Source organism: Rhododendron vialii, chromosome 4a, assembly GCF_030253575.1.
Source record: "Rhododendron vialii isolate Sample 1 chromosome 4a, ASM3025357v1".
NCBI classification, from domain to species: Eukaryota; Viridiplantae; Streptophyta; class Magnoliopsida; order Ericales; family Ericaceae; genus Rhododendron; species Rhododendron vialii.
The window spans coordinates 541,602-663,301 of NC_080560.1; the positions used below are offsets into that span (position 1 = coordinate 541,602).

At 37.8% G+C, this 121,700-nt stretch overlaps 9 protein-coding genes, 2 long non-coding RNA genes, 1 other non-coding gene and 1 pseudogene across 15 annotated transcripts; 7 read left to right on the top strand and 6 right to left on the bottom strand.

Moving 5' to 3' along the window:
- The first annotated feature begins 7,211 nt into the window (after window positions 1-7,211).
- LOC131322566 (scopoletin 8-hydroxylase-like) lies at window positions 7,212-12,083 on the top strand (annotated as a pseudogene).
- A 13,685-nt stretch (window positions 12,084-25,768) lies between these two features.
- On the top strand, window positions 25,769-27,817 carry LOC131321855 (scopoletin 8-hydroxylase). Its single transcript, XM_058352823.1, has 3 exons — window positions 25,769-26,305; window positions 26,594-26,963; window positions 27,305-27,817. Exons 1-3 carry the CDS (start codon window positions 25,788-25,790, stop codon window positions 27,551-27,553), a joined length of 1,137 nt encoding a protein of 378 aa, XP_058208806.1. The 5' UTR covers window positions 25,769-25,787; the 3' UTR covers window positions 27,554-27,817.
- A 2,825-nt stretch (window positions 27,818-30,642) lies between these two features.
- LOC131322570 (transcription factor JUNGBRUNNEN 1-like) lies at window positions 30,643-34,893 on the top strand. The gene is made up of 3 exons (XM_058353929.1): window positions 30,643-30,896; window positions 31,855-32,207; window positions 34,489-34,893. The coding sequence occupies exons 1-3, from the start codon at window positions 30,674-30,676 to the stop codon at window positions 34,891-34,893; spliced, it is 981 nt and encodes a 326-aa protein (XP_058209912.1). The 5' UTR covers window positions 30,643-30,673.
- Window positions 34,894-38,714: 3,821 nt separating this feature from the next.
- Window positions 38,715-41,843, top strand: LOC131321856 (DNA polymerase zeta processivity subunit). The gene is made up of 5 exons (XM_058352824.1): window positions 38,715-38,918; window positions 39,045-39,125; window positions 39,478-39,590; window positions 40,600-40,789; window positions 41,058-41,843. Exons 1-5 carry the CDS (start codon window positions 38,888-38,890, stop codon window positions 41,255-41,257), a joined length of 615 nt encoding a protein of 204 aa, XP_058208807.1. The 5' UTR covers window positions 38,715-38,887; the 3' UTR covers window positions 41,258-41,843.
- Window positions 41,844-59,345: 17,502 nt separating this feature from the next.
- Window positions 59,346-61,356, bottom strand: LOC131321857 (probable BOI-related E3 ubiquitin-protein ligase 3). Its single transcript, XM_058352825.1, has 3 exons — window positions 60,982-61,356; window positions 60,440-60,821; window positions 59,346-60,008 (listed from the first exon to the last, which is right to left on the bottom strand). The coding sequence occupies exons 1-3, from the start codon at window positions 61,035-61,037 to the stop codon at window positions 59,418-59,420; spliced, it is 1,029 nt and encodes a 342-aa protein (XP_058208808.1). The 5' UTR covers window positions 61,038-61,356; the 3' UTR covers window positions 59,346-59,417.
- Window positions 61,357-65,830: 4,474 nt separating this feature from the next.
- On the bottom strand, window positions 65,831-66,392 carry LOC131321858 (large ribosomal subunit protein eL27-like). The gene has a single exon (XM_058352826.1). The coding sequence runs from the start codon at window positions 66,387-66,389 to the stop codon at window positions 66,150-66,152; it is 240 nt and encodes a 79-aa protein (XP_058208809.1). The 5' UTR covers window positions 66,390-66,392; the 3' UTR covers window positions 65,831-66,149.
- A 3,150-nt stretch (window positions 66,393-69,542) lies between these two features.
- On the top strand, window positions 69,543-78,237 carry LOC131321860 (protein PAT1 homolog). Of its 4 annotated transcripts, XM_058352828.1 has the most exons (5): window positions 69,543-69,978; window positions 71,154-71,290; window positions 72,688-72,744; window positions 73,319-73,385; window positions 75,723-78,237. In XM_058352828.1, exons 1-5 carry the CDS (start codon window positions 69,891-69,893, stop codon window positions 77,783-77,785), a joined length of 2,412 nt encoding a protein of 803 aa, XP_058208811.1. In that variant the 5' UTR covers window positions 69,543-69,890; the 3' UTR covers window positions 77,786-78,237. The 4 variants fall into 4 exon arrangements, with proteins under 4 accessions (XP_058208811.1, XP_058208812.1, XP_058208813.1 ...); XM_058352829.1 differs by lacking the exon at window positions 72,688-72,744; XM_058352830.1 differs by lacking the exons at window positions 71,154-71,290; window positions 72,688-72,744.
- A 599-nt stretch (window positions 78,238-78,836) lies between these two features.
- Window positions 78,837-88,963, bottom strand: LOC131321859 (BTB/POZ domain-containing protein At1g04390). Its single transcript, XM_058352827.1, has 8 exons — window positions 88,518-88,963; window positions 85,821-85,947; window positions 84,299-84,806; window positions 84,065-84,198; window positions 83,554-83,978; window positions 82,124-83,233; window positions 81,411-81,563; window positions 78,837-79,480 (listed from the first exon to the last, which is right to left on the bottom strand). The coding sequence occupies exons 1-8, from the start codon at window positions 88,637-88,639 to the stop codon at window positions 79,030-79,032; spliced, it is 3,030 nt and encodes a 1,009-aa protein (XP_058208810.1). The 5' UTR covers window positions 88,640-88,963; the 3' UTR covers window positions 78,837-79,029.
- Window positions 86,729-86,836, bottom strand: LOC131324949 (small nucleolar RNA snoR100). The gene has a single exon (XR_009199530.1). It is a non-coding gene; the product is annotated as a small nucleolar RNA snoR100 (small nucleolar RNA).
- Window positions 88,964-91,185: 2,222 nt separating the features above from the next.
- LOC131321861 (pentatricopeptide repeat-containing protein At1g79080, chloroplastic) lies at window positions 91,186-94,971 on the top strand. Its single transcript, XM_058352833.1, is given in 4 exon segments — window positions 91,186-92,364; window positions 92,720-92,768; window positions 92,770-92,973; window positions 92,975-94,971. Coding segments are annotated over 4 exon segments (1,668 nt in total). The 5' UTR covers window positions 91,186-91,577; the 3' UTR covers window positions 93,603-94,971.
- Window positions 94,972-95,814: 843 nt separating this feature from the next.
- On the bottom strand, window positions 95,815-97,344 carry LOC131321862 (uncharacterized). Its single transcript, XR_009198642.1, has 2 exons — window positions 97,094-97,344; window positions 95,815-96,170 (listed from the first exon to the last, which is right to left on the bottom strand). It is a non-coding gene; the product is annotated as an uncharacterized LOC131321862 (long non-coding RNA).
- Window positions 97,345-97,923: 579 nt separating this feature from the next.
- LOC131321863 (uncharacterized) lies at window positions 97,924-100,268 on the bottom strand. Its single transcript, XR_009198643.1, has 2 exons — window positions 100,211-100,268; window positions 97,924-98,342 (listed from the first exon to the last, which is right to left on the bottom strand). It is a non-coding gene; the product is annotated as an uncharacterized LOC131321863 (long non-coding RNA).
- A 3,592-nt stretch (window positions 100,269-103,860) lies between these two features.
- Window positions 103,861-105,778, top strand: LOC131321864 (uncharacterized). Its single transcript, XM_058352834.1, has one exon. It carries the CDS (start codon window positions 104,152-104,154, stop codon window positions 105,391-105,393), a length of 1,242 nt encoding a protein of 413 aa, XP_058208817.1. The 5' UTR covers window positions 103,861-104,151; the 3' UTR covers window positions 105,394-105,778.
- The last annotated feature ends 15,922 nt before the right edge of the window (window positions 105,779-121,700 follow it).

The following is a 121,700-nucleotide window of genomic DNA, read 5'->3' on the forward strand; positions in this document are numbered from 1 at the left end:
GCATCCCGGTTGAAAGGGGATGACAGTTGTTTGATTTAGGTGAAAATCATAGGCACTTAACCGGGAAGTGGGAGGATGCACTACAGCCTTTGGATCAAATGAATCTAAGCCGTTTGACTGGAAAAAAAAATGAATTTAAGCCGTTCTAACAACTTATCCCCACAGCCTTCTGTTTTATAATAGAGATTGTCTCACAACGTTGATGCGAATTAATATCGTGAAGAGTTAAGTACTGTATACTCATAATACAGTTCATAACATTACAATACCGACAATGTACATTTTTTGAAGATGCATGCATACATAGATCAATATTTTAAAACTAGTTTAATTAAATAAATCTATGACCGCTATATAATGGAGTGCAATTATGTTCATCCATCTTAAACGGATAACGTACATATTATGTCCACCTTCTTATTGGTTGATTTTAACTCGTGAAACATTACTTTATTTAAAAATGTACATTAAACTTGTCATACCATATATATGTTTTTTTTGATCCTCATACCATATATATGTTCAAAAAAAGAAAAGAAGGAGAAGAATACTTTCATGTAACACGGGGACCCTGCATGTCCTAACCTATATATGCATGATGCAGTTTTTATTAAATTTGGTGTTTTTCTCTGCTTTCCCAAATGCAAGCGAGCAAACTAGCATGGCCAAGAAGAGTAGAAAAGGTTACAACGTACGTACAGTTCGGATCCTCTCTCTCTCTCTGTGTGTGTAAAACTTGGAGAAGTGGAGTCAGAGATACCAAATGGACTGCTTTTGTAAGTCCTTGAATCATATTATTATGTAAATAGTGCATGAAATTTTAAATTAAGTATCTGGCACTAGCTAGCTAGCTAGTTTGTTGGAATTTAATTGGGGCTAGATGATTTTTAATTAGCTCTGTTTTGCTTGGTTAAATCTTAAGTTACAACGTAGTACTGGCCCACCCACCCTACTGGAATAAATAAAAAAAGATAATTATTTATTTATTTTTTTTTTTTTGTGTTCCCGTAAAAAGTGTGGGTTGACAAAAGATTTGATTATACATAGGAGTGTTTATTAGTACTCCACAACTTTAGAAATGCGAAGATTGAGGTTGAGAGAGGGATTACCGAACTATAATCATTACCTCAAGGAAGGAAGACCATATATATATATACAGGGCCGGCCCAAGGTATTTCGATGCCCTAGGCTAAGTGGTGGAATAGTGCCCTACATAAATTTTCTAATTTAAAAACAATAAACAAAAATACTTTTCTATATATAATTTTCATTCATGCTATTTAACATGGTAAATATTTTGGCCTTAATGGCTTGTACGGTTGCAATAATATTCAGTTGACTCAAGTTTAAAACACAACAGCTCCAATTTGTGTGATAAGAGGAAATTTTTTTTGGCAAAAAGACACTACAAAAAAGTACCTTACCAGGATTTGAACATACGCAACTAATGTAAAGAGCAAACACTTTAACATTGAACCATCAAAGGAATTTGTATTATAATTACACACAAAAAAAATATATACTTATCTAGAAAGGGGGTGCCCCATTTTTGAGCCAAAATGTGGAGGCCCAAGGCGGCGGCCTCTTGGGCCTCCCCATTGGGCCGGCCGTGTATATATATGGTTAATTAATTCATGCTTTTTCTCCAAAAGTAAACCCACTTCGATCACATAATATAGCAATATCTCCCCATGAATGGGAAGATCAATATATATGTTAGAGGAGAGGACCCCAGCCAGGCTCCATATATATATATATATATATATATTCGATCGCCTGCCCTTATGTTGTGTGGCTGGACCCCTGCAGCAGCAGGCTAGCTAGCCATGCATCATGATCAAGATCGATCAACTGATCAGTACTTGTCATGTATCCATTGGCCATGACAAGCATGCATGCATATGTTTCAACAAAAAAAAATATATGCATGTGTGTGTAACAGCTAGCTGCAGATCTACCTTTCTAGTTCCCTCGATCTTGTACCTCAATTTCCCACTCTCAACCAATAGCGCTCTCGGAATATATTTTGGTTAGGACTTTCCTATCACAAAGATTATGATAAGATCTTGCCTGATATATATTGATGATGTCAATATACTACTACAGTACTGTATATAACAAGAAGTCTGTTAGAGAATATATTCCACCGTTTAATTAATTGTGTGCTTTTTTCCTTTTTCTCTTTTCTTTTTTATGGGTTAGGACTTGTTTTACATATAATTAGATCAACCTCTCCAAGGATATAATATTATACAAACTTAATTTATATTCACCCTAAAGCTTAAACTATCAGGGGTAGAGATTTCAACATTATATTAAGTTGTTGGGGTGGTGTTCGTGACTCTGGTTCTCTTTCGGATCTTGGGTTCGGATTTAGATTCAGAACTTGGGCTTCTTTGCTGAGTGTGATCTGCAAACAGAACATCGTTGGTGCCTAGTTGGTTGGAGTCAGACGAAAGGCACTCTGATGCCTAAAGTCTTTTTATTTTATTTTATGTTCTCACTCTGATGCCTAATTAAGTTAGTCTCCGATCAAAGAGATAAAAGTACATAGCTCTAGTGAATAGTCATGTCGTGTCTCTCTAGGGATTAGAATTGTACTTTATACAGGATGACTTAGCGTAGGCTCCAAGCAAACTCGTGCCAGGCATATGTCTTTACAACTTCTTGGGGTTCTTGGGGTAACGTACGTCATGCATGACGCACCGAGTGCTATTTGATTGAACTGAACCTTTAGTTTGCATGCTGATTTCCATCTTGACACGTATGGGTCTAACCGTCACCAGTCCGCTGGGCCCAGCTCTGCTTCACGGATCTTGACGATCGGGTTTATGTGTGATAGGTAGCACCTTCGTGCTGGCCAATGCATACGGTTTGACCCAAGTACTTAGCCTTATGGGTTGGTAATCAGCCAGGCCTAATCGGGCTGATGGTTCAACCCAATACATAAGATTGTATTTCTTAACATCCCCCGACCCTTACGTGCAGTTGTGTTCGAGGTCTGTCACTTGTAATTTTTTTTGGGTCAATCATTGTACAACATTTTGTTGGGTCTGTTATCAGGGGATGTTGATTGCAAATTTTCAAAATGTGGTATGAAATGGGTCTTACTCTGATACCATAAAAAAACTTTATTACATAACTAAACTTTTATAGGTTAAATAAATTTAATTTTTAGGACATTAGATCGACCCTGCTTACCCTTTAAAATATCGTGAATGTGCTTACTGTGATTTTTTTTTCCCCGGTATGTGGTAGCATCAATTACTGATACTCATTAAGCAAGAATAATAAACTCTTAAGTTGGGCATAATTAAGCATGCATGATATTGATAAGGTATGGGCAGTAATTAATAAGCAGCATGAATAAACATACTCATTAATTAGTGGAAAATTCGAAATTATGAGGATTAACTGATCATATGTTGTGTTATAATGTGCCCTTTTTTTTTTTCCCCCCCTGGTCGTTGAAAATTATTTTTTGTTGGGAACAGGGTGAATATATAGTTGACGCTTAAAAGAGTACTTATCATGTCATCACCGACCAGTACCCATATATTAGTATTGATTAGCAAAAGGGGTGACAAATTAAAAGAAATGAAACCATTTTATTTGAAAAGAATTATGAAAAGGAGGGTGGGGTGGGGTGGGGTGGCCATGGATTGGATTTGGTAGCTAGGATTAGCGCGCATTAACACCATAAAGCTTAGACAAATGAAATTAACTTTCCATTTTATTATACCATAAGAAGATAAGATGAATTAATTAGATCTGCATGTCCTCACCACCTGAACGTAACGGGTCCATTCGTAATTGTGTGTGTTTACGTTGTCCCAATTTGGTTGGTGGAATGCAATTAATAATGGGCTCTGAATCAATTTGAAAGGGCATCTTAATTAGTTCAGCCCATGATCGATCTCCACAATACCTTAAAACCTAACCCTTAGGAAAAATGACGGGCCAATGATGTGTTTTGATTATTAATACCCGCTAAGAACATTTTCAGCATTAATAAATATTCTCAGCATGTTTTTAGCAAGTATTAATTATCAAAATACGTCATGGGTCCCTAACCCTAAATTAATCGGGATGCATGGTCCGGTTGGAAACTCGGGGCAAGTCTCATCCTAGCTATTACTCCCACAAGGTGTTAAATTACTACCAGTACTACTAATTGGATCGATATGGCAATTGATAATATTTCTGTGTCTAGTGAAAATTAATGTCTAAACTCTTATTAGGACCCGTTTGGGATGTCAATCATATTGGCTTACAAACGAACAACAACAACAACAGAAGCTTTGTTTATTCAATTTCAAATTTGGATAGTCCAACCCAAACCGAATAAATACTATAAAAAAAAAAAAAGATCGTAGGAGAATCTTGGCATTTTGTCAACTCTCATGAGAGGAGTGCATGGCATGCATTTGAGAGAGTATAGTCTTTGTTCTAGTTTCTATTGTACTCCCCCCCAAAAAAAAGAAAAAATTTCAATTAGCGTACTTACATGAGGGCCCGTTTGGGATGTCAATCATATTGGCTTAAAAACCAAAACAAACGAAAAACTTGTTTATTTACTAGCACATAAGAGTTCGGATTGTCCAACCCAAAAGGCCAGCTTATTTCGCAATAGGGGCCCACATTAAACAATTGATTGATTATGTTGAGGTAAGATGACCAAAGCACCTACAATTGCAAAAAAATTGAATTTAGGAGAGTAAGTGGAACAATACTGCAAAACTAAAATGTTTACCATTTTATTTTTTTTTGTAAAATTACAAACCAAGAATTTTATTTAATCAGTATAAAGTATTCAATATGTAACTTGGTTGTAAAACTCCAAACGAAAGGAAAGAAAGAGCATCAATTTTGCACCATATCAACATGTAAATGTGCTTCTTGTTGAGGTTTGATTTTTTATCAGACATTGACTAAGCTTGGTTAATCTAATCTAAAGGCTATTTGTCAATTGGTTTTAGATTGAAACTCTCAAATAAATCTAATGTGGTATCAGAGCTATATCTTGAGTGACTTCACCCCACGTGGTCAAGTCTCTGGCCTCCCGAGTCAATCACTTTACCTCATCAATCCGTACATCCACATACATCTGAAGGTAATTTGGAATCCACAAATCTAACAGAAGACTAACGAAGTGGATCTAACTGAGCTAAGTTATCCCATTCAAGGGAGGCGGCCGGTGTAATAAATTAAAAGGTTGGAGGCGCAATGTATATTCAGAAACCTCATGATGGGAGGTTGGTGTAAATTACCCTAGAAATTACTTCGGTGGAAGAATATATTTTTCTACAAGCTTACATCAATACAAGTGAATGATTTGATCTTTAAGCTAATTGTCAGTCAACAGCAATCGCATAATTATCTAATTTTATCAATGTTTAAACATATATATATATATATATATACACACACACACACCCCACCAAGCAGAAGGGGATAACTGATAATCCTTTTTCAACATTTAATTCCTTATTCATAACCAATTCTTTTTCACCGTTCCCTCTTCTCCCTAACTCCTATTGTGTTTGTCTGGTCCGCAAAATAAGGACGTAAAAAAAATTCAATTTTTGCAAGAAAAATTTAATTTTTTTTCAAACAATTTACTAGATCTCAACGAATTCTTTTAATTTATGGAAAAAGTTTAAATTTTTTCTTAAAATAAATTCATTATTTTTTGTCCTCGTTTTACGGACTAGACAAATATTTTGAGACGGAGGAAGTATATGTTATACACCTAGCTCTCTATATAAGAAAGTGTTTCTTCTTCCACTTCTTGTTTTTTTTTTTTCTCAGCGAAAATTAGTGATGTTAGCTAGAAAATAGATACACATTAGCACCTTGAAGGTGTTGGAGCCTTGGAGGTAGCACAATCTCTTTAAAACAGATTTGCCGACTCACCGAGAGTGCTGGAGGTAGCACATGCGAACAACTAGAACCACGGTAACCAGAACACCGCCGAAGTCGTCTTGGCGAACTAAACAATTAACTGATATTACAGATTACAGAGAAACGGAACAAAACTGCAATTTGTAATATCAGTTCATCGATAATGGAATTCTTCTCTGAAATTTGCAGGTTGGATTATATTTTCTCAACAAAAAGCAGAGGGAAAAGAATTCAGACTAACAGGTAAAATCATGTGAATTTTCAAGTACGAATGAGTGCCAAAATTAAATTTCGGGTTTACTCGCTCAAAGCTTTTGAATTGATCAACAGGGCCAGCAAGTCAAATTAACACCACTTCAGAATTAAACCCAACTGATCTAACCCATATATAATCACGTCAAGTCCCATTAATTCCTTCCCTCCTTTCAACGCACGTTTTCTTCCTACTAATAAATCAAAGACTAGGTGTTATATATGTTATGTCGATCATCTTATGACAAATCCCGTTGTGTTGTGTTATTTCGGATTTCGAATCTTTCAATTCCTGTCAAATACTGCACTTGTTAATATAAACATGTCATACATCATGACACTAAATACCCGACCTGCTTAAAACAGTGTTTCATTCTGATTTAACACTGTTAAAACCCTAAGTTAATTTCTTTAAGTTTGGAAACAAAAATAAATGCCTAAAATTTGTCTAAAATGATATACTTGAACAACTTTTTAAATCAAGTAACAATGCGTTTCAATAACATCCTAGTCACAAAAAAGTAATAAATCAACATAAAAACTAGCCAACAATAACCAAATCACGACATTTAAAAATGTCTTAAGCCGCAACTAGATATAAGTTTCAACATGAATTACTTTATTTTTGTAGCTAGGGTCTTGCTCGAGAAGTACTATTGACTCTCATTTTGGACTCTCTGACCAGCATGCAAAACAAAGTGATTGGGAAATTTAATTGATTTTCATCTTGAAAAAAAATTATGTGATGGTTGGTAGTTGGTGTAATAGGAGTAATTAATAAGCTTTTCTTGCCTTTCCATAAATACTACTACATCACAAGTTGACATCGTGTTGTGCCAAGTTGTGCCATTTTGGGTTAACAGCTTGACACAAAAAATTAAATGATTAATGATTATCTGTGTTTTTGTCGAGTTGCGCGCGTGAGTCTAAACCGTATTTGTCCTGTCTAATTTTTGTGGTGATAGATCGTGCCATGTTCGTATTCATGTCAAAATTGATATTACTATAAATATCCTACACGGGGGTCCAAAAGAAGGGAAGTTATATCACGAAAAATGGCATCTTCTTGTTTTGAGCAGGAGGACTCACTGTTCAATTTTGTGGTCCGAGATGGTAACGGCGTCAAAGGTCTGTTGGACTCAGGGCTATCAAAGATCCCGGATTGATTGGGAATTCTAATATTCAGATTGCCGAATTCAGCAAAAGAGGGGAGTCGGTGGGTGGAAACTTCTCATATGCCCAAATGCTGAAAGGCAACAACTAAGGTGGTTTGGGAAGTGGTGTCAAGTCAGTTTCTCTAAAGCTTAAGCCAACCGGTAATGATTGGTTCTTCAGGAGTGTGGTGGCCAATCAAACTCCATAATTTTATGGAGGTTGAAGAGCTAATGAAGGAACTGGAAAAGGAAAATATTAAGGAATCTTTGGTTAGAAAAAGCATGGGGGAAGATATAGTCTGATTACTTTTAAAACTACTGAGGTTGGGGATGCCATGATCAAAGGTAATTGCTTGCAAAGGTGGTTTAGTGAAATTAAGCCTTGGAAAGGTGAAATTGCAATGGCTGAAAGGTTTGTTTGGTTAAACTGTATAGGGACGCCATTAAATGTCTGGAACTTGGATTCTTTTAGGAAGATTGGTGAAAAATGGGGTGCTTTCATGAAGGTTGATGACTCCACTCTTCATTGTCTGTCACTTACAAATGGGAGGGTTCTGGTTGCTACCAAGATCATGTCCGCTATTGACGATTCTATTCAACTCGATATTGATGGTATTCTCTACAAAGTCAAGGTTAGGGAAGAACCTCTTGCATTTGGTGTTGAGGTTCGGAGTAGGTCTGGTCAAAATACTAGTGTTGATAAAGAGGTCAGCGATGTATCTAAGAGTGATGGCTCTTTTTCAGGTTGTGAGTTCCCTCTTATGGAATCACACATTAGTGAAACCAAGGAGTCATCTTTTGATGTGGAGCTTAATGTTGTCCAAGAGAGTGGAACCCATTGTGAAAACTCTTTAGCAAGTGGTGGGGCTGACTCTAGGCTCATTGGGATGACTTTAGTCCCAAGGTCATGAATTCAGTGATAGGTAATTCTAGCAATTTGTGGTCTTGGAAGATGGCGAAATTGCAACTGAGAATACAACCCTATTATTGATTCATGATCTAGGTTCGGATGTTGGGGTGTTTGACAAAAGATTTTGGAACCTCTCAGAAGTGGGTTTTTTTAATCCAGCTGATTTAGAAATGGCTGAACTTAACCCGACCCATGTTAAATCTATTGATGATATCCAATTAGTTGTGGACCTTGACCCAGCTGAAAAGACTAAAGAAATGGGGAAAGGAAATTCGAAGCATAAGTCGACTGAGAAAATGTTGGGCATTCCTAAATCTAAGAAGAAAGTGGGAAGAAAGAAGAAAAAATGTGTTATGTTTAGATTTGCAATTGCTGCTGCAGCTTTATTTGCATTTTCTTTTTCTTTTTTTTGGTAAACTAGGAGCATTAGATAAAATTAAGAGTCATACAAGAGTCTAGGGTATTCCACCCCATTTGCTTCCTCGCAAAGTTGCAATACAATCCGGAGCAACATCAAATACATGAAAATCTAAAGCATCATCAAACGACATACTAGCTAATACATCCGCACATTTGTTTCCTTCGCAGTAGATGTGGTCAATCTTCTCCACTCCCAGCTGTCTCATCAAACATCTACAATCATGTATGAGATTATTTAGAATATGTCAGGGTTGATTTGGGCCCATAATCAGTTGAATGGTTGCCTTTGCATCCATTTCCACACGGAGGGGAATAAGTTGCTTGTTGTAAGCAAGTTGTAGGCCATCCCTAAGAGCCCACAGTTCTGATTCCAAAGCTGTCATTTGGCGAAGAGTTCTGTGGAAACCAACTGCCCAGCTTCCTTTGTCATCTCTGATTAAGCCACCTGCTGTGGGTTGTGAAAGCCCCTTTTTGCATGCACCATCTGTATTGAGTTTGAAAAATGGCGTGCTGGGAGGGCACCATTTCACGAGCATAGTGACCCTTTTCTGGGGTTCCAAGGCTGGAATTGCAATATGGTTCCATCTTGATGATGCAAAGGCTGCTTGGTCTATTGAGAAAATCTTGGGCGAAGATTATTTGGGTGATGATGAGGAAGTTTTAAGTAAACTCATAATTGATCATTAGTCATCTTAGAGCCAAGTGGTTGGGTCTTGGGTGTATTTTGTTTCTTTTTGGTTTTTTTGGGCCAGGTTAGCTTCTTGCCATCCATGGGTGATTATTTCCCTTCTGGTTCCTAGCGGCATGGATTATTTGGGTGCTCTGCTTTGATGCCTCGTGCTATAGATTCTTTTAATCTTTGTAATCTGTTTTCAAAGATTAATAAATTTTCTTTGTTGTTCAAAAGAAAAAAAATCCAACCACCAAATGATCGAATCCCAGAAAAGATATCCAATTCACCAAGTATTATTGATCACCAACTACATGCACCCATCGATATATCCTTGCTAGATGGGCCTAGCCGCGATCAAGTGGCCGAGGCCGTACGTAGTTAAGGCAGCGGAGAGCTTTGGGTTCTTCCAAGTGGTGAACCACGGTGTTCCAGTTGAGTTGGTGGAGTCACTTAAGGATTCGGCATACCGGTTCTTTGAGTAGCCCCCCGAGATGAGTTGGTGGAGTCACTTAAGGAATCGGCACACCGGTTCTTCGAGCAGCCCCCCGAGAAGAAGGCGGTTTACCGTAAAGGAGTGAGTCCGAGCCCCTTTGTGAAATATGGGACGAGCTTTGTGCCTGATAAAGAAAAGGCCTTGGAGTGGAAGGACTTCATTAGCATGACCTACACCTAGAGCTGGGCAACAGACACGAGACACGATAACACGACATGAACCGGACATGAAGTTAGCGGGTTAGGGTTGAACATTTCTGACACGAAACACGAAAATGACACGACTCGAGAACACGAATTCTAAATGGGTCGGGTTAGGGTTAAACACGTGAGACACGAAATTGACACGACCAACACGGTTACGAATCTGTGTCACCCATTTTCACGAACATATATACATAATATATGGTATATCTGCAATTCTATATAGAGTTAGGCAACAAACACGATAACACGACACGAACCGGATACGAAGTTAATGGGTTAGGGTTGAGCATTTCTGACACGAAACACGAAAATGACACGACTCGAGAAACACGAATTCTAAATGGGTCGGGTTAGGGTTAAGTGATTTGTGACACGAACCCGATTGACACGACACGAACACGACCCGACACGACCTGTTACCCAGGGTCTACCTACACCACTGATGGAGATGCTCTTAACTATTGGCCTAATCACTGCAAGTAAGCTTAATCAATATCGATCTCTGAATTGTTTGTTACTTCATATATATATATATATATATATATAGATAAAATCTCTAAAAAAATCCTTCAAATCTTAATCCTGTAGTTCCCGATCAAATTTTGATGATCCGAGCCGCTCAATGTGTTCAAAACGTGATTTTAAAGGTGTCCGCGAGAAAATTGGCAAAAAAAATAACCGGGAAGGGCTTGATTTGAGCAGTTTTTTATTGAACCGTTCAATAAAATTTAGTAAAAAACTGTTCGGATGAAGCCCTTTCCAGTTATTTTTTTTGCCATCAAGTTCAACGTACGTACACAACCCTTAATTAGTTACATTATTAATTCGCAATTGTGTATTATAATTGTAGGGAAGTTGCAGTTGAGTATGTGAAGACAGCGTCGGAGATGGTGAAGAAAATAGTGGAGGTGTTAATTGGGGCTCTGGGAGTAACAACAGATGATGAGTCTATTAGTTGATGCAATTACTGCATGGCCTTAAGTTGGTTAACATGAACTTCTATCCAACATGTCCTAATCCAGACCTCACCGTCTGTGCAGGGCGCCACTCCGAAGCAGGCGCCCTCACTGTTTTACTCCAAGACGGCATCGGTGGTTTTGTACGTCAAAGTGGAAGAAGACGTCAAAGAAGCAAGTGGAAAGCGCGCAGAAGAAGGCCGACTGAGATCAGCCGCAGTGGATGGAAATAGTACCACCCATCCCTGGTGCTTTTAGTCATCATTGTTGGTGATACTCTACAGGTACTTATCTCCAGTTTAATTTGAAAGAGAGAATTAGATCTTTCAAGCTTGGTCCACCATATTTAGTGTTCATCCGTTTGCTATGCACAATTACATGATCATATTTGTACGTCTTTAAGCAAATGGACAAGAAGTAATTTTGATTTTCAAAATATAAGAAGGATTTTTGAAATAAATTAACATGATGAAAGTATATGAGTGACTACAATCAATCACTGGATAAATTTGAATTTCTTCACAAAAAAAACTATCTAGGCATAGACCGATAAAATAAAATTAATCAATGAATTGTTGGAATCTACGACATGCATCTCGATCGAGCCTAGCCTTACAGTGGCTGACCTCAGACTTGACTATGCTTCCACTTCAATTTGTTGGGGGTTTTTTGTCAAGTAATTAATACTCGCAATCCGATATGGCATGCATGGCATCGTTATACTAATATTCTTGTTAATATAGTGTGGGTTCATCAATAAGGAAAGCGCGATATAGCTAGCTACAATTAATTGACAATAATTCTGCATGGTACATTATATGATCGACATGCAATTACGTATGTACTGCATGTGCGTAGATCGTAAGCAATGGAAGGTACAAAAGTGCAGAGCATAGAGTGCAAACTACAAGCACACAATCAAGAGTACTGTCAATTCCATTATTCTCATGCTCGCTCCCAACTCAGAAATTCGGGCCGCTGCTTAATTAAGCTGGTGGATGCCGACGGAGTGGCTCGCTATCGAGATTTCGTATTTGGGGATTATTTGAACAATTTCTTTGGGAACACTCATGAAGGAATTAAAGAAGGCCCTTGATTTTGCTAAAATCACTTAATTCCCAGTGATATTAATTGTCAAGGTCTCTTTTCTTAATATTTACTTTGAGATTTCCCTTTCTATGTGTTACTAGTATTAAAGAATAACCCTTCGGCCGGGCAATCAATTTGTAGCCTTCGCCTTCAGAATTACCGTTACATATATAAAAGTTAAGGCAATAGTCCTTCATTTGTCCTAATTATTGATATGATCTAGTACTGGAAGACTTAATTTGGTCATTTGTAGTCTTTCAAATGCTTTGAGTGAAAACTTTTATAAAGTTAAAATTAACAAGACGTGCCCACAGTTTAACCATCAGAAATAAAATTAGTAGTACTGTACGGGATGAGCTTTGCGCCAGCTGATAACGAGAAGAGTGGCCCGGGTCTCAGTTCAGTACTGCGGCAGATCCTAGGTTTTGGCTTTGGGCTTGGCTCTTTTGGTTTTAGTGGTGTTGGTGTATTTAAGGTGCGGTTTTTGGTCTTATTTGTGGGGTTTTTGTTGGTTTTTTGCCTTCTTCTGGTTGGTTCTTGGGTGATTTTTTTCCTGGTATGCCCGAGATTCGTTTAATCTTTGTATTTTTTTAAAGATTAATAAAATCTTTTTGCTTGGAAAAAAAAAAGAAAAAGAAAAAAGAGAAGGCCTTGGAGTGGAAGGATTATATTACCATGAGTTAAACCACGGATGAAGATGTCTTACCGATTGGCTTAATAGTTGCAAGTAACCTCAAAGAGTCAAAGCTAATTAATGTAATACAGTCAATTAATTCGTGTGTGGTTTCTCTCGTATGACCAAACTTATTAATTGTTACAGCAGAGTGCGCATATTATTTCTTTCTTTTGCTAGGGTGATGTTTGCGTCAACTTACGAAAATCTCAGCTAATCACCTACCACGTGTGTTCAAATGCACAATACTGAGCATATCGACCCTTTAGCCTTGAACACTTTACACGGGTCACACGCAGTTCTCAAAATATACAATCATGCCTTTTACACCTAGTGCCACGGGATGTACTTTGAATCACACACTCCGAGAGGTAACAAAGTTACCGAAAGGCTAGGCTTGCGAACATGGAAGTTGATCAAGAGGACAAAATGATGTCGCATATTATCCCGCTAGATGACATTATTCCACTACCAGAGGCGGGATATGAGAAGGAGTGGCATTTGAGAGTGTAGTCTTTGTTCTAGTTTCTATACCAAAAAAAAAATCTCAATTGAAATACTTGCATGAGGGCCCGTTTGGCACATCACTCATACTTGCTTAAAAACCAAAACAATGAAAAACTTGTTTATTTACTACGAGCATATAGTAAAAGTTTGGATTGTCCGACCCAAAAAGAAAGCTTCTTTCGCATTAGGGGCCCACATTAAACTAACAGGCGCTAACTAAAGATCAAATACGGAGTAAACAAAACAATATTATTGGTAGTCGTTCAAAAATCATATGTTTACGTAAATAATTTTTCAAGCTCAAAAAAAAACTTTAGGAAAAGAAAGGTAATTTCAAGTTCAAAAATCATGTGTTTAGGTAAATAATTGTTCTACTAATATGAATCTTGTTAGATTTCATTGAGATCTTTTATACGGTACAAAAAAAATTAAAAAATTATTTTTTATTTTCATTATATTTGAATTTGAAAATTCAAAAAAAAAAACTTTTGAAAAAAGAAACCAAACTGAAACGGCTTCTAAAATCATCTGCCAAAAGATATATGTAGTACTACTCCTATTCAATTTTTGCTCTGACACATGCTCCAAAAATTATTGCCATCTCGTACTTTCCACTTATTACAATATCAACCCAAATATTGTACTGTATTTTATATCACTCATTTATCCCAGTTGTCCTCCTCCCTCTTCTCATTGTAACATAGGACCATAGGAGCATCTCCAACCTTACTCGTTTTTTAACCCAAATTTGGGTGAAAATTTGGACATGTCTTCTCCAATGCTATACCAATTTTTTACCCAAATCTAGTGTTTGTTTAGTTTTTCCTCCAAAATTTTAATCAAAATGGCACATTTTCAATGTGGATCTTGTTTGATAAATCTTGATTAGTTTTATAATACAATATTTTTAAAATTATATAAAAATTATAGATTTCAAAATATAATCAATTGAAAAATGACACCAACTCTCAAAAGGAACTATTAAATTGAGACAGAGGGAGTATAAATTAATTAAGAAATATCATCAATTGTATATCTTATCACATTTCTTCATTATCCATCCAAACCTTATTCGCTAACAAACAAATCATTACTGTGATTTTTAAAGTATGGAATTAAATGTCTTTCCATCAAAAAAAATTTAAATGTCTATCTTATGGTATTGAATAAAAAACAATCGATGCACTTTAAAGCATAATTTTTTTTACTAAAGACCAAAACCAAAAAAATTAAAACAACCAGATATTTTGTAATTTAATTTCTGGATTTCTCTTTCAAGTCTTTGGTCATAATTTTTTACTTTTTAAATTTCGCTCATTGAGACGAATTTAACTATTTAAGTACAAAATATTTAATACTTACTTGGTTCCCTATTGTTGGTCCTCTGCGAAAATTCAAGTAGTTTTTGGATAAAAAAAATAAAGTACTTTAGTGAATAATTTTAAATTTTTTAACACCAAATTAAAGATCTTAATTAGTTCTTTAATTCGATAACAACTAATTTAAAACTTACGCACGAAAGTATTTTATTTTTTGGTCAAAAAATTACACGTTTTTTCACAGATTACCAACACTATGGGACAAATGGAGTATAAAACTAACAAAATTCATATCAAATGATAATAAAAAATTCAGGTTAAAACGAACGGAAGAATTGTGACAATGATGGTAAAAGTAAGTTTAGAGATCATGGAAAAAAGGAGAGAAGTTCAAGGGTACTTGGACAAAGGGTGAAAAGTAAAAGGGGAAATTTATATGATATTTTGAAAGTTAGAGGGGTGGTTGTTAATTTTATAACATCTCTTCTCCACCACCGGACATTTCTTCAAACATTTGCTGTGTTTGGATGAATTTTTGAGAAATTTTGTAGGGTTATGAATGGAGAGAGAAATGAGAATAATGATTGGAAGTAGATGTAATAATTCGAGAGAGATAGTGAGAGAAATGTGAATAATGATTGAAGATAAGGGTGAGTAAAGACTGGAAGTAGGAGTGATGAGTGTTTTTTGAGTTGAGAATTTTTTTTCAAAAAGCAATCCAAACAAAGCATACTGCAAAAGGTGGGTTCGATTGACATTTGATTTAACACTGAGGAACGCCATATAAGCGGTTGTTAGCATTAGCGTTCGTTAAGTATGTTGAGGTAAGATGACCGAAGCGCCTACAAATATCGCAAAAAAATGAATTTAATAGGGGAGGAAGTGGAATAATACGTGCCTGTGTTCGGTTCTAGTTTTTCAACTTTTATTTCCAAGAGCGGATCAAAAAAAAAAAAAAACTTTTATTTCCAAGAGTTATTTTTGAGTTGGAACTAGTTTGAAAAGATTGGAATCAAAAAGCAGGTAAAGTCAAATAGTAGTAGGTGGCGGGTCTCTTAAATGACTTTTTGGGAATTGTTCTTCCTCGTGGACCGTTTCATTCTCTCTCTCCCCACCCCCGAAAGTGGAGAAGCTGTTTGCTTAAAAAAAAAATTGATTGCGTGTGGTACATTTTTTATCGCCCTACGTTTCAAAAAATAAAAAAAAACTAGTAACGGAATGAGTTTTTATATGTATGGCCCTATTTTTTTAAAGCGTCAAATACATTTGAGAACAAACGTTGATACTTTAAAAAAAACGAAAGGAAAAATTTCAAAAAAACACCTGAATTTTCAGCCAACTCTCAAAAAAATACATGGACTTCAACTATTAACAAAAAAGCACCTGGACTTTCAGTTCCGTTAACAAATACACACCTACCGTCTCATTTTGTCATACACCTAACGGAAGGAACTAAATGGTAGGCTTAACCCTCATCCATTTGCAGAGAACCAAACACCAGCAAAAAAATAATAACAATAGAACACCAGACTAGCAAAAAAGTAGCAAAAAAAAAAAAAACAGTAGAAAAAACAGTGGCAAAAAACCGAGACAAAACAACAACAAAAAAAAAGTGCAAAAACAGCAGGAAAAAAAAACTGTAGAATAAACTGGTGCAAAAATAGCGGTAGAAAAAATTGGCGCAAACATAAAACTTGTCTTGTTCATTATACAAGGTTCAAAAGTTGTTCACTTACACAAGGCTCAAAAGCAGACAAAGCACTTGACTTGTTCACATAAGCCAACCAACAAAAAATGGACTTCAAACGGTTGCTATCCAAATTCCTTAGTTCACAAAAAAACTAGCACTTCACTTGTTCACATAGCTTGTCCAAGATAAAAGTTCAACAAAAAAACATCACAAAATTCTTGTTCTCATAACTTAACTACATTTCAAAAAAATAGCAGCCCTTGCACAAAAAGAACACAAAGGTCTTGTTCACTGCATCTCTTGCCACATGATCATGTTCTGCACCCTCTTGCCCTTGCCTTGCAGTTGTGTTGTTATTGAAGACTGAGTTGGCCCTAGCTTAAGCACTTTTTGACCTTATCTCAACCACTTGAGCTGGCATTTTCTCAACCACCTTCATCTGCTTTCTCATAGGTAACTTTGTTCGAGACTTTATCCCACTAGGCCCATCATAGTTGTAGCCAACCTGAAAGTTGAAAGGCCAACCTTAAAATACATGGTATGAACATCATGACATAATTTGCAAAATGAAATTTGTCTCACCACTATTGAGGTTTCAAGTCCATTTCTGGCCCCGAATGGTCTTTGGACTGGTGTGGTCCCAACTTGAAAATGGATATATGATGACATATAATGAAAATGAAATTATGATGACATATAATGAAAATGAAATGAACTGTTGTGGGCTTGTCTCATATTGAATTGGTGTCCACAACCCTCTTTGTAGGTTCTTTCTTTGTACCCCCACTAACCTTCGTCGCAGGTCCATTGCTACCTTCCACTGGTCATTGCACTGGTGTGGTCTCATCAGCATTGGTGTCCACAACTGGTGCCTACACAATGGTATTTTAAAAAGTAAACAAGTAGGCAAAGAATTAACTACAACAATAATGGAACTTAAGCATATGATGACAACTCAACTAACCTTCTTGCAGCCCCTCTTATTATGCCCTTGGACACCACAAATACTGCATGTCATCTTGGTTCCCTTTCTACCCAACCTAGTAGGATCTGGATTTGCAGTTGCTTGTTTCTCAGGCTCTCTTCTTCTGGCCTTTTTTAGCCTACCAGCCCTCCTGCACACATTTGGTAGGAGTAGCTCTTGGGTAATGGTTGTAGTCCATAGTTCTTTGCCATTTATAGGAGATAATATATTCCTATAGGTCTTTAAATAGGTCTCTTTCTTGTAACATATGTGGACATGATCAAGTGGGTCCTCATCAAAATGGCTGTAGGCTGCCACTGTATGGATATATGGTATGCCACACAAATTCCCATTTCCTACACCCACATATTTTGTCCCCAAATCAACCTTGAACTGTGCATAGAGATTATTGATCTCATACTTGCCATTCCTGTATATGTTGTAATCCACTCACCTACATGATCTTTAAGTTTTTCCACTATCTTGTATATTTTGGGACAAATGTCTCCCTTACACTTCTCCATTGCATCCATCCTCTTGACCACCATTGCCATAATAATATTCCTAATGGTCTTAAGCATGGATACTATAGACTGGTCTCTAACAATTAGAATGGCTGAATTGAAACTCTCATACAAATTGTTCAACAAAATGTTGCATTTGGGAAAAGTGCTGAAATGGGATCTACTCTAGTTAATGGGTGGCCTTTCAGACAACCATTTGTATGCCTTTGGGTCAGTTTTGTTCATCTCCTCCATAGCATTTTTTAAGGCAAGGACATTGGTTGCTCTAGCAGCCTTCCATAAGATGTCCTTTAAGACCAAACCTTTGAAATCACCCTTGAAGTTGTTGTATAAGTGTCTTACACAAAATCGGTGTAGGGAATTGGGAAAAGAGCACTAACTGCATCAATCAGTCCTTTCTGTCTATCACTCATAAAAGTCCATCCATATGAGTTGACAATATCAAGGTCTTCCCCAATCAATTCAAGGAACCACTGCCATGTTTTCCTCTTTTCCTTTTCCACCACTGCATATGCAAAGGGATATATACGATTGTTTGCATCAATCCCCACAGCTATCAGTAAAATGCCTCCATGGGGCCCTTTGAGATAGTAGCTATCAACACCAATCACAGGTCTACAACCCTCCAATAAACCCTACTTCAGAGGCCCCCAACAAATGTACATCATTTTGAACTTGTTCTTATTTTCAGCTCCAACCATAGGCTTTGCTTTGATAATCACTCTTGTGCTAGGATTGGTTTTCATTATCTCTTCTGCATAGGCATACAACATCCTAAATTGTTCATTTGTTGTCCCCTTTATGCCCTTTGTCTAGTTCTATACACCATAGTCAAACTCACTTTGTAGGTTCACTATTTCTTTATGGTTTGAACCAGTGATTTGCAAGGCCATATGAGGTTAGATCTAATCTTATTTTTATAAGTATTATTGTACTCACCCATGACACATGGTAAATCCTAGTACAAGTATGCTGGTCCTTCAACGTTTTTACTCTAAAAACATTATCTGCATCCACATGGGCAACATAGATAAGCCATGGACAACCTTTTGATTTATCACTCCCTTATTTCTTGGAACTCTTGCACACTGCTCTCACTTTTAATCTATCACTCTTCAAGAATTTGATTACTTTCCCACACTTGATAGTATGTTGTTTGACAGCATCCCTAAACAATGCATGAGTCTTAAACTCCATACCTATAGTAAACTATGGATTCCATATGTCAATTTTTTCATTGAACACATTGTAGTTGACCTTCTTAGATGGTCCAACCTGTTCATCACATGAGGTCTCACCATTACTCAACTCACTAGATGACCCACCATCACAATCACCATCTATGTTGGCCAATTTTTGTATGCATAACTTTGGTCAATTTCAGCCTTGTCAGTCAACTCTACAAATTTTATATCTTTGTCTACATTTGCTTCAAATTCATTGTCATCATCAATTAAGTTGTAATCACTGTCATTGATGACAACATCTGAGTCATCTTCAGAGGAAGATGAGTTAGGATCATACTCATCACTATAATCATCCTCAGTAACCACATCCTTACCAATGGTAGGCTTAAGGGTATTTGAGCAAATTTGACTTGCTTGGGTGCCTACAACTATTGCATTTTCCATATAAATATGAACAACCCTCATTGCATCCACAACATAAGCCAAATTCATTATCTTTTTATCTGTTTGCAGTAGAACAAATTGCCCATTAAGCTTATGGTAAAACCTGCTATCAAAACCATATTCCAACTCCTTGCCCATGGTAGACAATTCAAGCATTGACAATTCATCACCATGACAGTAATCAAAAGTACTGACACTTCCCTCAATATAGGTTTGGCTTATTGTACCCCCAAAATCTCCTCTATGATGCATTTTAATACTGAAGTGCCCAGTGCCATAATTTGCATATATATTTTAATGCACTCATTAAACAACTCATTTTTTAGCAATAAACAAAGAAGATATTGTGCTAATGGTGCATAAGGAAACAATAAACAATCACTCAATCAGTTGGTGGGTCCTGCCTAAACTAATGTTATCAACCGTTAAAGTGTTAAACAATGGAGAAATGCACTAATCTTAAACAATCCAAAAAAAAACTTGTCTTTTTTATTTAAATAAATGCACTCTACCACTTAATCAAAAACCACCGCATAAATAGAAACAAAAATATAGGTTTTCGTGTACATATCATATGTTGGTGGTCCTCGATTGTTGTTTCTCAAGACCCACACCATCCTTGATCCAAGCAATGGCAAGAGCACCTCTTTCTACGTCTTCTAAACCAAAGTTTAGAGCAAATGAGACTCCTCTTATTAACATAGCTTTAGATTTCGGATTTAGTTCCCTCCAAATTGGGTCCATGTTAGGGGAAAAGGTACTTTTTCTTTCCAAATTGTATTTTTTTTTTGCTAGTGTTTGTTTCTCTGCAAATAGATGAGGGTTAAGTCTACCGTTTAGTTCCTTTCGTTAGGTGTATGTCAGAATGAGACGGCAGGTGTGTATTTGTTAACTGAATTGAAAGTCCAAGTGCTTTTTTGTTAATAGTTAAAATTCAGGTGTTTTTTTGAGAGTTGGCAGAAAGTTCAGGTGTTTTTTTGAAATTTTCCCAAAACAAAAAACATTTTCTGAACCAAATAGTTATATTTATACATAATAGAGAGATACGCGTGCTCTGTTTGTCTTTAGAGAGATTTTTCAATGCTAAGTGGGTATATCTCACGTGGTATTCGTTCGGCGGATCCGAGCCGTCCGAACACTTTTGGACTGTTCAGATTGAAACCCTCTCTCTCCTCTCATCCCAACACTTTCTCTCTCTTTTTCTCTTTCCAAATCTAAGCCGTTCAAAAATGAAATGGAGGGCTTGGATGCGCGAGTGGGCACCACGTGGTATCTACTCTGCACTGAAATTGTTTTCCTTTTAACACACAGAGAGAGGTGGACGCTGCTGGTTTTTTTTTTTTTTTTGATCCGCGACGCTGCTGCTTACTCCTGAGTATTCTCCTCTCTTTTTTTCTTGACCAAAAAAAGGAGAATACTGAGTAAACTCGGTAGGGTTAGATGTGGCCCATGTGGGGAAGAGGACAAGAGGGTCACAGATAAAGTAAGGAGAGGGGCCATATATTTGTTTGACTGCAACTGATCACAAATTCTCAATTTTTATTCAAAAATCTTTGTTGTCAATTTTTATACGATGTTTATCATTTTTTTTTTTGGTAAAATTACAAACCAAGAATTTTATTTAATTCAGTATAAAGTATTCAATATGTAACTCCATTGCAAAACTCCGAACAAAAAAAGAAAGAAAGAGCATCAATTTTGCACCCTCTCGCGTGTAAATGTGCTTTTCGTCGAGGTTTAATTTGTATCAGGCATCGGTCTCTTAAGTCACTCAAGTTTGGTTAATCTAATTTAGAGGTTACTGATCAATTGATTTTAGGTTGAATTTCTCAAAAAATCTAATAGGGTATTGGAGCTATATCTCTTCAGCCTCCTGAGTCAATCTCGCTTAATTCACCTTATCAATTCGTACATCCACATATCCGAAGGTGGATTCACAAATCTAACGGAAGACTACCGAAGTGAATCAAACTGAGCTAAGTTATCTCATTCAAGGGAGGCCGGTGTTAAAAATCAAAAGGTTCAGAATCCTCATGGCCGGGAGGTTGGTATAAATTACCCTAGAAATTACTTCGGTGGAAAAATATATTCTTCATGTGGTGGCTTCGGTCACGAGCCCGGTGACCGTGCCAGACGCAGGGAACCGAGGTCTAGACGTTCGCACAGAGCTCGCGCAAGGAAAGTCTGTTATGCCAAAACGGATCAAAAGAAGATACGTAGGCAAAAGCAATCATTATGGTCAGATTTGATCATGTGCTCCGTAACCGCTTCGCTCCTGTCGTCACATATGACGTCACCCGAGGCGGTTACCCGAGCGTATCTTCCACGCGCTAGCTTGGAGGGCAAGTAAACCTAGGTCTATAAAAGAAAAGGGATACTCATCTTGGAGAGGTATGCCATTCTACTCCAACCCTAGACATATATTCTTCCCTGAGATCTGACTTGATCGTCGGAGGGTCACTGGGCTACTCCAGCCCTAGTGACATGTTGCAGGTCCAGGAGCAGGAGAATGAACCTACGGAAGGAGAACCCTAACCCAGGCCAAGGTCCCGACAAATCGAACCCCGACACTTCACAAGTTACATCAGTGAAAGTGAATGATTTGATCTTTAAGCTAATTATTGTCAGTCCGTGAAAAAAAAAAAAAACAATTATTGTCAGTGAACAGCAATACTCCTACTTAATTACCGTTTTGATAATTATCTAATTTTATCAATGTTTAAACCTATATATACCACCAAGCAGAAGGGGATAACTGATAATCCTTTTCGTCAACACTAATTCCTTATTCATAACCAATTTCTTTTTCATCGTTCCCTATTCTCCCAAACTCCTATTCCTATATTAGTATATTATACACCTAGCCCTCTATATAAGAAAGTGTTTTTTCTTTTCCTTTTTTTTCCTGGCGAAGGTTAGTGTTGTTAGCTAGAACACGTACACCATCTCACCGAGGGTGTTGGAGGTAGCAAATGCGAACGACTAGAACCACAGAAATCAGAACATCGCCGAAGACCGCCTTGGCGATTGAACTAAACGATTAACTTATATTACAGATTACAAAACAGAAATGGAACGAAACTGCAATCTGTAATATCAGTTTGTCGATAATGGAATTATTCACTGAAATTTGCCGGTTGGATTACATTTTCCCAACAAAAAGCAAAGGGAAGAGAATTCAGACAAACAGGTAAAATCATGTTAATTTTCAAGTACTAATGAGTGCCAAAATTTCGGGTTTTGTTTCCCACTTTTCCGCCGGGTAGGCGTGAGCGGAAAATCCAATGGCGAGTGTGCAGTGTGAGTGCGAGCATGCCAGGACTTGTCGTCGTCCAACGTATGGAAGGCGTGAGTGCGCCTCGATCTGACTTCGTATGTAATGCGACTGCGTGTGACCCAAAGGGTGAGGCCACAAAGAGGTTCGTGGTTTTGCCACAACGATAGTGGACTTATAATTTCCCAACCGTGTGAGAAAAAATAGAGAACATCGTAGAATAACTTTATTATATCGTAATAATAAAGTTGGGGATACAAGAAAGATATGAATAACTTTATTATGTAGTAATAATAAAGTTGGGATACAAGAGAGATAGAAATGGGAGAGAAATGAGATATTGCTTCGCTGGGAAGGCTTTGGTTTAAGCGTTGAGCTTGATTGGTGTGTGGACCCTTTTTCCTTCTTGAATTCTAATATTTATAGGCAAGGGTTTCCACTGTTTTGCTGAGCTTCGGAAATCAACTGCTTCTTTCGAATTGGACAAGTGTCCCATGCCCCATGCACGTTGTAGCAGTTAATTGAGATCATGGGTGGTTTATTAGAAGTTATCAAGGATAATGGGTCACCTCATGCTCTTTTTTTTCATGGCCATCAGAAAAACACAAATCCTTTGACCTAGTCAAATAGCCTTACACTTCTAAGAAACTGTCAATCCACTTCCTTATTTCATGGTGATCATGGATAATGGCCCATCTAATTAAATTAGATAGCGTTATTATATGTTTTACCCTTAAAGATCCTTCCAGAACCTCAATTATTTTCCATGAGCTATGGGCCTCTTAGAATTTCATCCGAATAATTAAGCTCAAAAAGGCCAAGTCTCATATCCCAGTCAAACAGAAATTAATTGGGCTTTTTGATACATAGCCCATTAATTTTTAGCTTATTAAACTCTTAATTCATGGCCCAATTTAATCGAATTTCAATTAAATGGCCCTCCAGCGCTAGCTCAAGATTTGGTGCCAAAAACGGGTGTAAACAAGTTTACTCGCTCAAAGCTTTTGAATTGATCAACGGGGCCAGCAAGTCAAATTAACACCACTTCAAAATTAAACCCAACTGACCTAACCCACTTCAGAATTAACACCACTTATTTCCTCTTTGCTTATTTCCCATTTCTTCCCTCCTTTCAACGCACGTTTTCTTCATATTCATACTAAAACAAAGACTAGGAGTTTTTTTTTGGTAAACCAGAAACATAACATAAACTAATTTAGAGTCATACAATAGTCTAGGGTACTCGACCCCATTTCGGTCATCGCAAAGATGCGAAATAATACAATCTAGAGCAACATCGAAAATATGACAGTCTAAGCCATCATTGAAATCCATATTAGCTAATAAGTCCGCATACTTGTTTCCATCGCGGTAAACATGATCAATCATTTCCACTCCCACCTGCCTCATCAAGTACCTGCAATCATGGATAATATTACTCAGGCTGTGCTGCGGTTGAGTCGGTCCCATAATGAATTGGATGGCTGCCAAAGCATCCATCTCCACGCAAATAGAAGCAAACTGATTGTTGATGGCCAATTGCAAGCCATCCCTAACAGCCCACAGCTCTGCCTCCAAGCTATGCATTGGCCTCAAAGAGCGGTGGAAGCAAATAATTCAGGTCCCATAAGAATCACGGATAAGATCTCCTCCCGTAGCTTGACTGAGATTTGTCTTAAAGACTAGGAGTTTTTTTTTTTTTTTTTGATCAGCAAAGGCTAGGAGTTACTATATGTTAGCCAACAATAACCAAATCAGTTGCTTAGAAAAAAAAAAACAATAACCAAATCACGACATTTAAAAATGCTTTAAGCCGCAACTAGATATAAGTTTCAACATGAATTACTTTTACTTTTGTAGGGTCTTGCTCGAGCTCTCTGGTCAGCATGGAAACAACGTGATTAGGAAATTTAATATTTAATTGGTTTTCATCTTGGAAAAAATTATGTGGTGGTTGGTAGTTGGTGTAATAATATTCTTGTCTTGCCTTTCCATATATACTACATCCATGTTTTTCTATGCAAGTTGACATCGTGTTGTGTCATGCCATTTCGGGTTAACGATTTGACACAAAAAATTAAATGATTTGTTAAAAAGGAGAGAAGAAATATTTTATTGAATTTGATCACACTATACAATGAGCTCCTCTATTTATAGAAGAGAGGGAGCCTAATTAAGGAAAGAAATCACACCAATTAACTATGAAAGAAAATCATCATAATTACAATCAAATCTCAATCTCGATATTATTTATTATATCCATTTATTCTAACATCCCCCTCAAACTCAAATAAGTCTATCAACTTGAATTTGAAAAAGCCCAGAGATACCAAAAGTAACCAAGCCAAGCCAAAAGAAATCAGGAGCAGCCAAGCCAAGCCAAGAAATTAGAAGTAGCCAGAAACTTGGAGAAACCAAGGAAAATCGAAAAACAAAGAAGTCAGTAATTGAAAACCCGCGAGCACTGGTGGAGAAGAAGCATAGTGGGTGCAGGCAACTGGAAAGTGTGAAAGAGATTGACAAAATAACTAAGCGTCCGGCAGACGGCAGCGAGGCTTAGGCCGCCCGCCAGGAGCGAATATCCACAGGGCTCTGATACCATGTTAAAAAGGAGAGAAGAAATATTTTATTGAATTCGATCTCACTATACAATGAGCTTCTCTATTTATGGAGGAGAGGGAGCCTAAAGTAGGAAATCATACCAATTAACTATGGAAGAAAACCATTCTAATATGAAGATAAGTTTTATTGAATTTAATATATGAAACCTTATAATGAGCCCTCTATTTAGTATTTATATAGGAGAGGAAGCCTAATTATGGAATGAAATCATACTAATTAACTATGAAAGAAAATCCTCCAAATTACAATCAAATCAAAATCTCAAGATCACGATTTTTTTTATTATATCTATTTATTCTAATACTAATTACAATCAAATCTCAATCTCAATATCACGATATGATTTATTATATTCATTTATTTAAACGTGATTAATGATTATCCGTGTTCTTGTCGGGTATTGCGAGTTAACCTGTATTTGTCTTGTCCTGTTTAATTTTCGTGGCCACTGCTCACAGGTCGTGTTGATCTTATAAATATCCTACGTTGGGGTCCAATTAAAAGAAGGGAAGTTATATCACGAAAAATGGCATCTTGTTTTGAGCAGGAGGACTCACTGTTCAATTTTGTGGTCCGAGATGGTAACGGTGTCAAAGGTCTGGTGGACTCAGGGCTATCGAAGGTGCCCGATCAATATATCCAACCACCAAATGAGCGAATTCCTGAAAAGATCTCCAATTCACCGAGTATTATTGATCAACAACTCCATACACCCATCGATATATCCTTGCTTGATGGGCCTAGCCACGATCAAGTGGCCGAGGCCATAGTTAAGGCCGCGGAGAGCTTTGGGTTTTTCCAAGTGGTGAACCACGGTGTCCCAGTTGAGTTGCTGGAGTCACTTAAGGAATCGGCCCACCGGTTCTTCGAGCAGCCCCCCGAGAAGAAGGCGGTTTACCGTAAAGAAGTGAGTCCGAGCCCGTTTGTGAAATATGGGACGAGCTTTGTGCCTGATAAAGAGAAGGCCTTGGAGTGGAAGGACTTCGTTAGCATGACCTACACCACTGATGGAGATGCTCTTAACTATTGGCCTAATCACTTCAAGTAAGCTTAATCACACTTTTTTTTATTCGTATAGTATATTTACACACACACACGTGTAATTCTTCGATCGATTGGACTTTTCTTCTAATAATTCTATAATAAAAAATAAAAAATAAATCCATGATTCTGTAGGAAATTTCTTGATTATTGTGGGCCTGTGCAAGAACAATATCGATCTCCAATACTTGCTTGCATGGTTCTAGGCTGGCAAGATCAATATCGATTGTTACTATCATCAAGTTCAACGTACTCAACTCTTAGTTAAATTATTTGCATATATCATTGTAGGGAAGTTGCGCTTGAGTATTTGAAGACAGCGTCAGAGATGGTGAAGAAAATACTGGAGGTGTTAATTGGGGCTTTCGGAGTAATATCAGATGAGTCAATAGTAGATTTGGTTAATGCACTTACTGGCAGTAAGATGGTTAACATCAACTTCTATCCAACATGTCCTAATCCAGACCTCACCATCGGAGTTGGCCGCCACTCCGATGTAGGCACCCTCACTGTTTTACTCCAAGACGGCATCGGTGGTTTGTACGTTAAACTGGAAGAAGAAAGTGGAAAGCAGAAGAAGGGTGGCGCCGAAGAGCCGCAGTGGATGGAAATACCACCCATTACTGGTGCTTTAGTCGTCAATGTCGGTGATATTCTGCAGGTAGACCTTACTTAATTTATTTAATAACAGTACCGTTTCTAATATTTGTATAGTTCCTTTTCGGGCCACAATTTAAAAGGTAGGGAGGCATGATACTATGCGGATAGACCTTACGTTATCGAATAAGGCTTCATAAGTCTAGCATGAAATTGTTTGTGTTGTAATTTGGCCAATTTCTCTAACATATAGATATGAGTACATAGGGTACGTAGTATTTATTTGGTGCAGTACTAATGCCAGCACTTGGTGATTACTAAGTTAATACCACATTGAGCCATACAGTTGATAATAAATATCCGCATATCGTTATGATTATTAGTCAACTGTGACTGTGCATGCAGATCATAAGCAATGGAAGGTACAAGAGTGCAGAGCATAGAGTACGCACAACAAGTAGACAATCAAGAGTCTCGATTCCACTTTTCACCTCCCCACTCCCAACTCAGAAGATCGGGCCGCTGCCTCAGCTGGTGGATACCGACGGAATAGCTCACTATCGAGATCTCGTGTGTGGGGATTATTTGAACAACTTCTTTGGAAACGTTCATGAAGGAAAGAAGTCCCTTGATTTTGCTAAAATCACTTATTAATCCCAGCTGCATGTGATCGATCGATATTATATTGTCCAAGCTCGATCTCTTCCTTTGCTTCTACATACATAGATATGCCTAAATAACATTAAACCAGTACTATACTATGCACGGTACGTGATGACTGGGGAAACTTATCTCCAGTAGAGACTGTTTGTTTCTCTACGGATATCTTGTAGTATTTCTTTCTTTTTGCTTTTTTCAACTTCTTGTTGGAAGTTCCTGCTAGCTGTTGTTTAGCTTCATGGCATGTCATGTTGCTTCCATCTAGCTTATTCTCTCTTCTTTTCTTTCCCTCGATCTATTCTTTATCGAGTTCCTTTATTAATCTATATACTTTTGCCGTTTCAAAAATAAAAAATGCTATATACTAGTAATGAATAAAGAATAATCTTCGGGCAATTTGCAGCCTTGGCCTTCAAAACAATTTTCTTCGACAGTCAAGAGTGTCTGTGCATGCTAGCTTACACGTACCTTGACTATTTCTTTTCCTGATCCAGTCAAAGGCAGAACATCTACGCCAGGATAAGGAAGTAAAAAAGTGATTTATCTCTTGCGGCCTGACGTACCTCTAGATGTTGTTAAGTTTAGAACTATAGCTGATCATCGATATTACATTGCCACTCAAGCTACCCCTTTGGGTTCTTGGCCTTCAAAATTACTGTTACATGATAAGGCTAGTCCTTAATTTCGCCTTACAATAAGGTCTACCGGAAGAATTTGGTGCATGGTTTATAGTCAAGAGAGTTGTTCGAGCGATTTATCCGTGAAAATGCTTTCGATACAAACTTTTTATAAAGGTAAAACAAGAGGGTCCACCACAAATTGAAATTGATCCTTATAAAGGGGGTTAAAATTCATATTCTCTCTGTCCCTAAATAAGTGTCCGGCGCGCAAAATTAAGCTTTACAAATTAAACATGCTTATTTTTTATTAAAAAATTTTGATTTTTTTCACAATATAATAGAACTCATTGCTATCTATTGATTTGTGAAAAAATAATAATTTTTTTAACCAAACAAATGCTTTTTTGAAGGCCTAATTTTGCGCGTCGGACACTTATTTAGGAACGGAGGAAGTATTAATTAGTTGCTTCCAATTAACTTACCACAGCTGGAGATCAATCCTATAACTTTAGTAAGATGATTGAATTTTCGACTGTAAGGAAAAGTTTCTTTTTGCATGTACGTAAATGGACTTTAAAAAATATTCAAAATATATATATGTGTTAGGTGAAGAGGAGTAGTCACGTTTCTTGACCAGAAATCATCCCAATAAGAAACTCACTAAAAAAATAACAATCTACGACCGATCGAGACTAGCGACTTTAATTTGACTGAATCTCATGGCCGGGGTAGGTAGATAGTTTAATTTGGAGTAGCAAATACGCCTAGCTACTACACTACAGTAGTATTGCAAGATATATTTATATATATATATATATATATATATGTTGTACGACCGATCGAGAATATGGGACCAAAATGCATGAAAAGATGATACTATATACGAAAATCTTGGCATAATTTGTCAACTTAATTGCCCGGCGCCATAAGAAATGGAATTGAAAAAAATGGCAGTTGGAAGCAAGTCAATTAACTCGTCCGTCCTCGTGCGTGTATGACCAAGCTAGCTACCTAGCTTTTTACTGTACTACTCCATATATAATTGTCATGTAGGTTAGAGCACACTCACCCTTTTAGACTTGAAAATGAAGAACACAAAATCACCTTTTAGTCACACATTGAAAATTACCATAATTACTTTATGGCAAGGGAGATAGAGCTACTGATCATCATTTCGTCAAACCGACCGGCCATTTACTATACGCGAATTTTCGGGAAAGAATGAATCCAGGAATTTTCATACCCCTTTTTCGTTTTGAGAAACCATGATTCTTGAAGTTAGACCGCAACAAAGTAATTTTTTGTGAAGTCCCTATCAATTCTCGCGTGAATGGCCTGTACGGAAAAAAATGATTAGTTAAGGTATACTGGCATGAACCCGGGCCGTGGAAAAACAAAAGGTTACTAGTAACTCTGAATGCAAAGACAGGGTCAAGCCTAGTTGGGTCCAAAAGTCAACAACGCCCCATCACTTTGACATTTTCGTCCTCTTCTGCATATATAATGATTATTACTCTCGATGGTCTCGTGAGGAATGCACCACGGTCCGGACCAATGTTTGGAGTCCAAACTTCTAGTTAATTTCTCCTTCCCTCCCTCCCTCAATTTGGTCAACAAATTAAACCATGCGCTTAATTAATTTGTCACCGGCTTACACCACTTCTTAGATGAAGAATGTTCGAGATTAGTTTTATACTAGTATTTAAAAATCTACACTCAAAAGTGATAGAATCATATCTTACTACATACGCAAATATATGATAAAAATAACAATAGAATCAATTGGATGGTGGTGCCAATTAAAACAAATCCTAAGCCCAAAACAAAACAAATCCAGTCACCAAAAACAATCACACCCTGTCGCCACCACATCACAACCGCCTCCACCATCCCAAACCACTACCAGCCACCTACACTCCAACTCACCATCGCAAACCAGCCCCACCGCCATCTACCCAGCCATGTGATTTCTAGGACTTTATTTATTGGGGCGTGATCCTATGGGTGTTGGTGAGCTTCGACCCATCTTTTTTATTTTTTTATCCAACCCTTGGTACGTTGGATTTCCCTCCTTCTCTCTCCCCTACTTGATGTACTTTTTGTCAAGTGTTCTTAATAAAACTCTTATTGCCTACAAAAACAAAAAACAAACAATAGGATCTGTGATATTTTTTTGATTTTTTTAGCATTTTTGACTTAGAAGTTCACAGTTAATATTTGAACCTCTTTCTTAAAAGACTTGTTCAAAACATTACTTGCTGGATGCATACAGGAAAAGTCAATTAATATACACACATGATAGAGAATTTAACCAGGTGCGACTTGACCGAATGAGAGCCAACGGTCATTCACGACTAGACCCGGATCCTCTCTCTCTCTCTCTCTCTCTCTCATTCACGACTAGACCCGGATCCTCTCTCTCTCTCTCTCTCTCTCTCTCTCTCTCTCTGTGTAATATCCAGGACTGCCTAAGTAGAGAGTGAGAAAGGGGGCAATGGAAGTTGAGAAGATGATCAGTAGCATGGGATCAGCTACTAATTATAAGAACGATGATGATGATGATGTTGATGTTCCAGTACTTCCAGGGTTCCGTTTCCATCCGACTGATGAAGAACTTGTGGGGTTTTATCTTCGTCGCATGATCGAGAAAAAGCCCTTGCGTATCCAACTCATCAACCAGGTTGATATCTACAAATACGACCCTTGGGATCTTCCAAGTATGTTTCAATCGACTCTTGCCCGGGCTACTTTCTTTTTTTAAATGTCAGACAATAATAGGATGTTAGTACGTACGTATGTATGTGTGTTTGTTACAGTAAATTATTAAGAGAGCATATTAACCTCCTATTCATAGGAGTCCAAGTCTAGACTTCACACTTGAAAGGACGTTCTAGCACTACGACCATTGTGCCAAACCCTAAGGTCTAATCTTCGGCTACTTATTAATTTGTTCCTTTTTTATTTTTATTTTTCACCGAAAACATGTTGATTAGGGTTTGGATCACTGCAATATAAGTTACTATAATTAGCACAAGTGATGGCGTTTTTAAGGATTGTTGATTTCAAATCACAAGATTTAGGGTTTACCATGATCACTTTAATTAGCTTCAAACCATTTTAATTATACTGCAGGTGCATGCATGTGTTATGATTATAGATCGCTAGCTAGTCCTATTTAGTATTTGCATCAATTGATGCTTCGGCGATATACCCCTCATATATATAGTTATCGTAATATATAGGTACATAATCAAAAGGAAACCTGATCCCAGTTCTCAACCCATGCATAAGGAGATTAAGCAACAAATTAACTAGAAGAATTAATTTAATTAATTAATTAAGCTTTGTACGAAAAGTACCCACCCATTGTCAATAAATTATGACACAAAAAAAATTGAGAAGAGCTTCATTTCCATTGTATCTATAATTTCTGTTGAAAATCTATCCAACATAACATTTCTAACTTATTCATTACAGCTGATCAAAAGAATAACTACACAAACATCAAATCTTGGGAAAGAATTAATAAAGCCCTTACAATCCTAACGGGAAAGAAAAACACCGCACTTTTTTAGTCTTGTATTTTCTTCGCTTAAAGCTCATGCTCTCTCTCTCTCTCTCTCTCTCTCTCTCTCTCTCTCTCTCTAAGTTGTAATGGTGTTGAATTCCTTCTAGTGCATATGCCTTCAGAGGGTGGTAAAGCTGGAGACAAGGAGTGCTACTTCTTTTGCAAACGAGGGAAAAAATACAAAAATAGTGTAAGACCTAATAGAGTCACTGGGTCCGGGTTTTGGAAGGCAACTGGGATTGACAGACCAATATATTCTACCGATCATGTCCAAGAAGGAGAAGGCCATGAATGCATTGGACTCAAGAAATCATTGGTATACTATCGCGGGAAAGCTGGGAAGGGCACAAAGACGGATTGGATGATGCATGAATATCGTCTTCCTGATTATCATGATCATGATCATCATAAGATCATTACCAAACGTATCCATGTTAAAAACATCGTTGATCAAGAAGCTGTAAGACATTGTTCTATCCAAACTTCTTGATTTTTGTAGAAATGTAGAGAGCTTAATTTGAAACTCTAATTTTAAAACATAACACCTTTCTATTGTTATGATGTGCACACTAACATTATGGTACCATTAAAAAGCATCTTTGTACATATATATATATACACACACACACACCACGGATCCAGTGAGGGATCCCTTACCAGTCTACCGTGCGGACCTCCCCTTTTCCGATCAAATTGCGACGATTCGAGCCGCTCAATGTGTTCAGAACGTGATTTAAAGGGTACCTGTAAGAAATCAGCAAAAAAAATGATCAGGAAGGGCTTGATCCAAGCAGTTTTTACTAAACCGTTCAATAAAAAACTGCTCTGATCAAGCCCTTCCCGATCATTTTTTTTGCTGATTTCTCGCGGGTACCCTTAAAATCACGTTCTGATCACTTTGAGCGGCTTGGATTGTCTCAATTCTATCAGAAAATGGGAGTCCCGCACGGTAAGCCCGTGCGGGATCCCTTAAGGGAACCGGACTAATATATATATATATACACACACACACACACACTTAGGATCCAATGAGGGATCCCGCACGGTCTTACCGTGCGGGACTCCCCTTTCCCAATCAAATTGCGACGATCCAAGCTGCTCAAAGTGTGCAGAACGTGATTTTAAGGGTAATCGCGAGAAATCAGCAAAAAAAATGATCGGAAAAGGCTTGATCCGAAAAGTTTTTACTGAACTGTTCAATAAAAAACTGTTCGGATCAAGCCCTTCCCGATCATTTTTCTTGCTGATTTCTCGTGGGTACCCTTAAAATCACGTTCTGATCACTTTGAGCGGCTCAGATCGTTGCAATTCGATCGGGAAAAGGGAGTCCCGCACGGTAAGGACGTGAGGGATCCCTTAGGAGATCCGGACTGTATATATATATATATATATATATATATATATATGGGGAGGGATCTAGGGACAACATTTTTGCCAAAACTTTTGACACTAGATCCCAACCATTCATTTGAATGGCTCAGATGAAAAATTAAAATGCCACACTCTCTCTCTCTCTTCCCCCTTCTCACGTGTCCACACCCCCCCCCGCCCCCCTCAAAACCCACGACCAGCAGACTCCCCCCTCCCCACTCCGGCGATCTCATCAGCGCCCTCAAAACCCACGACAAGCAGACTCCCCCCTCCCCACTTCGGCGATTTCATCAGCGGCGACCCATCTCCAGTGGCCCTCTCTCCCTCTCTTCCGATATTCTCTCTCCTCTTCTCAAAAATATTTTCCACAAAATCGTAGATACCCATTTTGAACAGTGACGCAGATCGTTTTCTGTTGATTAAAATCGAACTTTCAGCAACAATTTTGTTAGATTAAGTTTAACCCACTTGAAATTGAATGGCAAACCATGCAATCAGATTTCAAATTACGTTATTATTACGAACAATACAAGTATCAGATGACAATGACCTATTGCTCCCAACCTTCAATGGTGAATTAAAAAATCAATTGTTGTGAACCAACTTTTTAAATTAATTCATCTTCTACCAGTTATTTTGCTGAACAGATGTTTCGTTGGATAGTTTTTCCAAAAAAAAAAAAAATCAAAGAAGAATAGCAAGGTAAGGATTTTAATGTTGTCCTGAATAATGGAATTTCAGAGAGAAAGGGGGACCGGGTATACAGGAGTAAAGGGTGGGTGAAAAATCATATTTTCAACATATGAATGGAGTCATATACCAGCCCTAGTTGAAAGATTAAGGGGTTTACATTCATTTACATTTGGGGCTTCGGGCTAAGATGGAGAGAAATTGATTTTCACTTGGGGCGTTGAGTTGTGAAGACTGTGAAAAGCAGAGAAAGACTGTGTGAGAGAGAGAGAGAGAGAGAGAGAGAGAGAGAGAGAGAGAGGACACGTGAGAAGGGAGAAGGGAGAGTGTGTGGCCTCTTAATTTTTAATCTGAGCCATCCAAATGACTGGATGGGATTTAGTGTCAAAAGTTTTGGCAAAAGTGTTGTCTCTAAATCCCTCCCCTATATATATATATATATATATATATATGAAGTTTTTTTTTTTTTTTCAAATTCATAGAGTTGTGTGTCATGTTTTTCCTATAATTGGTTTACATTAATTATTTTGTGTTGTTTTGCTAAATTCTAATTTCGAGCTAAAACGACAATGTTTTTAGGACCATAGTTTTAGAAAAGTCACTAAGGCCGCATTATTCCAGTAAAGTTTTCTATACAAATGAAGTGCATGTTTTTTTGTTTCCTCCATGTTTTTTTGCAGGAAGTTTGGACACTTTGTCGAATACTTAAGCGAAATGCATCTTGTAAAAAGTACAACATACCAGATTGGAGAGAAGTATCTTCCAAAACAAATCCAGTCGATGATGAAAGTTGTAAAACATGTGGTAGTGTAGAGATGAATGGGAGTCACGAAAACTACGGCATGAGTTCCGAAGCTCCAACAAATCAACAAAATGAGAAGAAGCAATTTGTGAATCATGTGGGTGAGGCCAACCAATTATTGAGTAGTACTGTAGGCCAGCTGAGCTCTATAATATCGCAAACTCCGTCTTCTTCATCAAGCCCCTTTGGACCCCGGGTGAAGGAGTTCACTACTTATGGGGACTGGGATGAGCTCACACCGGTTGTGGAATTTGCTTTCAATCCATTTCTGCAGGGTAATTAAATATATGTAGTAGACATGTATGTACAAATTAATAATATGGATTGACATCTTTTTAGGTGACGATTTTATGTCCCCATTGTAAAAGAAAATAGACTAATGTATATATATATATATATAGATATATATATATATATATATATATATATATATATATATATATGCATGGTGATGTCTACAATAACACGTACGTATACCATTTTCGCCTCTTTGTTTTATATGTCTTTTTTTTTAAATTCTTCTTGCAAATTAAGGATGCAATTATATACCCCGTATAAATTTTCTTGATCTGTTTTAATCTGTGCTTTCTACAAGTAAATTTCAATTCAAAGTGTCTTATGTGCCTGAATTTTTTCATGGTCTTATGCCATTGCTTAGTTAAATATATGTGTGTAATCAGTTCCAATTTAGAAACGAATTGTGTAAGAATAAATTCATAATATGTCTTCGTCATGTCCTATATATTTATAAATCTTTCACCGTGTGGAATAAGATGTATTTGTAAAGGAAAAAAGAAAGAAAGAAAGAAGAATCTTACTAGTATTTTGCTAGGTACAAATTAAGTGAAATTAATATATATATATATATATATATATATAGAGAGAGAGAGAGAGAGAGAGAGAGAGAGAGAGAGAGAGAGAGAGAGAGTTAAATATCAGTATTGTGTGATAAATCTTCAGAAAACAATGATAGACGTACACCAAGAAAGAAACATACAAGCTAATTTTACTTAATTAATCCATCCAACTCGATCCCTTTTTTGTTTAAACTCCCCAAAATACCCGTGCCCAACCCAGCTGCCACTCGAGTGTCCCTCGATCGATCGATCGATTGATCAGCTAGATGATTCATTTCATTAGCTAGTGTTGTTGTGTAAGCGGATTACTATTAATTAAAGAATTAATTAGCTACTAGTAGTAATTGGATTGCATGCATGGTTTTATTGCAAGTTGGACTCTATTTCTGGGGTTGGCCATGGGCTCTCCCGGACTCAATCATCTTCATTCTCAGAGACATCGGGAATTTATATATCAATGCATGCTACGTGGAAATACTAGAAAGTAGTACTGGATATGCATGCATATATCGAAGGTACTAGTTAGCCTCGTCTCCTAGCTCCTCCCTTGGATTTAATTAAAATGACCATCGATCATCTCTATAAATTTGATCTCTGCTTGCTTAATTACATCATGCAATCGAGCAAAGGAACAAGCTAGCTAGTGTGTCGTGGATCTTCCAACAAGAAGCCAAGTTGCAATACGTAGTGTTTTCCTTTCATTTTCTGTATGTCCTTCAATTTCCTTATTGTACGTACTAAGTTCCAATTTCCAGAAGACAAAAGAGGTGTTTCTTATCTGCTGAAAATGTACTTGGCTCCTAATTTTGTTTCAATATATAAGCATAAGCATTCCTGTTTTTTTTTTTAAAAAAAATTTAAACATACAGTAAAATAATTAAACCATCCCTCATCAATGTTTAAATAGAATGGAATGGGTTAATAGAAAGAAATTCCCAAGGATCAAAAACGGGGTTGGAGCCCAAAAGTCTTTCACGGGCCGTTTTGAAGGCCCATTCTTCAGCTATACATGCCCCTTCTTCTCTCTCTTTCTCTCTCTCTCTCTCTCTACTGTGCACGCCCGCACCCGAGTATAATGTGATTTTGTCCAGTATAATGTGACTGACTGCACATACCTTGAGTAGAAGAGCTTGTGTTAAGGAAATAGAATCCCACATTGCTTGGGAGTGAAATGTGTGATCACTTAATAATATCTGGGACCTCTCCACTCATTGCCACACATTGCTTGGGAGTGGAATGGGTGATCACTTAATAATATCTGGGACCTCTCCACTCATTGCCAATTGACTTTGAGATAGATATAACTTTGTTTGGTTAGTGGTTTAGTTTTAGTTTTAGTTTTGTTTTCAATCATTACTCTATTTCTTTCTCCAATCATTACCCTATTTTTTTAATTATTACTTTCCCATATCTCTCTATCTCTCTCCAATCATTACCCATATCTTCAATCATTACCCTATTTCTCTCTCCACCCACTGCCAAAACTAAATTAAACTAAACTCTCAACCAAACACAACCAAAAATTTTACAGTTTGGTCCCACTAGATATATTGTCTTCGGTTGACAAGTCCCTCCTGCAAAAGATACGGAGTACTAATGATTCATAACACATCCAAATTTTTAAGGGTTTTGTTAACGTATGCCCCAGGCATATGATAGAGACCATATATTCACTTTCATTAATGTTTGTTTGTATGGAAAATCTAAACTTAAAACACTAACCATAAATTCTTCATTAATTATTTTTTGAAAGGATCAAATTTTCCCATCTTGGACAAAAATATCCCCACTCAAACATAGGAGTACACATTTTCCTCCAAAAAATTTCTGCATATTAGTAGTAAAAATAATTTTCCTTTTTCTCTCCCAAAAATGTTTGCCCCCACCAAATTCTTTGCGATCAACTCTCGCCGTTTTCCCTTTCCCCGTCGTCGTCCCCCATCATCGGTTTATTGGTTGTTTATTGATTTGATAAAGATTTGGGATTTAGGGTTTGAAGATTAAAGTACCATCATCTCCAGCTGCAACCCACCTTGTCACCATTTTCCCTCTCGCTGTCATCGTCGTTCTGTTTCTATATACTGTTGTGATGGTTGTCAGGCCCGTTGCCGTTCCGTCGCAATTTTGTTGTTCTGTCATCTAAATACACAAGGAAGTTGTTTCGTGGATTCAATCTCAGAGAATAAAAGTCAATGTGTGTGTTGTAGAGTAGAGAGAGAAAAACATAATGAAGTAGTGACAGACTTTTTGTATTCATCTTCTTCATCATCATCTTCTTCTTTTTGAAGTATGATTTCAGAGTTAAAGTTCATAATTTACCACAAAAAAAGAGAGTTTGATTTCAAAATTTTACAACTTCCCTCACAGTATTTTTTTGTCTGTGATTAATTCAAGAGAGCAAGAAGAGTTGGTTGTAATATGATGAGAAAAAGTCTGGGAGAGATTCATCTTCTTCTTCAATAGCTGCTTTTCCCCTTCTCGAGCAGCTCTTCCTTTAACGTTTTGTTATTTTCTTTTAATTATTCACTCTTTTGGCACTTAATGGTTGCGGGGCCCACGAAAATAGCTGGGGTTAACGGAAATGCTATTTTGGACGTTCATTTGATTAGGGGTATTTTTGTCCAAGATGGAAAAAATTGATCCTTTCCAAAATAATTAATAAAGAGTTTATGGTTAGTGTTTTAAGTTTAGATTTTCCATACAAACAAATATTAATGAAGGTGAATACTAGTTTCTATCATATGCCTGGGGGCATACGTTAACAAAACCCAATTTTTAAAGCAATTTACTCCGAGTATATCTACATTCATATCAAAGTCATATGCAACCTTTTTTGCATTACAAGAGTACCCAAGTTTCATCTATCTTATCTGCAAATATGTTATACTAGATTTGCACTTAGTTTCTTAACTGCATTTCTTCGCAACTTTCAAAACCATGTTATGACTTCGAATATCTAACTCCCGCAAGAAGTATCCGATCTGAATGGCAAAGTTGGCTACGTACTGAAACTGAAACTTCTGCCAAAAACCCTAAGCAAGGTTGTGGATGAAATCCGCCACATGATTGACAATGCCAAGGAATTGCTGGACTTGCTTGAAATATAGATTTTTGTCCTTAGTTGACACAGCTTAAAAATTGCAGACCTATTTGATGCAAATTGGAAACAACAAGGGCCATTAGTATAATTAAGGACCTTGGACCAAATTTCCCCACGCAGCTCTCTCTCTCTCTCTCTCTCTCTCTCTCTCTCTCTCTCTCTCTCTCTCACACACACACACACAGTAATCGGTCGAAGAATCAAGCTCTCTCTTGACACTGGGAACCATAGCTTCCAACCAAAACCAGGTTCGCTCCTGTTTGGCTACACGTTACCAATTAAGCAAAGAACAACGAAAAGAAGAACTGACAAGAAGTATTATGGAGCGTAGAGACAATCAATCTCCACAAGGTTTGGTCCTCCCTCTCTAATTGTTTCTTGACCGAATTTTCTCGTATTTTCTGAAGAACTAGGATCGCGAGTGTCAACAATTTCCGTGTTTGTAACCTTAAAATGAAATCTCCCTACAAACTGCAGCTCAGACGGCTCGTATTCTGGTGGAATTCTTGGAGGCTGCCATCACTTCCATTGTCTTTCTCAAAGGAGTATATCCTTCTGGTGAATCTTCTTACTTACTTATTTCAAACCCTTTTCGCATGTATTCACTTGCATTGAATTAATATTCCAGATAATTAAAAGACGAATGTAAGGTTATAGTTGATCTTTTCTAGGCATTGTGAATGTCAATGTGTCATATGAAGAGGTTTTTTGGATATCCCTTTTAGGTGGAGACCTCAAAGCAAGAAAGTGCCTGTTTTGAATTCACTTACTTTCATATTGTTTAAAAGTGAAAAACCCGAATAGGGTCGCTTAACGATTTGTTATTTGTTGTCTTTTAGTTGTCCTATGTTATGTAGTCTCACCTCGAAGTGTTTTTATTCATTTTGTGTTTGACAAATGATGGGAGTAGGTGCATTTGAAAGGCGGCGATATATGAATGTAGTGGTTCAGAAGGCTCGCTACCCTCAACTTGGAGAATACATCAATTCTGCCGTCACTGGGCTGCTTCCTTTCATTGAGAAGGTGTGTAAATTCCATTTTATTTCCTCTAGAATGTCTTCTGCCCAATTAAACCCAATTCTTGTCCTTGAAAGCCATCTTAGTTCGATCTTTCAACTAAGATCGCCTCCAGTTCTTAATCCAAAGGTTGATTTTCATGCAAAACCAATTATAAAGCGGCAATACGTTCAGTTTATCTCATAATAAGGTTTGTAAGCTGGCATTGCATAAATGTTATTTAGTGATAGGATTCCTTAACCATTAGTCACTGAAGTTTGGGTGAATCACGCAGTGTATTCCCCTACTTGCATGTGGGTGGTAAGAGAGGGGAGGGGTTGGTTCATATGGAGGATAACTTCCTTAATTTTGGCTGTATCGTTTTATTTTTTATTTTGGGACAATGGGGTCAATCTAAAATATTTAAATAGCCCGTAAATTGATTAATTATTTGGAAACAGGTTTTGTTCCATTGAGTTGGTCAGTGTTGCATCGGCAAGTCCAAGCTATTGATTTAATGCATCCAAAATCAGAAAATGAGATATAGGCAATGCACCGGTTACAAGTAATATCAATGTATCTGTCCGGAAAACGAAATATACTCAAACATCCCGCCGTAGTTTATTGGAGAATGCTCACATATGATCATTGATTTTCAGCTCAATTCTGCGGGTTCTTTGGCAGGATCTATTTTCCAGTTGTTGACAAACGTCTATAGGGCATACTTGTTTTACAGCTGCACTTTATAATTCCTCACTTGAATGTATTTTCCATCTCCTCTCTTTTCTACAGTGTCTTTTTTTCCTTTTAATAGTTGGCAAGTTGAGGGTGCCAGAGTGCGATGGGAGGGGGTTTCATGTACTTGTCTCAAGTTCGCATTTATCTGAGGAATAACTGATTATTGTAGTTGTGTCTGATACCGAAAACCACTTGCACAATAGCACTCTAAATCACTCTTGCCATGTTAACCACTCTGTAGTGGGTTGATGTGCCATTTGGTTTTACTCAAGCAAATTTACCCTTTTTTGTTTACTAGGGATTGGTGGAAAGAGTTGCGGTTATTTTCTTCGATAGTGAGAACATTCCGTTGGAGAGATTTATTTTCAATCTTTCTGTTAACCAGTCTTATGGCTCAAAGGTGGAAGCAGCTGATTTAGAGTTCTCTCTTCGATCGTTTTTTATCAAGCTTCCAGTATCAGAAACACTGACAAAGGTTTTGCCCCAAGGTAAGTGCTAAGAGTCAGCTGCTTGATTCATAGTCTTATTGAAGTTTATGGGCACAGTTCTCACCAGGTTATGACTCAATACTAGCAAACTATTTTCTTCTAAAACTTGCATTTATTAAATGCTTTGTATTTTTCTGTTAGTGAGAAAACAAGTCATGGGTGCTTGATTATTGGCTAGAGTTGGTCAAATGGTTTGCGATTCTTTTTTGTCAGTTGGTTGTATTGCTTTGGGATGGAAATGAGACACCAAGCCCTTTTCCTTTGACAGATTGCAGGTGGGAAATAACAGCTTATTTCCGTGCACTCCCCCAGGCTAGTACAAGCAAGGATGCAGAGTTATGGATCCCAACAGACACAAAGCAGTGGCTACAACCTCCATTAATAACCCCTGTTAAATCGATGAGTAGTGAACCTCTTGGTGTTCAGCTATATCTGGAACATCCTAGTCTATCTGAACCAAAGCCTTAAATGGAACTTGAACAAGTCTCTGTCTGGGTAATAGAACTGGAGAGCTGGGGAGAGAATTGGTTTTCCTCGAATCAAGGAGATATCAGAGCTAGAAACTGAGGATTTGGATCTTTAGACAGTCTTGCTGTTTGTATACTGTGAAACAAGGTGATGTAGATATTAGGAATCACTAACTTCTAAAAGGAAAACGCAAATAGAAAAACTTTGGGCGATTCCTTTGTACTAGGAAATTTGATCGTTATTGACAGAAATAGAGATTGGGGAGATCCGCAGCTGCTTGATATGGGGTGGCACGAGAAATTGATTCTATATCTCTGACTCTGCATAAGGTTTACCTTTAAGCAATGAAACTAGTGAAAGTGTTTAAGTATAGGTGAAGAAACTAACAAGAGATGCGGAAGGACTTGAAACAGAAGAGTAAAGAGTGTTGCGGTGCTGGTAAGGAGAGTTCAAATGATGCTACAGCAGGTTAGAGATGGAAAGCTAAGCGCCACTCAGGTAGATAGTAGTTTGTTGCAAAATCTTGACTTGAACTTCTGGTATGGATATCAGTTTATTCTCCATTAATGTTATAGTTGTTTGAAAAGGTGATCTTATTGTTGCTATTGTTTACTTCATTTTTCTCTATAAGCATGAGGGATGGCTTTAAATTGTGCTTTGTTGCATGGTGCATATTGGAAGGACATAGCTGAAATGTGTTGCATGAGATCCTTCAAACAGATGGAGGAAATCGTGATACAGTAGGCTATTGATTGTAAACGTTTTGCTTTAATTCTGAATTGCATAACTCACACTTTCCAACAGAAAAGGCTCTTCGTGAGATTAGTTTCATTATGAAAAGTTACTATTAACTGAGATGATGTAAAGTGATAGTAATACTTAAATTCAAATGATGATGTGACTCATGAAAGAATTTTAGCACAAAATTTTGTTGATCTTCATGTGAGACTAGGAGATCATTTTGAGTCCAGAAATGTGTTATGACCAGTACATAAAACTCCTGGGTTGGTAATACATCTTGCAAATGGGCCACTTGCTCAAGCAATAGTCCTTTGCTTATGTGGTTCTAACTTCTAAGCAACAGGAAACCCTTTCTCAGGTAAACTTAGCGAAAACATTTTCGATATTTTGTCAACTTCAATTTCGGGGTTCAAATATTCTTGTAGATTATTAAAAATACCAAAACAGAGTATGGAAACACTGTTTAGACTTCAAAAGGGCTGCACCATTTGTAAAGGCTGTATGCTTAAATTCTCTTGCTAAGTAGGATGGACATGTGACATGGAAAGGCACGCACAATTCGACATATTGAACTAAAAAAATGGAAAAAGTGATACATTGTAGACGTGTTAAAAACTAAAATCCATGTGTCCGAAGAGTGTCTGGTTTGTTCAACAATTGGATGAGTGTCCAACACGATATCCAAGAGTGTCCAACAAGTGTCAGAAATGCACTCTTCTTATCAGTATCCTTGCTTCTTAGGTCTATTGCGTTTGGAATAGGTTCATGCACTCTAATTGTTCGACACTATGTCACAGACACGTCCCTCCTTCTTAGAAAATTGCAAAAGATGATTCAATCTCCTGGGTCCAATACATTCAATTATCCCTTGTTAGAATAGCTCACTGTGAAGTGGTGGTACTGCATCCCATCTTGTTCCTTCTTAGAAAATTGCATAGATAATTCAATTTTCTGGGTCCAATACATTCAATTATTAGTTGTTAGAATAGCAGTCTGTGAAGTGGTGGTACTGCATCCCATCTTGCTTTTTTGCCCTCCGCTCCCCCCAACGTACTCCCACACACAGAGGCTATCTTAGCTCAAATCATATGCACATCGCTAGAGCCACATTGCCAAGTCAAATCTACATGCTGTCCCACTGGTATAGAGCTGTTTCTTGAATATATCTTATTTTTATCTCTTTTCTCCTACATTCCAGTTATCTTTTAGCACCAACTTTGGAGGGGCATACCGTGTCTTATTCTTATCCCAGGACTAGTAAAACTTGGATTTAAACTATGCTTCATCTCTATCTGGTTGGACATGGCATAAGAAGGTATAAAGAGTGAGACCCATTATAATTCTTTGTGGAACAGTTCTCTCCCCCTTAAACCCATCTCCCATGAGATACGTGTAGGCTCTACAGGGGAGAAATGTGTCCGACATCCGAAATTCCATGCCGACCAAGAGACTGGGGGATTATTTGAAAGCAATGTTATTAGTAATCCCTCCATCCAACATGGCATTCACTTGTAGAAATAGAAGTTTTGTGCATAGTGCATTCTTGGAAAATAGCTACGCTTTCTTAGGACTTGTCTTTGTGCAATTCAGTGTCAGCAGTGGATACTTTGGAAAACTCATTAAAACGGCTGACTGATCCATTCTTCTGTATCTTTCTTACCAATGGTTGGCATCCCTCCAACAAGTAGCAGAATTATGCCTCTCAAAACCTCTTTATTCGTGATGGGACTGGAACTTTTTTGTTGCTTCTCTCCTTTGGCTAATACTGAAGGGCTTTCTTTCAAGAATGGGCAAGTCTTTCGTGGAGAACTATCTAGTAATGTCTGATAGTCAACTAGATAGTTAGAAGAGTCGGATTCATCTCCGAGCAAACCACTGGTTTTAGTATGAGATCAAACGGAACCTATTTGAGTTGAGATTGGACAAATGGCGGAATTTACGATGCCACAGGATGAGACTATAAGTCTGGAGTCTAAGATACTATAGTAGTATGTAGGGATGTTGTATCTCGGGATTGAATATTACTGATAAGTAATTGAAATTGTCAAAGGACAAAAAAAAATGCCATTGGACACCATGAATCTTTAGCTAAGGAGCGTGAAAGTTATGATCCCACTCCCACCTTGATTAGAAATGGCCATAAACATATGATTGTAAAATTCTTGGTACCTTCTCCTTATAATCAAGTAATGATATCTAAATCTCCAAAAAAGAAAAAAAGGAATGATGTCTACCTATTTTCTGCTTATTCCCTTGAACTGTTTTCAAATATAAATGAATGGTATTGGGACACGCGAGAATCTTGTACACTGAAGTCAACTAGATGGTTAGAAGAGTCTGATTGATCACAGGTTTAGCATGAGATCAAATAGAGCCTATATGAGTCGAGACCGGAAAAATTGCAGATGCTGAGGGTGAACGATGACCCAAAGTCTGGATTAAGATACCCTAGTATTACGTATGGACATGGTACGTTGGTATTGTATAATAATGGAAAAATTTTATCGCCAAAAAAAAAAGAACATTGTCGGATTAGAGAAGTGAACCTTTTAGCTAAGGAGCGCAGACATTACGATCCCACCTTGGGTAGAAACAGCTGTAAACATATGATTATAAAGTTCTTGGTACCTTCTCCTTTTCAGCCAATTTTCAAGTAATGATATCTAAAATTCAAAAAAAAAAAAAAAAAAACCTATGATGTCTACCTATTTTTTGCTTCTCCCTCAATTTTTTTTTCAAAAATGATTTTGGGATACACGAGAATCTTGTACCTTCTCCTTTTCAGCCAATTTTCAAGTAATGATATCTAAAATTCAAAAAAAAAAAAAAAAAAACCTATGATGTCTACCTATTTTTTGCTTCTCCCTCAATTTTTTTTTCAAAAATGATTTTGGGATACACGAGAATCTTGTACACTGATGTAGGCCTAGGGTGAATTTTAACCGAAAAACTGAACCGACCGACCAAACCGAGAAATTTTTAGTCAATTCGGTCGGTTTTGGTTTATGGTCGGGTCGGTTTTCATTTCTAAATTCAGTTCGGGTTCGGTTTTGCGAAAAATTAAACCGAGACAAACCTAACTGATACTTTTAAAGGGGCCACATTGATATTTTTCCTCCCATTTACTAATTTACGATTTTGTTTTTACTAACGACTTCAGGAGACCCCGAAACCCTAACTTCTCTTACCACTAACCTAGCGCCTCCTACCCCTTCCCTTTGAAGAACAGATCAGCCATGGCTTGAGATCTCTCTCTCTCCCCTCTGCGCGTACAAAGAAGCCCCACTGTGATTTGCAGATTCGATCGTGTAGATTGGAAGATTTTAAGTTCGGAGTCAGCAGAAACCGATTGCGATTGCAATCTAAGACGCAGTTGGGTGTAGACTGATTACGATTGCGATTTAGTGGCAATTATGAGGAAACCGGCCAAAACCGACAAACGGAACCGAGCTGTTTTTCAACCAAAATAGTCGGTGTCGGTTTGGACAAAAAGGAAAACCGGATAGTTCGGTTTAGTAAAAAAAATGAGAAAAAACCAACCGAACCGATTTCATCCTTGTGTAGGCCACATGGCAAGTATACATAATTGTAGCATTGTTTGTTGTGTTAAATAACATTGGGTGACTGACATGCATGTGGTATTTATATCAGACACGCATTTGTGGGCATTGACGTGCATATTGCTGTTTCTTTCTGTTTTCAAGTTGCAGAATGGACACTGACACTTTTTTGTAAACTTCCTTGCTAATGTGTAGTAGTACAATTTTAGGTGGCATACATGATGATGATGTTGCCCTCCTTAACTTTGTAATAACCTGTTTTCCCAGTAATTTTCATATTTGTTTTTGTATATCGTGGTCAGTTGTACTTGAATACTCTTCATTTTTTATTCCTTCATTAAGGGTTCCGGGCATGAAAACGCAAGTGCCATAAGCGAAAAAAAAGTCCGAGAATCCAAGGAAGAAAGAAAAAATGCTCCGCTGGGAACTCATTTAATGTCAACGTATTTGTGCCGGTTAGATGTGTCGGCCATGAAATCCATCATTGGAATAAATTTTGACAATTAGAAACGGATTGCTACAAGGAACCTACTAATGAAAAACAATACTCCACTAGATAAAAAAACACACAAAAATCTCTTTTGTGTCGATCTAAAATAATGTCTGAAATGGAAGATAGTCCATAGGAGTACATCATATGTTACATCATGACTTGCTGAGACAGGCACGATTGGGCCCAGTACTAGTGAATTATAATTTCGCAGTAGCATTCACTTATTTTGTGTCCTTTTGTTTGTTTATGGACCTTCTTGTTCTGACATGTTGAGGTTTGAATACCAACATCGAAATTTGGGCTACCAATGCCATAACCAAAAAAAAATTCTAATGAACGGAAAAATTGACGGGGGCACTGCCATTGAAGATCCTTGCTGCGGGGTAGTTGTTACTGTGTGGCTTTATAGGAACCTATTGATAGGATTTACCATTTGTTTTAATCTTGGCTTTTACAATGACTAGCAAAATCTTGATAAGGGCAGGGAGTGGAAACTATAAACTTTCTAGCTTTCTCCGCAGGGTGAACTTGTAAATTATTTGTGGCGGGATGAATTCAGAATGTTATAAATCTTTTGTTTGAATACGGCCGCCTCCTTTGTCAATTAGCATACTGGTGCAAGTTTCGCCCATTTGTGAAATATATAGATTGTTAATTAACACTCGAGAATGCTAACCACAAAGCACTAAATGGGAAAAAAAGAAAGTGGGTGAAAATATCTACAAGAAAAAATATAAGAAAGCGTGTTAAAGTGTCTTGAAATGTGAAGTACGTATTATAGTTTCAAACTTTTTGGCGTTATTTACATCCGTAACTACCGCCCAAGAAGCGATTGTTATTGTGACCAGAATATAAATAATTTACCCCGCTCCTTGTTTAAAGTAACAATTTACTTGGACCGCAGAAAACCTAATCTAGTTGCATGGAATATAAGATTATGTGAATGGAGTAGACAGAATTCCTCTAATGAAGTGGAAATGTTTTGGTACTTGGTGGACTAGGTGGTGGAATCAAATGATTCACCTTTAGTAGTGTTATTTTTTTGAATTATGAGTGTTCATACGTTTTTAGTCCTTGTTAGGTTTAACTGTATATACTCACCCTCTATTTTTTGCAGGAATCTTTAATGGTCACAGCATTGGCATCAGGTACTCCAATATTTAATAGTAAAGCATCATTTTTATTTTTATTTTTCCAATAATGGAGTAACTTTAAACCGTCCAACTTGTGATAGATTGAATGATCAGTTATGTCATAATATGAATGAATGATACCTCTGTTGATTGGATTAGTAGTAATTACATACTAGTGATTGATTAGACACGCCAGTAGTGCATCTAAAGTAAGTTCATATTTGGAGAAGGAAAAAACATGAATATTCTTCCAATTGGGTATAAAACATGAGAAAAGAAGTGAATAATGACATTGTGGCACTGGCCCACACACATAAAACCATAGGAGGACCATTTCGTGGGCACAATCATGCAACTTGGGATTGAGTTTTTCTTGTGGTCCATCGGAGTGGCATGGCCCCCTAGTTCCTGTATTTACGCCTGCTTGACAACACTGCATTATGCACCCTCATTTGTTGATTCGTATAGTGATAGGTGATCCTTTTGTTAGGTCACTTTCAGCTCTCTAGTCCTTGTCTATTTTACTGTTGGAATTGGAATGTGCAACTTTTAGAAAAGGTAGAAGAGCAATGGTAGGAATAGGATACAAGATTTTGTTTTAGTTCGACAGGAGTGCCTAGGTCAGCTTACGTATACCTCAACTAATACCCTCCCCAGTTCGGTCAAAGGCAGGCCACCTAAGAGAATTCACAGAAAACTACCACTTGTTTGCGGCCTGACCCCAAGAATCGAACTTTGATTTATTGCGTGGAGAGTAAATCCATCAACCAACTGAACTAACCCTCAAAGGCTAGGTTAGAGGATTTGAAACATAGTACATCCATCCCCTAGTTTTGATAGGGGGGATTATTGCAGTAGAATCACTTTCTTTCAATACTCCTATTTTAACCTCAGATGTAGACCAACCCTATAGCTAGACATATCCGCATAAAGAAACCATTCATATCATACCATATCATGTGTGCCCTTTCTGGTCCGCTCAACCACACAACATCAATGATTTTAGTGTGCTCTGCTTTTCCAGTGGTGCCTACTGCCTAAGGTAGACATCAAGGAACAATTAAGATACGTATGAGTTCTGTAACAAAAGTTCCCACTGATGAGAGAGTCTGTCAACAAGGCTTTCGGTAGCTAGAAATTAAGTACTGTAGTAGTACCTTTAATTGAAGACATTCCAGTAATAATTTCACAATTCTAGAGGTTTTGAAAAAGAAATAAATTGAGCAGCTTGGTTGTGGAGATGTTACAAACTCAATCCCCACATCGACTTGGTAACAAAAGATATACTCCACTTATGAGAATAGAAGTAGTCTCGTTTAACACTCTTAACTGCGCATAAAAAGATATAAGTTTGCCCGTGTGATGCAGCCGCCGTGGTGAGTTAGTGAGTTGTTGCATTGGCAGTAATCCTACCGCCCAAGATGGGTAGTTTGGTTTTATTTATTTTTCTTTTGATCATTGATGGATAATTTGGTTTGCAACCACAATATCAAGACTCCAATAAGTGGGGTTGATTCACATGGATAATGTGGCCTAGTGGGAGAAGTCATGTTTACACCTCAACATCTCTACACAGTACTACTACTCCAGCTTATAGAAAGTAGAATAGGTGGAACTCACATCGGCTCTTTTTTACTACTTTCTGTGATTTCTTTACTTTTCTTTTGAGTCCTGTATCAGCAGACAGCAGTGGGTGGTTTTTGGATTCAAAATGTGCAATATAATAGTACAATATGTCCTCTATCTTCAGCCTTACTCCAGCCAATCCATTCATCTAAAGTAGATTCAGGGGCAGGGGTCATTGAAATTCCCACAGAAAAAATAAAGGGTGAATTCATTGCTCAAGATTAGATTTATATATGTCAATGGTTTATAACTTTATGCTCTCTTTCTTTTTGGGAGTTGTGGATTCTTATCTTGAACCCCACCACCACCCCATATACCACACAGACAAATCATATTACTACCATATTGCATGAACCATAATGCAAGGCCTAAAAGGGTAATGCCAGACTAATGCCACCATCCCCCATCGAGTCATGTGGGATAAGAGTCAACTTTCCCAGCTTATCATGTTATTTAATCTATGATTGCAAGGCCTAAAACATTTGATTCTGCTTTCAATTGGGTCATACTCATAATGACTTGGGTTATTACCAAACCTTTCTTTCTCTCTGAAAGCAATATTTCTGTTCACCCACATTGCAAGTCTCCTCGCATTGGAGTAATGAGGTAAAATCATACCTTCATACGCGGGTCTGTCGTACTAGTCAATCATGGGAAATTATGAAATTCGTTCGTGTATTGAATGGACTGACTGAAACCGAATTCATTTCTTTTCCATTACCAATACTGCGATCTTTGGACATGGTTTGCTTTGTGGTTTGTTTTTCTAAATAAGATAAGAAAATTTGACTCACACCGACAAAGAAATGTTACTTTGGAGCCATCTTAACTTTAATTTAGCGAGTTGAGGTGTCTTCCGAAAGATGCAAATGAAAATAAATTCGTACATATGCTTGTGGGGTCACCTTGAAAAGGTGGATGTGTTAATGTGAGAGAACAAAGGAAGAAACAAAATCACTTGTTAAGATTGATGGAGTGGTACACAAGTGCCCCCTTTGACAAGGGAAGAAAGTTGGGGTGTAACCATCATGGCCCCCATCCCCTCTAAGATTGGATCCATATTCTATGCTTTGTACTAATAATGTCCCATTCCTTCACCATGCCCCACACCACCCCTCCCCCCCCAAAACTGATGAATATTATCACCCAAGTGGACAACTTATGTGACACGCACATTTCAATCTCTTTACACTAGAAGATTTTTTTATGTTTTACTTCTATTAAATAGCACAAAAAGATAGAATAAGATTTTCCCAGAAAAAAAGGCAAGCATCATGGTATAGACACTTGGGTCTTCCCTTTTTAAGTCCACCAAAAAAAAAACTAAAAAAAAATCATTGGGCCGATTGTCACTTTCCTCCTCGTCGGCGTATTGTTGGCCGAGTGCGTGGTGGGTTCATGACGTTGAGTTCGAGCATGCCTATAATCTCTCTCTTATTCTAAGTTACATAATTTTGTATTTGAATGATACTATTATTGGGGGAAGGAAGATTGAAATTTTCAAGATTATGACCCACAAAATTGATGTGTGTTTCTAGGGGGGAAAAAGGTAGCAAAGCTAGATAAGAAAGTTGGGTTAGCATTAATTTATGCACACATATCTATTTTTTTCTTGTATTCAATCAAGAGAGAGAGGTGCATTTCTCTTTTGTAGTGGTGTTGGTTGGCTATCTATCACAATATATTAAATTCTTTGTTTGGAGTGATGATTTGGGTATTGAGCATATATATATATATAAACTAAAGTGGGGACGAGGATGGAGATGGAGATTCCAATGTGCTATGCACCACTCAACCGAAACAAAACCCCATGATATGTGCCATTTTGACATATTAGCTGACTAATTAAAAATTATCCTCCTCTGACTGTCCCAATTATATATCTAGAAATATACTACCATTTTTTTTAAAAACAAAGCTTAGCACTGCATTAAACCCGATTAGTATAATTAATATCAAATGTTACACGGTCACATTCGAATAAATTTGGCACTAGTATAATGCGGGTTCCACCATCACAAGCACACACTTATAAAACAGCAAAAAATTATAATAACAATAATGATAATAATACACACGTATAAGTAGAGATGATGCTTAATCGATAGACCTTTCTACAAAACAATTGCTTAACCTCAATTATTTATTTATGCATCTAAATATATCGAAATCCTTGACCGTGTCATGTTAGGTTTATGGTTAAACAATGAACGCCTTCTTTTTCCTTGTTTCTTCAGATTTATGTGCTTTTCATCTGGGTCACAACACTATTCCAGTTAAAGAAAACCTTTTGCACCGCTAAGTGCACCTAGTTTTTAACCTCAGAGTCTCGAAATTAATCGAAAGCCTCAACATTCAATTTTAAGATAAAGAAAGTAATCAGTACTATAAACTAGGAGCTCTGGCCAGGCCCAGATCACTGCAAAATTTGAAAAAGCGTGGTTTTCATTTTTGTTTGTGTGTTTCCTTAGTAAATAATTAAATAGATAATAGAATCTTTAGGATGTAAAAACTGCGTATTGTGCAAAAGTTCTCAGATTGGTCCATAAGAGCTGAAGGAGAAAAAAATGCTTGAAAATAACGTGATCAGACTACGAGGTTGTACCAATACTTGATGTAGCTATTTAGACTTTTAGGGTGGAATTTTGAGCCTGAAGGGAACTACAGTAACTAATAGGTAATGTGAAAGCATATCCCAAGAATGCCTAATTTTGGGGCAAATTTCACTGACAACAGAAACCTCCCCTGAGGTTTCTGAAATGACCCCCCCCCCCCCCCCCCCCCCCCCCCCCCCGCTAATTGCACGTTAGAAAACGGATGGAAAAGGTGATCGGCTTTGTTCGGTCCTTAGTTTAATTTTGTTTTAGTTTTATTTTTCAATCATTACCCTACTTCTTTCTCCAATCATTATCCTATTTCTCTAATAATTATTTTCTCATCTCCTCTCTCTATCTCTCTCCAATCATTACCTCTCTCTTCAATCATTATTTTATTTCTCTTTCCACCCACTACTAAAACTAAACTAAACTTCAACCAAACAAAACCGATGTCATTGTACTATACTTTTTACAATACCTATACTACTCTCACCAGACTCTTTACCCCTCTTATTTATAAAATATAAAATACAAACATCACTACACTTTGTACCCATTTCACTTTGAGATTTTGTCCTTATTAAAAGGATTCATATTTGTCAATTTTTTTTTATCAAACTTCTTTGAATTATTGTCTCGTCTCCATAAGAGGAATTGAAAAAGTAAAAAATTAAGACTTTTACCAAATATTTTGAGAAATTCAATATTTTGGGTAAAAGTAATAATTTTATATTCTTTTGATTCGTTTCGTTGAGACAAACCAATAATCCACAAAAATTAACACAAAACTAGCAAATACGAAAAAATTCAAATACGGACAAAAATCAAAAAACCTAAAAATCCCACAAACAAGTCCGCATGAAAAAATTCGAATATGAACAAAAACTAAAAAACCTAAAAATTCCACAAACTATTGGCAACGGAGGGTACGGTCTTGTTGGTGGGATTTTTAGGCTTTTGATTTTTGTTCATATTTGAATTTTTTTTGTATTTGCAAGTTTGGCGTTAAATTTTTGTGGATTATTGGCTTGTCTCAACAAGAGGAATTAAAAGAGTATAAAATTATTTTTTTTACCCAAAATATTGAATTTCTCAAAATATTTGGTAAAAGTCTTAATTTTTTAATTCCTCTTATTAAGATGAACCAATAATTCACAAAAGTTTAATATAAAATTAACAAATGTGAATCCTTTTAAATAAGGACAAAATCTCAAAACGAAACGAGCACAAAGTGTAATAATATTTGTATTTTATTTTTTTTAAATGAGAAGGGTAAAGAGTCTGGTGAGGGTAGTATAGGTATTGTAAAAAGTATAGTTCAATGAAATCACATTTTCCATCCGTTTTCTAACGTGCAATTAACGGAGGGGGTCCCTCGGTATTGTCTAGACTCTGAAGTGGTGAAATTGACTAAACGGAAAATAAACAACTCAACCTAAAGTCCAATCAAGCCGGCGGTGGAAGCAACCAACCAAGTTTAAAATTTTGGCCGATTCTCTTTACTTTGGAAGCCTTAATTTCCAAAAACTTACTGTACAATTTTTGTATGGAATGATGATAAAATGCAACAACTGCTTACGCAGTGACCACGATATATCCACATACATATCTCTCTATTATTAAAAATTACTACTATAATCCAAACCAAAAAAAATTCAAGGAATATAAAAATCTATATGTACACAGTTGGAAGTACCCAGAAGAAAGCGCGGAATATAGATTCGACTTTAGTATATTGTGATCACATTTAAAATGGAGACATATCTTATTTTATACTCCGTACTATATACTTACTTTGCCTTTTGGAGTGTTTCAAATATTGTGAAATCTCAATTCGAGTTCGGACGGAGATATGGACTACTTACTTTAATTTTATCAAATCCCAAATGTCAATGTTACCAATTTTCTCCTAATTGGACAATCATAAACAGCTAACCAAATCAAACCAAATCGAGTCTTATGTCTCAATTACTTGGGGTCGACTACATGAATCATTTTCTTCCATTGAGCTAGCTCTGTCAAGGGCCACTTGTTCGCACAGTCATAAACAGCTCAACCGATATTAATTCTTTTTGGAAAATGAAATTCATCAAAATAGGACAGTTTTATTAGACTAATAAAAATTGATTGATTGGTCCTTTTATTTTTTTGCCAAATAGGCAGTTGATGAATGCATCGCCTTCTATTATACTCCGTACATCGCAAGCGTGGGTCGCCTAGGATGTGTTTGCCGCACCATAACAATGGATTACCAACCGTTTCAGTTTTTTTTTAAAATAAAAAAAATTACCAATTTAAAAGTCTGAAATAAAGAAAGAATAATGAAACGTTTGATGTGAACCAACAACATCTTCAAGAAAAAGAAGAAAAGAACATATAAAATGTATGCATTCCAATTTTCGTCACCGGCCGGGTATGTAGATTTTGATACTGCAAAAAATAATCTAGAAGAAACAAATGTGCTTAAAATATGAAAACAATGCCAAATTAAGGAGGATATATCACTCCGTACGTCGTGCTCAAAGTAAGCAGGAAGACGAGACAGAATCATCTGAACTACAACAAAAAAATTAAAGGATACATAGTAGTATATAATTAAGTTCAACTAATGCATCTTTTATACTTTCATGCACGTACATGGGCAGAGTTCGATTCCTGTAAGCATCTATTTTCCTTCCTAAGTTCCCTAAGATAGAGTAGATTAAGTTTAACGAATGACAAAAAAATATAAGTGCAACTAATGGCTCATCAAATACTAAACAAATAACACCTACAGTATTTTCTTTTAGGGAAAGAAAATGATATTGACACTCTAAAAAATAGATGCAGGCACTTCAAAATTAGTGTAATTCTAAAGTCACTTAATTTGCTTTATGTTTTGAAATGTCTGCATCAATTTTTTTTAGAATGTCAATATCATTTTTCTTTAGAAAATTAGGTAAACAAGCAATTAAGCAAGTTCCAACCGAGGCAGGAGATTCATCGTTTGCTCGATCTTGATTAATTAGGATTAACCTCTCAGACCTCTCTCTCTCTCTCTCTCTCTCTCTCTCTCTCTCTCTCTCTCTCTCTCTCCTACGGAATCGGAATGCTACATGAGTATCATCCAACTACAACTAGTAATTAAGGTGGAGTTGGATTTGTAGACAAAAAAGGCCTTTGGTTGTTCGTCTACCCAAAACCATGCACCTTTAAACTTGTAGTATTATACTACTGTAGTAGTAGTAGTAGTTTTTAAAAGTTATTACAAAAAATAAAGCGTCAAAATAACAGCAATGAATTTAGACATTATTAGTAAGTAGAAGGAGGAGTATTTTAAGAGAGAGAGAGAGAGAGTGGGAATCAGATTCACGTGTTTGGATTGGAACTTGGAAGGAAGGCTACATTTTTGGCGGTAATAACATGAGATGAGATGAGGGAGGGACAAATGGTCCTGATCTTGTGGGGTCCACTAAAAACTAAAGATTGTTGGAGTAGTAGCATAAGGCCTCGTCATTAAATGCTAACTTTGGCGTTTCCTTAAAGATTTTATTATCCGTTGGGGTTGTGGGTGGTGGGGGCCCAATTTCCTCAACTCCCTCCTCCTCCTCCTCCTCATCTTCATTCCCTCCCATGCTTTTATGCCAGGTGGGTTGGCACTTTGGCCGATTAGTTTGACAAACAAACAGATACTCCTACTAATAATAATAATAATAATAATAATAATTAAAGGGAGTTTGGTTTAGCTGATTGGATTTTACTACTACTACTACTACTAATTTCAACCTGTTTTGTATAGTAGAGTATTGTGGAATTTTAATTGGTTGGATATCCCTCCCTCCCTCCCTCCCTCCCATTATTGCTTGCAAGTGGAACAATTTTTGGTAACACACCTGCATACCTACACTTAAGTAGTCTCTTCCTCAATTTTTACTGCATCTGTTGTGCCTATATTCTCTCTCTCTCTCTCTCTCTCTCTCTCACCATTACTCCCTCCGTCAAAAAGATGCATTTTTTAGTATAAATTTTTATCACAATTTAAAAGAACTCATTAATATCTATTGATTTGTGCAATTTGGGGACGAAATTAGTAATTTTTTAGGTCTATTCCTGAGAAGAAGATTGTAGTTTATCAAAATTTATAGTAATTTCTTTTTCTTTATTGATAATGATAGTAATTGACTTTGTGTCTGTTTCGGAGGATTTTGGAGGCTTATTTAGATTAATTTGTTACTCATCCTCACACGCATTGATGAATGCAAAATGCTATGGCCTTCTACATCTTAAAGGAGTTGATTTCCATAATGGTACAGTTGTAGATAAGTTTAAATTTGGATAAATATCCTCAATCTCCAGTCTCTTAAAGTTTCTATTCGGTCTTTTCGGGTCTGATTTGATGATCGGAACTGCTGAATTTTATACCTCGTCATCAACCTTATGCATGTCAAAATTCGCGTTGATCGAATATTGTTTAGTAGTATATTTTTTAAATACATTTATCTTTAAAAAAATGGGTTTAAAAAATATTCCAACACTAAATAAAATTCATTTTCTAGAGATAAATATGTTTCGAGAGCACATCAAATTAACAATATTCGATTAGCATGATTTTTGCGTGCGAGATCTTCTCGAGGGGGTCTAAAATATCCAACAGTTGTAATCATCCAAACGAATCCGGGAAGAGTTGGTAGCATTGAAATTTTGTCCTTTAAAATTTGTAATCTTGGTTACTCTTGTGTTTTTTTTTTTCAAGAGTTGAGGAGATAAGATTTTGGATGAGGTTCCCAAGAGTACCCATGGAGTAAAAAGAAAGAAGAGAATGCTTGCCATCCATGAGCATATATATAACCATAATGAGGGAGGGTTGAAAATGAAAGCACAAAAGCAGCTCTCAACTCACATTTTAACCTGTAGTAGTAGCAGTAGTGCAGTAGTAGTAAAACTTTTTGACAAGGACCCTCGGATTCAGTCATCATTTAATTCAAAGGGACCGTTTCCTGTGAAAGGTACGCACCACCGCCTAACTCCTAGACCACCACAGCACAGGACACCCGCCAAATTCAGAGGGAGAGAAAAAGAAAGAGCCCCACAAGTCAGACACCCACACACACACACAACCGCAGCAGTAGCAGTAGCATCATTATTGATTGTGTCCATAATCTCACATCCCCACTTTCACTCCTTAGCTTTAATTTGTCCTCACTCGTTTTTTAACTTTATTATTTACTATTATATTCTACTCTAATAATAATAATAAACCCCACTATCCCTCTGCCAAATTTAGCAGTGCCCGATCCTACTACTACTGTTTTACCTGTTTCCCTCTTTTCTCTCTCTCTCTCTCTCTCTCTTTCCTTAATTGACAAGGACAACGTCTCGTACTACAAAATACTGGAGCAAGGGGTTGTTCTTTTAAAAAAGTCATTGGCTTTTCTGTAAAAAATGAGCCAAATAAATTTATATAAAAACAAAAATAAGTCAATAAGTCACTTTTTTCGTTTTTATTCAAAAAATATTAAATTTCGATCCAAATTTTATATTTTTTAGATTCCTCTCATCATGAGGATGCAATAATTTTCAAAAAAATAAGGATAAGCCTAGTAATACGAAAAAAATTTGAAAAAAAATAAAAAATAAGCCTCTTTAACTTATTTGTCCAAACACCTCCTAATAACAAATACAATAAAAACATTACTCCATATGGGGTACATGCAACTTAAATAAAGAGTTGGACCCATGCACCTACAAACAAAACAACAACCGTGCATCGCACGGGGACTGCCTCGCTCCCCTCCTTAATTAATTAAAATGACCGGTCACACACCCCACCGCTCCTTCTCTCTCAACCACTCCCAGACTAGTCATGCTATATAACTCTGCCCACATGCATCCATCCACATCCTAGAGATCATCTCAGATAATAGTGTATGTACTGTACTACTTCATCTATCTAAAATTCACAGTTGGCACACATGCGTACGTGTCTTTAATCGGATAAAGGAAGTGATGATTAATTAGTTGAAGTACATGTAAGATAATTCGTGTATATTTTTGACCATCAAATTAAAATACAGATTCAATTTTGCCCTGACTTCACTTATTTTAAGTAGCTTTCTAGCTAGGTAAGATCAAATAAATGAGGAAAGATGACTTGGTCGACTAAAATACGCAATGATGCGCAAAATACGGTGCAATACTACAGGCTTTTATTGTACTCCGTCCTTTTTCTTTTTCAACCCGGCCTACCTTTGGCGGTACTCCACAACCACCACAGATCCTCCTCCCTCACTTTGTCCCCATTAGTTTGCTACTCCCAACCCACTTTTTAAAGCCCCATGCGCCACTCTGTTCTCTGCACCTCCACGAGCTTGGGTTGGGAAACAAACACACTACTTAAAAAAGAAAGAGATACTCCTGTCCTGTACTCCTGTATTAGTAGTAACACTCAGAAAGAGAGAGAGAGAGAGAGAGAGAGAGAGAAACTGATAGGGGAAGGTGCCAATTAAGGTGGTGGGCAAAACCAGCGATATTTGCGCGAGTCCGACGTGTTAGCTATTACTCTGCACGTGTCGCTTTCAACCCGACGTTGACTACACGCACCCTTTATCGCGCGTACTTTATACTACGTTTCATGCAATGAACCGAAACCGTCCAGGTGGTGGGAAACGGGTCCCGCCAAACAGGCCCCACACGTCCCCACCTCAAGCCACTTGTCAACTCGGCAGCAACCATGTGCTAACACCAAGCTATCCTACGCCAATAATGCTAGGAACAGAACACTCTATATCATGAGTGCCATTGTTTACCATTCTTAAAACAAGATGAACAAATTTTTTTTTCTTATTAGTTAAAATGGTATAAGCCTTAATCTTGCAATACATTTTTTTATAAACATGATATCATTTTGTACTGATTCTATATCATTTCAACCAATAAAATGAAATATTTTATCTACCCAGCAATTTGATTGTACCTAGCAACTTGGGAGTCGTTATCCATAGCTTTGACCAACCCTTGTAATGGCTTGTCGTGAGCCATGCCTTCGCCACCCTTTTTCTTGTCATGCCGTGAGTGATGCCTTAGCCACCCTTGGTCTTGGCATGCTGTGAGCAATGTCATGCCCTTGTCCAGTTACAAGCGATCGGTTTGCCAAAATTGCACTCCTACCACAGTATTAACCATACCTGTCTAGCTATATGGCACTGCATGATTAGTGGTTGTAAAATAATTTCAAAATGGTATTCTTCCATTATCGATCATGCAGTACTACGTAAGGAGGTATGGTTGGTGTTGCAATGGAGTGTTATGTCCCTTGCATTATTGATCGCGTGCTCCTTTAAGATTAAAGTAAACAAGTGTTTAGAGCATCTTCAATACCTTACCCATTTTCTCACCCACATTTAGGCTCCATTAAGTTCTTCTTTTTTAAGTATTTATTTTTCGCTTTACAAGATAAGCTAGTCATTCTCTCATGTTACATTACTTTTAATTTAAAAAATAAATGTAATTATTTTAGTTAGTGAAACATACCCTTAGCCGAAAATTTTGGATCAAAATTTTCATTTGGGTATACGGCTTCTTTGGGTTCCCTAATTAAAATTCAAATCAAGTGTTTTTTGTGTTTTTTCTAAAAAATATAAGTCAACATGGCACATTCATAAATATTTTTGAACAGACATTCATAAATATTAAGAAGGTGAAAATAAGTATTCAGACATTGGGTCTTCCGTTCCCATTTTGAGAAAAAGAAAAAATCAAAATCAAAATGGGTAACCAAAAGAGCATATAACATTGGAGATGATTTTTTAGCATTTTTACTTCATATTGGGGTTTGGGTAGGAAAAATGGTAAGGATGGTAGATGTGCTCCTTAAAAAGCGGAAATAAATTTACTACTCACAATTGCATTAATTTAAGAAGGCTTGAAATAAGAAAAAAGAAACTACGCATGAGGCTAAAATTTGATGAAACTTTTTTCTCTTTGTTTGTTTTTTTTTTTTTTTCTACAAGCTTTTTCTATTTGCACTGAAATTCAAGAGGACATGATAACGCGCAAACTAGCGTCCTTGACGGAGTTACAAACTGGGCACGCTTGGACCGACGACCCACAAACAGTACAGAGGCAGAGGTGCCTGCACGGCAACAGCAACACGCACGACTCCTCCTTCCCACACTGCCTACACATCCTGCTGCTGCTGTTTTCACAACCCTTATCCTTCACCACCTTCCCCTCACCTCCAATATCCGTTAAAGTGCGCTCCTCCTCGTCACCACCACCGTAATTGCTGCCGCAGCACGACTGAGCATCGTCCATCAAACCGGCGTCGTCCAATGTGCCACCACAGCGGTGGTCATTATTGTTAACATGAGCCAACACCTGCTCCAGGTTGCTTCTAAGAGCGTTGGCCGTGGCCTCATTCGTTTGAGCCAATTCTCTCCATATCTGATTTTCAACGCACAGCGACTTGACTCTTTCTTCCAGCGCCCAATTCAACTTGCCAATCTTCTCCACCTCTATCTCCTTCGCTCTCAATTTCTTCGTTATCCCTTCCTCAACTGCCGCTATTATCCTCCTCGAATTTCGCTTCCTCTGCTCCTCCATCTCCATTCTCACCTTCTCAGTCTGCACACGTAAATTGTGCACAAAGTCAAACAAAATAATTCAAACCCAAAGGAAACTAGAAATGGAGTGTCTACAAGGTTTTAAATAACAGCATCAAAATATGTAACGGTAAGGGTCGTGGTGTAATGTTATTGGGAGTATCGAACGAGACCCAAAGGGAACTAGGAATGGAGTGTCACAAGGTTGTAGCGGCCGTGAATTTTTTTTAAATGATTTGAAAAAAGAATTCAATTGACTAAGTAACCCGTATGGTCGAGTATGGGTCGCAACAGCCATTAACCGATCCGAAAATTGGGAACAGACGGATAGGTAATGGCGATACGCATGCGATTTTCCATTTCATAACAGTAACGCCACCCAAAAAACCGCTACGCATCAGCGACAATACATAACGGCCGATATTTAAAACCATCAAAGTGAGGGATTCGTACATGTTGAGTGAGGAAACGATCGATCTCCAACTGTTGCTGCTGGATCTGTAACGAAATGTCTTCGCCGAGAAACGTAAAGAAACCACCGCAGTTACTGGAGTGATTGTTACTATTGCTGTGATTGAGGATCTGGCCGTTGGGAAAGGAGACCAATGGATTAGTAGAATCTCTGGAGCGCTTTCTTGAAACAGGGAAGGCGTAGGTGAGACCGCTATCGGCCTTCATTGCGGGCTTGGGAGCCGGAATTGAATCCGTAACAGCAGAGCCGTACATCGGAAAAGGCAGAGTGTCCGTCGTCGTTCCTGACAACGGAGGCAACCCGTATCCTGGTGGAAGAGTGTTGTAGATATTCAGATTACCTTCCATTGCGCTCATCATTTCTCTGCAAATTGAATGTCCAACCAAGGGTTAAATAACAGAGAGAGAGAGAGAGAGAGAGAGAGAGAGAGAGAGAGAGAGAGAGAGAGAGAGTATCAGAATGTCAATGATAACAAAGAAAAAACTTGGAAGGAGAAGAAGAGAAAAAGCATGAAATTAAGTACCTGTTTCCTATGAGTTGAGAAGGGAAGAGGTTGAGATTCCGGGCTTCAACAGCCATATGCACGTAAACGAGTAATTTCTTCTTGATGGATCTTCTCTCTCTCTCTCTCTCTCTCTCTCTCTCTCTGTTTGTGTATGAATATATCACTCTATCTTGAGACTATAAAGAGGTACTTGTTCTTTGCTTTCGGTTTGGGAGGAGAGGAGAGGAGAAAGAAAGGGGAGGTGGGGGAATGAAAAAGGAAAGAACATGAAATACGGGTGGCAAGTCCAAATATATATGGGGTGGGGTTTTATTGTTGTTTAATTGTATCAGGGTTTGGTTTAGAGTGAGAAAAAGTGTACGACCTTTAAAAGGGAAGAGAGAGAAAAAGAAGGGGGGAAGAGATGTGGGGAGTAAAAAAATAAATCTGTTTTTGTTTTTGTTTTTGTTTTTGTTTTTGTGTTTGTGTTGTGTTGGGTTCTCTTTTGTGAGAAGTAGTGTAGTATTCGAGATTTGTTTCACCAGGTCCAGAAAAAAGGCCCTCCTTCCTAAACTTTTGACTCTCCTCTGCCCCATATCTGCCTGCCTGCCGTCCGTTAAGTCCGTAACCAGAAAGAAAGAAAGAAAGAACAGAGAGAGATCCGGTCAGTGCGTAATTCCGACGATTTTTCAGGGGCTATTCCGGAACGGAAGCTCCCCCTGTTTTTATCTCTCTTCAACTTTTTTTATCCCTTTTGATTAAATAATTATTAGGAAAAAAAATTTTAACTCTATAATTAACTGCATTCTGGTCATCTGCCACGAGGGCACATGCCGACTGGCATCTTCGATGCTCTGCCACGTCAGTGCAAAAGATTCTCATTAATACTCTGTTATGTTATCGTGGGATTAAGAAAATGTATATCTATCTTATTTATGCTTAGCGTTGGCGATGGAGTATATGATTAGGAGTCCATATATCCTTATACCACATTTTCTATCGAATTCTTAAAAAAACCTTAAGGTTGTAAATTGACTTTCTTATTTTGTATTAAATTAAATGTCCTCCTACAATGTTATCTTTCATATGTCATGTGTTTATCTGGTACTCCATTAAATTTAAACGTTCGTGTCATCTTACGAAGCACGCGATATTACTTTTAGGACAAGTCACGTGACAAAAAACCACTTTGATAATTAAATCTTATAAACATATATAATAGTATGTCAAGATGTACACCATCACTCCATATAATAATTAAACAACCACATTCTTGACATGGAAACAAGTTATATGGATTTTCTGAATTAGCCCCCATGTTTTCCTGTAATTTTCATATTTAGTCAAAATTTGAAAGCTTATATAGTACTCTTGCACCCCTTGTACAATGCACCATCGTCCTCATGCTCTTACTCTTCCTATGCACAATGCACCATCCTCCTCATGCTCTTAATCTTCCTCCTCATGCTCTTACTCTTCCTATGCACAATGCACCATCCTCCTCATGCTCTTACTCTTCCTATGCGCTGTCATTACTTGGGTGCCATGCCAAAGTAAACCATTATACAGTATATGGGTTTCTTATTTAAGGCACAAAGACAAAAGAAAGATGAAAATTGATTGGAAGTAATGCTTTCAAGACAATCTTCCCCTAATTTAAATCGACCAATTAATTAAGTATTACTAGTAGTCGATCTGCATTATTTTTTACTTGTACTTTAAGTACAATAACTTAATCACCATATAATATACCCAAAGAAGCTCCTTTTGAGGAGACAAATGTATCAAACAATGAGTCTAACAACCAATATCTTAAACCTTGTCACTATTCATCAACACAAATGCATGCCAACTTGGATGATCCTCCTCCTACATTACATGTTCATCCCATTCAAGGTTACGTTATCTTAAGTTCAGAATTTAATTAATATTAATATTAGAAAACATTAACCCCCACATGGGTATGTTACATGAAAATCCAATACATATATAGTATTACATTAATTAAGAATTAAATGCTGTAAAAAATGTCAGGCCGTACAGGCGCATAGTTAGTCAGAAGGCATTAAAATACCACATTGACCATACATTTTCCAATGGGGGACCTCGATCCTCTGATTTTGATTTACAATTGTTCAGAATCAGATTGGGGAGAGAGAGAGAGTAGATAAAAGGTAGATCAGTACTGGATTCTCAAATAAGGCAATTCTAAACTGTATTATTGCTCCCTCCCATGCATCAAACCAACCGCATCATCAACCTAAAGAAGAGAAAAAAAGTAAAAGCAAAAGAAAGGAAAAAGTAGGGAAATGGGTCACGACACACACTGCATTTGGATTTATTTTATAGCGGGCCGGCCTTAATAAATTGTGTAAAGTTTGATACTTCTTTGGAGGGCTATACTACTTTATAAATGCATGTATGTTGTCATAATCAACTAGGTAGCTAGCCCAAAAAGTGTAGAAAACGGGAGATAGGGGATCATGTGTGTATGTGCTTCCCCTCTTTTCAGGGCAATTGATTTTGAAGCACCTTGACTTCTAAGGGTCTCTTTTTCATCTTTTTTTCTTTCTTTCTTTCTTTCTTTCCCTTCATTACATTTACCTTAAAGTTGTATTGCATATTATTCTACTACAATGTGATCCATCTTCATCGATCCTTTGTTTTACTCACATTTCTGTTTGGATGGGATTTGAGATGTGTGTTTTGCCCTTCAATTTGGGGCCACTTTGAACGTCCTTAATTTAGGACTTTATCAGTTGTATATTTTTATAAAACTTACAATTGATTGAATGTACTTAATTGTATGTATGACCAAATAACAACTGTCAAGTGTATTAATTAATTAAAATATTTCTAAGATTTGTACGATTTTGGAATTAGTTATGGTATTAATTAATTAAAATATTTCTAAGATTTGTACGATTTTGGAATTAGTTATGGGATCAAATTAATTTTCTACATCCACGAGCTCAGAACGAATCATTTACTACTACTTAATTTCTAGACTCAAGAGCATGACAAGTTGCAATGCCTTCTTGCATAATATATAAGCGCCCAAATCTCATTTTGAGAGACCTGTTAAGGAAGAAGGGAAATATCATAAAATCAAATACTCCTGTGTGTGTCTGAGAGAGAGAGAGAGAGAGAGAGAGAGAGAGAGAGAGAGAGAGAGAGAGAGGTTCCCGAACTAGCAATAAAGAGAGAGAGAGAGAGAGAGAGAGAGAGAGAGAGGTTCCCGAACTAGCAATAAAGGTAAAAAAAGGTAAAAAGAAAGAACACTTCCTCTCTTCTTCATTTTTTCTTTTTCTTTTCTTTTCTTTTAAAGAGGTAGCTTAGTGACTAATTAGTGAGATGTTTCCTGGAGGATGGGGGGGTGGCTATCATTATTTTCCTTGTATTGGAAAACATGCCTTACTTGTGCAGATGAGACCCACACACAAAAATTATAAAAGAGGTTGAGGAGCTTAATTTTAAATACCCTGCCAAAATTTGACCGTTATAGGTTGGAAGATAGCGTGGGAAGACAACTACATTCACGGACTTTTGGGCCCCTAATTCCATGAGGCAGGGATAGGGATGGGCTCTACATAAATGGGTACTATAGTCTAAAGTGAAATTAATTGTATACTCCACTAGGACCACTACTTAATTAGCACTCAATTTGTCCATGATCGATATTGATCGAGCAATGGTAATTAATGTTTCGATATACAGGAAACTTATATATATCTGAGTCTAAGAAAGTTTCATTGCATGTTTGCTTAAATATTCAAAGCGGTTAAAGTATCTACATTAGTTTTTGTTAGTCTATTATACTTTGATAATAATCTCCGCAATTAATTGTTCAACTCAAATTTACAAATCACTAAGATTGTTAAGCCGTGTTCGTTAAGAATGCGTTTGGATCATATGATGGACTTGTGGCTAGCTAACTTTTCAAAAGCTAGCATATATCTCATCTTATTATCTGTAAAATTCCATAATCGAGCATAGGTATGGCCTAATAATTAGGATGACAAACTATATAAGTTTACTTGTCTCCTTCATCAACCCATACAGAATTTTTTACTTTTAAGGAAACATATACTTCCAGCTGCTATATTTGTTCAAAGCATCAACATGCAAACACATGCAAGGTTACAAAACTCGAGCAGTTTCCTTTCAGAAAAAAAAAAAAAGAAACCCCGAGCATTTCGATTATTCTACTTTAGTGTCCAGCTACATTAGCCTAAGACTTTCTTTTGGTCATATGGCAGGATGTTGGGGTTAGTAGTTATTACTTAGTAGTTACAACTGGAGTCGAGCACCTCCTTCGTAAGGCCTCGAACTCATGACCTCTCCCTTAAGAGGGAGTCGGGAGAGCAAGGAACCAACCACACTAGGTGGTGTTCCTTGGTCTAAGACTTGACCCAACATTGATCTTACTAACATGGACAGAAAGAGCCCATTTGGCTTCCGTTTGTTCAGGATGGCTAACAACTTTACCAGCACTAATATTTGAATAGTATGGGCAAAAAAAGTCCATTGGGCTCCCTTTTGGTGATTTAGCAAGAAATCCACATACCTATCTGTTCCAGGTTGGGCAACCTTGGCCCAATATCAAGTTTGCAACACTTGATCCAGTGGACGTTTTCAACTTCTTAGCAGTTTAATTGGTATACTTTTGGAATGGTGTTCTACGCTCTCGTTCTCATTTTCGCTCACGTGCATTATGTGACTTTAGCTCATAAGAATCGGCATCGGAGGCAACTACTGTGGTCTCTTTCACTGTAAATGGTTTGTTATCTTTTAAATTGTAGCATTGACTAGCTTCCAATCTTTTTGCTCTCTTTTCCTGTTATTGATCCACTCAAATAGAAAATGGAAATGGTAGAATGAAGTGCAATAGAGGTAATCATATCATATATAGATATAGAAGTTCGATCAGCTATCAATTTTCTACTCAAAGCTGTGATCTTGGGTATTGAAAATACGTACACATGATTTCTAATTCTTTTGAAGTGCCTGTGTCTGTCTGGGTCTAAGAAATGGAGTACTTGATTGGATTGGAATGCCTATGTAAATCCAACTCTCCAAAAACACAGGTACAATGTCCCACCTCCATGCTTCAAACAACAATCGAACTACAACCACAAACAAGATTATGCTACCAAGTTCGAAAGATGATGATGATACATAAGTGGGACATATAAATGTAACCTAAATCAACCATTGTAGTTCACAACCTTGATGAACGCCTTCACGTGAGACTTCTTCGCCGTCTTCTTTGAAGAGTCCTTTCGGATCACCTTCTTAGGGTACTTGGAAATGCCAGCGACGACGCAGCGGGTGTAGGGACGGTTGCGAGTGCTGTTGTCGAAGGACTGGGCGACAACGGCTTTGAGGCCCTCGTAGCGGCTTTGGGTTACGATCACTGCATTGTTTGGTTTCAAGAACTTCACCATTTTCGCTTCACTCCGTATAGGGGGTCGTAAATTATATATGGTTTTTGGTGGGGTGCAACGTGATAAGCGTTTTAGTGTGAGCTCAACTTGTTTATTAAACGAGTCTAAAATTGGAGTTATAGTTTAGAACGGGCCAAATTTTAAAGAGTAGTAACCAATTCAACGCCAAACGTCTTTGTTCCTTTCTTCATTTTTCTTAATGTATGCCAATTTTGTTTCTCCGTTCTACTTGCCTTTTGCTCTATTGCCCGTATGTGAATTTTTTATTTTGGAAGAGATTAAGTCGAATTATATGTAAGATAACCCGGACACCATTTAACCGTTGAGCCAAAAAAAGTTATCAATGGGGTGAGGTTTAGAAATATGCATCGCACCGAAGTACTAAGGGGGTGTTCCACTTTCTCCAAAAAGAACTTTTTGGAAAAAGAAGGTAATTTCAAACTCAAATATAATAAAAATGAAAAATATTTTTTCAATTTTTTTTTTGCACCATTTAAAAGATCTTAATGAGATCTATCAAACAAGATTCATATTAGTAGAAAAATTATTTGCATAAGCACATAATTTTTAAGCTTGAAATTGCCTCCTTTTTCAAAAAGTAACTTTTCCAAGTTACTAGAAGTCTAGAACGGCCCTTAAAAAATCTTACCAACAAACAACTACATCACCGACCTTTGATCTTTTGATTTCAACGGGTCCCTTAATGTCACCGACCTTTGATCTTTTGATTTCAACGGGTCCCTTAATGTCGACACGTGTTCCACATGAGCCTCACTTTTCAAACTTCATATAGCAATGAAGCTCTACATATGTAGCAATGAAGCTCTGCATATGATAGCTTAAATACCACCTGGGTTGGTGTCCGAGTTGGTCAACTTGTACTAACCCCGGTGGGATCAGTAGGTCGCGGGATTGACAAATTCTGGGGCAGTGCCCTCATGGCTCGGGTCTTCGGATCCTTCTGATTCTCCCCTATTGACCGGTTTGGTCTTAGGTGGTGTAGTGCTCACCTTTGGATTTTGGTCCTCTTCCAAAGACTCGTTGCGGATTTGGATGGTCCTATAGTCACGCCTAATCACCCCTCCCAGCCCTTTTGCTTAGGGAGAAAAGAAAAAAAAAAGATAGCTTAAATCACACACATAGTACACGCTACGGGGATTGTTTGGTTCACTCGATTATTTCTTATTTATCATTTCTTAAACGTATGTTGTAACCAAAAAAAATAAATGAATAGTGTAATGACTTTGTAATTTTGTATCAATCAAATCTGTAAGCCCTCAGTAAGAGTGTCTTTTTTTCTTCCCCAATTTAATTTATATTCTTTTCTTTTTTTTTATCCGCAATTTATATTCTTATTTTACTTCCCCACTTACGCATGAATAAATAAATACATATCTTGTTAATGATTAACAAAAGGAACTTCATTATTTACCTCCTTACCTTCCTATCTTGGGATCCTCACTGGCACCTTTGTAGGACAGGATCATTTTGTCGAAATTGCTTGTGAAACCTAGGGCTGTCAAGAAAAATCGAATCGTGAAATCGGTCCGGACTAATTCGATCCGTGGTTTTTAGATTTTGTCCGTAGATTAATGGTCCGGACACGGATTTAAAAATTAAAAAACCGTGAGATACGGATTAGGATTGGATTTTCATTTCAAAACCGTGGATTAACCGAACCGGACCGTGAGATATTAAAAAAAAAATGAAAATATAGATATGTGTGTGTAATATATATAAATAATTATAATTTTACTAATGTGCTTGTTTGTTTTGAGAAACTAATTTGCTATTTTTTGTTTGGTTTTTATGGGATGTAATAAGTAAATCATGCTCGATCAGAATTTGTGTATTTTGGATAATGCTTAGTTTTATTTGGTTGCTTCCTTGCTGCCTATACCATGTTTATTGCCTTAATGTCTTTATTGCCTTTAAAATTTGGACAATGTTTATGGAAATTAGTGTTTGCATTTTTATTTGAAATATGATCATGGTAGTAACATCATTTTATTTTTTTGAAAGGGAATCCGTGGATAAAATCGGGACCGAACCGTGATTTACGGTTCGAAATCCGTTCGGAATCCGAACCGAACCGTGAGACTTTTGAATTAGAATTGGATTGCATTTTCTAAAAATCGTGAGATACGGATTAAGATTGGATTCATACGAATCCGATCCAGACCGTGGACAGGCCTAGTGAAACTTTTCTTAGTCCACTTCAATGATGGAAATTTTTTACTTCTTTGAATTCATCGAGAATATTACTCTCTCAAAATCATATCATCGCATACCGATTTATATGTTTTAAAGACATAATTTGTGTCGTGATTCGTGAAGATGAAAGAAATAACTTTTGAAACACTAAAATGTAGTAGTAGGTATTTTTTATAACATAATGGCCTGTTTGGATGCAGCGATGTGAAGGGAGATTATGATATCCCCTCTCCTAATACGGGGGCCCGTGCATATGGTGTGGTTTGGGAAGTCCAAAACTAGGGTGGATATCTTAGAGCATCTCCAGTCTTCACCCATATTTTTTCTCAAATTTGAGTCAAATTTTGGGTAAAAACCCATTTTGGGTAGACACGTCTCCAACCATCAAACCCAAATTTTACACATCTCCCTCTTTCTCTCCCTCTCTAACTAGCCGTTGGAGAAATAGGTCAAGGCCAAAGTTGTCTCAGATTTGGGCAAAAAAATGGGTAAAACCCAAAATGGGGAAGGGTTTGGGTTAAAGATTGAAGAGAGATTTTTGTGATTTTTACCTCATTTTTAAATTTGAGTCTTAAAATGGGTCAAGGCTGGAGATGCTCTTAATACCCCTGCTCCATAATCCCCCCTAATACCCTCTGAGGGGGCTTACACATGGCTTGGGTAGGAGCCGGCTGTGTGAAATTCCCTCTTATAATACACCTTCTCTCTTCCATTCAACTACAAAAACAATCTTATCCCCCTATTTTATACCTCATCCAAATCATGTATTATTCAATCTCTCCGTCACATCAATATGGACCCACCCTTCTTATATAATATCCCTTACTATCCAATCTTCCTTCTTACATAATACCTCCAAACCTAATATCTCATCCAAAACGAGCTCTAAATGTTATGAAGCGAGTGATAAATATAATTAAAAACTAACCCCTCTAATAAGTAAAAACCGGTGAACTCATGTTGAGCATCTTCACTCTCTCTCTCTCTCTCTCTCTCTCTCAACAAATTCCAACAGTAGTTATCCAATGCCCGGGATTCTTTTATCCCGCAAAGAGTCTCTCTGTTCTAGCAGAAAATACTTACATGAATTCCAATACCCATACTGTACAGATAATCCTGTTAGATATCCACGCAAACCCTTGAAATTTATCTCCTAAAGGGTCTCTCGTGCTTCGTCTCTTTCTCTCTCTTAAATGTTCTTTTCCCGCTGATATTTTTTTTTATTTTATCAGGGTTTTGAATTTCTCGGTTTCCTTTGTTAATTAATAGATAGAAGCATATTTAGATATGGATGGATTTGGATTTGAAGTTGGGGGTAGTATTCAAGAGACTCCCAATCCTCAGGATCTTAACCAATTCGGCGCCAGCTCAGCAGGTTCGCTCTGAATTTTGAGCTTTATATCTACTGTTGAGCTTCAATTTGTTGCTTCTTCTTTTCTTTTCTTTTTTTATATTTATTGATCTATTTGATTGTGCACTTCTATGTTTTTCATCTAAATGTTCATCTCTCGGTTCATTTTTGTCATACTTGATTTCGATCAGTGGCTGAGCCAGAAGCACAGAATTTCACCTCGAAGCATACATTTTTTGCCTTCTTATTTAGTAATTAAGGAAGTAAGTGAATTGTAGTGCAAATGTATAAGGAGGTGAATTGAAGTGCAAATAAGGTATTGGGAGAGGACGAAAGCAATGGTGGTGGTCGGGCTAGAGAAAGAACGAGAGAAAACAATGAGATGGCAAGATGGAGACAAAGAAAGTGGAATGGATGAGGAATTATGAGGGGCTAGAGAAAAGACGAAAGAAAACAATGAGACGGCAAGATGGAGACAAAGAAAGTGGAATGGATGAGGAATTATGACTATGTATGGAGGATTTATTGGGGGAATATCAATAGGAGGTGGCCAACTTCTTAAAGTTTGAATTCGTAGGAAAAATTTATATTTATTTTAGTATCTATAGGGACAAAAGGGACAAAGTAGAATGGCTCCTAAATTCTGCATATAGAAGTGTTATTTCCAAAAGTTGGTTGGGCAATTGCCGCGCTTGTCTTTTAACATGTCTGCCACCAATTTTTACCCTTGAGAGAGGGAAAAAAATCCAGAATTTTGGTTTGAAGTTATTCTGTTTTTTTGGTCAAACGGAAACTTAGTTTGAAGTTATTCGTCCCTCTCTTTGTTAGTTTTCTATTCAACGCAAATTTACCCACTAATTTGCGTATTTGTGAGTTCTTAACTGTTTATTTTTTTTAAATGACGAACAATCAAGGAATCAGGTTTGCTGAGTCTGTTGTCCATTGCAGTTTGGCCGTCAGTCTCAATCACGATATTCTTGCAGTGTAGTCTGAATATCTAAGAAGCACAACATTTTTAACGGCCTCACGTATTGTGTCCAAAACATGCATGTACACTCTTTGGACACGTGGTTCAGTTTTCCTGATGTTCAAACCTTTATCCGTCTGGGGTCAAACTATTGGTTCAAATCTTGACATGTTCTTCTCTATGCATTTGTTTTATTTTCTTATGTTTTGCTTCTAAAATGCTGAAAATACAGTCTTTGATGCATCACAATATGCATTCTTCGGTAACAATGTGGGTGAGGAAGTTGAGTTGGGGGGACTAGAACACGAGGAAGATTATTTTCCGCCAGTTGAGCATGATGATGAAGAGTTTCTGTTCAATCAAGAAGAGGTTACTTCTTGCTTGTTGATTTCAGTCTTTAACCTATTCTATGCATGTGTAGTATAGCTCAATATCTATATGTTTAGTGTTTGCTTTATTGTTATGGAAATTCTCCGATTTCTCTGTGTATTTTTGTATACCGTAGGCCTCGTAAGATCTACTTATTCTGGGGGCGATATTGTCACTAGATATTCGTTATGCTCTATGAAATGAAGTTAGGTAGGGTGTCAAGTGGGGGTCTGTGTCTAAGCTTTGGATGCATACCTGTCGAGTTGCAACAAAGGGGACTTCACAAATTTAGAGGAGACCATGCAACCTTCTTTATGTGTGATAATTTTGTTGGGAATTTGTAACTCATTCAACTTTTTAATGACTTCTAATTTTGTATTCTAATTATTATTCTGTTGTTACCTGTTTCCCAATCTTCATTCTGCGTATGCACGGGAAGTATTATTTTATTGTCGATGTAATTCTTTTGTAAGTTGCACTTTGGAGACCCCTAAGAAAAGTCAAAAGAGCAAGGTTTTTCATTATTATTAAGGGTGTATTGTTTCATAAGCTGGCCGCAAGAAGGTAATGAACATGAGGTTACGATTTAAGTTTGATTCGCTAAAAAAATTGTTTTCAAATGCTTTTTTCCCCTTTGACCATATAGTGCTGTTGATTATTTGGATTTTTCCTGTGGTTGAATTTCCTGTATTTGGTTCCTAAACATCCGTTATTTCTTGGTTCAAAGGTCTGAGTTCTATTTAGTTTCTACTATTTTAGATAGAATGATATCTACGATTCTGTTGTCCTGAAAGGAGCAGCATTTCTTTGCAAGATTCATGGTTCCAGGTGTTTTTTTGCCGCTACAATTGCATTGATCTTATTGGATGGTGAATTCGTCTACGGTTTTGAGTAAACTAATATGGTTGAAGTATTTTTCCATACATAGACATGATCGGATATTGCTCTTTTTTGTTTTCCATCCTTTGGTTTATGACTGAATATCTCTCTCTTTTCTTCAGAGAAACTTATGAATAGACTGAAATATGGATACCTTCATTGCATAACCTCACGATGTTTTTGTTTTTAGATTTCATGTTTTAGGCAGAGTGATTAGTGGGATTGCTTTAGTTAGTAAATGTTTCTCGTTGGCAGTGCCAAGGATCCTCTTTTCCCTTTTCTAGGGGTCATTGATAGAATAGCAAAAGACTGGTAAATTAGTTTTTTCCTGAAAGTCATCCGTGTTCACATTCTTTTCAGAAATATTGAGTTTGCCGAGTTCCCCAGGAGGAGGAAATGAGAGGGCTTTGGCATTCGCCTCTCGCGTTTGCTCCCTTTGTGTCTGTTTGTGTATTTGCTTTGTAGCTATGTGTGAATTATTTATGTATGTAACTAAATATGTTGTTTCTTGCTTGTAGGATGAAGTTGTAGGATCTTTATCTGATATTGATGATCTTGCCAGCACGTTTTCAAAGGTTGGTTTCTATGGGATGTAGGAGATACTTGCATGAACAATATGTTGCATAATTGGTAATTATCAAAAGGGAAAACTTGTATCTTTGTTTCAGTCTTACTTTAAGATGAATGAAGTTTGCTATTCTATCCATACGAATTTCACTACCCTGTTTGTTTGTCTTTCTAGTCAATGGTGCAACTATGGAAACAACAATATTTTCTTTGATTGGAGATATTTGAAAAGTTCATTAGAAGGTGGATTCTATTCCTTTAAATGGTTTCCTAAACTGTCAATCGAGGCTTCCTTGAACCTTTCATAGATTGCAAACATAGGCTTCCTTGATGTTTTTTTCAACTGGTTTTGTTTGTTTCTTTCTTCTATCATTCAAATTGGCAAAGTGTGATACGCTAGCATAACAAGCATGAATAGTTCATTTTCATGTAATCGAACAATGCCATCGATGGTGTGTTAGATTTATGGTCATTGCAAAACCTTGAAGATAAATCTGGAGCTTTCTATAGTAACAACACGCAAGTATGTTATGTAACAGTGTTTCTGTTCCTTGATTTACTTTCTTTTGTATCTCCCGGCAGCTAAACAAAGTTGTTAGTGGCGGATCAAGGAGGGCAGGAATAATTGGTGATAGGGGCTCTAGAGAAAGTGAGTATGACTATCGCAGATTTAATTCACATAAGCATGTCCATGTCTTGCATTGCATTGTTCTTGAGACCCATTCTCTTTGAAAGGGAATCAACATTCTATCTCCACCATTGAGTTTACTCAATCTAACTCATATTGATGTTTTTAAGCCAATTAGCTATTAGAGTCTTAGCTCTTATTACGTCGGTCTTCCAGTGTTTTAGAAAATCATCTTGCTCCTAATTTATCTTTTTGTTTGTTAGTTGAGATTCAATGACAACATATTTGCATTATTTTTCCTTCTGGATGACTTACTATTGCATTCGTATCACATTTTGAAGTTGCCTATTAGATGCTGTCATACTTACTTGGGAACTGCATTCAAGTTTGAATATCAATTGAAGTTCTTAGTGCTATAATGTTCGTTAGTGGTCTTATATTTGCTGCACAGCAATGCATAGACTTCATTTTGCTCGTTAAGGTTTGTGGTACATGATTGTGATCGTGTATCCTAATGGAGAACTCTCAAGAGGAATTCCAATTTGTTCGATTTATGTGATATGTTGACGCTCCCTGTTAAGACTTGCTGGCCATAAGATAGTCTCTTTAGAGACTTGGTTACCTTTGTTACCAGCATTTTGTGATGAGGATTAGGCTGAAGAAAATGAAGGCAAAGACAATGATGTGACCACATCACCAACCCTGTTTGATTTGACTTCCACTGCGGTGATTGTGTATGCACATATTCAGCTATTCAAGTGGAAGTTAGGGAAGATGACAGTTTCACCATTCCAATATTGAGCAATGATGTTGGGTGTATGGATGGTAATCATCTCCTTTGGCCTTTCTTTCCCTCTATGGTTTCTTTAAGGCCATTTTTTAATTGAGTATCTGGCTTGATTCTCCAGAAGAGAAAGGAGATACCCTTTGTCCTTGTGTAGACCATTACAATATTTTCTTAGAGCCTGAACCGGCATTAATCCAAATCATTGCTTCCGTGTCTTGAGTCACTGGTAACTGTCCGTCATCCATCTTTCTTCTCACCTGTTCTCGTCCTCTCACATAGCTAGGAAACTCAACCAGAATAGTGCATTCTTCAAGCTGTCCTTCCGGGGAAATAAAAAGGAAAGAAATGATTTAGATTTCATGTGTTATAAATCAGAGGAGACTTGAGCAGGTTAACCATTGAATCAAGATTTATGTTGCAAACCCCAGCGGTCTTGCAAGGCTCCAGGAGTCAAAGTCATATGTCCCGTACCAGTCAGCTTACCGTGTGTATCATTAGGGGTATTGTTTTTTTCATGGATATGCTACCTAACTGTACGAATGCATTGTGGCATACCGGTCTGGATTTATCGATATGTTCGTTTCATTTTTATCAGATTTTCTAAATTTATAAGATTCTTTCAAATTTACTACAGTCCGTGAGGTATTTAGATAACATGCCATAAATAGAATTGTAATTAAAAGGAACTGCATACGGGGGAATATTGGAAAGAGCGTCTTTCTTGCTCACATGAGAGAGAGAGAGCTGCACTATGTCTGCATAATTTGCTTTTGATAATGGAGAATGAGTGCAAGTTGAAACTGACAAAAGATTCAAAGTAATAAATGGGGTGACTCTGGCCTTTTTAACACAATAACCGAGGGAGCGTTGCGGAATTTATTAATTGATCTTTGTTATTCAATAAATTGATTGTTTTTTGTTACATCCATTTTTTATAAACATATGGTCGGAAAGCACCAAAATAGGGCTAAAACCATGTAGACTTTGGAACAAGCCTAAAACCATGTGAGTGGCCCAGTTATGAAACAGATGTTCTTTAGTACGGTATTAAGTTTCAACGGGAATGGAATGTCCCGGGATGTGGCAGCCTGTTCGGAGTCGCTCTGCCATGAGTAGTTCCAGCTCTTGTTGCTTACCATACATGCATTGTTTTGCAATAGAACTGGACTATAATGGTTTAGTGTGGGTGACTGTTAGTATGTGCTCTTGAGAAAAGGAAGAGATGGTAAGAAGTTTGCTTAGAAGCACATTTCAGGTATTCATTTTGTTTTTGAGCTACCCTACTCCATCTAAAGAAGGTAGTTGTATCTGTGCTCTACTTGGTCCTGGTTGTTGGTTTTTGCTTTGTGGTGAAGGGAAATATTTAGCTTATTATGTGATATTATTGTGTCAAAAGTTTCCCTCCTTAAAACTGGGATGCTGTGTTTTAACTCCATGTGGCTCGTTTTTCATGCTATTCACTGTTCAAATTTCAAATGCTTGTGCCTGGGTTTTAGGCATTAAGTTCCACTTTCTCTTGCAATCAATCCATCTTAGGTGCTTTATTAACTGCTTACATATGTTCATGATAGGTTCATCTGCAGCTGAATGGGCACAAGATGCAGAGTTCCCAAATTGGTCTGATCAGCAAATACTTGATGCAGATATCACTCAGGAAGGCAAAAGATGGTCATCACAGCAGCTACATTCCTCTCCTGCTCAACTTCCGGAATCAAAACCTTTGTACAGGGCATCTTCATACCCTGAGCAGCAACAGCAGCACCACCTCCACCACCAACTTTTTTCCAGTGAACCAATTCTTGTCCCAAAATCATCATTTACTTCATATCCCCCTCCTGGTGGTGGATCTCAGCAATCTTCACCAAACTACCAGTTACAGCATTCTAACATGCCATATCATCCTGGAGGGCCCCAGATGCCGCTGTCCACATCCAACCTCTCTCCCTACTCCAACCCTCAGTTTCAAATTGGTGGGAATTTGCCCCAGTACACTCCTCCGGGTCTATCTGCTAATACCGGACTGCAAAACCAATGGATAAACCAGACAAATATGTTTCCTGGAGACAGTTCCAGCATCTTAAGCAATTTGTTGCCGCAGCAATTACCTCTTCGAAATGCTTTAATGCCACAGCAGTTAATGCCACAACAGCAATCACAGCAACACAGACCACCTCCATTTCAGCCGTCATATGGTCATTTATCAGGGCTGCAATCCCAACTATTTAATCCCCACATCTCTCCAACCCCACTGATGATGAACAAGCTTGAAGCAGTGCTTGGTTTGGCTGATTTGAGAGATCAAAGACCTAGACCAATATCAAAAGGAAGACAGAACTTCCGTTATTCTCAACAGGGCTCAGAGTGGTGTAGCCAGAAGAGTGATAGCGGGTGGCCACAATTCAGATCCAAGTACATGACGACTGATGAAATTGAGAGTATTCTAAGAATGCAGCTTGCGGCAACACATAGTAATGAACCATACGTGGATGATTTTTACCACCAGGCTTGTCTAGCAAAAAAATCTGCTGGTGCAAAGTTGAGACACCACTTCTGCCCAACTCACCTGAGGGATCTTCCTCCCGGAGCTAGGGCTAATGCTGAGCCACATGCTTATCTCCAGGTGGATGCTCTTGGGAGGGTTGCCTTCCCTTCCATTCGTAGGCCACGGCCGCTTCTTGAGGTTGACCCACCAAATTCATTTGGTGCTGGCCCCACTGAACGAAAAACATCTGAGAAACCCTTGGAACAGGAGCCAATGCTTGCAGCCAGAGTAGCTATTGAGGATGGCCTGTGTTTGCTCCTTGATGTGGATGACATTGACCGCTTTATTCCATTCAATCAGCTCCAAGATATAGGTGAGACTCATTTGAGAAGAAGGCGGCAGGTACTGTTGGAAGGGCTAGCAACATCGCTTCAGCTGGTAGACCCACTAGGCAAAAACGGCCACACTGTTGATTTAGCTCCTAAGGACGACCTCATTTTTTTACGGTTAGTCTCTCTTCCCAAGGGCCGGAAGCTGCTGTCAAGGTACCTTCAGCTTCTCACTCCAGGTGGTGAGCTTCTCAGAATAGTCTGCATGGCTATTTTTCGCCATTTGAGGTTCTTGTTCGGCAGCATACCAACTGATAGTGGAGCAGCTGAATCAACCATCAACCTTTCAAGGGTTGTCGCATCATGTGTTGGTGGCATGGAGCTTAAAGCGCTTGGTGCTTGTCTTGCATCTGTGGTCTGTTCCTCTGAGCATCCTCCATTCCGCCCAATTGGGAACTCAGCTGGAGACGGGGCTTCTGTTATCTTGAAATCCGTTCTTGAGAGGGCAACTGAACTCCTAACTGATCCTACCGTTGATGGAAATTGTAGCATGCCTAATAGGGCCTTTTGGCAGGCCTCCTTTGATGCGTTTTTTGGGCTTCTGGCCAAGTATTGTTTCAATAAGTATGATACTATCATGCAGTCGATAATCTTGCAAGCCTTGCCTGAGACAGCTGTTATTGGGGCAGATGCAGCTAGAGCTATCATCAGTAAAGAGATGCCAGTTGAGCTCTTACATGCAAGTCTTCCTCATACTAATGAGCATCAAAGGAAGCTCCTTTTGGATTTTGCGCAGCGCTCCATGCCCGTGTTAAGAGTCTAATGGTCTTACTGGAGGGAGTGGTGACTCATAAGGCTTGTGGGGAGCCATGGAAGAAATGATTCCTGAAGAATGTGAATAGAACTTGTGATGGCCAGTGATGTTGTGGAGTACTGGTCCACGGTTTTTTGTTTTCGTTGGAATAAGTTGCATCAACATCATGGTGTTGAAGTTAGAGGGATGGGGGTATAACAAATAGCAGTTGGTTTAGCTTTTTAGACATACGTGTTTAGTGGCCTGAGAGAGCATTGAATTGTGCTCGTGCTTGTGCTTGTACTTGTACTTCTCTTTCCTTATGTACGTATTTCTGGACTTAGGGAGCTTATTTTAGTGCTCTGTTGTGGAGTTCAACGTTAGTGATGAGGCAGAAGGTTTCCTCGACTATTAATGTTCAAGGAGTTAAGAAGAATGCTGTCCTTACATCTATCAGACAGGGTATTGTTGTTCTGCTGGCAGAATAGACTATGTGAATGTGCAAATGTTGATGTCCGTTTGCCAAATGTGATGATCCCGACTTCTTCAGCCTCCTTCACCCTGATATCAGTACCATAAAAGAATGTGGTAGCTTATAATTTGCTTTTGTTGTCCTATGCTTATATTGCATTTTGTTGTTAGTAGAATAAATTAGTTACCACTGCAACTTCTGGTGCCATACTAACGTATAAAGGCCTGAAGTTGCCTAGCAAAATTCAGTGGAGCTTGTTTTGTTATACTGCCAGCAGACAAAGTGAAACACACAGAATTTGATTTTTGCACTCTCTTTTGTATAGATACAGCACCTATTTTTGTTCTTACAACGTAAAATTATTCAGTTTCCCATTGTATTTTTATAAATGGTGAGTAAAACTATTGCACAAAACCAATATAAGGAAATGTGGTGTATATCTTTGTGAACTGTGCTTGTCCGTGCATACTGCATGCCCGTGGTTTTGCGGTCCCAAAACCATCTACATATGGAGTATGAGTACTCCTTTGTCTGTGCAGTCAGCATTAGTGGTGTAATTAACTCTTCTTATTTAAGAATCTTGAACAGAAACGCAGCCGTAGACAGAAGTTAACCACAATACAACCTGTCAATATATATTCATGAGCATAACGTATGAGGTTTAGACTTATAACCCCCGTTATCAAGACTATTTACAAGGATGCACCAAGAAGAAGCACTTAGTGCCTCACCATTTCAACTGTAATCCTACATTCTACCTTGTACTACATCCCAAAAATTGATGAAGCTATAATATATCAAATCAAGTATGAGAATGACCACCCTCTTGAACAAGGCGAACAGAGGCTGTACGAATCATATCAACTAGTTCGTCATCTAATTCATCAAGTTCACCAGACTTGCGAAGATGATTGTAAAGTGGTGCCATGTAATTTGCTACAACTTCTACTAATTTCTTTTGATGAAAACTAGCAACAATTTGGATCAATTTCACGGATAAACCTTGGGTTGAATCTAAATGAGATATAACCACTCGTGTGCAGTATTCATGAAAATCATCTCCCAAGCACCAATATTCAGCAAGCCAACAAAGTTCAACATATGGAAACATTTCACTAAGCTTCTCCTTTGCATCCAAGTTATCCCATAAACAGCCAGAAATGGGCTTGGGCAGTTCAGCAGAATAAAACCACTTAACTACTTTAACCAAGGCCTCCCAGCCAACTGGAGCCTTTATTATGGTCTCCGAACAGCTGCAAGCATATAAAGTACACATCTTAGAAGATACAAAAAGGTAACCATAAAAAAGAACCACCAAACTAACATGAGTAACATTTTGAAAAATGTCCAAGAAACTGAAAGATGATATTATTTAGCTAGAGAACAAGTTCATTACAACAGGAAATAATGATTATTCCTGCATGCCACTGACAATAGGGTAGTTATCGAAGTTCCCCATAGACCTAATCCATGAACACTGAGAAAATCCCCAGGTTCTCCCACATTATAAATCCTTCTAACTTTCTTCAACATTCTAAATCTCAACAGGCCTTAGTAATGAAATGAAATGAAATGGCTTAGCACGCATCAGTAATGAAATGCAAGTGCGTCAAATCACAGACCATGAATTTTCACGTATCAATTTCAACAATCCATGGATAATAATGCATGGGAAGTCCCCTACGTGCAAACGCTAAATCTATTGGATTCCCCCAAACAAAGATACTGAAGTTCAAGTCTCCTTAAACTAAAACCAAACCGAGCCTTATGTCCCAATCACTTGGGGTCGGCTACATGAATCATTTTCCTCCATTAAGCTTTGTCAAGGGCCACTTGTTCACACAAACCCATTATACTCATATCTTTGCGCACAACAGCATCTAATGTCAATTTAAATTTACCCCTCCCCGTAGCATTGATACCCAAAGCTATCATATCTGCTCTCTTAACTACTGCATCTCCTAGTCTACGATAGACATGCTCAAACCACCTTAGCCTATTTTCCCTCAATTTCTCCTCTATAGGTGCTACACCTACCATCTCACGAACCGTTTCATTTCTAATCCTGTCTCGTCTAGTCTTACCATACATCCACCTCAACATTCTCATTTCTGCTACACTCATCTTGCTCACCTGTTGTTTCTTAATAAGCCAACATTCTATCCCGTAAAGCATCGCTGGTCTTATGGCAGTTCCATAGAATTTTCCCTTCAATTTTATGGGTACCCTGTCGTCACATAATACACCAGTAGCGCTCCTCCGCTTGAGCCACCCCACTTGGATCCTATGGGTCACATCATCGGCAATCTCTCCATCTCTACTAATAATTGAGCCTAAATACCTAAAATGATCACTCTTTGGTATCTCCTGAACTTGGATCATCACTCTTTCTTCATGCGCATTGTTGGTACCACTAAACTTGCACACCATGTACTCAGTTTTACTCCTACTTATCCGAAAACCCTTTGACTCTAATGCTTCCCTCCAAATTGTTAGTTTCGTATTAACACCTCTAGCGGTTTCATCTACGAGGACAATGTCATCTGCAAACATCATACACCATGGGATATCCTCCTGAAATTGTCTAGTCAATTCATCCATAACTAAGGCAAAGAGGTACAAGCTCAAGGTTGACCCTTAATGCAATCCTACAGTGATTGGAAATTCACTCGTTTCTCCTATTGGTAATCTAATGGTAGTGACGGTACCTTCATACATATCTCTAATCACCTCGATATACCCTTTGGTCACTCCCTTTCCAAAATCCACCATATGATGTCTCTAAGCACCTTATCATAAGCCTTTTCTAAGTCTATGAAAACCATAGGGAGATCCTTCTTCTTTGCTCTGTGTTTTTCTACCAATCTCTTTAATAGGTAGATAGCTTCCATGGTTGATCTTCCAGGCATGATTCATGTCATAAAGTTCTTATAGGGTTTTTACGTGCTGGCTATCAACTACCTAACGCACAACCCTACTCATTTATCCGAGGTTTGGACCAGCTGAGAAAGAAAGATAAGGCTCTAAGCACGAACTAGGCAGAGTTCGAGTCTCCTTAAACTACATATAAGAAAAGAAAAGCTTGCAAATACTGTCATAATTCTTTTTGGCAATACTTTCATTCATATAAAATTTTCAACCAAGAACATTCGCACATATGCAGTTGTAGTTTTGCGAAAGCACCTTTCTTGCATCCCTGAGCAAAACATGCCTTGAAAATATGTGCTGCTTGATGACAATATAACTCGATGAACATGCATATGTGGAATTGATACAGAGCATGTATGGGAAGTCCAATCTATTATATCAGAACCTTCAGCTACCAACGTAACGTCCCTGAAATGAAAAAACAGATTGGATAGGAACCTCATTCTCCAAAACACAAACAGCTTAACCAGAATCGCTAAAAACAACTTTGCATGGTTTATCTCCAAAATCCTGAACTTCTCTTCTCATTAGAATATTGTACAAACGACATTACTTTTCCTCACTATCGTTCCATACATACTCGTTTCTCTGGCTCCAATCTAATCAATCAGAAGCTGATCACCGAAGATGTTTCGCAGTAAATTAGTTGACAATGCATACTGCAAATCATTTATGTTGGAAGACCCAAAACATTTGGTTGTCTTGTAGCTCTCCAAATTATGCTTGCATTTACTACCAAGTTCTGAGAGTTTTGCACTATAATTTCATTCGCAAATGCATCTAAGAAGTATCGTTGATAACTGTTAGCTCAAGGCACATAAAGAGTCTTGAATGCCCTCTAGATTGTTGCCTAATACAACTCTTAGTGTTTAACGTAAATGGCTTAGGGGAAAGAGAAAACCAAAATATCATACAAGGCTTACAAAATGGAAACAGTATTTGAAAGGTTTTCAAGGAGAAACTCTTACGAGAGATGATGTCCGGCTGGCTCAAGAGCAAAGCTAAGATCAACAGTGGGAAAAGGAGTGCCCCATTTTGGATTTTCTTTAGACAGAATTTGTAATAGATGTTGCAAATCACAATGTCTAGCAATACCTCTCAATTTGTCTACAACTTCTTCTCCTACTTGTATTTGTCCCGAATAGACAAATTCCAACAGCTTCAATAGTGCCTTTCGGTCTACTTTATCTGATTTTTGTCGAACTTCTTTCCTTGGCCTTTCACGCTTCTCCCCATCTTGTCTTACAAAAAACTTGTCAACTGATCGAGGTAATAAGGGTGGACACCGAACCTTTAGAATGATGCAATGAACAGCTAAAGGCTCCTCGTCTGTGAGAATGAAGACCAAATCAGCGAATTCCTTGTCATCAAGCATTTTCCCAATTCTTTTACCCATCTTGCTTGGGAATCCATAGCGACCCATATAACTCAGAATGTATGCAGCATACCATCTTGGTCCAGGGGCAGAAGTGTCACTACATATGCCCTGAAGTAAACCAACGAATTCAGTTTCATTACAGCCCACCTGACCGAAAACTACATCCGGAAGAGTTTTCACACAAGTGAATTGGTGCATCAACTCGGATAGTCCCCACAAACTAAAAAGCAAAGGCATGTCATTCCCATCCCAATCTTCTGAATGATCCCAACAACAAGTCTTCTCAAGAACAGAACTACACAAATGTGGGGCCACACTTGCCCTTCTCATGTGGACATTATTGGTTATGCACCACCTTACAAAGGCCACTAACGTATTTATCCCTTGAAGTCTAATAATATAATCCCAATATTGACTCAGACCTGAGTAACAAGTCAAACTCATCAAATCTATGACGGACTGAAGGATATCTAGCATTCCAAGCTTGTTTCTGGGCTGACTTAGTTTATCCAACAAACGCTTTAGATACTCCTTGCCATTGGGCTTCAGTATTTCATATAGAAAGAATATAGTACTGGATCTAATGTAAGAAGAGGGAGAGTAGATCATCATAAGAACCGTCCTAGTTGCCGATTCATACTGAAATGTATGGGATATATCGCTTTGACCTAATTGCCGAATTGAATCCACGAAAGCCAAACTGTCACAAAAGAAAGAGTAGTTAGTAGCATTAACAGAAGGGAAATGCTTACCGCTGCTCAGTGCGGGTTGGTTAGTCATCATCTTTGTGTAAAACCCACAAAAAGTTCGTGATAAATACATAGATAAATGTCTAAGTGCTTGAAAAATGCAAAAGGTGCATTGAAATGGTAGATTTTTTTCCACTACTCTCACCTTAGCAGAATCCTAAATATAATCGGCACCAATAAGTTAGACTAGAAAACCAATCAAGAAGTTGTAATAATGACTGCAGAAATAATCAGGCTAATCGAGGGTGATGGTAAGAGATGAAATATTTACCACGCACATATGATGAGGAAGTCCATGCAAAATTCATCTCCATGCGTATTGGGATTGAAATCTTCTAGACAGTGTGCTGCAAGCCCTCCCAGAATATCCCAAACAAATGGCCTAAGAACAAGAAGATAATTCTCACGCAGACCAAGTTCAGCTGCCGCTATCTTCTCTATACAATGTTCAGATGAATATAGTTTGTGAAAATCGTTCAGTAGTAGTTTAAGAAGGACTTTGTCGATTCCAAATTTCCAGAAATACTTGTGGTGCTCCCCAGACCAGCGTGTGATAAGAGCCAAGCGACACACCTCAGTCAACAAAAGCGGAATCCTTCCAGAAAGGGACCCCCAACTTCTCATTCCCTCAACTATGGCTTTAGTGATGGGCACGCAACACAATGCCATCACTTTTGAACACCCTTGTTCATTCATCTGAGAAGTTAATCATAAGCAATATCATATATACAAAATACCACTATCTAAAGAGCAAATCAAAAGGCGTTAGTCACTAATATTACCGCCAGACATCGAGCAAGTTCAAATCCCTCCAGCTGAACAGAAATAGAATTTGACCTGTCCATGCACTGCACCATTATAGGTAGAACTGTTTCCGCATTTTCTAGAAGCTTTTGAGCTCCATTACCGCATAAAGCTGACAATTTTGAAATCGGAACCCTTTTAAGTTCAATACATAACCAGAAAAAAGAAGTGTAGCAGAATAAGGTGAGAAGTTAACCGCAAAATATGACTACCTAAAGCAGAATACAATTGTAAAACTGCAAATTTGACTGAAACATCAGGATCGAGACTTATGACCCCCAAAACTTCCATCAACTTGGCATCATTCCATACAAGAAACCTCGAGGGTTGCCACTTCCGCAATATCTTACTCAAGAGAGAAACCATCTTCAGGTAATATTCAATGGGTGCAGTTCCGTTTGAGAAACCTCGTATGTTGTTGACAATGTGAATCACTGTGTCAGTCTTTTTCATGATTTTCCAAACTTCTCCCTCTATTTTACTATTAAGGTTCGAGATGATCAACTCCAAAGCAGTTGCACAAGAAACAGCAGCTTGCAAGTGGTGGGAAGTTAACAACGTTGTTAAAGGTCGAACAAGATCTAATACATAAGATTGCATAACTAAAGTGGGTACAATATTGACCATCTTTAAGGCCACATCTGATAACAAGCTCAATGTGGCTTCATTTCTGAATTGAAGAATGCCTTCCAATGCCCCAACCATATCGCCAATCGACTCCTAAAAATGAAGGAAACAACCAAAGCAAACAATCAGAATAAGTATAGCCCACGAGTACTTGAGTAGTATCTACATGCAGAAGTATACAAACCAATTTCATGTCTCTATACAAACAGGTAGTTATTTAGACTCAAATAATAAATAGTGGCTGTTGGTTTGTTGCTGAACTTCTGGTAAAAGCTGATTATCAAAAAGCAGAAGTCCAAAAGCATCAAGATGGAGCTTCTTGAAAATCAGATGGCCAAGCAGGAAGTGGAAGGGGCAGCATAAAAGTTGGTACAACTTCCAAGGTGGAAAAAATCATAAGTTCGCAGCAAATACCCCCGTAATGCCAGAAAACTAACACAGATTCTAGGATAAAGCCTAACAAATAACAAGTATCAGCTGACTTTCTACCCCTTGGACAATTTAAAATTACGTTGCTGATAGGTTTTGATCCATGCTGATAGGTTTTGATCCATGGTGATGTGCAAATGCGAGTAAAATGAATCAGTCACTCCATCTTTTTATGGTCCACTACTCCAAGTCCAATTGCAGCATAAGCTTTTAAGGGAGCAAAAAGCTTAATCTATACAGAGTTCCATAACCCCCCAACCCCCCGCACGCGCAGCTTCTATCAAGAAAAAGATAACACTCAATGAACCATGTCAAGCACAAGCCTTGATTTTAACAAGCTTACAGTTTTGAAAACCATGCAATATAGCACAGAACTACAACAATCGCACTTGCTCTATTTCGGATGAAATGCAAAACAGATAAAAGCTAAAAACCTGTGACTGGCAATGCTAGTCTTACCAACACTTCCAAATTTCCACGCTTACCACCCAATGGCTAGAATGGTTCTCCTAACAAGATAGGAAAATATGCAATAGAAAGAGGACCAAAGGAGACTATCAAGTTCCTCAAATGGCTTCTTAGAAATAAAATGAGACGATAACACAGAAGCACACAGGGTATAAAGCACATCATTTTACATGTTTCTAAATATTTCTTAACATGGATATTAAAACATACCTTTACAAGTGGATGTTTTAATGTCTCAGCGGAAATACAATCAAGAAATGCATAAATCGAGCGAAGTACAAGTCTATGTATCTCAATGTCTGAAGAATGCCATTTCCTTCCTTTATCACCATAGGATCTGTTTATAGTTAATACAAAAGTCAAAAATTAGGAAGCACACAATAAAGATCTAACCTTTACAAGTTGGAATATTCTACCAGCAACCAGGATACTACAAAGCCCTGACAGAAAATAATAATGCCCTTGTTCAAATTTTAGCTTTGCTGATTGGTTCTGTCCAAGACGGTAACTGACTTGCAATGTCCTTTTGGCATGATTCATACAGTATAGGTTCTTATGGGTTTTGGGTTTTGCACCTTGAAGTTAGGACTGTGATCTTTCCCCCTCCTATCTCTATGCTATATGGGAAACTGAGTAGCTGATCAAATCCAAGTGCAGCAACAATACTGCAGAAGTGTTGAGGATTCTAAGGCATCTCAGTTACCCTTAAGCCCTCTACAATTCCACTAGAACAACAACAAACAGTTACCTAATTCTCTACCTCCTTTCCTCCCAAGACAAGAAATTGAACTAAAAACACGCACAAAACCACAATTTACACAACCATTGCCAGTTCAAGTCGTAGATCATTCACGCATAAGAAAACAACATGAAAAAGCCAGATAATGATAATACGAAACCAAATGTAGTAATTTATTCTCCGAGATTGGGGTGTAACCTGAGGGCAAACCAAAAAGTACAACAACAGAACCCATCTAGTCCCCAATCACTGGGGGTATGGGTGCGGGAGGATTGGAGACGACCCATCCTTTGGAAATATATGCACAAAGTGACTGCTCTCAAGATACTACTGAAACAGTAGCCCCCTTGTATCTCCAAGAACTGGGGAGCTAAAGGAACGTTTTGCTGCGGAACCATGCCCCCAAATCTAAGCCGAAAGGCATCAAAGAGGGTAGGCCTAGATACTCAAATCAATTTATGTGCACATTACCATGCTTCCTTCATTTATAGTCCAGAGCATCAGAAGCACACACAAAGGGCAAATTGAAAAGTGCTGGCACAATTTTGGCCCTCTACAAGTCTGCTAGAACAAGAACAGACAGCCAAGAAAATGTCTAACTTCTTTTCTCCTCAGAAGAGAATTTCACCTTAATTGACATACGCAATCACGTATTTCTAAAGAAAGCCATTGACAAGTCAAGCACAAGATCAATCACACTTAAAAAAACATTAAGAAAAAACAAGACAGTGATAAATGACAAGATGAAATGCAGTAACTAAATTCGACGATGGGGGTTTAAGACATTTCAATTACCCTTTAGCCCTATGCTACTTTTCTTTTCTTTTTTTAATAAGTACATGCTTTTATAAAGCTCAAACAAATCAACAAACAATACCAGGGAGATAGCCCTGGCTATACATCAAAACCTGTTTCTACTTGCAACCAAAAAAAGAACAGCAGACTAGAGCATTACATCAACAAAAGAAAACACAACCGCTTCAACGCAACACACTTCCAGAAAGATCCCAAGATGTGCATAGCAATCTGTTAACCAAGGAGTGTTTGACCCCCTTAGAGGAGCTAAGGAAGGCTCTGATAGAAATAACAGTCCCCTGAGCAACTTGGTTAACAGGTAGAGCTCTATGTTGAAAGACTACGGTTTCTCTCCCTCCAAATAGAATACACAGTAGCAGCCAGGCAGCCTTTGAGCACTCTGCACCTAAAATTATCTCTTGTCACATGCTACACAAGCCATCCATAATCTCAGACAACTTGTAGCTGATTCCATCTCTAAAAGATCTACTCCAAACTTCCTGCCACACAGACTAGAGAAAGGGCGTTCGAAGAACAGATGTTAATGGGATTCAATCACCACAGAGCACAACGGCAGTCCAATTCCCCAGATATCCCCCAACTAGCAATCCTACCCTTTGTACTTAATCTTCGCTGAAAGGCCAACCATAGGATAAATGCCCACCTGGGGACATTCCTTTTAAACCACACAACCTTAGTCCATTGCTTCTCAAGATATTTGGTCCTCACAGCTTCCCATGTGGACCGAATAGAATAGGAACCAGTAAGGACTAGGCAGCCATATCACTGAGTCCTCAACATCAGAGTTAGGGATGAGGGTATCAGAGGTTTGGGCCACAATACTCCGAATGATTCTATTTCTAGCCCTGGGCCATCTCCATTGCCCTTGGAAAAACATAGAGGAGACCCACACTTGTAAAGATTGACCTGCATCATAGACCACTTCCTCCCCAAACCTTTTGTAAAGAGGCCCAAGAGAATGCCAGTTATCAAACCATAAGAACATAGAGAGACCATTCCCAAATCTGTACAATAGGCTGACCAATATCCTTTAGCCCCAAAACCTTTCTTTTTGTTCTCCTTGTCCATCAAGCATCCTGGGGAACATCCATTCCCCACAAACTTTTTATCTTTTATAATGCAAGTATGTACCCCCTCAACCCAGAGAGAGTCAGCTTTCTTACATAGAGCCCATAGGTGCCCTATACTACTCTACTTGAACAAGAACAAACAATTACCTAAATCTCTAAAGTTCAACATCACTCACTCGTGAATAAACAACAGGAAAATAAAAAGATTGTGCTAAATAGAAAGATCAAATAAAGTAATCTACTTTAAAATTCCAAGATGTGGGTTTTTTTTTTTCCTAATACCTGAGACCGAGGCTGAAAGCATGGTAAAGGCGCTGATGATGCAGGATAAAGGTGTGGTCGCTGTTGCCGTGGTTTTTCTCTGCACCTTGCTTCGATGACGATTGTGATTTCTTCTTCATCATCTTTCTTGTTATTTTCAGTTTCTATTTCGCGGGCTTTACTTTGCAAATATAAAAATCCCACTGTATTTATTTAGATTTCGAGAATCTGTTCGAGAATATACATACGCCCTTTTGATGGGTCTCTGGCCCGGGAGTGGCTAAGTCGGTTGTTCGTCTGGTTGCTGCCAGAATCTGACAATAACAAAGTCCTTTCTGTACAGATTATAACTCGAAAACCTCGTTATTACAAGATCTAATTACTTCCTCCCTTGCCCTTTTCGGGAGTGATTATTCAGTATTCCTCGGTCACCGCGTAGCGGTGTTCCAAGAGTTTTTTCTATCACCGCTACGAGAGTTTTTTCTATGACACATTTGTGTATAAATAACAATTGATGATCGAACCCAGTCTTATCTGTGATGGATGAGGCTCATGTAACATCATGTGGTAGTGCTCTAAGAGCATTTAGGCCCCGTTTCTACTATGTTTTTTATTACATCTTATAATCTTTAGATGTTTTGTTTCCATTACACTTTTTTGGCTTGTTCGTTTTGTGTCTCAAAATTCATGCGCACGGTTCTCAATAAATTTTTTCTATCTCTCTCTATTTATCTGACGATAAATTGTAGAAAATTTTTAGTACTTTCTAAGAGCATTTTCACCCCTAACTCAAATTTTTACTCAAATTGAGTAAAAGCTTCATTTGATATGAAGCAATCCAATGAGCAAATGCAAATCTAATTATAAATTTGAGTAAAGGTTTCATTAATGGCATAGTTAAAAATTTGAGGGAAGAGAAAATAGCCTTCAAAATTTAAGTAAGGATTTGGTTTAAACCAAATTTGGTAAGGAATTTAAGTAAAATGAGTTTGGTTTGAGTAAAGAGTGGAGTGGAGTGGAGTGGGGTGGTATTTTGGGTGATTATTACTAAAATTTGAGTAAGATGTGAAGATGCTACAACTTTTAGGCCCTGTTCTAAAAAACTTTCTTAAAAAATAAATACTTATTTCAAATTTTCAAATTAAAAAATAATGTAAATGAAAAATATTTTTTCAATTTTTTTTGCACCGTATAAAAAATCTCAATGAGATCTATTAAATAAGATACATATTGATAGAAAAATTATTTGCGTAAGCATATAATTTTTAGAGTTTGAAATTGTCTTCTTAAAAAATAAGTAATTATTTTCCTTTCAAAAACGGGACCTTAGTCCAATAAAAACAACTTTGTCTACTTGGCAAGTGAAGTGAAATGCAGTTGATGCCTCTCTTATTTTCTTATGCACATGAGCAAGATTCGATTCACGTAAGCACTCAAACCCCTTCCCAAGTTCTTTAAGATATAGAGTAGATTAAGTTTAACGAATAAAAAAAAAAGTGCTAAAAGTTATCCACACTTTATTGTTCAGTGGAAACTAGTAACTACCCTTATGGAGTAGTTGGGAGCAACCAACACCTAATAATTTTGCCTTCTGTGGCTATGTTGATAGAAAGGGTTAAATATCTAGTTGCTCCTTCAATTATTCAATTTTTGTTTACTTCATTCTCCAATTATCAATTGAACCTTCTTCCCCCTTTAACTACCAAACCGTTAGTCATTACATCCAATTACCCACTTCCATCCAATTCATGGATGGCAAAAATGAAGGGATCTAAATCCTACAAACCCAATGAAAAAACTAAATCCAGAATCCACTCTCTCTCCTCAAGGAGTTGCCTTCCCTTTGATTTGCTTTCACGGAAGAAAGACATACATGGCAAAGAGCTATGAGGACAACAAAGGTTACCAATGAAGAAGAACAAGCAACTCCAAATCTGATAAAGCCCTCAAAGAAAACTGCAGAAGATACACAAAGGAAGAGAAGGCTCATAAAAAGGAGCCAATTTCAGAAGGACCAGAACCATTTATTTCATCATCATCATCACAAAGAAGGAATCTGCAAGCCATAGCAATTCCAGGTTTAGATCGGTCCTCAAGTTGTCGGTACTCTTCTCAGGCACCAGCGAGGCCACTTAAAGGTGTTCCAAACGAACCCTACATCGAAGTCATCGTTCTTGATCGAGTTGGCGACCCCAATTAGCGATGATACAAGTTGTAGGTTTTGAGATTAGATAGTGTTGAAGGTGTTTCTACGGACTCAATTTTAGGGTTTCAGATGGAATGTTCAGATTATCCCTCTTTTGGCTCCAAAACCACATTTTGGAGTTACGAGTTGTGTTTACCGTCCATGAATTGGATGGAAGTGAGTAATTGGATGAAGTGGCTAACGGTTTGGTAGGTAAAAAGGAAAAAAGGTTCAATTGATAGTTAAAGGATGAAGTAAATAAAAAAATGAACGGTCTTGCTATTGTCAGCCCACTGGGCTGACGATAAACACACTAAAAGACAAGAAAAACACGTATTTCTGTGCACTTTTTACATCCTTTAATACACATTCACACACCTATTATCGTCAGCCCAATGGGCTGATTTTAGAATTTTCCAAAAATGAATAGTTAAAGGGGCAAGTAGATATTTAACCCTCGATAGAAACGGGTAAATTGATCATTGCATGGGTCGATTTTTTTGTGTCTCTGGAGATATCAAGAGGTCGGAGTTGTGGACAGAACTGTACGCTTGTGGATTAAGAAATGGATGGCCCTCCAGTGCCTTCGCAAATTACTGACAAAATTTCAAGCGAAATACCTTTGTTGTAGCTGAACCAAGAACCGAAAATTCCTAGTGTAAAGAATCTACTCCTAATTCCCATCACTTTCTCTCTCTTGCTAGGTTGTTCCTTTGAACCATTTCCTTGAAAGATTTTTTTCATGTTGAAAGTTCAGCTTATTGTTTCATTTGTCTGCAGTTGTATATCACTCTTAGCTCGTATCTGCTTGTTATTCAACCACTTATTAACCCATAAACAGCGGGATCTTGAATTTCCCATTTTTCTTTCAAGACCCCATTTATTTTCTTGGATTCATGGCAGCCCTGTTGACTTCTGTGCCCCCTATAACGAACCCATGTTCAGAAAATGCAAGAAAACCACATGGGTTCTTTTCCCACATCTCAAAACTCCATTCCATTTCACTCAACAAGGGTTTCTCTAGAGTTTTAGCAGCTACTACGTCTACATAGAGGACAATTTCCCCAGAGGAAACTGTATTCCAACTGCCCAATTGGAGGTGTGGCGAGATTGACTCTAGAACTAGGGGTATAAACCTTAATGATGCGTTTCTGTATATGGAATACATGGTTGGGAAGGACTACAAGCCTGATTTCGATCAAACCACTCAACTGTTGCATGATCTATGCAGCTGCGGCAGAACCCAAAGAGCGGCTAGAGTGATGGAGATGATGGTTCGGTCAGGTTGTCCACCGGACGCGTATACATATTCTATGTTTGTGGGTCATTTGCGTAAGAGAAGGATTGTTAGGCACGCGATGCAGATAGTGAAGCAAATGGAGGAATTAGGGTACCCAACCAATATTGATACTTACAATGCTTTTATTAAAGGGAGTTGTGCACGGGGAAATTTGAATCAGGCCGTCCAATTTGTAGACAGATTGATGCAGAAGGGATTGGTCCCAAATGCATGCACTTACTCATACTTGGTAGAAGTTACTTATAAGCATAGAGGCGTAGATGAAGCAATGAAACTCATGGATGGGATAATTGCCATGGGTGGAACATTTAATTTGTTTAGTTACAATAATTTGTTAAATGGGTTGTGCGGGGTCAATTTATTTAGGGGTTTGCCATCTAAGAGCATGTACACCAACCAAATGTATTTTACCTACCCAATAATCCACTTTTTTTTTTACCTATTCAAATCTCTCTCAACCCCACACCAATCCTCTCTATTATTGTCTCTATTTTTATAAAATAATATAAAGTATACTATGAACAGTAAACTAGAGAGGAAGAAAGAGAGATGAGGGGGAGAGAGAGAAAAAAAAAACTAAATTAATGTATAGCTATGAACAGTTCCTCGGTAGTTTCCCCGAGCAATTCCACCAAAGGTATTTTACCTTCCGGTTTTGCTATTCTGCTGCAATTGATTTTTGTGGGTTTGGTTAGGTATTTTACCTAATTTATCACATATAGCTACATTGATGTACAGGCCCTAAGGGGCTTATTCCCAATACAATGAGCTATAATATTTTGTTAAAGGGAAGGGCGGTGGGAAGAGGCAAATGGGCTTATTGCAGAAATGGTAGGTGAGGTTCGCTCTCCATCGGTGATTACATATAATATCCTAATCAGTTCACTCAGTTGTCATGGCCGAACAGATCATGCTCTGGAGTTGTTGGATGAAATGTTTGGTGGTCCATTCAAGCCCACTGCTGCCACCTACAATCCAATTGTTTCTTAGCTAAGAGGGGAAAGTCAATGTTGTAATTAGCTTTCTTTACAAGTTGTTTTCTCGCCGTTGCTATCCCAACGAAGGAACATATAATGCCATTGCTGTGCTTTGTGATGAAGGGAAGGCACAAGAGGCTTTCTCCATAATTGATAGCTTGAGTACCAAACAGGTCTCTTACAAAGGTGTCATTTCAAGCTTGTGTAAGAAAGGAAACTCTTATCCCGCATTACAGCTTCTGTACTACATGACGAAGTGTGGATTTACTCCTGATCCTTTTGTGTATTCCTTTTTACTCAAAGGACTGTGCATGCAAGGAATGCTAAACGAGGCCATGGAGATACTCACGATCCTGGAAGAATACAATTACGAGCCTGATGTTGACAATTTTAACTCCCTTATCTTTGGTTTAGGAAGAGCTCGAAGAACAGATTTGGCATTGGGGATTTATGAGAAGATGATTGAAAAAGGGCATATTCCTACTCCGTTAACTTTTGTCTTTTTGGTGGAAGGCATTATTGGAGAAGAAGAAAAGGAGCTCGCACTGTATGTTTTAAATGAGTTGCATTCGAGGGAAGTCATAAGTAAGAATACATTGGAGAGGTTTGTCATCCAACATGATCTTGAGGGGTTTTCATTATAGATATTCAATGGAATTTACATAGTGAAATGCAAGGAATTAACACGGTGGAAAGCAAACAGGACCCGAGATTTGTGAGTAATAACAAACTAATAAAAGAGAGATCTCGGTTGTATGAGGTGCAAAAGAAATGAAGGCCAGCGCACAATATTTCAGATTTTACTGAGAAGTCAAACCTTTTGAAGGTGGCAAAGGAACGAGTTGCAGTTTGATGAATGTTTTCATTCTATTCTCCCAAGTCCCAGGTTGTGGATGTGCTTCCCTTGCGTCTGTGTTTTTCTTTTTTCTTTATGTCCATCTATATTCTTTTCTTCTCTTGTCTGGTTAAGTCTAGTGTCATATCTTTGGAGGCTCTAATATATGTTTTTGTGTAACATGCTTCTTTGGTGAGTCAGTTTGGGTGGTGTATCAGGTTAGGTTCCTATGTTGGTTGAGTTTGGGAGGCACACTGGTTGTTTGTTTCCCGGGGGGGAGCTCATCTGGTGTTTGGAGTCTTTTTGGGTCTGGTTTTTCTCTTGGGTTGCGTTTGGAGTCTCCTCATCTTACTAGGTGTCGGGGGTTGGAGTTTGAGTCTTTCATTTCCAACTGGTGTCCGTGCTTCAGGGTCTGAGTTCTCTTGGGGTTGGGTGTCTGTGCTATCATCTTTTGCTTTATATAGTTGGGTTTGTGGCTGTCATTGTTGGCTTCATCTCTAACACTATGGGTTGTTTCTGTCATGGATTAGGCCTTCACCATGACTTTCATCCATATGTGCTACGTATCTGAAGGATTATCAGCCTTTATCATCCATTACGGCTTCTCACTTGTATCATTTTAGGATCTGTTGCTACCACATTTTGAAGGGTCGCTCATTGATATTGCTTATTCTTAAATCACTATGGGAATTGCTGCTACATTTTGAAGGAAAACCTGCCTTTGGTCTCATGTGCTGCTGCTGCTGCAAAATTCGTAGACAAATCAGCCTTTTGGATTTCAATATGGTTTTCCAAGCTTCTGTTGATTTTCTTGGAGGAATATCAGTCATATTTCCTCTCTGATTCAAGTGCGAACTGAGGGTTGCAGTCGCCAATTTTGATTTATGTCCAAAAAGAGGAAAGGATAATGTAATCTGTCTCTTGGCTGTTTTTTTTCATTTTTTTTTTCCGGGTGTTTGAACTATATCATGCGCTATCTGTTTAGATGCACTATCTGTTTGGGTGGTGTAAGTTTTCATCTGTGCTATTGAAATCTTGCCAATTGGGGTATCTTTTGAACTCGGGTTGGCATATGATTGTCGAACCTATGGAGTGCCAACATAGTTGGAATGTCATTCGTTTGTTGTGACGCCTTTCTTTCCCACTCCATTCTATTGAAACGATCTTGGTTATCAATAAAATCTTTGCTTTTCGCCTTTCAAAAAAAAAAAAAAAGAGGTTGCCTCAAAAGAGTAAAGAGGTAGATTCACTCATCTTGAATTCTTGAGTAGGATTTCACAGAATGTGGTTTGAGAGTTGTGTATGTAGACTTTCTCTTTGTTAATGAACTAGAGTCGGTCATCAAAATACTTTAGCTTCTCGATCTTATTTCTCTTGGGAATTGCCAATCTTCAGATTGGCATTCAAAAAATACTCTCTCCAACCCAAGTGTCAATTTTTTCCTTTTTAATTAATTGAATCTCGAAACAAAGGTCCAATACATAGTAGCATTTTACAACTATTTACTCTCATTTGCCTTCAAATTTAACATGTAAAAGTTTCAAGCCAACTGCCAACAAGAATTTGACTGTATTTCACTTTTGACATCATGGTTGGAGCATTTTTTGGAGGCCATTTATGACAATTGGAATGCCACATCAAATTTGGCATCACGGTTGAAGTTGATCTCCGTATTTGACAGCAACTTCCAGTACTCCCAATTTCTTTATGTATCTCGATGTACAAATTCCAGTATACTACCAGTGAGTGGTTAAAATATCAGTCCACAAGTTTGGCAAGATGCACACAACAAAGTTGCAAAGAGCATTACTGCAACCTTAGAACATAGTCAATTTGCTTTGCTGCTCGGGCTTGATTAGAGGTTCTAACGGAAATGATCAATGTAGCAACAATGAGTAGTAACGTAGGACATATTTCAACGCAGGCAAATGTATTAACATGATGAAGAACTAGAAAGTACCCAGGAAATTGCATAAGCCGAATACAAAAAAACTAAGGGATGCACACTTCAAAGCAAACACTTTGAGCAAAACTTCACCAGTTGCATAAATCCTTTTAAAAAAATCAATACATATTCCGAATAAAGGTAATTTATCTTCTACAGGTACCACAGGTCACTAAGTTGCAGAAGAAACACCAAAACAAGACAAAAGTTGACCAAAAAACAATAAATCCTGAACTCTTACCAAAACATGACACTGACATAGGAATTGCACTAGACAATGCACGCTCCCCTTCCTAGTCCCCCACACCACCTGCCAGTAGGTGATGAAGATGGAGTCACATCAGGAGAGCAATCTTGTTGAAATGTCTACTCGGACCTTTGTCTCATCTTTCGGCGCTTCCTCTTCAACCTCCTCATGCGCTTCTTCTTCCACTACAAGGAGTAAGTGACAACTGGTCAAGTTTCCACAAAATGAAACTAGAGATCACCAACTACTTTTAAAACACAACTACTCTGCACAAAGAAACTTCTGGGGAATGAGGAATTCCAAACCGCGTTGGCATCTATGTAGGGGGCCTCCATTACAAATTTACAATTGGCATTAAAAACAAAAACACAGGTAGTCAACCCTGTTAACTGTGGAATCAATTGCCACATTTTCTCCATAGCATAGACTACAAGTCAATACAACTATACATGGCAGACAGTAGCATAATACTCGCCGTTATTTAGTCGAAACAGCATTTACCCAGAAATGCAAGAACTTAAATCTACCCGAAAATGCGATAACTTGTACAAATAAGAATATTCAGAGCCAATTTGCTTTGAAGTATAATAATCCTATGAGTACACAAAACAATGGCATCGTGCAAACCCTTCTAATCACAACATTAATAAAGTCTAAAACAAAAGACCAGGCCAGCACACATAAACATTTGCTTATCAAGATTTCCATTTCGAAATAACAAGATACACTCCAATCTGGGAAGGGGGGGGGGGGGGGAGGGGGGGTTGGGGCAAACCAATAGAACACCTAATTTGCAATCTCATAATCACAAAAATGTAACAGCGATTTAGATGGAAACATGACCTACATACACACTACTCCATAATTTAAAAGCACCAAACAAATGTACCAAGTGGCCGAATATGCGCTCAAAATCCCACACAAAAAGTGTATGAACTAAAATTCAAAAAAAAAAAGATTTAACAAAACGATGATTCCCCTTTATACAAGACTTAACAAATGGAAGAACAAAACCATTGGAGTAATAAATACACGAATGGATATTCATTTTTCCTTGCATTCAAACAGCGTACGAAATTGAACCGAACAATCGAAATAGGGCGCTAACCTTAGCCCTCATCGCGACTCGGACCTGCTTCGATTCTCTCTCCTTTGATCCTAGGAACTCTCCAGATGAAACCGGATGCTATTGCGACTGTGATAGCGGGAGTTTGTTTGCGATATAATGGTCTAGGGTTTCCAGGCTCTAAAACCTGACCTGGATGGGCTTGGGACTCCTGATTGGGCCGGTGCCTTTTCCTATCTTAGCCCGTTCTTCCCTGGAACAAGCTCCAACATTAAACTTCTTTGGGCCGGCCTGTTTTAAATTCCTTTTCCCCATGTTCATGATACTACGTACGGAGTAATTGCTAAAGTTTGGAAGGTGGAATATGGGTAGATTTAATTAATTTCCTAAGCATAAATGGAAGCAAACTACTACTACTAAAATACATTAATTAGGGTTGGTGATAGTGTTACTGTTTTAATACCATTATCCTATAAACCGGTTCTCACGCGACAATTCTTCATGTGATTCAAAATGAAACTTGTATATATCATGGTTCTATTTAACCACTCGAACCATTATTTGGGACTTGAATTTATCATCAATTGGGCCTGGAGTGTCCTATGAATTTGGTTACATAATATCACTCCCTGCGACCGCTCTAAAAACAGACTTGTGGAGTGCGATGTCGAATGTCATAAAAGATTTAACTAAAACCCTTCCTACCACAAATTGGTTTTAGAAGAGATTGTGGAAAAGCGGTCCGACAAGTGGTGTCACGCCCCGCCCCGCCCCGCAAACGGCACCCAAAGTGGGCCCGAGTCGGCGCGACCACGTGGCATTCCACACAGAAGACCAAATCACACCTCACAACCTGTCAGAACTAAACACCTAGCGGAAGACTTATCACCTTAACATAAAAATGAGTCAACGTATTGACCAACCAACTTTAACCTCGCACAACCAAGAAACAACATCTGCATTATAGTACTTTAAAAATTCTATACTTCAACACATCCACCGATGACTTACTTACAACTTGAACAAACCAATTTCATCATCCACCATCTAAAACAACTAGACCATTCACAACGTCCAAAGCTAACCTCAAATAGAACTCTAATCATCGACCAAAAATAATTACAACCCGTACAATTTAAAAACTTTAACTATCCTTAGCTATAACTCCTTACAAGTAAAGTTCTGTATCAGCTAAGGCACTCCACAACAACGCAACCAAAATCCCACCTGACGCTAGCAAAACACCTCAACACGACGACCAGTAGTGGATCCACTCTAAGCAACCTGCAACCTGACAGACCAAAAAGGAAAGCCAGAGTATGTGAGATATAGAAATACTCAATATAATACCACAATACCAGAAGGAACGTCAACATAAATACACTTCACCAATGTAACTAAAATACTTGAATGTATACAACAGTTATAACCAACATATCCACTCAACTGAGTAATAATAATCAATGCACAATAATATGAATGTAATCACATCACGTACAGTGACACGTCTGCCACATCCCATGTACCCAAGGTATTGTGTCTCGCACATCATATTCTCATTCATCGTTAATTAGACAGCACGGCCCACGATATGGTGTGACTCACTCCACAATCCTTAAACGGATACAATCAACACACCACAACATGCATATCAATAACTAAATCTCGGTTAGCATGATATATAACCTCTAAGCATACAAATCATCATGCATGGATATCAATAGCTAAATCATCTGTTAGCATGATATACACCCACCACTATAGCAACATCTCATAAAAATAATCATATCAAAAGTTAACTACGATTAGTAAGGTATCCACTCACCATCACAACAATATCTCATAAAAGATAATCACATCGAAAGCTAACTACGATTAGCAAGATATACACTCACCACCGTAACAATATTTCATAAAAGATAATCATATCAAAAGCTAACTACAATTAGCAAGATATATACTCACCACCACAACAATATTATATTGAGGAGAACCATATCAAACACACTCACCTTTGTATCGATCGAGATACGCTAAACTTACGGTTTTAGCACCTCCCAATTGACCGGCTTGACACCCAACCACAAGTTAACCATATCAATTTATTGAACACTTAAACGTCAAAACCAACTCCTAACAACAATCTATAACACCAAAAATAGATTAAAGATGCTTAACGCATTCTAGCATGTCCATCTCAAAGGTTTAGAAGTGTCTCTAAACAAACGTAGCACTCAAATACCATATAACCTCTACATTTGGTTTAAAATCTACGAACAGACTGTCGTATTCTGCCTATAACTTATTATAGGGTTAAAACCAGATCACGAGACCACCACCATTAGAAAGTAGACTTTCGGTACATTAATTTTGATATAAAATTTGTTAAAAACGGAGTCCGAACGATAAAGTTATGTCCGTCCAAAGTTATACAATAACCTGTCCAAAATCATAGATTCTGCACGTCTATCAATTTCAAATCAAAAACTGATTTAACCTACTACAAACTAAGCCACAACCCTCACATATTCCAAAAGACATACGAGTCTAGTTTTAGAATCAAAAATCCGTGCTTAAACCCGATACTCGAGTTAAAAGATATGACCATTTTTCCAAAATGTGTCAGTGCAGCAAATACAAAATTCAATAGGGACACACCAACTTGTAAAATCCTTCAAACTTAGACCATAAAACAAAATGACCTGAAATTTGGTAGAGATCATAACAACATCTCAAAGTTTATCTCTAATTTTTCTCAGATTTTTCACAATAAAGGAACCTAGTCAAAAACACCTCCAAACTCAAAAATTCTGTGCAGCGAAGCACAATTTCCAGCAGAATAATATGTGTTCGAAAATTCATTACAAATCGAATACTTAATTCTTTTCAGTAATTCTAACGCCAAAATATCAACAATTTATCAATCTTTCAGACTCATACGGACTCATAACCAAAAGGATAGTTTAATTATAAAAAAATTGATGAAAGACACAGCTCTGTAAGCTGTCTGCTAAAAAATAGGATCTTGAGCAAAGTTAGGTTTATGATTTTTATCTTTTTCTAAACTTTTCAGAAAATTCTCAAAATTTAACACGATATAATAGACGGACTAATGAACCTTCAGTAAAAATACCAGAAATTAACAAACTTTCTAGGTACCTTGAATAATTTCGTGAAGAACAGCCCTGCACCTAGGTTTTTTTTCCTTCTTCTCCTTCTCTCTCTCTCTCTCTATCTCTCTCTCTCTCTCTCTCTCTTTACGTACAAGGGATACGAATGGGGAGAAATATCTCCCCCACGATATTTGTAAACCTATAAAGTAATTATCGTGTGCAAGCGAAACCAATTGCTAACTTATATTCCAACCACAAATCACACACAGGACCTTCGCAAGTTCTACTGTTTACGATTTAAACCATAATTCAATTAAAAGTAATTAAAATACCGAAATATCCGGGACGGGTATTACAAGTGGTATCAAAGCAAGGAAGTCATGGGTTCGAGTCACGGAAGCGTCATCGTGAGGGAGGGATTGTTGGACCCGGAGTGCCCCCCATGGATTTTGTTACACAATGTCACTCCATGCAACCCGCTTTAAAAACAAATTTGCGGGTGCGATGTTGAATGCCATAAAAGACTTAATTGAAACCCTTCCTACCACAAATTGATTTAAAGATAAATGGTGGAAAAGCGGTCCGACATCATCTATTGTTCAAAGTAAAAAAAATATATTGATCAAATATCGATATCTATCTGACTGAAACATATTTGTTACTGGAGAAATGAACTATTTGCGACTCCTCAGAGATGATTTGAATAAGTTTATATATATATATATATATACAGTCCGGATCTAATGAGGGATCTCGCACGGTGCTACCGTGCGGGACTCCCTTTTTCCGATCGAATTGCGACGATCCGAGCCGCTCAAAGTGACCAGAACGTGATTTTAAGGGTAACTACGAGAAATCAGCAAAAAAAATGATCGGAAAGAACTTGATCCGAACAGTTTTTTATTGAACGGTTTAGTAAAAAACTACTCGAATCAAGCCCTTCCCGATCATTTTTTTTGCTAATTTCTCGCGGGTACCCTTAAAATCACGTTCTGCACGCTTTGAGCTGCTCGGATCGTCGCAATTCGATCGGAAAAGAGGAGTCCCGCACCGTAAGACCGTAAGGGATTGATCCCTCATCAAATCCGGACTCTGTATATACACACACACACACACACACACACTCCGGATCCCCTAAGGGATCTCGGACGGAGTGATTGGTGCGGGATTGGGCCGTGAGCCGTTGGATATCCAATTTTAAAAAGGAATTCGCGGATCCTAGGCGCCCAAATTAAACCCGGGTCGAACACGGTTTCGGGTTACAACAAAACCCAAGTTCTTCTCATTTCCTCGGTAGCGTTCAAATGGAGAAGAGAGAGAGAGAGAAGAGAAACGACGAAGAGGAGAAGAACGAGGAAGAAAAACGAAGACGTAGCAGATCGATCTGAACACTACGACCACCACCACCAAGGTCTCTCTCTCTGTGTTTGAATCTCTTGAATCTGTTATGTCTTTTTAAGATCTGTGCGATTCACTAATTAGGGTTTCACGAATACACGTATCTCTCTCTCTCTCTCTCTCTCTCTCTCTCTCTCTCTATGTGGTTTGATTTGGAAGAAATTCGCGGATTTGCTATGTCTTCGTTCTTCTCCTCTTCGTCGTTTCTCTTCTCTCTCTCTCTCTCTCTTCTCTGTTTGAACGCTACCAAGGAAATGAGAAGAACTTGGGTTTTGTTGTAACCCGAAACCGTGTTCGACCCGGGTTCAATTTGGGCGCCTTAGGATCCGCGAATTCCTTTTTAAAATCCCAACCGTTGGATGAGATCCAACGGCTCACGACCCGATCCCTCACCAATCAATCCGTCCGAGATCCCTTAGGGGATCCGGAGTGTGTGTGTGTATATATATATATATATAGTATATTCAATCAACTTGATGTTTTGGATGAAAAACAAAAATACTAGGACGGACAATTAAACATCTTGAATCGTCAAAAAAAGATAAACGATTTTCTTTTGCATCGCTCAGAGCAAGTATATCAAACAATGTAAAATAATTTTTTCTCTATTTGCATAGAAAAATCACAAAAACTTTTTTGCACTAGATTAGATAAATGAAGAGGTAAAACTCATTTGGGAATAGTTCTTAGTTACTTTTACCTAAGCACTATTTATAATCTTTTCTTTTTTTATTGTTTATTTTCTCTCTCCTTCCTCTTCCTCCTTTCTCCTTTCTTTATTTTTAATATTGAAAAAAGAAAAAAAATAATATTTTAATAGATGATAGGTAAAATGGATTGTCTTGGTGTAGTTGTGAAGGAAAAAATTGATAGCTAAAATAGGATTGGAACTGTTCACCGGATAATTTACCTCTACACTGGTATACTTGCTCTCAAGAACCCACTTGGGTCATCGCGATGAGCCAAAATCTTCATCCTTGTATAATACGGACTTACGGAGTATGTAAATCAGCCCACTGGCCTTGTTAGCATGTTTCAATATTTGCAAGTCTTAAAACATCCCATTGCAATAAGCAAATGAGTGTGGAGAAGTAAATTTAACAATAGTTTGAAAAAATACTCTACATTGTAATAAGTAAAGTTACAAGTTTTTTGGCAAATAAACAATATTCACCCATTCTACAACCAAACTTAACAACTTTTACTAATAACCAAACTCAAAACTAAAAAACACTGCACATTGGAATTGTCTCATCGAGACGAATAATTTGGTGTGGTTTGGTGCATAACTGAAACTCGTTTGCGACTGGACAAATGTGTATTGTGTATTGTGAATATTTTTTTGTTAGGGATGCAAAAATAACTAATGTGGAGATAGATATTGTTAAGTTTTATTATGATTATTGAATGATCATTTCCGTAGCTTAACTCTACGATTGCGTTTCTAGATTTTTTTGGGGGGAGTGATATTCATATTCTACTTTTTGATATCTATACTTTTTTTTTTTTTTTAGTGTCGAAAGTGTATTTATTTATTTATTTTTGTTTAAAATCAAAAAGAAGGTGTGGAGATATACTATAAAAAAGAAGAGTTTGAAAATCACTTACTTTTTCTTTATTTTTTTGGAATGCAAAATCCATACCTGAAATTACCACGTTGAAATTGGCTTTGGTAATTACTGTACCACGTTCGAAACAATAAGTCAAATACTGAAAAATACTGAAATTATCTCCAACCACTACACCATCCACTACATTTTTTGTAAGGCCCATCTCGGATTTCAAAAAAATAATGAAAAATGTTCATAAATTTTAAAATAATATATTATGGGGCCCTGTAAAAAATCAACTCCAACAAATATCGATAAGTATTATTTCTTGATTCGTAGAACAAATCAAGAAATAATGCTTACCGATATCCGTTGGAGCTAATTTTTTACAAGGCTCCACAAAATAATATTCTAAAATTTATGGACATTTTTCTATATTTTTTTGAGACCCAGAATAAGCTCCACAAAAAATATAGTGGATAGTGTAGTGGATGGATAGTAGTGTATGTAGCATCTCTCCGTTGGAAAGGGGTTTCGTAAACAGATGAACCAACCAACCAGGACCAGGAGACTTCGGAGAAGGATCATCTAATGTCATGGCAAAAACCAACGTACTCACACGTAACTCATCAGCCTTTGGATGAATGCAGTTAGAGGCAGCCACGTTGCCCATCTTTGACCCCATTTCACAGCTGTCAATTTTCTACTCGTCCAAATGCGGAGGAGGAGGACCCGCTGGCTGTATTATTAGCTAGCTGTTCATATTTACACACAGCTCCTCCCCCAGCCCCCATACTATACCTCCCTCTCTCTACTGCCACTACAAACAAAATACACCCAACTTCCAAACCCTACCAAAGCGGGAACAACAACTCTCTCTCTCTCTCTCTCTCTCTCTCTAGATCTCCCAAAGATCAGCATTTACCGGCTATGTGATTTGGGCATCTGTAGAAACCCATTTTGAGCTCAAAATAAGAAGAAATAGCAATTAGCAAGTCATTTACTGTTGTAGTACTGTAGCATTATTATTTGGCCGGAGATGGCATCAGCGTGCGTGAACAACATCGGAATGTCACCGGATACCTTTTTGGACTGTCCAGCTACTTACCCTTGGCTGACCCCTAGTAGAATCTCATTCAGCCGAGACCACACCGATGAATCCAAGCTCACCGGACCAAAGCCTCCACCTCCCTTTCCAGAGATAAATCACCAAGGTGCTTCCACTGAACCTCCGTCAGATCCAGATCCAGAGGTTTTCACCAAGGACTTTGGCGATTTCGAGTTCAGACTCGAAGATCCGGTCACAATGCTTCCCGCCGACGAGCTCTTCTCCGACGGGAAGCTCATGCCTCTGCACCTCTCCATGATCCCACCGCCGGCGACGACGGAGATCAGTTCTCCGGAAACGATTAAATCTCACCGGAGATCTGACGTTTCCTCCATGCCGGATCCGTACTTGTTCTCCCCGAAAGCACCGAGGTGTTCGAGTCGGTGGAAGGAACTGCTTGGCCTTAAGAAACTCTACTTGAACGCCAATGCTAACAAGCAAGACGGCAACAGGACGATGTCGTCTTCCTTGCCCTCTCACACCAGTCACAACTCCAAGTCTTTCAAAAACTTTCTCCACAGAAAATCCTCCATCGATTCCTCTCTGAGCCTTCCTTTGCTAAAAGACTCGGACATCGAAACCATTTCCATATCATCTCGCTTGTCTCTTTCCTCTTCTTCCTCCGGTCACGAGCACGACGACCTCCCCCGTCTCTCGCTCGACTCCGAAAAGCCTAGCATCAACATGTGCCCCAAGAACCCCAATCTAAACTCTAATAATCCGCCTAGAGTGAGACTGGTGAAGCACAAAGCACTTTCGTCCGAAAACCCCACGAGAATCGGACGGAGCCCCATGCGCAGAGCACCGGACTCGGCGGCAACAACCGCGGCCGCAGCACGCGGCGTGTCCGTGGATAGTCCACGGATGAACTCGTCGGGAAAGATCGTGTTCCAGGGTTTAGAACGGAGTTCGAGCAGTCCGAGTAGCTTAAACGGAGGGCCTAGATTCAAGCACAGGGGAATGGAGAGATCGTATTCTTCTAACGTCAGGGTGACTCCGGTTCTCAACGTTCCGGTTTGTTCGCTCCGGGGGTCTTCGAAGTCGAGCGTGTTCGGGTTCCAGCTGTTCTCTTCTCAACAGAAGAGAGAAGTTGGCCCCGGTGGAGGCAACGGAGTCGGAAACAGGGGAGGGCAACAGAGTAATTTCAGGAACCGGACTGTGGATCGAGCTTGATCAAATCCAATCAAATCAATGCGTTATCGGTTAGAAGTCGCTGTTATGATTTCAGTTTTGTTAGTAGTATTTCAGAGGAGGCAATACCGATGGTGGTGAGGCTTATTTCCATTTCTTTTTTCCCTTTTTGTGTTTTTTGCAGATCTTTAGCTTATTTGAATGTACATAAGCCGAGGGAGTCTGTTTGAACGGTCTCTTTTTTTCTTTTTTCTTTTTGTGGGAGTATCTCATATGGTGCTAACTCTGAGCTGCTGATCTACTGGTGAAAACAAACCTAACGTGTTTAGATTGTTTGTTTAGGGTGGTTAGAAGAGAGTTCTTCTTCTTCTTCTCCGTTACCTGGAAGATATGACTGGAATCTCTGTTTGTGTTTTCTTCATTCAAAGAGCGTGTGTGTGTGTGTTGTTATTGTGATGTGGGGTTTGGTTTTGTGATGGTGATGGGAGGGAGCGGTGTTGTTATTCACGCGCTTCGAAATTTACTTTGGACGGGCTTGAATCTTGATTCGCCTGGTGGCCCCCAGCACTCATCTGTCTGGTTGCGTAGCAAAGGTGTACAGTGATCTCTGTTTTCCATAGATACACTTCTTGCTTATGATGAAGGGAAGTTCAATTTGCTTGCGGGTATATTGACTAATTATGAACTTTAAAGTTGACATTATAACTAAATAGGAGGTGTTTTTCGATTGGCATTTTTTTTTGGATATTTTCTAAAGAATTGGGAGACCATTCTTGAGATTCATCAATCAAGAAAACGAGGAGTTATGAATTATGCTGTGGTTCTTTTTCTTTTCTTTTTTGTCAAAAGGGAAGAAGGTATTTTATTGCTGAAAAGAAGGGGCAAAAGCCCTATCAGCTTCAAGGGCTAAGGACGATAACCATCGGAGAAAATCACACCTTTAGTTTATTATCTCCGTACCTGATAGGGATTTCTTAGTCAATTTGTGGACTACCGTATGGATAGAGATATTTGTAGGGACGGGCATCAGAAATTAGCCTAAGTAAGCTAAAAAAAATCGATTTGGAGCTAGTGGTTAGTGGAAATGTTTTTTTAGAGGAGGCATCTGTGAGTTGAATTTTGTTCACCCTCCTTAAAAGATGTTGAACATTATCATTTTTTTTATTGGTTAAAATGGTGTGGATCTCACTATAAAGTGATATCATACTTACCAAAAGTGTATTGCAGGAGTAAGCATAACATTATTTATGATGAAATTCACATAATTTCAATCAATAAAATGGTGGGTAATGTTCACCCTCCGTGACAAAATTGCACTTGGCATCTGTAATGAAAATGGTAATAATGTGTTTATTTAATGCCATGTTTGATTGGATAAACTGCAAATAATACACTACTACTTGAGTGGAAGTGAAATTGCGAGTTTGGTCCATTAACAGAGAAGAGATGATTCCTTCCGGTTGGAAAAATTGGTGTCGTTACATTACATAAATGTTACTAGTAGTGGATAGACTAGAAATCAAATGGGGAGAAATGGAGGTGTCCGTCCTTCCGTCCGTCCATGTGCGAGGGTGGGGAATCCATGAAAACCCAGACAAAGAAAGGGACTGTTGAGAGCTTACTATAATCCGGAGGAGAGAAGGATGGCTACCAGATTTTTCCAGTTGTCGTTATCCTGGGGCGCATGCCTAGCCTAGCTCCGCAGGAGAAAGTAGCTGTGTAACAACAGTATCTCCTCATTTGCAAACAAGAAAGTTTGGCAGGGGGAAGGGATGGCGATCCCTTCGATTGGAGGTTTTTGTTTTGTTTTGTTTTTCAATTGATTCGATGTGATGCCTCATTAACCATTTATCTTTTCTTTCTTTTCTTTTCTGTTTTTTATTTTTTGAATATTTAATATAGTATTAGTAATAAATTCATTCACCAGAAAGCTCAACAACCATTCACGTACGAATGCACAATCATGTTCCTGACCTGCTAGATGGTGTTTACGCGAGAAACTTTTATGTATATCGGGATATCAAGGGTGTTGCTATTTCCTTTGGTTCATTTTTTATTTTTTGGCCACTTTTTGATCACATTTGAATAATCGGTTCTGTTCATGTTGTAGAGTTCGGTGAGAACCATAATCATTCAAAAAATAGTGTTCATTGGACTTTAGTAGATATATGATGGCACACGTGAAAATTGCCAAAAAAAAAAAGAGGTTCCGATTTAGTGTATTTTTGGACCCAGTTTTGATTTTCTTTAGTTTTTACGTGTGCCGATCATGTATTTAGTAAAGCTCGATGAATATGATTTTTGGAACAATTAAATTTTTCGCCGATTTCTACAAAATTAACGGAGCCAGTCATTCAAGTTTGATCGGTAAATGGCCAAAAAATTAAAAATGGACCGGAGGGATACCAACTCCCTTGGTATCCCAGGTATACATAAAAGTTTCTCGTGTTTACGCTAATGATTAACTTATGCAAAATAATTTTTTGGTATTGTCTTTAGTCAATTTTTTTTGCATTTGTTAGTTTGACGCCGAACTTTTATATGATGTGTGTTAGTAAGGACGAGAGGAATCGGAAAAATAAAAAAATTTAACTTTTATATAAGTATTTTGAAAAATATCCAAAGAAAAACTCAAAAAGTCATTTTTTGGACTTTTTCTTGAATATTTCTCAACATACTTGTTTAAAAGTCAATTTTTTTATAAATTTTTTTGATTCCTCTCATCCTTACTCACCCAGATTATATAAAAATTTGTAGTGAAATTAACAAACGAAAAAAATATTGAATAATGACAAAATCAAAAAATTATGGCCGGTTCATGAATGCACAAACCGGACAAAAATCTCAAATTGGAACAGTACTTCCCGTCCATGAATGCACAAAAGCCTATAAAAGGGGGAAAAATCATGAATGCACAATTATTATGTTAAAAAAAAAGAAAGGATTTACGTTTATTTTGGCACATCTTTTCTCGTGTTTATATTTAAAGTTCACTTTATTTATTCCCGTCCTCGTTATAGATACTGGAGTGTATTTACGAAGCATATGGTCCTTCTATATTGGAGTACTAAAATAATATTATCTGAGTTCAAGTACATTATTGTCAAATAGGAGTATCGATCGAAATCATGTATGAGGAGGAGGAGGAGGTGGGTTGGGTAATGCAAAAATCACCTTCCACAATAAAATGAAAGCCGCTTTGTTCGTTTTCAAATTTTATTTTATTTTTATTTTGTTTTTTAATTATTATTCAATATTTTTTTCAATCATTATTTTATTTTTTAATTATTATTTTTTTTAATCTTTCTTCACTCATTATTCCTTCCTATTAGTTGAAATGGTGTGGGTTCCACCACAAAGTGATGTCATGCTTACCATGCAATACACTTTTTAGTAAGCATGACATCACTTTGTGGTGGGATCCATACAATTTCAACCAATAAGAAGGAGGGTATTGTTCATCCTCTTAAGTGGAGGGTGAACAAAACTCAACTCAAAGAGATATTAGAAGTAGGAAAAATCTAAAGAAAATTTTTAGAAATTTTTTTTTTGAAAAATAAAAAGAACAAAACGAATAAGGCCAGGCAGCGCATCCCCTTACTTTAGTACCCCTATATACTACTCGTTTTGGTTTTTTCGTAAAGGTTAGGGTTTTTTTGTGATTTGAAAAGTGAAAGAAATGATGCGGGGTTTGACCGGGTCTCACCTATTCCTTCCTTGGGACCATTCCAATCTTCATTTGTCCTTTCTAGGTTTAGGTTTTGGGATTCCGAGAGTTTTATTAGAGACCCCACCCCGTGATTCTGTGACTTTCCCGTTCTTTCTTTTCGTCCTCTGCCTACAACTAGACGCGAGGGGCTGCTGTCCCAATTTTGGAGCCCACCCAGGTCTTGCTCCGATAATCTGAATCGTTCATTTTGTAAAACTCGTCGAGTAGAATAACTTTGCAAAAAATCAGCTTAATTGGATATCATTAAATACCTGATTGGAGCCCATATAACTCTTAGTCCATGGGTTACAGTGGATTTGATTCAATGTTTCTGATCCATTCTTTTTAAGATAAAAAGGTTCCGATCAGGCACTTAATGATATTCAATTAAGCTGATTTTTTTCATAGTTATTCTACTCGACAAGCTCTACAAAATGAACGATTCAGATTATCAGAACAAAACCGGAATGGGCCCCAAAATGGGGCGCAGCAGCCCCCCTCCCTCCCAACTACCATGTACAATTTGGTTTTGCTTAACTTTTCTTATTGTTATTTATTCCAATAAACTTTTTCTAAAAGTTACAATTTTGTTCTTATTTAATTTTTTTTTGTATTTATTAGTTTTGTTCTAATTTTTTTTTATTTCTCTCGACGAGACGAATCGAAAAAAGTAAAAAAAATAAAATTTACTTTTATCCAAATATTTTGAACAATGACCACTTTTAAATAGAAAAAGTGAAAAAAGTTTACTTAATAATGGTCTTGAGTTAAAGTTTTTTTTTTTTTTTTAACTTTCCCGATTCTGAGACGAATAAAAGAGTCAAAACAGAATTTGACGCAAAACAAACAAACGCAAAAAAAATTCAAATACCAAAAAAGTGAAAAAAGTTGTTAGTGGAACGGGGGGCGGGAGCCATAAATGTTCTTCGCTTTCCATACAAAAAAGAAAAAAAACTTTGGTTACATAGTGCAATTTTGTTCATATCACTCAAAAGAAGTTGAACATTACCCTCTTTTAAGGCTCCGTTCCGGAAAAAAAAAACTCTTATTTTTTAAGAAGACAATTTCAAACTCAAAAATTATAGACTTATTGAAATCTAAAAATATGCAATGTGGATCTTGTTTATAAGATCTTGATGAGATCTTTTATACGATTCAAAAAAAATTGAAAAATTATTTTTCATTTACTTTATTTTTGAGTTTAAAAATGTGAAATAAGCTGTTTATTTTTTAAGAAGGTTTCTGGAACGGGGCCTAATTGGTTGAAACGGTATAAGTCACACCCCTATAATTCGATTTTTGATAAGAATGACATCAATTTGCGGTGAGATTAACACCATTTCAGCCAATAAAAAGAGAGTAATGTTTAAAATTCTTGGTTACACCATTTGGTTGGTTTTCCAACGGACTGTGTGCCACCCGCACCGGGGTCCAACGCAAATTATCGGTTTTATTCATTATTTTAAACATATTTTCATGAATTTTTGTAAGAAATCAGCGCATTCAAATATCAATAATTGCTTGATCGATTTTTATTCCATAATTCGCGAGGACAAAAATTGTACGAAAGAAGGATCAAACCCTTGCTAGTATCCAAGTAAGCTTAATTTTTACAGGCATCCTTAAAATTTATTTTCAGTAAATTAAACGACTCCGTTTAAGAGTGTAGAAACTCAAAATAGGCCCGGCCGGTTGGGCTGCTTTGTTTAATCATCATTATAAAACAGTTCATTTAAAAAATGTTGTCTCCTTCCCTCCCCCTTTTACTAATTTTTATGGTAATTGCCAAGTGATTTGTTTATTCGGGTTGTCATTTGACCGATAAATATAAATAAATATATACTAGTATATCACATCACATGGTGGGGGTTGAATTAATTTAAATACTCAAAATCTGGCCTAGATTTTTTGCAATATAAATGAGGGGAGAGGGGGGGATAGAATAATGTTGGAGAGACTACTGGGAAACGGTCGGGAGATATGAGTGGAGGAACGTGGTTAAGGACTGTGGGGATCTCTGCACAGATTCCTCCCCCACCACCCAGTACTTCCCTTATCCCCTGCCTGCTTTACCCCCTCTCTCTCTGCCCTTCATTTCCCCCGCTCCCTTCTTTTTCTTTTGGAAATTTACAAAAATGGTTTTCCTAATTTCACCGGAGTCTTATTTTCATCCTTTAAGTATCAATTGTAAGAGCATCCACAATGTAATAATCAAAACTAAAAGGTTGCTAAAGTTAACAATATTTGCTCAAAAAAATGCTCACATTGTAATAATCAAAATTAGCAACCTCTTAGCAACTCATCAAATTTTGACCTTTGAATAACCAAATTTAACAACTTTTACCAATAACTAAATCTCAATAACCAAACCCAATAACCAAATTCAAAACTAAAAAATTAAAAAACACCTCACATTAGAATCGTCTCATCGAGACGAATAATTTGGTGTAGTCGGGTGCGTGATTGGAACTCGTTTGCAATTGGACATAGGTGCATTGCGTATTGTGAGGGTTTTTTTTTATAGGGATACAAAAATAACCAATATAGAGATCAAGTTTGTTAGGTTTGATTATAAACTAAATGGATAATCAAATGCTGACGTGACACATTTTGGTTATCGATTTTGATTATTCCCATTGCGGATGCTCTAACTCTTTTGACCTTCAAGTTTGGTTTTCGTACGAAATTGGTCCAATTGATAACGTCTATCAGTCAAACTAGATGGAAAAAACCAATTGAGGGTAGACGTCATTAATTGGACCAACTTGGTACGAACTGCAACGTCCAAACGGACATCAATCTGATTTTTTCCGTCCAGTTTGGCTAACAAAAGTTATCAATTGGACCAATTTGTACAAAAATCAAACTTGAATGTCAAAAGAATTGCAATTGATACTTAGAGGACGAAAATAAGACTCTGGTGAAATTAGGAGAACCATTTTTATAAATTTCCCTTTCTTTCCATACAAATCTCCCATGTATTCTCTCCACTCCATTGAGTTATTTTTATTAGTACTATTATTTTTTAACTCCGAGTTTATAGAGTTATACACCATGCCCTTTTGGTAAATTAATTCATTGATGACAAAGCAAGTACTACGATATGATCGATATGATCTCCTATTGATAAAATCTAGGTCAGATTTTGAGACGTTAGTTTTGTAAATTTCAATGTGCTTAGCGTTCTCATATATATATATATATATATATATATATAAAAGTTAATCGGGTTTTAAACTATGTTGTGCCAAAGACCTTCTTAACACAAAGGGGAAGTGTGATTCATTATCATATTTGGTATCATACGAGATACCACATGAGTTTTTGTTGCGCGAGAATACGAGATGACCTCTCTTAATTGACAAAGCGTCCAAAGACCTTCTTTCTTTTTTTTTTTATTTACCCAAAAAAAAAAAAAAAGCGTCCATCTTATTTTGCTACTTTTTGTTTTCTAAACAAAATTTAATACTCTGGGTTAATTTTTATTTATTTATTTATAGTTCTTAATCGAAAGAGTCAGATTGGTTTTTTGTCTTCCTCTAAAATTTGTTCGAAGTTTTTTTTTTTTACTTTTTTTCCACAAAAATATGGTATCTAATAAATTGACCACAAGTTGTAAATGATTTACAAAATAACCCTAAAAAATGGATACTCAAATCATCGAACAAACGAGTGAGCAAGTGCCCAATTGTAGAGACTAAATACTCCATCTGTTTCCATTTATTTGCTCATTACGGGGATTCTATTTTTTTATTGACTCAAAGTTTATAGTTTGAAAAGTGTTTAGATTTTCACAAATACCCTTTAGAACAATAAACAACTTTAATTAATATTTTCTTCACCTCAAAACTGGAGGGATGAAATTGGAAGTTTACGCTTTTGTGCTAGCTAATTTGGAAATGAAGCAAATAATTTGGGACGACTCAAACAATAAAATATGAGCAAGCAAAATAGCACGAATGGATCGTGTGTGTATATATATATATATATATATATATATATATTTTTTTTTTTTTTTTTTTTTATGTACCCATTGTAGTGGTCCGAATATTCTGGTTCGGCCACAGTCGCTACGTTCGATGGAAGGCCACGATGCTACCCTCCACGATCCAGCTCGGCTTGACCCGGAGCTAGGCAACTAGGCTCAGCCATGTCTCCCACAATGCTCCCTCAAAGCTCAGGCTCGGCCCGGAGCTAGGCAACTGGGCTCGGCCATATCTCCCAATATGCTCCCTTGAAGCTCAGGCTCGGCCCGGAGCTAGGCAACTGGGCTCGGCCATGTCTCCGATGACAGCTCACACTAACCGCCTTATCCACTACGTCACAGGTGACGTTAGTCGAGGCGTGTCAGACGCATAGACGTACTTGGAGAGCAAGCCAAGAATCCTCTATAAATACCAAGGGATAGTCGCCCTAAAAGGTACATCGTCTCCTACCCTCGAAACCCTAGTCCTTTGCTTTCCTCTCTCTGCACAATTCTCATCCTCGCGCCGGAAGGCCATTCCGGGGCTCCTCCGGTGTGGTCTTTAGTCGTGCTTCATGGTGCAGGTTAGGTTCAAGGGAACGAGGTTAGATCTAGACGAACAACAATTCCAGAGGAAGCGAGCCACGTTCATCGGAGCCCCACACCCATATCTTCCTTTAGGTGCCCAGTAACTTTACGAAGTAGTTATTTAGTTCATTGAACATTGTCACGCGGTGGCTAACCCTCTCTTCACTTCTCCAGCACACAGCACACACTCGTGTGGTTTTTACACATTTTGTGATCAACACATTGTAGTAAATTGTAATGGATGGATAGAATAGAAGAGTTAAAAGGACCGTGCGATATACACACTTAAAAAAAGAAAGAAAGAAAGAAAGAAAGAAAAAGGATCGTGTGAGATAATGCCCTGAAACATTGAATATAAATTTATCATGCTTCACAAGTTGTCACTGGCGGACTAGTAATCAATACTCCATAAGTCCATTGCATATATAAACCGCCGTTAATTGAATTGTTTGTTGGTATAGAAGTATAGTCTAGTCGGTGGCGGAGTAGCAGAGTCATTAATTGGGTCAAATCGAATATCATCTCTCTCTATCTGAATATCATCATCGTAATCCAATCCCATAGAGCCAGCCAGTAGAAGAAGTGGCCGGGAACATATACTGTACTGTATTTGACTACTAGTAGTATTTTCTCTTTGAGTCACTCGATCGGGATTTCAATGGATTCGAGAACGACGTAAATCGTGAGGAGTAATTCTACCTCTACACCTATATACACACACCTACACACATGTGTGTGGGGTCCATAAAATGTGCAGTGTGTGTGGACCTCATACACTTTTGAGTGTGTGAATATGTATTTAGATTTGTGTTTGAGTGTGATCCTAGAATAATTGAATCGTGAGTATCGTTTTGGGGCTCTCCAGCTGTGGTTGGGCGCAACCGTTGGCATGATTGGTTGATTGCTACTGCTATTCTGCAAAAAGACTACTCTCTCTCTCTCTCTCTCTCTCTCTCTCTGTAAAAAAACTACTACTGGAGTAAAAAGACATTCCAGGGGAAGCCAGCTAGCTAGCCCTGTTTCCTATTCTGTCAAATTGGTCGATGCTTTACGTGTTACACCTTTCCTTCCCCACATGTGGCGTGGCATCAATTTCGTTGCTAGCCAATAGCCATTGCAATAAAAAGACAATCCCTAATTTCCGACGTACCAAAAAAAATAATAAAATAAAAGACAATCCCGGCAGGTAACCAACTACGAACAATTTCGAAGATTTTGCATGTCTTCTACTCTACTATTATATTCTTATTAGTAAAAAATACTCCATCATTGGTACGTCTCAATATACGGATGGATAAACGTTTCATGCTTCAATGCTTTTCCAAACTTGTTTAATTTATTTGTCCAAACAAATGTTGAAAATTCACTCTACCAACTTTAATTGGCTTCAATTCAAAACATGGCTCGATCGGACTACAACAACTTGAATTTTCCTTCAAATGCCTAGACACCAAAATTCATTTTTTAATGCATTAGGAGATATTGACACTAGCTGCATGCACATACTTTCTCCTCAAATTTTCAACAACTTGAACGGCGTTGCAATCTCTATAAAATTCTTGATACACCGGGCGTGATATTTAATCTAGACAAAAGAAAACACCTCCCGACCCAAATTTAAACAAGAAAATTAACAAATGGAGACTCCGTTAATGAATTATCCGTATCGGAAAATCGCCAACAAACAATACTAGTATGGCTAAAGTGTTTGGTATGGTCTTTGTATTGGCACAGTAAGTCTACGCACATATTTTTTACACACAAATCTTGCACAGATCATGGTGTAGAGTCCGCTGCGGATCCTATACAAACAATCTGAGACATTCATTAAATGCAAAATTATTTTTCAATGACCCAGAAAATCAGTTCAATCCGATATCTATAAGTGCTTGATCCAATCATCTAACTTTTTATTATCCGGGATTAATGAAAAGTTAGATGATTGTATCGAGTATCTATAGGTATTGAATTGAGCTAATTTTTCTCGGGAGCCCTTGAAAAAATATTTTACATTTAATGAACAGCTCAGATCTTTTGTGTGGAATCCGTAGTGGATCCCACACGGTGATCTGTGCATGATTTGTGTTCAAAAAACTGTGTAGCAGTGCTGGTGTTGGCAGGGGTAAAGCAAAGCAGGCATGTGGATGGGGATGTGGTGATGGTGTGTGACAGAAAGCAGCTCTGGCGTGTTTAATTGTCTATCTATACGGGTCGGGTCCCCCCACAATCCACCCCCAGGCCAGCGTGCTTAACAGTAGTGTATCAGTGTAATCTCTGTTCTCTGGAAAAAATTTCAGTGCCGAGCGGGCACCACATGGTGCCGCTTGCGAATTCGAGCCGTCTATTATGTGTTTGAACGGTTCAGATTTGGAAAGAGAAAAAAGAGAGAAAATATTGGGGTGAGAGAAGAGAGAAGGTTTCAATCCGAACCGTCTAAAAATGTATCGAACAGTTTGAATGCGCCAAACAGGTACCATATAAAATATACTCGCTCGAGACCGAAAAATCTCACATTTGTTCTCTGATTTCCTTCCTTGATGGAGTATTTGAGCAGTTGGTTTAATATATTTTTGTTTCCTTTTTATTACTCCTATTATTGTGAGGGTCCCCCGATGGGCTTGTACAGTACTGTACTACTACTACAGGCTACAGTAGTGTTTTTACAAGGGGGGAAAGGACTGGGGGGATCGTACTTTTCATTTCCTACTTTTGTCCACTCCGCCACCCCACCCCACCCCTCCCCTGATTTATCACGTGACTACCATTTCCCTTTCCCTAAATTAGAAATTCCCTTGTCCTGCCTATTGTTTTGCCAAACAATATGCAGTGATTTCCATACACCTCTTTTTAATATTCGCACTCTATTTTTTGTCGCCTTGTAGAGTGAATATATAATGTCATCTTTCTAATTATGAAAAAGTATATTAATGAACAGTTAATTTTGAAAATTAAAGCCACAAGATGACCAAAAAAGAATGTGATTATAAAAAAAAGAATGTGAAAATCAATTACGTTTGCAAATCTTCATCCACCTTTCCTTTCTTCCCAACCATTATTTTTCTATTATCACGAGCACATTTTTTCTGTCAAGTGTAGTCAGTAGATGTTCCCTTTTTCTTTTTGGATATTCGTTTTTTTTTCCCCTTCTTGTTTTGGACTTGCTCATCAAAAGTAGCGTATTCAAGTATTAATTATACATTGCAATTTTTTTTTTACTTAAGTGTTCAGAACAGGTTATGCTAACTTTAGCTAAATATGCAAATAATAAAAACTAAATACCAAATATTAATATAAGAAAAAGCTTCGAACATGATGAAATCCTCGCGTGGTGACAATCATTATTTGTTCCATTTTATGTCGTAAATTTCGGATTGCGAGAAAATAACTTTGATTTCAACAAAATAATAGAGTTAAGAAATCGAGTTTTCTTAAAGACCCTAACACAGAAAAGTGCAGTTAAATAATAACTTGCCGTTCAAAAAAAAAGTAATAACTTATTAAAGCAGTCTTAATGTATATACTCGTGAAATTTTTATTTTTTTCACTTATTGTAAATAGCTGGAAATACACTACTTGCTTTTTCATTTTCCCTTCCCTCTTTTTTGGATTCCCATAAGAGATGGGCTTGGTTTCTCCTGCTTCATCTCACGCAGGCTGAGAAACAGAAAATGCCGGCGTGACCATTGGGCCCAAGTGCTTTGTCGATATGGGCCGTCTTGTTGGGTTCAATTACGGGATCCCCAAAGACCTTGGCCAGTAGTCGAGGTGTCAAAGAAGTCGGACTAAAAGGGAAGAAGATTAAATTCACAATTAAATTTAATACCACCAGAAAGTATTTGTTACATGAACTACCAAATGTCTACTTCAGAAATCAGATTCAAAATGATCTAAACACTAGTAGGATTGTATCATTATAGTACATAACATAAAAGAATTGGAAAAGAAATGAACTACTGAAACTAGGGCTATTACCCGAAACCAGAAAATCGATCGAAACCGGAAAAACCGGGCCGAACCGAGTTTTTTAAACCAATTGAATAATTTCGATCTGGTTCCAGTTTATAAAATTTTATAAACCGAAAAAATAATTTCGATCCGGTTTATGTGTTTTAAAAACCGGTTGAAACCGGACCGGTTATATATACACACACACACACACACACACACACACACACACACATATATATATATAAAACATAGGGGAGGGGTTGAATTATGGATTTTTGGTTAGTATTTTGTGGTGTATATTGGTCTAATAAATATATTTATTATATAAAAACTATTTTTATGAGTTTAATTATGTTTTTATAGGTTTTTTTTTTATAGTTATTTGGCTCAAAATTGATCCTTTTTTGTTGGGCCTAAAAAAAGGGGTTGAATTATAGATTTTTGGTTGATATTTTTATGGGTTGAATTGTGAATTTTTTGATGTGTTGGGCCAAAAATATGGCCAATGAATGAAAACCGGATAAATCGGACCGAAAACCGGTTGAGCCGGTTGAAACCGGACCCATTTATCTCAACCGGTTCCGATTTCTAAAAATCTCAAACCGGATAACCGGTTTCGACCGAAAAATACACCCAAACCGGTCGAAATTGGACCGGTATCACCCCTAACTGAAACTCAACTATAGTTATCCATAATTTATACGAAAAAACTACGATTTATTCCATATATTTTATGTACATCTACACTATATTCCATTATTAAAATAAAATAATAAAATTGGTAGAAAAAAGTGCTAACAATTTATTATATAAATACGCATATATATTTATATATATTATTTATATAAAATAAATATCTCACGGTCCAGTTCGGTTAATTCACGGTTTCGTAATGAAATCCGTTGACCAAACCGCGAGTCACGGTTTTCTAATTTTTCAATCCGTGTCCGAACCATTAATCCATGTATAAAATCTAAAATGTACGGATCGATTTGGTCCGGACCAATTTCACGGTTCACCAAGTTTTTTGAGTAGTCCTAATGAACACAATACATTTAAGAGCGGCACAACACGTAAATCCTATAATGGGCTAGGCTGGACCATTGTTTTAGGGCACGTGGCACGGTCACAGTCACAAATTTCTAATTTTTCAATCTATGTCTGAACCATTAATTCACGGACAAAATCTAATATGTATGGATCTGTTTGGTCCGGACCAATTTCACGATTCACCGAATTTTTTGATCAATCCTAACGAACACAATACATTTAAGAGCAGCACAACACGTGAATCCTATAATGGGCAAGGCTGGACTGTTGTTTTAGGGCACGTGGCACGAGAACAGTCAAAAAAAACACAAACACCAAAATACATGGGCACAGACATGACACAGGCATGGCTGGACAGGACACAACATGAGTAAAAACTTAAATATAAAATAATTAATTACAAAAGTTGGTGTATACACTATATAATAAACTCTCTGTCCTATAAATTGATGAGTCATAATGTTTATAATTATATAGAGAAGTATAATACTTGTCTTGTTAAGGTTTAAGAATTGTGAGTGGTTAATAATTGTGTAACGACCTGCGTAAGCTGATCTGTTAATCATTCGCCCAACCACGTAACTCAAAAGGTTAACCTCAAGTTATATAGTAGTTGTTGGATGTCGTCATATACACCATTTCATCTTCTTAGAAAATCCCGATGTGGGACTCTTTTTTCTTAGGTGGGTTCTCACAATCTCCCCCACTTAAGATGTAACATCCTCGTTGCATTAGCTCAGCAACCTTCCCTTGGTGGTTATAATGTGACACTTAATTCTGTACAACACATAATCATTGTGCTCGTACCTGATTCTAAAGGTGGCCCTCACCGCGTAGATTAGGATTGTGCTCTAATACCAACTGTAATGACCCGCGCGCAGCTAACCTGTTAACCATTCGCCTAACCACGTGGCTCAAAAGGTTAATATCAAGTTATACAGTAGCTGGTGGTAGGGCTGTAAACGAACCGAATCGAGTCGAACCCTGTTAAATTCGGCTCGGGTTCGTTAAGGTATGAATTCGGCTCGAGTTCGATTTGAGCCTGAACAACTTGGCTCGAGTTCGGCTTGTTAAAATTTTTCAAGGCTCGGGTTCGGCTCGGTTGAGTTCGTTAAGATACTAGTTTGGCTCGGGTTCGGCTCGGATTTGACTTGGGTTCGATTCGAACTTGAACATCTTGGCTCGAGTTTGGCTCATTAAACTCAAATGAATCGAGCCGAGCCGAATCTAAGCTCGAATTGAGCTCGTCAAGACTCAAATTTGATTCGGCTCAGCTCATTAAACTCAAAGCGAACCCAAACTCTCTCATTGATCGTATAGAATTTGGGAGAAAAACAAGTATTGAATTATATATACAACCTTAAAATTTTTTATATTTACAAATAGACCCCTATTGAATTATTAAGTAAATTTAAGTATAGGTTCGCGAACCTAACCGAGTCAAATACCGTTCGGCTCATTTACGGAACAAGCCTAGAATTGAGGTTCAGGTTCAGTTCGTTTAGCAGACGAATCGAACGAGCTCTTACTGAACCGAACCTCGAACAGTTCGCGAATGACTCAGTTCATTTACAGTCCTAGCTGGTGGGCATCGTCATATATATTATTTCATCTTCTTAGGACGTGTTTCAGATTCTCCCCTTAAAAAATAAGTATTTATTTATAATTTTCAAGTTTAAAAATAATAGGCTTATTAAAATTAAAAAAATATGTAATATGAATCTTGTTTAATAGATTTCGATGAGATCTATCAAACTTTGCAAAAAAAATTTAAAAATTATTTTCGTAAGCCCATTATTTTTAAACTTAAAATTAGGTCATTATTTTTTAAATACTTATTTGAGAAAGCAGAACGGGACCTTAGAAATTCCCGATGTGGGACTCTTTCTCCTTAGGTGGGTTCTCACAAATTGAGTAGGTGCTAACCTAGTTAGGATATACTCCAACTCTAGTGATGCAACTTTTACCTATTTATGAGTATTACGAAAAATTGCAATTCTTCGTAAAATGATTGTATTTCTTTTTAATTTTATTGGTTTATTTTAGTTAGTGTTTTTTTTAATCCGCATTTTAGTTAGTGTTTGATACTACAATTTACAAAAAAAAAAGCAATTCTAACGACACAGAGTTAGGCATACCCGTGGGTCGAGCTGGGCCGATCATATTTAAAATGAACCTGCACAACACAACTGATAAATGGGCTCGGCTACACATGGCACGAACCCCGTTTGGTAAAGATTAAGGAAAAACGGCTGGGCCAACACGACATGATGCATTTGACACTCCAGTGACAGTAGCAAAACCCAATCGACCTGATCCTCACTCACACTTCTATTGGGCTGGGCCTCCCTCTCTCTCTCTCTCTCTTATTTCAACCGGGTAGATTTACGGGAAGCGGTTGATTAGGAGTTTATTGAATGTCGAAGTAACGAATTCGTCGAAATGCTTGTGCTGAGGTTTCTCTCTTCCTTCTTGTATTTTCTGCTTTATTGAGCTTGATTTCCTTGTGTGATTTTTAATTTTTTTTTGAAAAGCCTTGTGTGATTCTTGTAGAAACTTTATATTCATTTCAAAATCAATTGGCAATGAGTGGAGAGGTCCCAGATGTTATTAAGTGATCACCCATTCCACTCCCAAGCAATGTGAGATTCTATTTTCTTAACATCCCCTCACGTGCAGCCGCATCTGAGGTCTGTCACGTGTGGCCACTTTTGGATCCTATCATCGTGCAGCCTTTTTGCTGGTCTGTCATCGTGGGGTGTTGATTGTTAATTTTTAAAATGTGGGGTGGAACGGGCCCTGCTCTGCTCTGATACCATATAGAAACTTTATATCCATCTCAAAACCAATTGGCAATGAGTGGAGAGGTCCCAGATATTATTAAGTGATCACCCATTCCACTCCCAAGCAATGTGGGATTCTATTTTCTTAACAATTCTATGGATGTTAAACATTTGTTCATCAGTGTTGTGCGTGTTTATTCGATTCTTCAAACATTTTCGATTTTGATGAAGTAATGTTAGATAATGCCACATTGACTGGAAATTTAATGGTTATGGCTTCTACTGGACATTTTGGCGCTGAATCCTC

What these genes read in the sequence shown, in the direction of transcription:
- LOC131321855 (XM_058352823.1), top strand. Translation starts at nt 25,788, where the DNA reads ATGGCATCTTGTTTTGAGCAGGAGGACTCACTGTTCAATTTTGTGGTC. An exon ending in TATTGGCCTAATCACTTCAA is followed by an intron (nt 26,306 to 26,593) that starts GTAAGCTTAATC and finishes ATATCATTGTAG; the next exon opens with GGAAGTTGCGCTTGAGTATT. An exon ending in ATGTCGGTGATATTCTGCAG is followed by an intron (nt 26,964 to 27,304) that starts GTAGACCTTACT and finishes CTGTGCATGCAG; the next exon opens with ATCATAAGCAATGGAAGGTA.
- LOC131322570 (XM_058353929.1), top strand. Translation starts at nt 30,674, where the DNA reads ATGGAAGTTGAGAAGATGATCAGTAGCATGGGATCAGCTACTAATTAT. An exon ending in CGACCCTTGGGATCTTCCAA is followed by an intron (nt 30,897 to 31,854) that starts GTATGTTTCAAT and finishes AATTCCTTCTAG; the next exon opens with TGCATATGCCTTCAGAGGGT. An exon ending in ACATCGTTGATCAAGAAGCT is followed by an intron (nt 32,208 to 34,488) that starts GTAAGACATTGT and finishes GTTTTTTTGCAG; the next exon opens with GAAGTTTGGACACTTTGTCG.
- LOC131321856 (XM_058352824.1), top strand. Translation starts at nt 38,888, where the DNA reads ATGGAGCGTAGAGACAATCAATCTCCACAAG. An exon ending in CAAAGGAGTATATCCTTCTG is followed by an intron (nt 39,126 to 39,477) that starts GTGAATCTTCTT and finishes TGATGGGAGTAG; the next exon opens with GTGCATTTGAAAGGCGGCGA. An exon ending in GACAAAGGTTTTGCCCCAAG is followed by an intron (nt 40,790 to 41,057) that starts GTAAGTGCTAAG and finishes TTCCTTTGACAG; the next exon opens with ATTGCAGGTGGGAAATAACA.
- LOC131321857 (XM_058352825.1), bottom strand. Translation starts at nt 61,037, where the DNA reads ATGGCTGTTGAAGCCCGGAATCTCAACCTCTTCCCTTCTCAACTCATA. An exon ending in TCTCAACTCATAGGAAACAG is followed by an intron (nt 60,822 to 60,981) that starts GTACTTAATTTC and finishes TTCAATTTGCAG; the next exon opens with AGAAATGATGAGCGCAATGG. An exon ending in ATCGTTTCCTCACTCAACAT is followed by an intron (nt 60,009 to 60,439) that starts GTACGAATCCCT and finishes TTACGTGTGCAG; the next exon opens with ACTGAGAAGGTGAGAATGGA.
- LOC131321858 (XM_058352826.1), bottom strand. Translation starts at nt 66,389, where the DNA reads ATGGTGAAGTTCTTGAAACCAAACAATGCAGTGATCGTAACCCAAAGC.
- LOC131321860 (XM_058352828.1), top strand. Translation starts at nt 69,891, where the DNA reads ATGGATGGATTTGGATTTGAAGTTGGGGGTAGTATTCAAGAGACTCCC. An exon ending in TTCTGTTCAATCAAGAAGAG is followed by an intron (nt 71,291 to 72,687) that starts GTTACTTCTTGC and finishes TCTTGCTTGTAG; the next exon opens with GATGAAGTTGTAGGATCTTT. An exon ending in TGATAGGGGCTCTAGAGAAA is followed by an intron (nt 73,386 to 75,722) that starts GTGAGTATGACT and finishes TGTTCATGATAG; the next exon opens with GTTCATCTGCAGCTGAATGG.
- LOC131321859 (XM_058352827.1), bottom strand. Translation starts at nt 88,639, where the DNA reads ATGATGAAGAAGAAATCACAATCGTCATCGAAGCAAGGTGCAGAGAAA. An exon ending in GCTTTCAGCCTCGGTCTCAG is followed by an intron (nt 85,948 to 88,517) that starts GTATTAGGAAAA and finishes AACTATAAACAG; the next exon opens with ATCCTATGGTGATAAAGGAA. An exon ending in TGCTCAGGGATGCAAGAAAG is followed by an intron (nt 79,481 to 81,410) that starts GTGCTTTCGCAA and finishes ATATGCTTGCAG; the next exon opens with CTGTTCGGAGACCATAATAA.
- LOC131321864 (XM_058352834.1), top strand. Translation starts at nt 104,152, where the DNA reads ATGGCATCAGCGTGCGTGAACAACATCGGAATGTCACCGGATACCTTT.